At 45.0% G+C, this 143642-nt stretch overlaps 8 protein-coding genes and 1 long non-coding RNA gene across 12 annotated transcripts; 5 read left to right on the forward strand and 4 right to left on the reverse strand.

The window, feature by feature from the left end:
* Positions 1 to 6592: 6592 nt before the first annotated feature.
* Positions 6593 to 8232, forward strand: LOC133899731 (uncharacterized). Its single transcript, XM_062340785.1, has one exon. The coding sequence runs from the start codon at positions 6749 to 6751 to the stop codon at positions 7979 to 7981; it is 1233 nt and encodes a 410-aa protein (XP_062196769.1). The 5' UTR covers positions 6593 to 6748; the 3' UTR covers positions 7982 to 8232.
* A 12986-nt stretch (positions 8233 to 21218) lies between these two features.
* Positions 21219 to 22864, forward strand: LOC133898254 (uncharacterized protein At2g39795, mitochondrial-like). The gene is made up of 2 exons (XM_062338873.1): positions 21219 to 21876; positions 22568 to 22864. The coding sequence occupies exons 1-2, from the start codon at positions 21311 to 21313 to the stop codon at positions 22725 to 22727; spliced, it is 726 nt and encodes a 241-aa protein (XP_062194857.1). The 5' UTR covers positions 21219 to 21310; the 3' UTR covers positions 22728 to 22864.
* Positions 22865 to 47343: 24479 nt separating this feature from the next.
* LOC133899570 (Golgi SNAP receptor complex member 1-1-like) lies at positions 47344 to 50771 on the reverse strand. The gene is made up of 5 exons (XM_062340566.1): positions 50487 to 50771; positions 49421 to 49648; positions 49041 to 49205; positions 47728 to 47841; positions 47344 to 47647 (listed from the first exon to the last, which is right to left on the reverse strand). The coding sequence occupies exons 1-5, from the start codon at positions 50520 to 50522 to the stop codon at positions 47534 to 47536; spliced, it is 657 nt and encodes a 218-aa protein (XP_062196550.1). The 5' UTR covers positions 50523 to 50771; the 3' UTR covers positions 47344 to 47533.
* An 857-nt stretch (positions 50772 to 51628) lies between these two features.
* LOC133899415 (temperature-induced lipocalin-1-like) lies at positions 51629 to 52801 on the forward strand. Its single transcript, XM_062340402.1, has 2 exons — positions 51629 to 52235; positions 52367 to 52801. Exons 1-2 carry the CDS (start codon positions 51876 to 51878, stop codon positions 52547 to 52549), a joined length of 543 nt encoding a protein of 180 aa, XP_062196386.1. The 5' UTR covers positions 51629 to 51875; the 3' UTR covers positions 52550 to 52801.
* A 6939-nt stretch (positions 52802 to 59740) lies between these two features.
* LOC133899000 (probable CCR4-associated factor 1 homolog 7) lies at positions 59741 to 61043 on the forward strand. The gene has a single exon (XM_062339864.1). It carries the CDS (start codon positions 60111 to 60113, stop codon positions 60972 to 60974), a length of 864 nt encoding a protein of 287 aa, XP_062195848.1. The 5' UTR covers positions 59741 to 60110; the 3' UTR covers positions 60975 to 61043.
* Positions 61044 to 63526: 2483 nt separating this feature from the next.
* On the reverse strand, positions 63527 to 67348 carry LOC133899001 (stromal cell-derived factor 2-like protein). The gene is made up of 6 exons (XM_062339865.1): positions 67024 to 67348; positions 66786 to 66926; positions 66080 to 66220; positions 64658 to 64707; positions 64443 to 64572; positions 63527 to 63973 (listed from the first exon to the last, which is right to left on the reverse strand). Exons 1-6 carry the CDS (start codon positions 67120 to 67122, stop codon positions 63890 to 63892), a joined length of 645 nt encoding a protein of 214 aa, XP_062195849.1. The 5' UTR covers positions 67123 to 67348; the 3' UTR covers positions 63527 to 63889.
* A 34224-nt stretch (positions 67349 to 101572) lies between these two features.
* On the reverse strand, positions 101573 to 102447 carry LOC133899757 (uncharacterized). The gene is made up of 4 exons (XR_009906405.1): positions 102213 to 102447; positions 101834 to 102102; positions 101708 to 101767; positions 101573 to 101641 (listed from the first exon to the last, which is right to left on the reverse strand). It is a non-coding gene; the product is annotated as an uncharacterized LOC133899757 (long non-coding RNA).
* Positions 102448 to 107831: 5384 nt separating this feature from the next.
* On the forward strand, positions 107832 to 112789 carry LOC133898502 (NADP-dependent glyceraldehyde-3-phosphate dehydrogenase-like). Its single transcript, XM_062339222.1, has 9 exons — positions 107832 to 108147; positions 108597 to 108790; positions 108872 to 109000; positions 110875 to 110994; positions 111089 to 111225; positions 111300 to 111455; positions 111827 to 112205; positions 112285 to 112401; positions 112503 to 112789. The coding sequence occupies exons 1-9, from the start codon at positions 107997 to 107999 to the stop codon at positions 112614 to 112616; spliced, it is 1497 nt and encodes a 498-aa protein (XP_062195206.1). The 5' UTR covers positions 107832 to 107996; the 3' UTR covers positions 112617 to 112789.
* A 1069-nt stretch (positions 112790 to 113858) lies between these two features.
* On the reverse strand, positions 113859 to 119895 carry LOC133898770 (omega-6 fatty acid desaturase, chloroplastic-like). 4 transcript variants are annotated; one of them, XM_062339482.1, is made up of 10 exons: positions 119590 to 119895; positions 119426 to 119477; positions 118687 to 118919; positions 118471 to 118614; positions 118213 to 118364; positions 117366 to 117488; positions 117092 to 117269; positions 115123 to 115241; positions 114534 to 114648; positions 113859 to 114448 (listed from the first exon to the last, which is right to left on the reverse strand). In XM_062339482.1, the coding sequence occupies exons 1-10, from the start codon at positions 119713 to 119715 to the stop codon at positions 114287 to 114289; spliced, it is 1404 nt and encodes a 467-aa protein (XP_062195466.1). In that variant the 5' UTR covers positions 119716 to 119895; the 3' UTR covers positions 113859 to 114286. The 4 variants fall into 4 exon arrangements, with proteins under 4 accessions (XP_062195466.1, XP_062195468.1, XP_062195467.1 ...); XM_062339484.1 differs by having other exon boundaries at positions 119659 to 119894; XM_062339483.1 differs by having other exon boundaries at positions 119426 to 119476; positions 119631 to 119894.
* Between the last annotated feature and the right edge of the window lie 23747 nt (positions 119896 to 143642).

Genomic DNA, 143642 nt, shown 5'->3' on the forward strand with positions numbered 1-143642 from the left:
CATAGTGATGCTAGTGCACGTGCTGATTTTATTCGTAAGTTGCATGAAACAACTAAAATAAATATCGAAAAGATGAATGAAAAGTATAGAATTGCTGGTAGTGAAGGTAGGAAAGAAGTCAAACTTGAACCAGGTGATTTAGTGTGGTTACATTTAAGAAAAGATAGGTTTCCAGAGCTGCGTAAGTCTAAATTAATGCCAAGAGCTGCTGGTCCTTATAAGATAATTGAGAAAATAAATGATAATGCATATAAACTTGAGTTGCCACCCGAGTTCGGGGTTAGTCCTTCTTTTAACATTGCAGATTTGAAACCTTACTTGGGAGCCGATGATGAGCTTGAGTCGAGGACGACTCCAATTCAAGAGGGGGAGGATGATGAGGACATCACTCACTCGGATACATACAATGATCCTCCATTGAACTTTCAAGGTCCAATCACAAGAGCTCGCGCACGACAATTAAATTTAGAGGTGAGCTCGTTCCTAAGCAACTCTTTATATAATTTTGAGAATAGATTACTACCTAATGATTATGTGTTGGTTAGGAATCATGGAGAGGACAAGGAGACACATAGAGGAAGGCTTGGAGGCGTGGAGGAGCAGCTAGGACGTCCAACAACAGCAGGAGGTCCAGTCCAACTCGAGTCCGAATCAGCCTCGACCTTCAGGACCAGTGAGCAGTAAAATGGACGTCCAGGACGCATCCGGACTCCGTTTTCGACGATTCACATATGGTTGGAAAGATAATTTCATAAGGAAACCAATGGCGTTGGTTTGAGGTCCAAATTCCTTCTGAGTCAACGGGAAACATCGAAACAAGTCAGCGTCCAGAATCTGTCCCGGTGCTGCGTCACCGTTTTTGGTCCGTTGGGCCATGTATCGTGTTGGAGTCCATTAGGGACACGTCCAGGGGTCCTTGGCCGACCCTAATCCTTTATATACAGTAGCCACCGCCCTAATTAGGGTTGGGTTTTGCTTAGATTATTCTGTCAAGAACAGTTTCGCCGTTTCGTCGGTTTGTGAGACCCCAACTCGTGAGATTAATCATTCATCTGCAATTTGGTTGCATTCTTCCTTGTTCTTGCTTGTGTTCTTCGATTCGCAGGCAAGGATTTTAGCCTTCTTGGCGAGGTCAACCGTGCAACGCCGGTTGATAACCAGAGGAGACGTGGTGCTGCGATTGCGGGGTTTCGGATCGTGTTGTTCGGAAGCCGGATCGACTTGTGTCTCGTTTCCACCAAATCGAGAGTTACCAGAACCTTTCGGAAGATCGGGAACCCTTGTTCATATTACTAATGCTACCCATGCAACACTCATAGAATTTTGGTAGATTGGCATCGCCTTCGCCCACACTCGCGTTACGCTCCGGTTCTTCGTTCAATAAAGAAGAACCCATGCAATGATGAGCATGAATAAGGTGCAACAATGTATGCTATAATATGCATAACAATATGTTAAGAGTGCAAGACATGCAAAAGAATAACAAACTTTGCGACCTAAACAACGCCAAAAAACTAATAGGAGGCCAAAGATTTTGGGTTGAACTCGGAACATCCGGGTTTTGGAACCTCTGATGTATGCTTCGGATAGGGGTTCTTGGTTAGCCATTTTTGGATTAACTTGAAAGTTTTGGACTGATTCTGGAACCTCCGAGTTTGGCTAGAATGTCCGGTGGGGCTCCAAACGGGGTTCTCTGCTAAATCTAAATCGAATTAACCCAGAACCTCCGGGTAATACCCAGAACTTCCGGCTAGGTCAGACTTTCCGGGTTAGGCTTTGAGCGAGGGTGCTCAGTTAAAAGCACTGCGAATTACACGGACCCTTCGAGTTTAACCTAGAACATTCGGGTTGGGCCAATTTGAACTTCTCGATGGTTTTTCACGGCCGATTCGACTTGCATATTGAATCTATCCTACATAGACATGGAGATACACTATACAAAAGTTTCTAGACCCAAAACGCACCCCAAACCCTAATGATTTTCAAGGAAAATTCAGCGGGGGTTTCACTGGGCTACCTGGAACCTCCATGTTCTACCTGGACTATCTGGGTTGTTGCATAGAGCATTTCTTCGCAGGGAGAAATAGCCGATTTGATTTGCAAGCTTCCTCAATAAAAAGAGAAAAGGTTTTGCACTAGTTTATGGACTCTAAACTTCATCTACCAACATGGCAACTCGATTCCATGACTTAAACTCAGCCAAAACCTCAAAATCGCTCCTAAGCATCAAGAACACGAAAAGCTTTGCAACTTCGCGACCAAAGCTCCAAACTCGGAATTTATCCAACCAAAACGTGCATCCTTGCCATGGGAGCCTAGGAGACTCACCCAAGATACTTTGCTGAGATTAATGACCATCGGGGGAAGGTGGAAAAGCTCAGGAAGAGGAAGAATGTCAATGCTCCTCGTGCTTTAACCAAGAACACCAAAACAACTCAAGAACGACTCGAATCCTTTGGGAAAACACAAATGAATTGGATGGATAAGGAGCTTAGAAGCTAAGGAATACGTGAGTACCACATGCATACCTCGATTGGGCTTCTAGAAGGCAGATTCGAGGAAGAGAGAGAGAGAGCGAGAGCTTGAGGGGAGGGAGAGGGGAACTGCTCCCTTGCCTTGGCCGGTTGGAGAGAGCGTGGGGAAGAGAGAGGGGGTAGGTGGGGCTACTGCCCAAGGGAGAGAGGGAGTGGTTGGCCACCCATGTGAGCCCACATGTTAGAGAAAGAAGCCTGTTTTAGCTGCGAATTCTATTCTTTCTCTCTTGAATTATTTTCTCTCAACCGATTGACTCTAAACAAAATACTCTAGCATTCCAAAATAAAATTACACAAACTTAAAAATAATGCTTAAGAAGCATGATTATGCTTAATTATGTTATTACGGTTCCGGGACATGACATACTACCTGCAAGGTTGTAGAGAGAAGAAGATTTTCATTGTCGTCACTTCTTGCAAGGGGACGGCTACTTCCTCATGGACTTCAACAACTTATACGACCTCTTCAACCTCGATGGCCTATACGTGGGGTTATTATGATACTTTACATTATAAGCCCTTTTAAACTAGACGTTCATTAATTATTACCACTAATTCTCCAATCTAACTAATTTCTTATCTGTAAACACTTGATGCAAGAAACAAAAAGAATGAACCATTCACATTCCTTGACCCCCAAATTATGATGATTACTATGATGAAACAATAAAGGGAATTCATTTTGGCAAATGTGGCTAATGCAATGAGCCACTTTTCAAAGAGGAACTACCTAGTGGCCGCCCACAACACAGGTGACCACCGGATCTTACTGGTCATTGTCCACAAGTAGAACTTGGTTTGGTACCTCGATTCATCAAGACCAGTAGTAGGACCTAACACGAACTGGGAGTATGTGACCATACTTTGGTCAAACAAATCCTCAGCGAGTAAGTTCTTCGTGACTTATGTTACATATTGAATTTTTCAAACTTATACCAAATGTTGAATATTGGATCTCTCTTCGCATGTAGGGCTTTTGATAGGTATATGCATTGTGATCCAAAGTAAGATCCCAAAAAGCCTCGTATACTGACACATAAGACCGTCTTCACGGCAAGGTCTAGCATGCATATTTGCAAACATTCTACTACTACCTTTTTTTTCAAACTGACGGTTTTTCCCTCTCCAGTGCCAACAACAACCACCGGGCAACCCCTACGGCTTCTATGTTGCGTGTCACATGCTACTAACCTTGGCAGCCAAGGATATGAAATCCCCAGATGTAAGATAATTGCATAGTCTTTTCATAACTGATTTTATTCATTACTAATATCTGATGATAAAATAATTTTACTCACGCTAATTTCATACTTTTTCCATAACCACTTTCATTCAGTAGGAATTCAGCTTACCGGATGGCAACATCGAGAAGTCTGCACTCGCCAACATTCGAGGACGGATCGCCACATTCATAATGACCGAAGTCATCTCTTCGAAAGGCGAGTTCTATTGTAGGGACACGGTGTCCTGACTTATGTAATTGTGGTTGCACTTTCAACTTAGTTAATTTGTAGTTATCTTGATGTGGACTTACATCGTTGTACATTTTGATTATGTATATGTGCATATCTCGTGACTTGGTCCCTACAATGTGGGTATCTTGAAATGCATGATGTGGCATGAATGTTTTGAGTGATTTTGATGAGGGTATCTAGATGTGTCTTATTTGCAGGAGAAGACAACTGTCAAATCCTGATATTGCTTCAGGATACAGTTAGGAAATAGGTAAATCCTATTGGGGGATGAGACTATTAGTGCCGGGTGAAAACATCACCCATCACTGCAGACGTCACCAGTGACTGGTGGTAAATTCACCCATTACTAATAACTGAGTCCCTAATGACAGGTGGTAAATCCCTTAGTGAGACTCGGTTATTAGTGACAGGTGATAAATAGACATGTAACTACTATCTGGATCATTAGTGAAGGATGTTAAATAAATTCATCACTGATGACTCGATCAACAGTGATGGGTTGTAGTTACCACTCGTCACTAAGGATCAAGTCCTTGAGACGGGTTAAAAAAGCTATCTGTCACTGGGACTCGATAATTGGTGATAAATGTTAAATACATCCGTCACTAATGACTGAGTCTCTGAGACGGGTTGGAAAGCTACCCGTCACTGGGACTCGATCATTAGTAACAGGTGGTAAATACACCCGTTACTAATGACGGTTATAGTGATGAGCAATAGGTTTTCATAGATCATAGGAGACGTACTTTAGTGATGGGTTTCAATTATGACCCGTCACTGACGACAGTTATTAGTGACGGATTCTAACCTGTTCCTAATATTTCATCATTAATAATACAATAAAAATAACAAATACAATAACCGTCATTAATAACTGTTATCATTCGTCGTTAATGTATTGTTCTATCGTAACAACGCTCAAACCGCCTCAACCAGACCAACCGAGCTACAGTTCGGTCCTAGCGCTCGTTGATCAATATGTGATTAGTTTCAAATAGTTAAAGGGTTCTCCCGGTTTAGAATTGATTCCTATTGGAATACGGTTTCACATTTAGCTCAATAAAATAGCGTTGTTTTTCATGACTTACTAGGACTCTACTTGGACCAATGCTGTTGATTTCGTAGGTATTTACTCACCGGATATTTACTATTCCAAGTGTGTGTTTGTCCATTGAAATATGTTTCAACTATATGTACATCGAGGCGAAAATAAACCCTGGTGTGGCAAGGCCATTCCATGGCTAGCACTCCCCGATTATGTCACCACCAGGCGCGTGTAACATATACCTATATATTGTAAGAACGTTCTCGTTTAAAACATGAGAATCTTTCTATATTCCTACAGAGAAATGAGGTAGGGTTTGTTTGGTAGAATTTTAGTATTTAATTTTTTGAAGCTGATTGTTTTTTACTCTAAACTTTTTTTATAGTCAGAGCTATAGACAAAGGATTTTTTATTGAGACATCTTATTTTTATTTTAAACTAAAAATATATATTTAAATTATTTTATTTTGTTAGTTTAATAGGTAAAGGGATGCTCCACAGCGGTTGACATCCTTAAAACCATAGCTTCACCTCACGACTAGGGTGAGGCCCAGTCAATCAGCCCCCTGATCGACGAAGAAGATATTGCGATCAACCTCTTCTAATCGCAGGACAGATACTCATATGACCAATTAAATCGTATTAAATATCATCCACTCAATTTCCTTTCCCGATCACCTCCTTTCGGCAATCATGATCGTGGAAAAATGTAAAGTTGGAGTGACCTGTCACATAGCATTTATTGCTACAGGACAATCTTGTAGGCGAACGTGATACCGTTCGGCGGATGTGACAAAGCCTGCAGGGCGACTAGAGCAGGATGGTTGTGCATACCCCTGTAATGATGATTTAAGAGTAGTTGTCTCTGTCAGGAAGAGGTCTGCTATATAGTTTGGCACGATCCATTTGTATATACTCCTTTTCCCCTATTATATAAAAGGGATGAGTAGGTTTGTAGGACAATATTTTGTAACAGGTTCATCCAATCTATAAAAAAATACATATAACATAGGAATATTATCCTACGAAAGCCTTGAACCTGAATAAATCATAGTGTTCTTGTGTATATTCGATCCCACCACAATGAAATACCGATCAACGTGCTCGTCGTCTGGTACACCTCAAATTTATTATTAGAAATCATCCCCCGACATCTTACAAACTCAAAATTCTGCATAGATCTCGGAGGTAGAGTTCTAATAATTTTGGTCAAAATTCATAGTATAAGATCATGTTTAGCATAGCTCCAGCTCCGAGCTCTACATTAAATTTTGTGTTTATAGTCTAAAATAAAATAATTTAAATTATTATTTCTGACTAAAATAAAAATAAAATAATTTATTTAAACATCTTCGATATATCTACCGTTCTCGTTCGTAAATTTGTAGAGTTTGAAATACTCGGCTAAAAAAAAACTAAAACTGAAGTTACGCTAAACAGGCGCTAAGATTCTTAAAGAAATGGTTGCTTCCAAAGTCGACACAGACTCACCTATAAGTTCATCGAGGCGAACCGTGGCCCGGCAAGCCAAACTCATCACTTGCAGAACGCCAGCCAGAGCAGAGCGCCTTTGGCTTGACCGCGCCCACACGGCCACGCCTTGGATTCGCACTGCAGCTCAGCACACACATCATTCCAATCTACTAGCGCAGTAGCGCCTCGCCTCGTAGCATCCGACGCGCGCCGGCACCGCGATGCCCGGCGCGATCGTTGCGTGCTTCCGCTGCGCCGCGCCGTCCTCGGCCGCGGCTGGGCCCAGCCTCGCGACCTCCGTCTACGAGACCCACCTCGGCCTCGTCGCGCTCTCCTGGACCCGCACCTCGCTCGGCCTCTCCCTCCGCGCCGTCCTCCGCCTCTCGTCGTCGTCCCTGCCCCCCTCGTCCACGCCCGCCTCCTGCTCCTCGGCCGGCGGCTACCTTGATGACGACCCCGACGAGGAGACCCTCGCCTTCCGCGTCAACCCCTGGCTCCTCTGGCGGCGGCGCGGGTCCAGGCGATTCCGCGCTGGCGACCGCCGCATCGACCTGGCATGGGACCTCTCCCGCGCGCGCTTCCCGGGCTCCGGGTCCCCGGAGCCCTCCTCAGGGTTCTTCGTCGCCGTCGTCATCGACGGCGAGATGGTCCTCGCCGCCGGGGATCTCCCCGACGCGGCCTACCGGAGGACCCACGCCCAGCACCCGCCCGGAGGCGCGCACCCCGTCCTCCTCTCCCGGCGGGAGCACGTCTCCCTGCGCGACGCAGGCCCCGGCCGCGGCCGCAGCCACACGACCTGGGTGACCGTCCGGGGCAAGGAGCGGGAGATCTCCGTGGATCTCGTGGCCCGCGGCCGCGGCAGGGACAGGGCCGCCGGCAGGGAGAAGGAGAAGGACCGGGCGGACGTCGGCATGTCGCTCTCCGTCGACGGCCAACGCGTGCTCCACGTGCGGCGGCTGCGCTGGAAGTTCCGAGGCAGCGAGCGGATCGACCTCGGCGGCGGCGACCGCGTCCAGGTCTCCTGGGACCTCCACAATTGGCTCTTCGCCCCGCGCGAGCCGCCTCCCGCGGACGCCTCGACGCACGCGCGTGCCCACGCGGTGTTCATCTTCCGGGTCGAGCTCGGCGGCGGTGGCAGCGGCGAGGAGCGCGAGGCTGATTTGGGGAAGGACCCCTCGTCCGATAAGGCCGCGAGAAGGAGCACGGGCGTCTGGGGAGGCTACCTCGCGCGGTGGGGGCAACGGGACTGGAGCGAGACGGGCAGCAGCGGGGACAGGAAGAAGGGCAGAGGGAGGAGGCTGGCGAAGGGGAGCTCGTCCTCGTCGGCGTCCTTGGCATCCTCGGCGGCGTCGTGGGCAAGCGGCTCGACGGTGATGGACTGGGCCAGCCCCGAGGAGGCCGAGATGCAGCGCTGCGACGGCTACTCGCTGCTGATCTACGCCTGGAAGAGCTAGCGCCGGGCACTGCTCCGGTCAGCGGCATTGAAAACTGCCCATTGGATCGTTGTTGTAAGTTGCATTGTTCTGGTGCAGCTTGGGCATTTAGGATTGAATTGGTCTTGGATTACCTTAGAAAACTAGCATTTGCTACGTGTAATGAGCAACTAGTGAGGCAATTTTTTTCCCATTCTTAGCAAAATTTGCATTTCTTGACTAGGAGTAAGGAATCACATTCAGGACATTTTGAACAGTTTGTAGTCTGGCCATCCAAATGATCACCATCAACCGCTCCAATGAATAGTTTTGTCTATCTAATTTGTCGCCTGCTTAAAACCAAATCTATCATTCAACCAATTAGCTGTTGTTGCAGCAATCTGTATAAACCTTAACCATATGTGTTAGATCACAAAAACCGGTTGTTGATGATCCACATTCACATGATTTGTCCTCAGTTCAGTTTATGATTGGTGGCTTTGCTATGACAAGCAGTACTGTTGAAGTATCCTTGATCTTTAGCTAGTTACTTCCACTGCAGCTGGGTTACCTTCAGCTAAAACTTACAAATGCTACAGAAGGTACTCATTATCGGTTGGCAATAGAGACTGGAAACGCTGTGTAGTCGGAATTTTCTCTTCAGATTGTTGTTAAGTTGCAATGTTCTTGTACAGTTTGGGCATTTAGGGATCGAATTTTTCTTGGCATTGCTAAGCGAAATGAGCAGCTTGTGTTGCATTTTTTTCCATTATTAGCGAAATTTGCATTTATTGATTAGGATTAAGGGATCACATTCAGGACATTTTGAACAATTTGGATTCAGTGCACCCTAACTTCGTATCTTTCTTGTCGCCTGCTCAATGGCGAATCTTTCTATCAGTCTGTCAATCAATTTGCTGTGGCAGCAGTCTGTCTAAATTCTAAAACTTAATCACGGGTGTTATATCTTAAAACACCGGTAGTTAAGATCGTGACGTTCGCACTCACATAATGGCTGCAGTTCAGTTTATGATTGGTGGCTTTGCTATCATTAGCAGTATTGTCGAAGTATCCTTGTTCTTTTGCTAGTTAGTTCCACTGCAGTTGGGTTAGCTGCACCTGCAAGTGCGACAAGAAGATTCTCAGCTAGTATCAGAGAGTGATGTGATGGACTCTTTGGTTTGCACCGAAATATGTCTATCAGGAAGCCAAGACAAATTTGGCATGCTAATAGCCAATAACTTTGTGGCCCAAAAATTTCTGGACTTTGGCCATCAAAATGAACTAGACAACCAAATGAGAAGGCGACTTAACAAATTTTGGCATAAAACCAAATGGAGGCCAAACTTAGTCGTAAGTGCTTGTGTAGTCCGAATTGACGTTCAGTACACAGCAGTTTTGACTACAACCGGCACGACTGATTCTGGTCTTTCATGTTAATCGAGCGATCAAACACGCGTTTGCTGTGGTATCTTTTCCTGCAGGCTACGATGCCCCGTGACGCCGGAATGATTGACTGAATCCCTATCTGGCTAGTCTAGATTCTAGAACTACCTTGCCATCTAAGTCACTTAAGATGGGTCACTCAAGTAACTGCATCAAGTTCAGAATCAGCTCCCTTCCACAACCCAACACACACGCTTCCGCTTGTTTTCCTCGTACCTGACCATGATTCAATGCAACATTCTGGTTTTTTACATCGGGAAAGCTGGAGCTCGATCTATCCGAGCGTTGAACGAACGGTGTCGCGCCGTGCCTTCCAGGCGTGTAGACGCGTCGCTAGATGCGGGTGGCGCAAAGCTACAGAGCGTCAGCTGACGAGCGCCGACGCTTGACAATAGTTAATCGGACGCGGAGGCCGGAGGACGCCTTGTCGTGGCCGTCGGGGAGGTGGCAGGCAGTCGCTGCCGCGGCGGGCTTCGCGTGCACCGCGCGCGCAGGCAGGCCGGTACATTAGCAGCACGGAGCGGGCGCCTGCCGCCTTGGGGCAATATGTTGGACGAGTGAGCAGACAACGGGATGGCGTTGGCGTTGCGTTGCGGGGAGACTGAGTGCGGCGACCGGAATCCAGCCCCGCCGGAAGTTGCGCGGCAGCGGCCGGGTCGACCTCGGTGGCATGTATTGACTGGATATCATTATGTGTTTAGTGGCTAGTCTACTGGCGAGTCTAGAGCAACCTTGCCATCAAAGTCACTTGAGATGGGTCACTTAAGTAACTGCATTAAGTTCAGGTTCAGCTCTCTTTAACGTCACGTACCAGGCAAAGCATTTGCATACGTTCCCAGCTGAAACCACGCACTATCGCAGGACAGTCGACTCCGCTGCTATTCCGCTCCAGCTTGCCGAAAATGCAAATAGAATCATTGTGTTTTCTCCGTGCTGAAGCCAGATTTATCCGGGTTCCGTTCGTATGCCGTGTCGCGGCGTGCTTTCGAGCTCGACGGCAGCGGAAGCAGCAACGTTTCGCGCTTTGCCGGAGCCGTTTCGGGGGGCCGGCGGTTTCCGCTCTCGCGCCATCGGCCGGGACGCGACGAGCCACGCCGTCGCCGCGGGAGAGGGCTGGCGGTCTGGCACGCGGCGGCACGTAACGAGAACGTGGGCGCTTCCGCTACCTGTGGGCGGGGGTGCTGGATCCCGGCCCCGGGCCCGGGGGCAGCGGGCTCGCGCTTGCGCTGCAACCTGCAGGTGTGTGGTACGGGATTGTACTACGCGTGCGTGTTGCTTCCGGAGAGAGGATTTGTCCATCTTGCCGTTCGTGTGTCGTGTCGCTCAGCTATAGATGACTAAATGGAGCACCGCTGACACGCTAGCTTCAATTAGCGGGAAAGGATGAAACCGAAACATAGAAGCCACAACAGAAAATCGTACATGAAGCGCGAAACTAGACTCTACAAGTAGCTGCACACATATTTCACGTATATACAAGCAATTTAGGATATAGTAATATGAAAAACTAAAAAAATTAACATAAAAAAGAGATATTTGTATTTGCGAAATACACAATATTATCGTGTAATTTCAGAAGGAAGAAGAAGACCATATTGTTTAGAGTTGGATGTCCGTATTAACGCGAAGTATGTGAAGTGCGAAAGGTGGCGCATCTTTTGGAGAAACCCGGTATTATAGGCGAAGTGCGAGAGACGGTGCACCCTCTGGAGAAACCTGACAGTGAATGTATGGAAGTCAAATATTAGACGTTTAGATATAGAAGACAAATAATATAAGATTGAATGTATTTTTGAAATGTATGAAAGAAAAATATTTGATGCTTATATATGGAAGGTAAATAATGGGAGATTAAATATAATTTTAAAAGGAGGAACGAGATTTAACTTTGCACGGTGACCGCTTGATCAACTCGGATGAATGATAGAGATCGATCGTATATGTCATAACTTATGCATTTTATAAGAGTATAGATACCACCATCAGGTTTCAGGCAAGTCCTATTCAGTAAACAGCATAGCACCAAAGCTAGAATGGACAATTTTTAGTTCAATTAATGGATAAGGCGTCGATAGGCTCTAATATTGTGGATCATAATCGGTATATGTGGAAACTAAAACTCCTCTAAAAGTTAAGATTTTCATATGGTTCCTGTATAAAAGAGTAGTTCTTACCAAAGATTACTCAGTTAAAAGAACGGGTAAGGTAATGAAAAATATTGTTTTTAGTAACAATAAAACTATTCAATATTTTTTCTTTGATTGCAGTTTTGCTAAATTTATTTGGAGAGCTTTACAAATCACTTTTGGCTTACAACATCTCCTTAATATATCCAATATATTTAAATCATGGCTAAATAGAATAGGAATAAAGCTTAAAAACAAATTCCATTTTAGCTCAGTCGGATTGATGTGGTGTTTGATAAAGCAAAGATTTAATCTTCAATGTAGGTAATTTACAAGGGCACTTATCACTACTGCAGAAGGAGGAGTGGGACACAATGCACACCGTATGAATAACAATCATGGACATCTTCACCAAGTATGAGTGGAGATTTAACCATAAAATAGGTACTGGAAAATGGCATGCCTTTGGTGCATGATGTGACCCATCGCTGAGTATCGTTATGATTAATGGGTGGAACCGAAATTATCATAGAAATCAATCTTGATATCTTTTAAGACGTTATAAATATAGATAAATCAGTTGGTTATGTCTTATATTAATAGTACATCATATTAGCATATTTAGTTGTAGGCAAATTGCATACAAATATAGGTATTTAAGTGTTTGCAAATAATAACATAGTCTTGCTTCATATTAGATTGAAACATAATTTTACCTATTTTAAGGGTATTGTGAGAACTTTGGCATCCTTCTATGCGTCTTAGTTGGTGTCTCCATCTTCTTCATCGTAGGCAACATGTATGTAGTTGTTTACTATATTTGTTATAGTTTTGAAATAAATGATCAATGTATAATAGATACTTATATTGGTTGCTTCCATGTATTCTTCTTTGTTGTTGCTCATATCCTAAGTGGTAGTTTCTAAGAATAAAATAAATGGACGATTGTTAGATTCATATCTAGTTGTAATCTCAAATTGTAAAATGCTTCTTTATAGTATTTACCTGCCTATTTGGAGCATTGTGCTTGATGGTGACATGGAATTTTTTTAGAATATATGATGGTACTTTTTATCACTAGTTTGATCAGAGATGAGGACTTTGAATTGATATTTGTTGTCTCTGGTTTAACTCGTGGGCTTTTACAAATGACTTCCATCCAGAATGTAGGACCAAAGTGTTCATACCTTTGGTTATTGGCACATTAAAAAAATCAACCTCCGCGTGCCTAAAGTTCTATATTCATTGGTACCGTGCCTTTAAATTTTTTTGTAAATGCGGTTGGTATAACCTGTGAAATAATATTATGACAAATTAAATTATAGATAAGTGTATTTACAGTAAGGTTAGCTAAATGATATAGTCCCTTCAGTCCAAAATAAGTATTATTTTGGACATCGACATAGTCCCTAAAATACAACATTGACTACTTCTTTTTATTGTAATATATTGATAAAATATAGCAAAATATACTATTGTGAAAGTACTTTTCAAGATAAATCTACCAGTGTTATTATCAAGTATCCAAACTCAATACATAAAAAGTAATCTATAGATAAAGTTTGAAACAGTTGACTGCACGTAAACCAAAATGACACTTATTTTGAAATGGAGAGAGTATCTTCTAAAATATCTATTAATTTGACACATCATTTTGCAAACTTTATTTGGTGTATAAAAGTATATTAACATCATAAAGTGAAAGTTTCTTATCAATTTGTTATGGAAATCTCTAGTTAAAATCTTGTAGAAATACATAGTCTAATTACTTCTAAGATGATTGAAACAAGGATCTTCACCTTCTGTCTTTACTTTGTTGCTAGTTTTTTGTTTTTTTAGTGCTCTTTAAGAAAGAGAATAAAATAAAAAAAAACAATAAGAGAATATAGTAAATTGAATCTTATTGAAATGAAGTGTTCTCTAAAGTAGTTATATTGAAATTAAGTGTGATCGTTAGACAGGTGAGCAGTGTAGAGATCAGTCTTGTTTATATTGGTATATATGTTAGGATGTGGAACACTAATTGGAAGCAAAGTTTGGCTTCAATAAAAACGTGGGATGAACAATTTAAAATGATAAAAAAAAAATATCAGATTCAATAACTTTTGTAGTACAATAATAAAAATTTTGGTAATGAAGAGTTCGAAGCAAATCTTGATTGAGTATGCTAAATAAAATTTTGAAGTAGTTGTTCGATTAAGCCACAAAACAAATGTTGGCAGCATTAGCTTTAATCAAATGGTTAAGTTTCATCTTTGTAGGTACAACTGCAAGTTGTTGGTTGACGCATATGGACCGACTTCTGACGTGCAAAGTTTCTAACGAAGAAAGGAATCAATAAAGACTAAGATGATTAAGTTTGCTGATGACCATCACCAAAAGCAAATTCTATTCCACTTTAGGCTTACCATTTTGGAAAGAAAAAATCTGGTTTATGAAAACATCACCAAGAGATAGATAGTGCACTGTAAACTTAATTATATAACTCTAAATAGCAAGGAAAACATAATACTAAGCAAATTGCCCATGTTAACGAATATGATGAGATGAAGGTGACATCTAGCTCAGAAAATATCCAAGAGTAAACTTATTTTCCCCTAAATAATCATATATTTCTAAGTGTAAAAGCTACTCAGGTAAATGGATACAACATCAACACAATACACCACCATAACAGGGGAATCACAAATCAAGATAAACCCCTATCACATTAGACTCGTAGATTGTACACATCGAAAGCCTCCAAACCTGCAACTATCAATCCAATATTGCCTACATTACATGCAGTTAGGGCTATCTTGTGTAACACTTCTATGAAAATGCTCTGCTTATATAAACATGCACCAAGTTGTTGAAAATTAAAACTGAAGCTATGCAGATATTGCCTTTATTAACAAATTTGATTGACTTTTTATAAAAGTTAGGTTACCCTCTCTCTTAAAAAAGAATTAAAAGGGAAACATTATGACGATATCAGATCTAGCAACATTGTTGTAAGACCAAATTATGTGTTTCATTCTATGAAATCAGTTAGTACTGTAATATTGTTGTCAGCTACTATTTTTCTTGCAATGCCACTACCTTCACCTGACATACCAATACTGTATATTCTGTTGTGCTATTTGTACCTAGCAGTCATCTAGAACCAATGTAAAACTAACTTAGACATTTTATGTATTTTTTTAAGAGGGGTGGACCAATGTTGTTGCCAAGTTAGAAGAAAGCAAGTACAAACTGATAGCACTGGGAGACAATAAGTAAGGGGCTCCAATCCTTGTTCCTAAAAATGCAACAACATGGGTTGTGCAACATGAGAAAAGTAGAACATATTGAGAAGTAAGATTTATAATAAGGTGCTCCGAAACACCAATACTTCCAAATGTCCATGTATCTGTATCGGATACCGTATCTAATGTGGATACACGCAAGATACTTTGACAAATACGTATCTACCGAGTATCGTAATAAAAATAAATAAAAATTCAGATACTCCTTACATACTTGTGGGATACATTTAGAATACAACCCAGCCAATTCTAACACATTTGTATCTCCCAACCGCATAACCTAGCGATGTTGCATCTCCCAGCCGCATCTCTCATGCCTCCCTCTCTCCTGTCGCCACCATGCCCGCAGCGCCAGCGGCGATGCCCTCCACCACCTACCGTCGGTGAGTTCCTCTCCTCCCGGCTCCCCCTTTTCCTCCTTTCTTCCCCTCCCTGTTCTTCTGATTTTTAACTATCAGGGACCTAGTGACTGTGTGCAAGCGATGGCAGCAAGCAGCACTGTGGGGGCGATGGCTTCAAGACGGCGTTTAGGGCTACAATTGTATTCAAAGTACCCTCTATCACCACCTTGCCCAACCCCAATGTCATGAGGATGATGGTGAAGCCCATGCCGCCGCGGTGTGTGCTGATCTATTATGTATTAGCTAGTGGTCACGCCTAGCTAGATAGAAGTTGGAGACTTAGAGTAAAATATGGAAGGAACTTATTATTGTTTTTTAAGTAAAATGTATCCATGTATTGGGTTTCTTAGTAAAATAGCATATCCCTGCATTCGTATTGGTCCTAAACTGATATACATATCAGTATTGGTGCTGCCCAGATAAGGTGTATGGTTGTACCTTAGTATTCGGGTTTCTTGATATGCAAAGTTCCTTTTCTTGGATTTTTTTATTGTTATTAGTATCATCTTCAGTTTTAGGTGGAATGCCCTGTTACCAGAAAGATATTAGGACTGTTAAAAAAAGAGAGGCAAAGTTGTTCTAAAAATGTAAACAGTAAATGTTAACTACATGGAGATTAATCTTTATAGATGAATATGACCTTTTGTTCTTTAGACATGGTATGTCCAAAAATATTTCTAGTAGGATAATAAACATTATAGAAAATTAGAATGTGCAAGAGATAGAATTAGAATGTGTAATATGTGCTGCTTAAAACTTATTTTAGAATGGTAAGTAGATAGGAAAAGGCATACTCATTTTCTTGTATCTCCATTGGATCATTTTCAAGTTGTATCTGTGATTGAACAAATAAAAGGAAACAAGTAAGAAGAATTAGATAGTTCTAAAGAGAAGCCCCCAAAAGAAATTGATTATTCAAAAATGGTACAAAAATAATAATTATGTATAGGATGGTTAAAACAAACTTGATTTTCATTAAACTTGGATTTGATTGGAATCAAGGAGTTACATTTTTTGTAACAACTGATGAAGTAGAAGTAGTGCTATTTAAAAATGCTGAAAAGGCACGGTAAGACATATGTATTAACCTCCCAGTGACCAAGTCAGATCATGTGTCTCTATGTAGTTGGCATACTAAGTTGAAATTTTACATGTCTCTAGACAATTTGGGTAAAAGAATTGCATGTCGTTGGGATTTAAATACATATTATTCCGTAGATAGTATCATTGGAATGAATGGTCTCTGCATCTGCATCAAAATTTGTAGTGGTGGTTTAATTGATGTTACCTGGTGCTCCCAGTATGGGTTATTTATTGTATGATGTTTATTGCAAAATTCATTATGGAGCTTCTCTTGTGATATCAACATTGAGTTCATAACATTTACAATGTAAAGCACCAAATATTATGTTGTTACATAGGTCATCCAAGTATCCATTTGAAAGGAACTTGGTTCACTATGGTTGATGCATGTTTGATTACAAAGAATTTCCATTCCTTATCTGAAGACCCCCCAAGTGAATATAAGTTCCTTTGCATAGTTAAGAGTAATGTTGGCTCACTATTTCCTGTTCTATCATACGAGCAATGCATGAAAGTTGGTGGAATTCCAAATACACTTACACTGTATGCAGAAATAGATTGTTTATTAAACATGAATTAAGTTAGGCTCTAATAGATTCAGCAAACATCGACAACAATATAGCAACCTACGTCAACAAAAATGGAAAGCTAATTAGACACAAAAACACAAGTAAAGGCCTTAAACTTGTGGAATTTCCCATAGTAATTGAAAGGCTATGGATCAGATTCCTTAGTAGTTGAAATTGATCATGGCAACATAGGTAACAATAGCAGTTTTGAAAATGAGGTTACAGATACAAAGCAAGCAGCATTATTGGCTCAACCTATATAAATCCACCCACCACCAAATACCAAATTTCTGGGGTGAAAGCCATGTTCCAGAGTGCACCCACAAAATCATTTGAAATTCAGGGACAAAACTATGTGCAAAGCCAGATAAGGCGAGGGGAGGTAAGGAGTTGGCACACCCACCTGGTGTTGGGCACAGGGCTTGGCACTTTGGGCTCGAGGTCCAGGGGTGGACTAGGAAGCCGATGATCCCAAGCAGTGGCGGAAGCAGCAGGTTTAGGAAGAGATGGAGGCAGCGGTGGTAGCGATGGCCCACGGAGGTCGGAGTTCGACGAGGTTGCAGCGGGAGATTGTGAACGAGGAGATCGAGTGTGTTAGCCTCAACAAGGGAACCGGCGAGGGCATGGACGTTGGCAAAGATATATGGGTTTTCGGAGTCAATGAGATCTGCGAGGAGGTGGTGGCTGCGGTGAGGTCAACATTGTCGTTGGTGAGGAGGGAGGAGAGGGAGGGGGCGAAGCCAATGGGGATGAGGTTGGGGAAGAGCTCGGGGGTGCCAGTGAGGAGGTGGAGGCGCTCGACCTGGGCGTGGATCGAGAAGTTTCCTGTCGCCAGAGATATTCATCTAACCGTTCATTCAAAATCGAATAGCCCTGGTGCATCAGTCAATCAGGACGCTTGATCCCTACCGAGCTTTAGATATGTAAGATTGTTGTTGGTGAGGAGGGAGGAGAGGGAGGGGGTGAAGCCGATGAGGATGAGGTCGGGGAAGAGCTTGGGGACGCTAGCAAGGAGGTGGAGGCGCTCGACCTCGACGTGGATCAAGAAACTTCTCATTGCCAGAGATCCGGTCCAATTCATCCGACCGTTCATTCAAAATGGGATAGCCCTGGTGAATCAGCCAATCAGGAAGCTCGATCTCTACCGAGTTTTAGATATGTAAGATTTGATGATGCACATTATCTATTCATTAAATCTCATTTGATGTTGAATGGTGGCTATATAGTAGATGGAGTCTACATCATGGAAAGAATCATGTAATAAGTATGGACTGCCTACATTAATGGATATAGAAGTTGGGATATTTTTCATTAGCTTAATGAAATAAAACTCCTTTTTATCTTAAAAAAATTCAGACAAAGGTGCGCACCCACCTGCTCGACCCATGCTTGGTCTAGCTTGTGGACTACCAGGATTAGATACGCTTAAGTTCACTGATTTGCACCGCTACTGCAAATTGTGGCTTCAGTTCACACAGGCGAAGCATAGCAGACCCTCACCGTGCTCATCACCTGTGCTCCCGTGCGGGCCGCGACAATGGCATATAGAGCCGACAAGAGAGCCAAATGGATGTGCTTAGTTTTTGGCACCCTTCCCGCCGCCTCCTGCTTCCCCAGCTCCATCCTGGGTCAGGAGATGGGATGTGTTTACGGGCTTGGTTGAGACGAAGACGGGCTGAATTTAAGTCGCAGATTCATTTTTATCCGCGATCCAGTTTGGACAGGCTGATTTAGGTCCAGTATCCATGATCCAAGTTTGAGAAGGCCGAATTCAGGATGCGGTCCACGAGTTTTTTTATTTTTATATTTTTTAACATAAAAATTTATTTAAATGTATCTCGGATGAAAAGATTTACAAAAATAGGAGCAGGCGGTTAGACTCTTACCGCCCCCTGAGAGAGCAGTAAGTAGTCGGCCCGTAGCTTACCGCTCTCTCATAGAGCGGGTAGGCTTACAGCCCTCTGAAGTGAGGGTAAGCCCCCTGCATGAACAGTATCCGCAGTAAACAGTACTCCGAATTTCAATTTCCCTCTCGTCGGTTCAAAATAGTGATATTTTGTTGCTAAAAAATCTTAAAATTTTTTGTACGTGTTCCATAATCCATGTACAACCCATTTTAATTGAATTTACCCAAAAATCATGTGTAAAATTTAAACTAAAATTCTCCAAAAATTTATTTGAGCACTAACAATTGTTAGAAGTTATAAAAGTAGCTTTTTTTAGAGAATTTTAGTTTAAATTTTACACATAATTTTTGAGTAAATTCAATTAAAATGGGTTGCACATGGATTATGGAACACGTACAAAAAGTTTTAGGATTTTTATAGCAACAGAACATCACTATTTTGAACCGATGAGAGGGAAATTGAAATTGGAAGTACTGTTTACTGCGGATACTGTTCCTGCAGGGGGTTTACCGCCTCTTCAGAGGGCTGTAAGCCCTATCCGCCCTATGAGAGGGTGGTAAGCTGTGGGCCGACTGCTTATCGCCCTCTCAGGAGGCGGTAAGGGTCTAACCGCCTTATGAGAGGACGGTAGGCGTCTATTTTTATAAATCTTTTCATCCGGGATATATTTAAATAAATTTTTATGTTAAAAAATATAAAAAAAAACTCCGTGGTCCACTATCTGCAATCCAAATTGGAGATAGGATGGGCCGCATCGTTTGTTTGCAAACCAAAGTTAATGGGTCAAATTTTGGTGTGCAAGTGCCACTATATATGGAGCTTTTTATTTTTATATTTTAAAAATATATTTTGTTAAAAAATTAGGTATTCGTTTGAAAAAATACAAAAATAGGTTATTGTCATCAGTTGAAAGGGCGACAGTAAGGTATCGCCTGGATGTCGCCCTTCCAACGGACGAGATGTTAAAATTTTTAAAACATTACGTTTCGTTGCTCTTAAAATTAAAAACACTATCAAAATAGTCATGACTAATATATATATATATATATATATATATATATATATATATATATATATATAGTTGTAGAGAATGCTATAATTTATCTCTTAAAAAAATTCAACCCAAATAATTACTTTTACAATGAGAAACAAAAAAGAAAATTTTTGTTTTTGTTTCTCATGGTACATATCATATTTTTATCTAAATTTTTTAGAGCTGGATCATAGTATCCTTTACAACATAAACATTTTTTCATAATATTTTATGACTATTTCCATAATATTTTTGAATTTTGAGAGCAATAGAACGCGGTGTTTTTTAACCTATCACCTATTTAAAAGATGATATTTTTATTTTTTTAAGGTGTTGTCCGTTGGAAAAGCCACCCCTTGGCCTATATTTGCAATTTTTTTCAAATGAATACTTAGTTTTGCAATTTTTTATTTTCGAAATATAAAAATAAAAAATCCAATATCTCTACGTTTACCGAACCCAGTCCAGCCCATCAAAGGCAGGCCGTTGACCCTTCCTGGCTTGCAAAAGCCGTGCTGCACGACCCCTGAGGGAGTTTTTTTTTCTTCTTATTTTTATATTTTTTCGATTAAAAATTTAAATAAATAAAATTTTCATAAAAGAATTACAAAACTAGACGGCTGTCGCGATAAATACGGTAAGCTACAGTAACAATTACTAAAAGTTATAAAAGTAGTATTTTTGGAGAATTTTAGTTTAAATTCTACATATGATTTTTGGGTGAATTCAATTAAAATGAGTTGCACATGTATTATATAACACGTACAAAAATTTTTAGGATTTTCGGAGCAACAGAATATCACTGTTTTGAATAGAGAAGGTGGTAGAGAATATCACATGAAATTATAAAAATACATATAAATGGTGCATTATAAAAGAATCCACTTTTTTACCATATAATTTAGGGCTAAAAATAATTTTAGAAATTATCACATCACATAAGAAGAATATTAGTGAATTTTAACAGATTTTTAGAAATTTATTTGAGGTCATAACAAGTTATAAAAGTATATATTTTTTTTAGAGAATTTTAGTTTAAATTCTACATTAGATTTTTGGATGAGTTCAATTAAAATAGGTTTCACACAGATTATGTAACACGTATAAAAAGTTTTAAAATTTTTGAAGCAACAGAATAACGCCGTTTTGAATAAAGAAGATAGTGAGGAAATTGAACTTGAAAGTACTGTTCACCCAGATGTACTGTTCATATACCGTATCTTACCACCTTTCAAAGTGCTGTAAGTCTACACGCTCCGTAAAAAAGGTAAAAGTATGTGAGACTGTTTTCCACTTTTTTTAAGCAGTAAGAACCTAATCTCTCTATAACGTAGCGGTAAGCGTTTAGTTTTATAAATTTTTTTCTAAATAATCTATTTATTTAAATTTTTAATAAAAAATATATATATAAAAAAAAAAACCCTCCGGCAGCTCCGGCTTCCCTTCCAAGCCGGCTGCCCCCAAAAGACCAAAACCCTCTCAATATCCCACTGCTCCCCCGCCGCCGCCGAGCATCACCATGGCGCTGGCGCTGGCGCGGCGGCTGCTCCGCCTGCGCCCCCACCACGGCATGATCCCCCTCCCTTCCCCCACGCCCCCGCGCCTCCTCCCGTCGCGCACCTACATCGCCGACATGCGCCGCTCCGCCTTCCACGACCGCCTCCTCCGCTCCCTCCGCTCCGAGATCTCCTTCCTCGCCGACTCCGCCCCGCAGACGCAGGTGCCGGAGCCGGCGCCACCCGCGCCCTTCTCCGTCGACGACCGCCCGGGCGAGCAGTGGGTCTGCCTGCGCCGCGCGTTCCTTGCGTCCGAGGGCGGCAAGGCGGAAAGGGAGGAAGAGGAGGTCAGGGTGGACGCCACCTTGGTCGACGGCGCGCTGCCGCCCACCCGCTCGGGCGCGGACACCGGCGGCCCGCCCAGGCTGCACATCAGCGTCAAGGTCGAGGTCGCCAAGGCCGCGCGGCCCGGGGTGGCGCTCACCTTCGAGTGCTCCGCGTGGCCCGACGAGATGGAGGTGCAGAGGGTCTTCCCCATCCGCCGCGGCGGGCCGGCGCCGGTGCAGCAGTACGTGGGCCGCCAGTTCAGGTGATACAGCATTCTAAATTTGCTCTAGCAATTGTTGCTTGGGGTGTTAGTAGAGTACTCGTATTACGAGTGATTAAAATGTGCTACGTGCTTGTTATGAGTGAACTAATGATGGAGTAATAAATTAATCATTCGTGCAATAGGTGAAGTACTTGGAGATGAGAAAGGTCCGAATTCCTTTGTCATTCCAAATTCATGTTCAGGAACATGTGATTAAATTGTTTGCAAAAGGAAACATTGCGAGTTTTGTAGAAATACCAAAATCTTTGTTTTGAAGGATGACTGATCCTAACTTGTTAGATGAAACAAAAGGAGCACTAACTATGCATCGTAGTGTGAGGAAAGAGGTATTCAATTATCACAAATCGTGTTTTTTTCTCAGCCCCAAACACGTATAGTAAAAGGATTCCACGTTCTTGGTTGCTAGTTGCTACCCTGCATAGCAATTCTATACACGACTGACCTTTAGCAATGAACTATGAAATATGAACTAGATTAAGACATGGATCATCATCATTACGATTCTAGATGGGTTAATAGTTGTTTCTTCCCATTAATCAGCGTCCTTATAGGTAAACGCTTCTCTTTTTTTTCTTTTCTTTTTTTTTGCTTCCTGGAACATTGCATATACTGAACTAATTTGCTTGTTATAGCATATACTGATAGCTAATTTGCTTGTTCTTGTGAGCAGTGAGTTAGATGAGGAGATGCAAAGCGCGGTGCGAGATTACTTGGAGCAAAGAGGAGTGAATGATGACCTTGCAGCATTCCTGCATTCGTACATGGAAAACAAGGAGCACGCTGAACTTATCAGATGGCTGAAGAACGTTGAGTGTTATATCAAAAAATGAGCATTCTGAGTTCCATTAGCTAGTTTGTCTTACAACACTTAGCTCCCTTTGATCATCATCATGGCACTTTGGTATTACTATTGTCATTTGAAGTTTATTTTGTTATGGAAGATATGCAAAGCATCTTTTACTGTCTATACTCAGATACTCCCCAGCAGGGGTTCTTGTAAGCGTGCCAATTGGTGAACCAATAACACTGCTTTATCAAAATTGGCATGATTTTGGTTCAACCGGTGTTATTGGTTGAGCTAAAGAGCATCAGTGAGTAGGCTCACCAATTTGCACCTTTAGGTTCTTGCGTGGGAGCATGCCAGCTTTGGCCAACTAAATCAGCCATGTTTCTTTTTTCAAATGTCAGAACGTAAGTTCTCCAAATTCAAGATGAATGGGCCAAAGAGAGCTCTAGGTTCTTAAACCGGACATCCTAAATAAAAAAGGTTGTGCTATTCTTCAAGCGTATCTGAAAACGTCCTTTCCGTTGGGTGACGCAGCGTAACCCTCAAATTCAAATCCAATGACCGCTCCTCTCTCTTCTACCTCTCACCCTCTTGAATTCTTCTTCTCCGGTAACTCGCAGCTCGCCATGATGCCCCCGTCTACCGCCCACCTCCTCTGTCTGAGGCGGCATCCTCATCGCTGGATCTGCTTCCGTTGCCGTTGCCATGCTAACGACTCCAATCGAGCTCTCCTGCCTCAGTGTTGGTCCACCGATAGCCTCCCGCGATTGACAGTGTCCTCGTCGTCGGATCTGCTACCACTACCCTCACCACGCCCCACTCACCTCCTCTGCCTGAATATGTTTCCGCTACCCTCACCACGCCCCACTCATCTCCTCTGCCTGATCAAGCTGTCTCCCCCGAAGCTCTTCTAAGCCCAGCAGCCATGGAACTCCCCAATCCTGAAACCCTAAACCACACCGGCATCATGGAAGAGCGTCAACTGATCAAAGTTGAGAAATCAGACGAATGAAGAATAGGAGGCGTGAAATAAAAATTGTTGAAGGGCTAGTTATGGAAAGCCGTTTCCGTTTTCCAAACCCTGCTCTCCAGTGTATGAGTCCATTGTTTCACTTGTCATGTGTAACACCCTATTTTTAATTTTCTAATTCCCTAAAATTTTGCTAGAATTTAATTAGAGTTTAAATCAACAGAATAGGTGTAGACCTATTTTCTAAAAAATAAATTGAATTTTTCCCTATGTTATATTTTTGTGTTGCATTCATGTTGAGTATAGGTACATTAGGGTTTTATGGTACGAAAAAGAATTTTTGAAAACCCCGAAACGCGCCGTTTGATTTTTGAAAAAAAAATTGAAAAGGTTTCATAAAAGAAAAATCATTTTTTTCTTCTTTGGGCCGAAATCTCTCCCTCTCCCTTTTCTTTTCTTCTTTTCTTCATTTTCCGGTAGCCCACCCCCCCTTTTCTCTCTTCGGGCCGAGCCTGTTTCCTCTCCCTTCCCCGTCGTCCGTCTGGACCACGCGCGCCTCGTCCTAGCTTCGCTCTGCTCGCGCCGGCCGAAGACGCCCCAGGCCGAAGCCCTCTTCCTCCGCTGCTGGCACCCGCGAGCCGTCGTCGTCCTCCCCGCGCCTGCCTTCTTCCTCGGGCTGACACGTCGGCCAAATCTGAGATGGATACGAGCGCTGCCTCGCCCGAGCCCGTATCCCAACCAAACCTTCGCCCTTATCCGATTCCCCACGTGATCTCCCGCCTATATAAAGGTTCACAACACCCCCCCCCCCTCTCCTCTTCATCTGTTTCGCCAACCCTAGCTCCCGCTGCACCGCCGTCATTGTTGCTGCTTCAGTCAAGCTCGTTGTCGGCCATTCCTGCCGCCCTTTGCCCCTCCCGAGCAACCTGCGAGCTTCGTCGACGTCCGCTGAGGGTATTGGTGTGTTCGTCTTCGTGTTCCGGCCATCGGAGCATCTTCACCATTGAGAATTGTGCGCCGCAACTGCCCCTCTCGCCGCCAACTACCTTCCCAGACCGCGCTGCCCGAGGTAAGCCACCAAATGGAAACCCATCACTCTCCTAAGTCTTTTGCGCCACTCATCGTTGTCATCCGTCCACGGCAACCAGTTCTTCGCCTCTCTCCAGCGAGTCCACCACCGCGGTTCCCCTCCCGCTGTCACCTTCTCCCTGCCGCCGGTCGGTTAATCCCCTCGCCCATCTCTGAGCCGTCGGATCCGAGATGGAAGGCCACGATTAGATCTTGCATACCCCTTCACCGAGCCCACCGCATGATGACACGTGGCCACTTTAATCCAGTCAGCTGCCAGAGCCACATCATCGCCCTCATCAGCCAGCCACATCAGCAATATCTGCCCATGTGTCATGTCGCATCAGCAAAGCCTTTATATAGTCAGCTTTGATTTGTTTTAATTCGGGAAAAGTAGCCAATTTTTTAAATAAGCCCCTGGACTTTTCTGAATCTACCAAAAAGCCCTATCTTTTTACATCTTAGCCCCTAAACTTTCCCATAATTACAATTAGGTCCCTCTATTTTTTAAAAAGGCTCATAAACTTTCTGTTTAATTCAAAATAGGCCCTTTTCTTTTTCAGATTTAACCCTAAAATTGTTTTTAGCGTAACTTTCTCGTTTTAGCTCCGTTTTAGGCGATTTTTTGCGCTCTCGCATTCGTAGCAGCGTGTACTATCCTTTAGAACCCTTTTCATAGATGTTAGCTATTGTTTGGTGTATTATTCTTAGCTAGTTTTGTGTGTGCTTTTCCAGTGTGTTCTGAGAGCAAACGAAGAGCAGTTCAAGAATCTCCAGGATCAAGCCTTTGAAGAGTCTGAGCAGCAAGTTGGAAGAGGCAAGTGTCTTTGAACATTTTGATCCCAATTTTTGAACACTTCTTTATTTCAAACATGCATGCTATTAATTTTCAATCCCATTTACTTATAGTACCATACTCCATATATTCCTTGTCGTCTAGTTGGCAATAGTGGTTTATGGGTAGTTTATGCTTAGCTTTTCACAAGGGTATGGATAGGTTATCAGTTAAACATGATTAATGAACTATGCAACCATGAGTTGGTAATTATGCTAACTTGTGTGGCAATATGGAACTTAGGGATGTCAAGTAGAAGGTTGGTTGATGATGGTGCGTGAGGCACAAGTGTGTGAAACACTTTGGTGGGTGGTAGTGTTTGCTCGGTGTCCTAAGGATCAGTTCGTGGAGTGACAACCTAAGAATTATCATCCATCTACGAGGCTTATATGGGTACGACCTGTCTTAGTAATTAGCGGATCATCAGCATAGAATGAGCCATTATTGGTGCAGTGGAAGGAAAGAGTGATTCTTTCTGGAGCTACAAGGTGCATGAGGGGGCTTCTAGGTGGTGTGACTCCACTTTGACGGCGGTGAAACCTTAGCGGGCTTATTCTTGTTGGGATGATGCTTTGTAACAGCCTTGTAGTGATCTCCGAGCGATACACCATTGGCGTGTGTTAAGTGTTTGCGCAACACGGCAACAAGGAAATCACAACTTGTGGGGAAAGCTGGATAACCTCTGCAATGTGTGTAATCTGATATATCAGCCGTGCTCATGGTCTTGAGAGACTTGGATCCTCACATAATTAGTTGGTTTGGTTTAGTTATTTTGGTTAGTTACCTATGAAGAGTAAATGTCAGTGGATGGTCTTGGTTACCTGTGATGGGTATCAAGTTGGTTAGTTTAGGAACCTAATGTGGAATTCAGGTAGTTGAGAAACATGTGGAGATATTCCTAGGAGTTAGGAGTCTAATGATGAATCATATAGTTAAATAGAATACTTTTATAACTCTTTTATGATAGCATAGTTGGTATTTATGCAAATTTACCTGTTATAGCCTATTCCTTTAATCAAGCTTGCATGTCATATATTTCTCACACTTGCGGAGTACGATCTGTACTCACACTTGCTATTTCCATCCAAATGTGCATCAAACCGCTGCTCAGACAATGGATACATTGAAGGAGAGCCAGACTTCTACATCGATGAAGATGAAGATTGCTACACTGGTGGATCCCCCGGTTAATTGCTTGTGGAAGATGGGAGCTTCGCTATGTTTAGTTTGTATGCTGTAGTTAAATACATTGTGGTTTATCTATTTTATTTAAGTTAAATGTTGTAATAATGGCATTGTGTGTGATACACTGATGAAGTCACTACATGTATGAAACTTGATCATGGTATACATGTGGTTTGCATTTGGTTTTGTCCCTTTATAAAATCGGGTGTGATAGAGGTGATATCAGAGCCGTGTTGACTGTATGATGTGAGCCTACTTAGAATGGTCGAGTCTTAAGGATTATTTTTGTTAAGAAAACTATTTTCAAAAAACTCTGCTTTAGCTTTTTTGTGCTTTTCTTGGCTTATTCTATTTAACACAATTACTGACTCTCCTTGTCCTTTTCAAAATATTATAGATGGCCCGGACCCGTCAGACTGCATGCAAGAGCACTGGTGGTCGTCTTCCTACTCGACCGTTGACCCCAACTCGTGATTTGGCTTTTGCAAGACCGCAACCGCCCCGTGTTCATCGTTGGAGCCGTGTCTACCACTCCAATGGACACGGTGCAAAATGGTTCGCCGCCAAGCTTTGGGAGATACTTCATAGTCTGGGATTTGAGAAAGCACCTGAGTATGCAGGAGTAAAGACTAAGTATGCTAATGCTCCTCCTGAGTGGAAAGTTGAAGTGGTGATCTACGGCTCAATACCAGAGCATGGAGCCTACGAAGTGACGAGCATCCACTACGTCATCTCATCGAGAGCTACCTTCGAGGATGGAATTCGTGACGCCACACGCCAAGCCCTTCTGGTCCTTTGTCACCACCACAGCGATGACCTGATCTTCACTCAGTTCAACCATTACCCTTAGTGTATTAGTGGCTACACCGACATCATCGCTACACCCTTCATCGCAGAAGGCACTACCAGGCTTGGAGAGCAGACCGCCCTGGTTTTGGAGTTAAGTTTGAGTTGGATTGTATCGCCGAGGAGTTGTAGTATGTCAGAGGCAAGCTAGCTCAGGCGCAGAGTGAGCTATGCAACAAGAAGCATCATCACCCGGATTGTTGGGAGACTTCTTCTTTTGACTCCGAGTATGAGGAAGAGACTCCATGCTCCCCACACCGTCTTCAGGTCATCGTTGTCCAGCACCAGCACCCTGAGATTTCGGCAGAGTTATGAGTTTGTTTAGGAGGTTACCCCTTTAGATATTTTGAGTCGTTAGAATAGTGTGTTAGTTAGGGAGTTGAGTTGGTGGTGTGCTTTGTAATGGTTTGGATCTTTGTTTGAGTGGGTGATGTATTGTGAAGAGCTTCTTCACGGATGCATCCTTATAATAATACATTTGTTAGTTTGGGAGTCTATCTCTGTCTTTTTTCTGTCTGTTTTTGCTTCTGTTGTTCTATCTATTTCCTTGTTTCCTCATCTTCCTGCACCTATGTAAGATGGTGAACCTAAGGAACCGTGCCAACGCTAATGGCAATGCTTGTGATGGACAAGGCAATGACAATTCCCCTCCACTGCTACAGCTTTCCCTTGAGCAATTTCTGGCAGTGCAAACTCAGATTCTTCAAGGAGTGGCCTACACAATGGCCCAAATCTTGCAGAATCACCTCACCGCCACCCCTGCACCGCCATAGCAACCCCGTGACAAGCTCGGAGAGTTTCAAAGGGCTAAGCCACCTACCTTCTCATATGCTATTGAACCTATGGGCGCTGATCACTGGCTCAAGGTTATCGAGAAGAAACTTTCAGTCGCTCAGTGCAACACCAGGGAGAAGGTTTTGTTCGCTTCACACCAGCTAATAGGACCTGCCGCAGACTGGTGGGATGCCTATGTCGCTGCTCACGAAGAACCTGATAGCATCAACTGGCAGGAGTTCAAGATTGGTTTCTGTGCTCATCATGTTCCCAAAGGAGCAATCAAAATCAAAAGGAATGAATTCCTATCACTCAAGCAAGGAGAAATAACGGTGAGTGAGTATGTCACTAAATTCACTCAGTTGCCCTGGTATGCACCAGAAGATGTGGATACTGATGAGAAGAAGCAAGATTGTTTCTTAGAAGGCCTAAATGATGGATTGCAGTATTCTCTAGCTTCTCGTGATTTCAAGAATTTCCAGACCCTTGTAGATCGCGCCATCATCTTGGAGCATAAGAGAAACAGGATCGAGTGTAAGTGTAAGATGGACCACTCAGGTCAGTCGAGTAGCAACATGAGGCCCCGTTATGACTCATCTCAATCAAGATCTATGAATCCTTCTGGTCAGTAGTACAACCAGCCCAGGACACAGTCTACGAATCAAAACTCATCAAGGAATGTGGGACAGTACCCGCGCTCCAATTTCTAGGCGCCCCGCACTTCAAATCAGACCTCTCAAAGGAACAACAACGCCGATAACAACACTCAAGTTTCAACCAAAGGCAAACCTTGTTTCCATTATGGAGTAGAAGGACACTTTGCCTATCAGTGTCCTCAGAAGCGTCAAAGTCAACCACCCGCCCAAGGTTCAAACCAGCAGCAGAACCGCAATGGGACTCAACCCCCGGAATCATGCGAAGCAGAATGTTGCTAGAGGCCTTGTTAACCAGGTGGCAGTTGATGAAGCTCAAGATGCAATTGATGTCGTGATCGGTATGTTTCTCATCAACTCTAACCCCGCTACAATATTATTTGATTCTAGAGCATCATTTATATCAACCAAGTATGTGGCAAGATACACTCTACCTATAACTCTTATGAAGCATAGAATGGTTGTTAGCTCCCTAGGTAGTGAAATGAAAGTAAGGCATGTATGTCCTAACCTTAGTATTAGAATAAAGGGGGTAGAATTTTCGGAAAACCTTATTGTTTTGGAATCAGAAGGGATAAATGTCATTCTAGGAATTTATTGGTTAGGCAAGTTCAATGGAATTATTGACTGTGTGAGAAAAGTTGTTCGCCTGACTTCTAAAGAAGGAAATGAAGTGGAGTACATTGCAGAAGTACCACCAACAATCAGAGGAACAATCAATCAAGCTGATAGAACCCTAATCGAGAGCATTCCAGTTATTTGCGAATATCCAGATGTTTTTCCAGAAGATTTGCCAGGTATGCCACCTGACCGTGACATCGAGTTTGTTATAGAACTAGTACCTGGTACGGCTACTATATCTAAAAGGCCGTGTAGAATGGCTACTAATCAGCTAGCATAACTTAAGTAACAATTGCAAGAGTTGTTAGACAAAGGTTATATCCGACCTAGTTTGTCCCTATGGGGTGCACCAGTAATATTCGTACCCAAGAAGGACGATACACAAAGGATGTGTATAAATTATCGAGCCTTGAATGAGGTGACCATCAAGAATAAATACCCTCTTTCCAGGATCGATGACTTGTTTGATCAGCTTAGAGGTGCGTGTGTATTCTCCAAGATCGATATTCGCTTAGGTTATCATCAGTTGAAGATGCATCCGACATTCCTAAGACTGCTTTCGTCACTCGTTATGGATTATATGAGTATATGGTCATATCTTTTGGATTGACCGATGCCCCTGCCTACTTCATGTATTTGATGAAAAAGGTATTCATGGAGTATTTGGATAAGTTTGTGGTAGTCTTTATAGACGACATCCTAGTTTTCTCAAAGGATGAAGAGGAACATGTAGACCATCTGAGATTGGTTCTACAGAGACTTAGGGATAATCAGTTGTATGCTAAGCTGAGCAAATGTGAGTTTTGGCTAAATCAAGTTTCTTTCCTCGGTCATGTCATATCCACCGGAGGAATAGCAGTTGATTCAAATAAGGTAGAGGACGTTTTGAATTGGAAGTCTCCACAGAATGTCTCTGAGATCGGTGGTTTCCTTGGATTAGCTAGTTACTACCGTCGTTTCATAGAAGGTTTCTTCAAGATTGCAAAGCCTATCACTGAGTTACTTGAGAAGAGTAAAACATTTAAATGGACCCCTGCTTGTGAGTCAAGTTTTGAAGAGTTGAAGAAAAGATTAACATTTGCGCCAATACTGGTCATGCCAGATACACATAAGTCATTCTCCATATATTGTGACGCCTCTCGTCAAGGATTAGGATGTGTTCTTATGCAAGAAGGCCATATTATAGCCTATGCATCAAGGCAATTGAGGAAGCATGAGGAACACTACCCGACACATGATTTGGAGTTAGCCGCCGTAGTTCATGCACTCAAGATTTGGAGGCACTATTTGATTGGAAAGAGATGTGAGATCTATTCGGATCATAAGAGTTTGAAGTATATTTTCACTCAACCAAATCTCAATCTCAAGCGGCGTAGATGGTTAGGGCTTATCAAGGATTATGACTTAGGAATTAACTATCATCTCGCAAAGGCGAATGCAGTTGCCGATGCTTTAAGCAGAAAGGCTCATCTCAGTCTAATGACCGTGCAAGATAGATGACCTGAGTTATTCAAGGAGTTTGAAAATATCAATCTCGGATTAGTAAAGAACGCAGAAGTTGTGGTAATGGAAGTTGATTCTGCTTTGGAACAAGAAATTCGTAAAGGGCAACTCGAGGATGAGAAGATTTCGGAAATCAAGCAACGGATTAAGGAGAGTAAAGCCCCAGGTTTTACCGAGGATGAGAATGAAACGGTGTGGTTTGAGAAACGAATCTGTGTTTCGGATATCAAAGCTATCAAGGAAACTATCATTCGAGAAGTGCATGAGTCTACATATTCTATTCATCCCGGAAGCACCAAGATGTATCAAGGCCTTAAGGACCGATATTGGTGGTATAGTATGAAGAGAGAAATCGCTAAGCATGTAGCAATATGTGATATATATTAGAGAGTCAAAGCTGAACATTAGAAACCCGTGGGATTGCTTCAACCTTTGATGATACCATGGTGGAAGGGAGGAAAATATTATGGATTTTATCGTTGGATTGCCCTGAACTCAATCTGGATATGATTCTATTTGGGTTATAGTGCATCGTTTGACAAATATTGCTCATTTCATCCCAGTCAAGACCACATACATAGGACCTAGACTCGCTGAGTTGTATATTGCTAGAATTGTGTATTTGTATAGAGTACCTAAGAGGATAGTGTCTGATAGAGGAAGCCAGTTTACCTCTAGGTTTTGGCAAAAGCTGCATGAGTCATTGGATACCCGGTTAAACTTCAGTTCAGCATATCATCCGCAGACCGATGGTCAGGCCGAGAGGATAAACCAAAGTTTGGAAGATACGTTGAGAGCTTGTGCCTTGAAAAACAAGACTAGTTGGGACAAAAATCTTCCCTATGCAGAGTTCTCCTACAACAATAGTTATCAAGCTAGTTTGAAGATGTCGTTGTTTGAAGCGTTGTATGGAATAAAATGTAGGACACCATTGTATTGGAATGAGACTGGCGAAAGTCAAGTGTTTGGCCCAGAAATTCTTAGACAAGTAGAGAGGCAAGTACAACAGATCAGAAAAAAAAATTTGAGAATAGCTCAAACACGACAAAAGAGTTATGCTGATCATCGACATCGTGAGTTGACTTTTGAAGTAAGTGACTTCATATATCTACGAGTTTCGCCGATTAGAGGTTTTCGTAGATTTAAAGTCAAAGGAAAACTTGCACCCAGGTTTATAGGCCCTTTTAAAGTGTTGGAAAAACGCAAAGAAGTAGCATATAAATTGGAGCTACTGCCAGATGTTCATGATGTTTTTTACGTCTCACAATTGAAGAAATGACAACGAGTTCCTGAAGAGCAATGCTCCTAGAAGAAATTGAAATTGGAGAGGATCTCACCTACATGGAACATCCTGTCAAGATTCTAGAGATGTCAGAATGAGTTACCAGAAATAAGAGAATCCGTATGTGCAAGGTGCAGTGGAGGCACCATTCCGAAGAAAAAGCAACACGAGAAAAAGAAGTAGATTTGAAAGTCGAGTTTCCGGCGCGCCTATAAAAGGAAAGGATGGAGAACACGTAAAAGGGGGTGTGAAAAAAGAAAGAGGAGGCAGACGCTCGAACCAATTCAAGCCAAGCTAGAACACGAGAGCCTTAAGCTCTCTGTAAGCTGCTCTCTCTTGTAACCAGATACATCCTTGAAGAATTCCCTTCGAGGATAGATATAGCACTCACACAGGAGTAGGGTGTTACGCCCCCGTGCGGCCCGAACCTGTCTAAACCCCGGTGCACCCATCTTTCTCGCACTAGGACGATCATCTCCCACCAGCCACCGCATTTATTTCCGTTTCCCGCTTATTTCCCAAACAAGCTCGCTCAGGATCATCCCCCCGGCCGAATCTCTAAAAAGGGGGTCTCTCGGGATCCCTGCGACAGGAGTTCATCCTCCGACAGCTGGCGCGCCAGGTAGGGGGGAATATCCCTGGATTGTTTGTTTCGCTTTTTTCCCACAGGAAAAGATGGCCCGTGGGCACCGTCTCCAGCGTTCCGGCTCCACTTCCAGTGACGGAGCGCTGCCCGACACCAGAGGAAGCCCAGTCGCTGCTGCGTACCAGCAGCAGCCGCCATCCACGTGCGCGGTTTTTTCCGCTCAAGGGGATCAAGGCGCTGGGCCCATCAGGGCCGCCGCCGCCGCTGCTGACGCATTTTCTGACCCCCAGCAGGTGGTCGGGACCCCGGCCGCTAGATCCGCCTCTGGACCACGTCGGGTGCCACCTCGACGTGGGCTCGCTTTCAGCGAGGCCAGCCCAGGGAGCGCGCTGCTTGCAGCACATGCTCTCCTTAGGCACCCGCCCGTTCAGGCCACACCGAACACTCCGGAAGGCCGGTGGATACAAGATGTCGTCGCTTTGGTCGGCACTGCTCGTCGCCAGGTGCAGGCCGGGAGTCCTCGCACCACTTCCCAGCATGGTGCCGCCAGAGCCGGCTCCTCAACGGGCAACACCCGCACGGGCCGAGGGGTCTCCAGGCGGAGTGCCGTCCCCCTAGTCGTGTTTGAAGCCCGGGACCTTCGTTTGCGCCTTGACGAGCGGAGGGGCCACGAGGATGCCCGAGTTACTCTCGAGCGTCAGCGGGAGACCCGGCAGGGGATCGGGGCAGAGGACCAGGCTTCCTCTCTCCCGGCCCAAGGCCACCGGGGATCCCCGGCTCGCCGCCACTCGCCACCGAGGACCCCCGCTCGCGCTGCGGGGTACGGCACCGGCTGCCGTGCCTTCACCGCCGAGCTCCGCCGGGTCAGGTGGCCTTCCAAGTTCCGCCCCGAGCTGCCGGAGAAGTACGACGGGTCCATCGACCCCGTCGAGTTCCTCCAGATCTACACAACGGCCGTCCAAGCGACCGGAGGCAGCGAAAAGGTGATGGCAAACTACTTTCATGTTGCCCTGAGGGGCTCCGCCCGCTCTTGGCTTATGAACTTACCCCCAGGGTCTATCGGCTCCTGGGATGACCTGTGCCACCAGTTCGTGGCCAACTTTCAGGGCACGTTTACACGTCCCGGTTTGGAGTGCGACCTTCACGCCGTCCAACAGCAGGAAGGGGAGACGCTACGGCGCTTTATACAGCGCTTCAGCCAGGTTCGCAACACCATTCCACGAGTGGCCCCCCACGCTGTTATTGTTGCTTTCCAGCAGAGCGTCCGCGATGAGCGGATGCTCGAAAAGCTAGGTACGCACGAGATCGAGACCACTGCGGAACTCTTCACACTGGCCGATAAGTGCGCCAAGGCTGCGGAGGCCAGGGCGTGGCATGCTCCTCGCCCCGCCTCCGACCAGCCAAGTTCTTCCCGCTCCGACAAGCGGGAAAAGAAGAAGAGAAGGAAGCACGAGGCCGCTCCCGTTGAGCCAACCCAGGTCCCCGCTCACAGGGTGCCGCAAGAGCCCGATCACCGGCAAGAGCGCCGGCCGGGTGTCGATCGACGCCCCGTCAGGGCCCCTGCTTGGGCTCCTCCTCGGGCCTCCGTGCCTACGAGGGCCCCGGCTCCAGCAAGGGCACCGGCTCCAGCAAGAGCCCCGGCCACCGGCCGAGCTCCCGCTCCAGCGAGGGCCCCCGCTCCCTCGGGGCCCGAGCCAGGTAAATGGTGTCCCATACACCAGACCAGATGGCACGACCTCACGGAGTGTCGTACGGTCAAAGGACTCGTGGAGCAGCGCCAGAGGGAGTGCGATGAGTCCCGTGGAGGAGGCGATACTGAGGTCACCCCCGACAACGCCGAGCTCGGCTTCCAGGAGCCCGAGCACACCGTCGCCTTCATCGACGGGGGCGCGTACACGCCTTCCTCGCGCCGTGGCATCAAGATCATGTGACGCGAGGTGTGCTCGGCAACCCCGAGCGAGGAGGCCGCAAGGCCCCTAAGGTGGTCGGATACTTCGATCACGTTTAGCATGGCTGATCACCCTGCCAGTACTGCAGCCGTGGGGCGACTACCTTTGGTAGTGTCCCCCACTGTCTGCAATGTCAAGGTCGGCAGGGTGCTGATCGACGGTGGTGCCGGCCTCAACCTCCTTTCCAAGGAGGCTTTTGAGAAGCTGCAGGTGTCTTCCCGACGCCTAAAACCGTCGCTCCCTTTCTGTGGAGTGACCCCTGGGCACTCCCTGCCCCTCGGGCAGGTTGAGTTGCCTGTCACGTTCGGGAGCCGGGACAACTTCCGCACGGAGTGCGTCCTCTTCGACGTCGCGGAGCTCCCTCTCCCCTACAACGCCATCCTCGGGCGTCCGGCGCTCGCCAAGTTTATGATGGCCGTGCATTATGCATACCTTACGGTTAAGATGCCCGGCCCCGCAGGCTCCATCTCTGTGGTCGCCAATTCCGGCGGCGCCGTCTCCTGCGCTGAACAGTCATACATGGCTCTGGTCTCAGCGCAGGCCGAGGTCGATGGCTCTACAGGGGGCCCGGGACCCTCTTCATCCAAACCCCGACTCGCCGTCGACACCTCTGTTCCAACGAAGGAGGTCGTGGTGGGCGAAGACGCTACCTAGGTTGTCCGTATCGGCGGTGACCTAGGCAGCAAATAGGAAAGCGCGCTCGTCGCCTTCCTCCGGGCTAACGTAGACGTGTTTGCCTGGCAACCGTACGACATGCCCGGGATCCCTAGGGAGGTGATCGAGCATCACTTGGCGGTGCATCCGGACGCCCGCCCGGTGAAGCAGAAGGTCCGACGGCAGGCGCCAGAGCGCCAGGAGTTTATCCGTGAGCAGGTCAGCAAGCTCCTTAACGCCGGATTCATCCGAGAAGTCCTCCACCCCGACTGGCTAGCAAACCCAGTCATCGTCCCGAAGGCCAACGGCAAGCTCCGCATGTGCGTGGACTACACCGACCTAAATAAGGCTTGCCCCAAAGATCCCTTCCCCTTACCTCGCATTGATCAAATTATAGATTCAACTGCGGGATTCGATCTTTTATGCTTTCTAGATGCAAACTCTGGGTATCACCAGATTCGCATGGCCGTAGAGGATGAGGAAAAAACTGCTTTTACCACTCCGGTGGGGACTTATTGCTACCTGTCAATGCCTTTCGACCTGCGCAACGCTGGATCCTCCTTCCAGCGTGCTATCCATATTACTCTTGACTCACAGGTTGGCCGCAACGTCGAGGCTTACATCGACGATCTCGTGGTCAAAACCCAAGACCGCGCCACCCTGCTCGAGGACCTTGCCGAGACTTTCAACAGTCTCCGCTCTACCCGCCTCAAGCTCAACCCGGAGAAGTGTGTCTTCGGGGTACCGGCGGGCAAGCTCCTTGGATTCTTGGTTTCTGGCCGAGGAATCGAGGTCAATCCGGAGAAGATCCGGGCCATCGAGCAGATGCGACCCCCGGCTCGACTCAAGGAGGTCCAGCGTCTCGCCGGCTGCATGGCAGCTCTCGGGCGCTTTATCTCCAAGCTCGGGGAGCGAGGACTCCCCCTCTTCAAGCTTCTGAAGAAAACCGGTCGTTTTGACTGGACGCCGGAGGCCGAACAGGCCTTCCGCGATCTAAAGAAGTACCTCACTTCGCCACCCGTGGTGGTGGCTCCCTCTCAAGGTGAGCCCCTACTGCTCTACGTTTCGGCCACACCTCAGGTCGTGAGCGTAGTGCTAGTGGTGGAGCACGACGAGTGTTCAGGGCCGGATGCTGGGTCCCAGCTCCCAGAGGCCCCCGACCACTCGCCTATCCTCGCGACTCCTCCCAGCCAGGGAGTCGAGCCCGAGTGCCCGGCCAGCCCCGACCGTGCCGCCAAGCCTGGGGGCTGCGGCAGCCCCCCGGGTAGAGCCGCCGTCCGGGCTCGCCGGGTACAACGACCGGTGTACTTCGTCAGCGAAGTCCTCCGGGAAGCCAAGACAAGATATCCCCAGGCGCAGAAGCTACTCTATGCCGTGCTCGTTGCCTCCCGGAAGCTGCGCCACTACTTCCAGGCGCACAAGGTCTCGGTGGTTACCACTTATCCACTGGGACCCATTCTCCGGAACCGGGAGGGCACCGGGCGCGTTGTCAAATGGGCGGTAGAGCTGGCGGAGTTCGACCTACACTTCGTCAGTCGCCAGGCGCTCTCCGACTTCTTGGCAGAATGGACGCCCATCCCCTACATCGTCCCAGAAGAGATCTCTGCGTATCCCGGGCACGACGCGCCCGGGTACTGGGTCATGCACTTCGACGGCTCCCTCTCGCTTAAAGGCGCAGGGGCCGGAGTGGTTCTCACCTCCCCAACAGGTGAAGAGCTCCGGTACGTCGTGCAGTTGCAGTTCCGCGCATCCAACAACATGGCGGAGTATGAAGGTCTCATCGCCGGCCTCCGGGCTGCGGTGGGGCTCGGGATTCGTCGCCTCCTGGTCAAAGGGGACTCCCAACTGGCCGTCAACAAGGTATCCAAGGAGTACCAGTGCACGGATCCTCAAATGGCGGCGTACGTGGCTGCGGTTAGGAAGCTCGAGAGACGATTCGATGGCCTCGAGTTGCGGCACATCCCTCGCCGCGACAACGCTCTGGCCGACGAGCTCTCTCGCCTGGCCTCCTCACGTGCGCGCGTCCCTGCCGGAGTCTTTGAAGAAAGACTCGCACGACCTTCCGTCCTGCCTGCAGAACAGGATGACGGGGAAACCTCGAACTCAATTCAGGGGACCCCGGCGGTGTCCTCAGTGGGAAGCCCCGTCAGGGCGCCGCCGCCCGGTGAGTGCGCTGTGCTCGCCGACTGTTCTCAAGATGCCTCGTGGATGTCTGACATCCGAGGGTACTTGAAAGAAAAGTTCCTACCCGAGGATGAGGCGTCTGCCGAAAGAATTGCTCGGCAGTCCAAATGCTATGCCATAGTAGATGGGGATCTCTACCGGCGTAGCGCAGGAGGTGTACTCCTGAAATGCATCTCTCGGGCAGAAGGCGGCGATCTTCTCGCTGAGGTCCAAGAGGGCGAGTGCGGTGGCCATTCATCGTTCCGCACGCTGGTCGGGAAAGGCCTTCCGACAAGGTTTCTACTGGCCTACAGCTCTCCAGGATGCTTCCGAGCTGGTTCGGCGCTGCAGGGCGTGCCAGTTCCATGCAAAGCAGATTCACCAGCCAGCTCAGGTTCTTCATACCATTCCCCTGTCATGGCCTTTCGCGGTCTGGGGTTTGGACATTCTGGGTCCATTCCCCCGAGCAATCGGGGGCTATGCATACCTATATGTCGCTATCGACAAATTTACCAAGTGGCCGGAGGCGGTCCCAGTCATCAAGGTGACCAAAAACACGGCGCTCCAGTTTATCCGCGGCATCACCAGCCGCTTTGGCGTCCCGAACCGGATCATCCCCGACAATGGCACCCAGTTCACTAGTGCCATGTTCGGGGACTATTGCGAAGATCTCGGCATCAAGCTCTGCTTCGCTTCCGTCGCTCATCCTCGGAGTAACGGGTAGGTCGAGCGCGCCAACGCGGAGATATTGAAGGGCCTCAAAACCCGGACCTATAACGTGCTCGCTAAGCACGGGAAGGGATGGGTGGACGAGCTGCCAGCCGTGCTGTGGGCTAATCGGACTACGCCAAGCCGCGCCATCGGGGAGACTCCGTTCTTCCTCGTCTATGGCGCCGAGGCAGTCCTCCCCTCCGAGCTCACTCTGGGCTCCCCTCGAGTGCATGCATACTCTGAGGGTGAGCAGGAACGGCAAAGACGCGACGACGTGGACTACCTGGAAGAGCGCCAGCGGCGTGCCGCTGTCCGGGCGGCTCGGTACCAGCAAAGTCTACGGCGTTATCATCTGCGCCATGTCCGGGCCCGGTCTCTCGAGGTGGGAGACCTAGTTCTCCGACGCGTCCAGTCGCGCGAAGGAATGAATAAGATATCCCCTGTGTGGGAAGGTCCCTTCACCGTGATCGCGGTCCCCCAGGCAGGTTCTTTCAGGTTAGCGACGGAAGAAGGACAGCCACTCCCAAATCCGTGGAATATCGAGCATCTCCGACGCTTCTACCCATAGATGGTCGTGCTCGCAGCTCAAGTCGGCAAGGCCGGGGGCTTCTCCCCGTCCAAGTAGTCCAAGAGCTCCGCCCCTTGGGTAAGTCGCTATCACCCAACCTTGTAAATATTGTACATTCGGTATTTCAATAAGCAATCGCTGCGTCGAGATATTTTTCTTTCTGGATTCCGTATGTCTAATCTGTCTGGTGAGGTGCTCGATTGTGCGAGAAAAAGTTCGCTCTCTCATTTTCCCCGCTGATAAAAGAATCCCAATCGGTATGCATGCGAACAGTCGCCGCTGACTTACGTCCAGCATGGTAGGCTGTGGTGTTCGGTGTCGTGGCAGGCTCCCGGGCACTACCGAGTTTCGGGGTGCTCTGGGTGATCCCATCGCTCGAGCTGCTCGAGTAGTCCGGAGCTCAGGCCCCCGGAGCGGGCTGTCAGTGCTCGGTCTGGTTTGTCATACTCGGGCGCCACCAGACCATAGGACCTCTGGGTTATGCCTCTGTCCGCTCTTGTCCACCGGTTCGGGCATTCAAGAGGTCTCGGGTCGAAAACGAGGGCAGTCTATAGCAAGTACCGCACTAACAGAGCGCACCAGACAAAGAAATTCTATATTCTCTCTTAAGTCACAGGCTGGCAATCACGGGCAGTTCGACCGCGAGGGCTTCACTGCCCCGGTCTCTGGTCGGCCCCAAGGGTCCTCGGGTGATCCTACCACTTAGGCATGGGTGGTCAAGATCACCCGACCCCAGGAGCCTCGTATGCCTCTGGGCGCTCGGGCGCTCCGTTGAAAGAATCAAGTCCTCGGGCACCCGAGCTCGGAAGCACACCCCTCCTGGATCGGGTGGCCGGAAGGCCGACAGCTGTCCGGTGAGTGGTTACATTCAGGCAAGCCTGCTTTCAGTGAATTTATGTTCCCGAGTCACTCTCGGGGGCTCTCGCGCTTTAATCTGTTCGGCGAGGTGGTCTCCTCGCACGCAAAAACCCTACCGCGTGTCTACTTTTTCCCAGAACGACAGAGCGGTTTGTAGAAAGGAGTACCGCGCGTGCGGTAATGTCTGACCGAAGCCCTTCGTGGTGGTCGTGGTGTTCGGCCCGCTTTTAAGGACCCCGAGCACTACCGAGTCCCCGAGTCCCCTGGGTAATCCTATCACTCGAGCTGCTCGAGTAGTCCGGAGCTCAGGCCTCGGGGGCGAGCTGTCAGTACTCGGTCCGGCCCGTTTTAAGCCCGGGCACCACCGGACCACGAAGACTCTTGGTCAAATTCTCGCCCGCACGTGTCTCCCTTCTACTAACTGAGTGGTCGCAAGGTAAAAAAAGTGTTCACTAGGTATGGCGTGTTCCGAGCGGGATCGATCTATCTCCCGGGCAAGGAAGTCTGTGTCTTTGTTTCTTAACTTAGGCAAATGCGGACTCGCGAGAGCTCGAAGGCCGACTACGCCAGCAGCAGCGATCAGGACAACTTCATTCTCGGGGACGGGAAGGTCGGGAACGGCCCGACTGAGTACTCCCCGGGACTTCCGGACAAAACACCAGAAGGAACATCAAACACTCAAAGAAACTGGAGTTGCGAGCCCAAGGAAAAGTTGCCATTAATATTCACAGGATATATACAAGGCATTTTCTAAGGGTTCACTCCTATCAATACAACAAAAGAAAAAAAGGCTACAAAAGATCTAATCGGCGGCAGAGGCGTCGGCTGAATCCTCTGAGTCGTCCCCGGGGGCTGGCGGCGGCGGCACCTCTCGCCTAAAGCCGGCCGCCACCATGGCAGCGGTACTCCGGACCGCTACCCGGGCGGCCTCTCCCTCAGCCTCGACCACTCCCTCCCGCGCTGGCTCCAGCGGGAAGTTTGGGTCCCTGCTTCGGTAGCAGGCCAGGACGTGCTCGGCCACTGCATGTGCCAAGCCACGTCCCTCCCGGGCGGCAAGTTCCTGGACTGCCCAAGGCAGGGCCTCGAGGCGCTCACAGACCTGCTGCAGCCCCAACACTTGTCGCGCGGGGCCATCGCCCTTCTCGCCTCCAACGAGCCGTCCGAGACCACCCTTCTCTACGGCCCGCCGCATCCTCCAGAGTACGTCTTCCAGCATATGCTCGAGGTTGACCCGCGAGACAAAGGCGGTCTCGAGCTTCTCCTTGGCGGCCCGCAGCTGTGCCTCAAGTCCCTGGTCCCCGACCGGACCGGAAGAACCGCCAACTGCTGCGGGGGCGGCAGCCTGCTTCTCCTTGGCCACCATCTCGGATAAAGCACTTTCACGGGCGGTCAGTTCCGCCTCGTGCTTCGCGTTCTGCTCCGCCCTGGTCGCCATGGCCGTCGCCGCCGCGTCAGCCTCGCCCTCTCGACGACTCAGTTCGCCTTCTCAGTGACTCAGCTCGCCCTCCCGCCGGGCCAGCGCGCCCTCCTTCTGGGCCACCGAATCCTCCCGAGCATCGAGATCCGACGCCGACAACTCATTGTCCACCTCCCGGATGGAGACGTTCTCCTCCCAGCGGTGGATCTCTTCTCTGATCTTCCGGAGGTCGTCTTCCCAGCGCTGGAGGTCGGCGCGCGTCTTCTCGGACACGCCCTCCCGGCGGGTCAGCTCGGCTTGCCGCTCCTCCGTCGCCTGCTCCCGAGCTGCGACTGCCATCTCCCTCTCCTGCGCCTGCCCCATCCTGGCAAGGGCCTCGGCAGCTTGCTGCTTCGACGCCTCAGCCAGGCGGGCGGCGTCTTCTCGTTCCCGCGCGGCCTCTGCCCGCACGGTCTTCAAAATTTCTTGTTCCCGCGCGACTTCCGCGCGGATGTCTTCTAAGAGCTTCTGCTCCCGCGCGGCCGCCGCACGGGCCTCCTCCTGGGCGCCCGCCAGCTGCGCCTTCTCCAACGCCAGGCGGGCGCGCTCAGCTTCAAGATCCCCCTCCTTAGCGTTCACCGCTGCGCCCAGCCGCCCGACCGCTACTTGGACGCCTTCGATGGCGGCCAGGAAAGGGTCGGCGGGCTGGCCGGGCGACGGTGGGGCCCAGGCTTCTCCGCAGGGTGCCTCCAGGGGGGCCGAGCTCACTGCAGGGCCCTGCACTGCCATCCGCCCCGGGCTCTGCCTGCCCGGGGTAGGCTCCGCCGGCCCCGGCAAAGCGTCCACCGTCATTCGCCCCGGGCTCTCCGCGCCCGGGGTAGGTTCCGCCGGCGCCAAGGGTCCGGACATTTGCTCCGTCCTCCCCTTTGCCGCCGCCTCCGTCTCTCTCCCGCTGGCCGCCACGACGACTGGCGCCTCCGCCGTTCTGGTGCCCGCCTCCGTCGGAACGGCAGGCGGGCTCGGCTCTGGTTCCGGCACCCGCTCTTTCTCCGTCGCAGTAGCGCATACGGCCGGCCTACGGGAGACAAATCAAAAACGTCGAAGCTTAGTTCGGGCCAGAAATGCCCATGGAAAAGTAAGAAAGGAGACTCACCGATATCGCCATTTGGCCGCTGGGAGCCTGATGTCCGGGTCTGGCGCCGTCGGTCTGGACTCCTCCCGCCGCCACTTCCGCTGGGGGCTCGGCTGAACCGCTGCGCGGGCCTCGGGCGCCGCTGGGCGGGCCTCGTGTGCCGCCGCGCGGGTCTCGGTTTCCGCCATGCGGGTCGCGGGCGCCGGTGCAACACCCATCCGCACCAGGCGCGGCGCCAGCACTGGAAATGCCGCCGCTGCCGTTGGTGACGGCGGAGAGTCTGGCACTAGGATCAGGGCCTGGGGACGCTTTCCCTGATCTCCCAGCGCCACCTCCTCGGCGATTTCGGTGGCGCCCTCCTCCCTGGCGCGGCGGTTGCCGCCTGCGGCGACCCCTTCGCCAGCCCGCGACGAGCTGCCAGCGACCTCCTCGCCAAGTAGCTCCTCCAGCCCGGGGAGTTCGGAGGCCTCGGGACTCCGGCTTCTTGGCCGGTCCACAGGCCCCTGGGCGTCGAACTCCGGCAGCCCCGCCATAATGGCCACCCGGTTGGGGTTGGCGCAGAGCGCCATCTCCGGCTACGGGAGCTCCGTCCGGCCCATGTCCTCCGTTCCGGTGATCACCCTTGTCATCCCCTGCAGTTCCGCCTGCCCCAAATCCCAGCTCGCGCCGATCTGGGTCCTGGTGATGTCCTCTGGCCCGGTATAGAACCAACTCGGCCGGGCCCGCTCTCGCAAAGGCGCCAGCCGACGGCGCAGGAAGTCTACGACCACCATGACGGAGGTCAGCCCGAACTCGCGCAGCTCCAGGATGCGCTCCAACACCGGCTTCAGCCTCGCGTCTTCTGGCGGCGGCGACTCCCACGTCGATCGCCGAGGTTCCGCCGCCGCCTCCGGCAGCTCGAGGCGCTCATGGGGGTCGACGTCGACGAAGAACCAGTCCCGTCGCCACTCCTCCCACTTGCTGCGCAGCACCTGGGGAATGTAATGATCCCCCAGGCCGTCCCGGAGCCGAAGGTTGCAGCACCCCGCGGCGTCTGCCGTGGTGTGCCCCCTTTTCTTCCCCACCGGCCGAAGGACGAAGAAATGGCGAAGCAGCGTCGCCGACGGCATCACCCCTACGAACATTTCGCAGAGATGCGCGAAAGTCGCCAACATCACTACAGAGTTGGGGCTTAGGTGCACCAGTTGAATGCCGTATGTCTCCAACACTTGCAGGAAGAAGGTGGAGAACGGCGGCACCAACCCCGCCGCCACAAAGGAGGTGAAGAGGACGATCCGCCCAGGGACGGTCGTCACCGGCGTCAGAGTCGCCGGCCTCACCACCACAGCACCTTCTTGTCCCTCCGGCACCAGCAGCTTCCTGATTTTGTCCGCCGCCTCCTCGTTCCTCAGACGAGACTCCGGCAAGATGCTGTCCGAAGCCTTGTCCCGGTGTCCTCCTCCAACCCTCGTCATCTCGGCAAAGATGGAAGGTGTTTTGGTGGTGGAGAGAGAGAGAAGGAAGAATGCTCCGGTCGCCTGAGAATTTCCTAAGGACTTCGGAGCACAAAGAAGGCAAGAGCACAAGTGCGCGAAAGCGTAAAGAGGGGAACGGACCAATCCATTCCCCCTTTTATATCTCAAAGTTCAAAAAATTGCCGCCCAAACGGTTCGCTCGGCGAAGCGTCGCCTCGATCGACGCAACCACCAGGCGAACCTCCCGCCGATCGCACGATGTCAGCGGCTGCCAGGCGTATTTTCCTCGATCTGCGCGGCGACCGCGCGTGCCACCCGTATGGTCGTCATACCCTTCGGAAGTTGTGTGGACACGCGTCCACTCATTTTCCCGTTGGGGCCATCTCTCGAAAGCTTGCCATATGGCGTCTGCGCCAGCCTCGGCCTCGGCCGCGACGAAGGGCCCATTCGCAGTCTCCGTCCCGTCGCCTACCAATGGACCCGGGGTCTACTGTCGGTGTATTAGGAACCAGGGGTCCCTGAATCCCGAGACCGGGCCGGCCATCCGCCACATGTCACCATCCCGCGAGATCCACCCTGCTGGATAAGAAGAAACTAAGTCCCGGGGGAAGGTGCTCGGGGCCGTGGCCTCTAGGCTCCCAAGCACCCCAGTTCCCCGATGATCCGCAGAGTCCAAGTACCGGGAAGAAAGTGCTCGGAAGGTTTCTCACTTACCCCCGAGTACTGCAGTCCCCCGATGATCCAAACACCGAAGTGCTCGGGAGAGAGTGCTCGGGGCTGCACGTGGCAGCCCCCGAGGATTCGGTTCCCCGAAGGTCTCACCGAAGTGCTCGGGAGAGAGTGCTCGGGGCTGCACGTGGCAGCCCCCGAGGACTCGGTTCCCCGAAGGTCTCACCGAAGTGCTCGGGAGAGAGTGCTCGGGGCTGCACGTGGTAGCCCCCGAGGACTCGGTGCCCCGAAGGTCTCACCCAAGTACTCGGGAGAGAGTGCTCGGGGCTGCACGCGGCAGCCCCCGAGGACTCGGTGCCCCGAAGGTCTCACCCAAGTACTCGGGAGAGAGTGCTCGGGGCTGCACGCGGCAGCCCCCGAGGACTCGGTTCCCCGAAGGTCTCACCCAAGTACTCGGGAGAGAGTGCTCGGGGCTGCACGTGGCAGCCCCCGAGGACTCGGTTCCCCGAAGGTCCCACCGAAGTGCTCGGGAGAGAGTGCTCGGGGCTGCACGTGGCAGCCCCCGAGGACTCGGTTCCCCGAAGGTTCGCGCAAGACCGTCCGACGACCCGAAGGGTCCCATCGTCGGGGGGTCAGCCAGTCAAAGGCCCAATGCCGCATTTGATAGGCACGCGCGGCCTGACATCCTGACATTCTCAGCTGCCCACGCCCTAGTGTCAGACCCTGCCATGCACTGGCAGGGGGGCGTGGGTCCATTAAATGCACGGGTCCCGTCCCGTTTCATCCGAGTGCCTCGGGATAACGTTGCTAGAATCGAAGCGCTCCGCCTGCCACCCTGCCCTGGCAGAAAGACAAGACAGGGTGGGCGCACCGGGCACCTCTGAGGCTGCCCGGTGGGCCCCCTTTATGGCGCCCGAGGGCTTCCACAGTGGCGGGTGGTCGGATGCGCGCCGCATTTTTTCACCGCCCCTGTCACTTCGCCAAGACGGAATGATGACGCCTTTCTCCGTGGCACCTTGGCACTCGCACCCCCTCTTTCCCATTCAGGATATGTCGAGGTCAGTGCGCCTATAAAAGGAAAGGATGGAGAACACGTAAAAGGGGGTGTGAAAAAAGAAAGAGGAGGCAGACGCTCGAACCAATTCAAGCCAAGCTAGAACACGAGAGCCTCAAGCTCTCTGTAAGCTGCTCTCTCTTGTAACCAGCTACATCCTTGAAGAATTCCCTTCGAGGATAGATATAGCACTCACACAGGAGTAGGGTGTTACGCCCCCGTGCGGCCCGAACCTGTCTAAACCCCGGTGCACCCATCTTTCTCGCACTAGGACGATCATCTCCCACCAGCCACCGCATTTATTTCCGTTTCCCGCTTATTTCCCAAACAAGCTCGCTCAGGATCATCCCCCCGGCCGAATCTCTAAAAAGGGGGTCTTTCGGGATCCCTGCGACAGGAGTTCATCCTCCGACAGACGAGTTCGCCGCCGTGGTTCCCCTCTCGCAGCCGTTTTCTCCCTATTGCCGGCTGGTTAATCCACTCCCCCATCTCTGAGTGATCGGATCCAAGATGGAAGGCCACAATTAGATCTTGCATACCCCTTCGTCGAGCCAACCGCATGATGACACGTGGCCACTTTAATCCAGTTAGCCGCCAGAGCCACGTCATCGCCCTCATCAGCTGGCCACATCAGCAATATCTGCCCATGTGTCATGCCACATCAGCAAAACCTTTATACAATTAGCTTCTATTTGTTTTAATTCAGTAAAGTAGCCAATTTTGCAAATAAGCCCCTGGACTTTTCTGAATCTACCAAAAAGCCCTATCTTTTTACATCTTAGCCCCTAAACTTTTCCATAATTACAATTAGGTCCCTATTTTTTTTACAAAAAACCCCTAATATATCAGCCGTGCTCACGGTCATAAGAGACTTGGATTCTCACATGATTAGTTTGTTTGGTTTAGTTGTTTTGGTTGGTTACCTGTGAAGTGTAAATGTCAGTGGATGGTTCTTGGTTACCTGTGATGGGTATCAAATTGGTTGGTTTAAAAATCTGATATGAAATTCAGGTAGTTGGGAAACATGTGGAGATATTCCTAGGAGTTAGGAGTCTAATGATGAATCACATAGTTAAATAAGATACTTTTATAACTCTTTTACGATAGCATAGTTAGCATTTATACAAATTTACCTGTTATAGCCTATTCTTTTAATCTAAGCTTGCATGTCATATATTTCTCACACTTGCGGAGTAAGATCTGTACTCACACTTGCTATTTTCATCCAAATGTGCATCAAACCGCTGCTCAGACAATAGAGACATTGAAGGAGAACCAGACTTCTACATCGATGAAGATGAAGATTGCTAAACTAATGGATCATCCGGTCAATTGCATGTGGAAGATGAGAGCTTCATTGTGTTTAATTTGTATACTTTAGTTAAAGACTTTGTGGTCTATCTATTTTGTTTTAGTTAAACGTTGTAATAATAGTATTATGTGTGATACACTGTTAAAATCGTTGTATGTATGAAATTTGATCGTAGCATATATATGATTTGCATCTAATTTTATCCCTTTATAAAAAGGGTGTGACATCATGGCAGCATGTTGATGTCCTTTTCCCGTGTTATGTATAGGTTATCATAAATAAATGGCTGGAAAACACAAATGAGTGGCCGGAAAAGCATCCAGAATTACTAAGAAAAAATCGTCACTGGACATTTGGCTGCAATGCCCAAGACCCGTGAATCCGTGATAGGTGCAGCGTGGAAATATTTGAGCAGATTAAGTAAATTCTGTTCTGAGTCATGTATAAAATGTGGGTGAAGCAGCTCAATCTGAGCGATAGTTGAGGTAGCTTGAACACAATTAAAACTATATAACAACATTGAAGTAATCTAGTACAAACATATATGGCTAGCATGTATACTACATATCTAAACTCACAATACTATAACGCCTTGATTTGACAAGACTACTTTGACAACCAGTAGATGAAAATAAGAAATGCACAAACAGAGGCAACTAGGGAAAGAATAATCGTGTCCATCGATTTCTTTCTTCTGATTGATGAAAGGATGTGATTGATCTGCAGGAGAATGGAGTCAGATGTATATAAGATGTTGGAATGAATTACTTGGAAACAACTATAAAGGATATGGAAAATACCGTAGGGAGCCGACTGCCAACGTTGCTAATTTTTGTAGTAATTCCACCGAATGTCGACCGTTGCGACACAAGTGCACCTAGGGTTGCATGAGCTTGAGATATCACATTATCTATCTGTAATTTTGTTTCAACGTAAATATCCTTACCAGATAAAAATGATCTGAATTGCTAAAATGATAGTGATAGCAACTATATAATGAATTGTAAATCAAAAGCAAAACTTTGCATCCAGGATAAGAAACTTTTGTAGAAGGATGCAGAATTACATTTGGCAGCTCTGAGACAAGGAATAATGGGACCAAGAGTAGCACCGCGCGAACGCCAGACTTGAATTGAAAATATTCTCAACAGAGATAGTCCATGTGTGCGAGTTACCAAGTGTTGCTATTCGATGAACACCCCAGTACATGTCTCTTCTGTTATAACTGGTGTGAGCAACCACTAATTGAAGAAGCGAAGAGGTTCCTATTTCGCTTGTAGACATGATCTTACAAGTTACGTGATAACCTCGTAAAAACTCATACCGATAGTCTTTCTTCAATTCCTGACGTAGGGCCTATTTGGCAGAGCCCTATCTCCACAAATTCTTGGAGCTAGGTATTCCTAGCTCTACGAATTCATGGAGCTGGAGCTAGCATATACGTATACCAAAGGTGTTTGGGTGAGTTATTTTATTTCTATTTTAGACTAAACATATAGGATTAAACCACTTTATTTTAGCCTACAAACTTCAGATATGAGATGGAGCTAGGAGCTAGAGCCTTGCCAAACAGGACCGTAGTTTCCATAATGATGTGACAACATGCCATTAGCCCATTACTGTCTATCCCACATTCTGCAAATTTTAGATAATTAAAACCACTCCGAGTCTCATAAAAACTCATACCTGCAGTCTTTCTTCAATTCCTGACATAGTTTCCATAATGATGTAACAACGTGTCATCACTGTCTATCCTACAATCTGCTATTTCAGATAATGAAAACTATCCAGAGTCTTGACGATGTCTGTCAGCAGTCCCATAGCAACACGCTTGGGATACTTCATACATTTATAAAATACAAGATACATAAACTTAATTGAAATTCAAGAGGTTTCTCTACATGGTCTGACCGTTTCAGTAACACTTCACCTGAATATTATGACGAGAATAAATGCAACTAATGGTTCTTCTAGTAGGATATAGACAAAAGAGAACCATCTAGTCAGTGGAACTAGATGTCCTCAAGAATATGGTGGCATAGTAAGTTCACCTGAAAAAAAAAAGGGCAAATCTGACAAAGAAGAAAAAGGGGAGAGGGGAAATGGATTATACCTGTCCAGTACTCCTACTGATTGCAGTTTGTTCTTTGACGAGAGATTGATCAGAGGAGTCCGCAGCCTCTTCAACATCAAACCTTGCTCTATCAAAATCTCTCAAGTCGAGGAGGGAAGCATGCTGTTGCTTAGCTCTTAGACTTGATCGGAGGCGGTAGAATTCCTGCATTACATTAAAGCAAAGTGAGTTTGAGGCAAAATAATCTACCCATTTTTTACACTCATCGCATACTTACACCACAAGCACTCTGTTATGATTTTAAGGTGGGAGCAAGCAAAATGCTAGCTACGAAACTAAATCATGCTTCCCTCAAGTTGATTGCAGTAGACGATAACTACAGTTTATAAGAATTGAACACTGTAAGAGGAAACTGTAACCTGTGTAAGATCTTGCAGAATCTCCATATGACGAGTCAAGGTGTGAGAAAGGACTTCAGAGCCTCCTGATGATACCCAAGTCTGCATTTGAGAATTTACTTGCTGAAGTTGCTTCAGCGATCTTTCTATGTCAGACTCAATGTCACTCTCTGAACCATCAGATTTCATAGAAACCAGTTTACGATATGCATTCATTTGGTCATCTAGCTGAGATTCCAGTCTCCTTGCCTTCAAGGAAACAGAAGGTATTTCAAACACAGTGGACAGTTACAGTTAACAAGTAGGACAAGAAAGTTCAATACTTATTTAAGAGATGCAGACAGATGTGCTATTACAAATACCATATTAGTAGGCATGGGGATATATCAAATGAGAACTCATGCAAAAATGAGAGAACACAAACTTGCGACTTGAACCGTCTGGTTCTAAGCAGAGGATAGGGATTCTAAGTTTAAATCTTCTAACTTCAAAATTGCTTGGTTCCGCCCCGCACCAAACTAAGCAATTACTATTTCTAATATCACACCCCTTTCCCTTAGCAATAAAATGATGCGGAGGATTATGTCGTATACAAATGTAACGATGAAGTCTGAACACAAAAGTGGCGCTCATCCTGACTTTTATTGACCACGCCAACAAGATCAGTCGTGCAAAACTTCATTGGCTCTAAACTCAGAGTAAGCTCAGTCATTCCAGGTTTGCCCAAAACAAAAACGGCGCTTTAACATAAACACAAACACTCCCAAGTGCTAATCCTGGCAATTAGGTCAACGTTACAGCAATGTCTCAGACTTTCAGTCCGCTCAACCGGATGACACCTGCTCCAAGCTCTCCAGAATGCCCAAGTTTCCATGGATGGCCACTCTAGCAGGCGAATTATGCCCAGACCCTAGGGAAAGTTGACCCCTGAGGCTAGAGTTCTAGAGCAAATGCCAAAACGGAACAAGCAACTCCGGAGACCAGCCAGATTTCCGTCAAGCGACGATCAGATTGGGCTGGAGAAGCTCCGTTTCGTGGGGGGGGGGGGGGGGGGGCAGAGAGGGTGGGGGAGATGTCGACGGGTCACCTGCTTGCGGAGGGCGTCCCACGACGACGCCTCCATGACGGCTGCTGCCTCCTCCTCGCCGCAGTCGGGGGCGCGGCCCGCGCGAGATCTCGGTGGGGGCTTTGTTTGGATCTAGCCTTCTGGGGAGCGCGCGCGGGGGCGAATTCGGGGAGGACGAGGAGGCGAAGGAGGCAGCGAAGGTTGTTGGGTGCTTGAGCAGGAACCGACGTGGCCACGTGGGCACGCTGAATGGAGCAAGAGCCGAGTGAGAGAGGGAGAACCCGTCCGCGACGCGCACCGAGCAACATGTGGGCTGATAACGGTACGGAAAAATATTATCCCGTCCGGAACCGTTTCTTGTTTTTTCGATCGTTTTCGTATTTACAAGCAAAAAACGAAAAAGAGGTCAGAAATTGTTAAGATATTTTCCGTCGGTTTCTGTTTTTTCTAAGAAAATCTAAGATATTCTGTTTTTCTAAATAGCCCACCAACACAATACCTCATCTACTAGTTTAGTTGAGAAGTTTATTGCTTCTAAGTAAGCTGGGCTACTCTATTGTTGTCGATATGAGAATAGTTTATTGGACTCTTCGCAAAAAGTAGCAGGTAGGAGAAAACGCTACACTATAATTTCTTTTCTTTTTCTATTCTTTTTGTTAAGTTTTTTTCTCAGCAGTTTTTTTTTGTCAAGATAGATAAAAATATATAGCATGTGAATCGAAAAATTATATAACATTTTTATTTTGATGCGACTTGCTAATTAGTTTGTTGTTGTTTGAAGATCATATTAAATTTATATATATTAACATGTCTTGATAGTTCTATGGGTTAATGTTTTTGTTTTGTGTTTTTAATTCCAAGTAATACTGGTATTTTTGGATCAGACTAATTCATTTTTAACCCTTCGATTTATCCTGAGCGTTCCAGTTTCCATCTACACATTTATGTTTCCGTCTAGCTAAAAAATACAAAAATAAAAATGATTAAAGGTTTTCCCGACAGTTCACATCTATTTTAATGTCCTAGCTGAGATGCCCAATTCGAGCGCCTGTGGTATACGTTTGCGGTTTCGCTGTTCTTTCTTCCCACGGTGTCGACAGGACCACCAGTCCACCACCAAACCAAAAACGACCCCGGCACGACGAACCTAGCCCGCGCAACTTCGCGTCGGCAGACAAAAACCCGGCAGCAACCCGCCTCCAAAAGCCGAAGGAGAGCCCCGTCCGCGACGGGCACCGAGCAACTTTGAAACGTATCGTCCACAATCCTCCACGTCCCCCGCACCTGCCTTTTATTGCCCCCATCCCCATCCCCTCCCTCCTCACCCGCTCGCGCCAGCATCCCCATCGCCGCCTCTCCCTTCTACAGCCTAAACCGCCGCCGCAAGAGGCAGCCGACGACGCGCCGACCATGAAGGTGGTGCGGAACCTCGACCTGGAGCGGTACGCGGGGCGGTGGTACGAGATCGCGTGCTTCCCGTCCACGTTCCAGCCCAAGACGGGCACCAACACACGCGCCACCTACGCGCTCAACCCGGACGGCGCCACCGTGAAGGTGCTCAACGAGACGTGGACGGATGGCCGCCGCGGCCACATCGAGGGCACGGCCTGGCGCGCGGACACGGGCAGCGACGAGGCCAAGCTCAAGGTCCGCTTCTTCGTGCCGCCCTTCCTCCCCGTCTTCCCCGTCACCGGCGACTACTGGGTGCTCCACGTGGACGACGACTACCAGTACGCGCTCGTCGGCCAGCCTTCTCTGAAGTACCTCTGGGTACGTAACCCGGCCCAAGCCGCCAATTACTCTCCATTCAATTGTTGTCCCTTGGAAATCGGAATCCTGTCAATCTCTGTGTTCTAGATGCATCTGCTGATCTGCATGTGTGTGTACGTCTGTGTGTGCAGATCTTGTGCAGGCAGCCGCACATGGACGAGGGCGTGTACAACGAGCTGGTGGAGAGGGCCAAAGAGGAAGGGTACGACGTGTCGAAGCTGCGCAAGACGGCGCACCCGGACCCACCGCCGGAGAGCGAGCAGAGCCCCAGGGACGGCGGGCTGTGGTGGATCAAGTCTATCTTCGGCAAGTAGTCGGTGCTGCGGCGCTGTGACCGTGAAGGCGTTCAAGGATTCGGAGCTACTGGTCGCTACTGCCATTTACCGCGTGTACATACAGTGCTGCTTTGAGAAATTGAGAGATCGAGCTATAGTTTGATGTTCGTTGCTGCAGCGAATGTGCAATTGGTGGTGAACTCTGTGTGTTGTTTGGTTGGTGCTATCCGTTTGAATCGAACTTTGAGTGAATGCTTGAATTTGTAGAAGTATTTGTGGTGATGTCTTGAACTCCTGCTTGATTGTGCTCTTAGGCTATGTTTGGATGCAAAGTATATTTGGAGTCTTAAGGGAATACCATGTTTTCTAATACCATAGTATTGAATACTTCCAGGTGTTTTGGTGCAATAAAAACCATTGTTTTGTAAACTATAGTATGCCAAATACCATGGTATTTTTAGATTTTTAAAAAATCCACTCAGTACCTCTTTTTTCTATGCCATGGTATTTTTAGATTTTTAAAAAAATCCACTCAGTACCTTTTTTTTCTAATACCGAGCTCAATTGACCACTCCCTACCCACCGTATCATGTCCAGTACGTTTTCACACATGCGATCTTTCCCCTGGTATGGATACCTTATACATGCATGATTTTTTTTTCTTTTTGTACGGTGCTAATGAAAGGTGCACACCTGTTGCTCTCGGTTTTTAAATCTTCACTCAAATCCAACTTAAAAAAATCTGGCATAAAGACTACAACTATAGTCTCGCACCGCAAATGCATGTTAGTGCATCTCATGCACGCATGAACTTGCAAGATTGTATCTTAATTAGTAATGGCTAGCTATATGCAAGATTATTTTTACAAAGCAAAATACAGTAAGTACCAAGCATGTCATATATTTTCTCAAAACCGCAAAAAATACTGTGGTTTGAAGATCCCGAGCTTTAAAAAAAACTGTAACATCCAAAGATAGATATGTTATGATTATCACAATTGGTCGCTCCAGATAAACCAGCCAAAGGAGTCATGTGTTACACGGAGGCGGCCAGAATTGACGTCTACTCTACTCCGGCGACGAGGGGCTAGTACTCGTGCACACGCGCGCGCCGCTATGTGGGCAGCCACCGTGGGTTGCTCCGCTGGACGGGTGAGGCGTGGAGGCGTGGGGGCCGACGCGTGCCGCGCCCGTGGTGACAGCAGCCAAGGGGCGTGGCACGCATGGGCACGGGGTGCCCAGCGCGAGCCGGCTAGCATATGGCGCGGGGGCAGTGCGTGGTGTGTGACGGCTGTCCTGTCAGGCTTGCAGGTTGGCACCGTGCGTGCAGCCAGCGTGCTAGACCAGGCATGCAACCGGACCCATATGCAGCTCTGCTCGGGCACTCGGTGTTCCACGGAGCCATGAACAATTCGCTATGCTCTCATGGAAGCTTTTCAATTTGATCGGGATCTTAATGCCGTCAAAAATGGTTTGAGGCGGCGAACCCATCCCGCCCCGCACCGGTCACCTGTCTCTGCGCCGCCTCACCGCCCCATCCTGCACCAGCTGCTCGTCCCTGCGCCGCCTCGCCCGCCCCCGTTCCGCCCCTGCGTCGTCTCACTTTACCGTCCGATCACCCCGGCTGCCGCCCGCTCTTGCCCCGGCCACCCGCCCTCGCCCCGCCGTCTCCGTCCTGCCCCACCTGCCGATCCCGCCACTTAGCCCCACCACCCAGCGACCCGGCACGGTCTGTCATGCCGCAATCGTACCTGGACCAACCCAGCATGGTACTATACTTCACGAGCCATACTATGAGCTAAGGACACGACACACGGATCAATACGGCATAACCCGTTATAGTATTTAGGTCTATCAGGTCGTACTGAACCGAGCCCGTACCAAGTCGGTACGACTAACCTATTTGATCATCTCTGATCTGCTCGATCTAGAGGAAAAAGAAGAGCAACTCTAGGAAGCACGAAGCGCGCGCGCGGACAGAGCCAGCCCGATCGGCAGGGCGACTGGCCATCAGTCGCCACGCCGGCGGCCCGGTTAGCTCCATGAGGGCGCGATTATGATCGAAGTGCACCCGTATTCACAATTAGTAATGGATTTGTGCAGTATCCAGCTTAGCGACAAGGTTGGACCCACTGTGCAAAATTTGGTACGCACGACACAATTTACGCTTGCAAAAATATACCCCATCCAGTAAAAAGTACATGATATTTTTTATATTTCACGGTCTTTGACATGCAATTTTAACTATTATTTTCTATTAGAATATAGTTATAACATCTAATAAAACTATAATATTATAAAAATATTTTTAAGATAAATCTATATATATGATTTTTATATTTCTAAACTAAATATTTTGGAAGTTATTGACCGTTAAAGTTTTAAAAGTTTAATCAAATTTTAATCAAAATATCAAGTATTTATGATTGAATGGAGTATAGTAAATATTCATAACCAATTACTAGAATCGGTAAAACGCAGGTAGATTGTTTGTAAATTTTGATCATGGTTCATCAACACTTTTGCTACAATATTTCTATACCATTATTTTGCGAAGAATAAATCTTGTCACTCGCTCGAGCTATACAGTACTATCTCAAGGCTTTAAAGTTTGAAGTAGATTTGAGAATATGATAGCTGTGCTAACATGCGTAGCATAATTGGATTCCTAGTTTGATAGATGAATTGAATTCCCCTTCCTAGATTATTCGGAAAAATTTAGGGTATTGGCGGCCCGCATAGATCATATATGCAGGTTAAAAGGAAGCACATTGAACGAAATCATATTTGCCGAAAAGAAAAATGCTTTGATGATTATATCTATCTGAATAGGCTGAACAAAGTTTTTGTTTGGTTGATCGGATCTAAATCTATATAAGACATTAGATGCACATGATTTGTGGGCCCATTGCACTGCATGGCACTATGCAACTGCATCTGCCAGGCCAGATCCTAGAGTTTAGCTCAATTCTTCCATCGCTCTTGGGTCAGAATAAAAAAATATATTTGTATCTACTAGATCATACCAGAACAACAGTAGACGTAGACAACAAAACCATATTTTTTCTAGGTGAATATATGCTTCCACCGGACTACGATGTATCCGGGTGACCAATCACGGCCTTATAATTTTCGTCGGGCCATCTGATCTCTCTCTGCCTCGATAACTTCATAATGGCGGCCCAACAATCTTCCGTTGCAGACCAACCCAACTCTGTCCTTTACCCCTAGAGATGGCCAAATGAGTCAGTTGGACCACAGCATGGGCCCAGCTAGGTATGGCCCGGTTAGGCATAGCCCGATAGGCCTAGCTAGTGTAACGGGTCATGCTGTGCCGGCCCGCCTGCCGCACCCTCAGCCCACGACATGGCTCGTCATGCATCGTGCCGTGTTGAGTTGGCTTGGGCACGATTGCGACTCGGCGGTATGGCCAGCTCGATGGGCAAGAGGGGCACGGTGCCACGGGTGGCCTGAAAAAATAAAAATAAAAATAGCTACAAAATTTAAAAAATATATAGAAAATAGATAAAAAAATAGCTGCACAATTAAAAATATATATAGAAAATATAAAATAGCCGGGTCCAAACATACCGGGCCGGGTCGTGCCCGTCTGTGCCGGCCCGTGCTGGGTCGTGCTCGTGCCGGCCCGACTTAGCCGAGTCGTGCCATACGTTCGGCCTAAGCACGGCCCATAACCTCGTACCGTACCGACCTGACCCAGCTTAGCTCGGGCTAGCCCAATAGACATGGCCCATTTAGCCATCTATATTTCCCATTTCAAAGAAAAGCCCAACTCTATCCGGCCCACCCATGACCCCTAAGGCCCTAACTGGCATTCGGCTCGGCGAACTCCCCAGAAAGTCCCTCACTAAATAATTTCTTCTCAGAAGGTCTGAAAGCTGCAGGTTTTGAAGTGTACAGAAAGGTTTGCAGGCTAGGACTCTGGGATTCAGATTTAGCTGAGGCCATGGAAGTTGCTACATCTGAGCTAGCTGCTTCAACACTTTCTGAGCGCAGTGCATCTCAGATATACTGGAATAGTTCATTGATGCTGGATCTGAAGGAGTATCAGGAATGCTAAAACATTATATAGCCCCTAATATCCTCTTTCAAGTCGTCTCAAATTAACGAGAGCACCCCTCAAGAAAGCTGCCACAGCAGACAAGTGAGTCCAAAGGGGAAGCTTTGCTTATTCGGAATATTTTTTTCCCAGGGCACTTGATATTCGCCATTTTTGGCATAGCAATTACATGAGACGCGGTAAGGATTTTAACACAATTGTTAGTCTAGTGTTGAACTGCAGGTCCGTACCTTCATTTGTGAGATGATTATTACTTTATTCTGCTATGTACATGACTGATGACTAGATGCTCTCATCGCAACCGGAAATCAAGGCAACTGACCAATGCTTCTCTTGTTTCGTGCAGCCTGCATAGCAATGTGGATAATCTGAAGTGCGATCCTCGTATCATTGGTCTGATTCTGATTTATATTGGTCAATGCGTAATTTGATTGATGACATGCTGGCTTAAATGGCTTCCATTCTTTGTAAAAGGATTCTTCTAAACAGATACTTTGCAAGACATTCTGGGTACTAAAGCCAGAGTTGGAGTGCTTAACTTGTTCATCGCATCACGCATGGGATCGTCAAACTCCGATCGAGTTGGTAGTTGGTTCCTGAAGCAGTCAGAAAATTGTGAACAGAAGCTGCATTGCTGCTGCGTAACTACCTCTCTCGGGTGTGGAGCAACATCCTGAACACAAGCTATCGGAAGACGCGTGTAATGGCTCGAGTTTGGCAGCAATCGACCCCTTGGTTTTATATCGTTCATGTCTAATACATGTGCAATATTAAAGTCGCCTTTCGATGTCAAGAAAATGCTCAGACATTAGCATGGGGAAAGTATGATTATTAATCATGCCTTTGCATCACATACTCCCTCTTCTGTCATTGGCTTCTCATGTCATGTCATGTCTTCGTAATCTTCGTTACCTAACCAATGGAGATGGTTTCGACGGACTAGATCCGTCACTCACCAGTCACCACCCTCCCAGAAATGGGTCGAGAGTGGCACGTGCTGTGAACATGTTTAGGGTACTATGACTCTACGTGCTACCGTGTTACTAAATTACCAAAAGGGTGATTCAAATGTTCATTAAAAGTTCTAAAAATCTTGGCTAGATTAGGTATGATATAATCAGGAACCCAATAAAAATTCAAATGAAAATACAATGTATATAAGGAGAAACAAAAAAAAATCAAATTTCAATGAATTTTTCTCTCCTTTCTCAATGTCTATATTTGAGTTTAGATTTGGAATTATGTGGAATGATAGATTATGTGCATATGTAACAATCATATTTCGGAATTTCCCACGAACTTCGACTCAAATTTTCATAGTTATGGTAACAATGATAGGGTAACATGGAAGCAACTATAGAGTGGTATCATTGGGTATATTATATCAACCTATGGTGTAACTTGCTGTCGTTTCTTTTGCAATCTCAAACAACGATAGCTACGAGCAGTGACTTGTCAAAATCTCACGTTTCCAGGCGAAAGAGAGAAGCATACAAATTCTTGTACATACATGTGAGTGTATGCACTACCATCACCATTGCTACAAACTTTCAAAATTCGAAACACTATCCTCAATCATTGCAATGCTCTTTGTACAACGCACGAGGCACTTTGAAAGGTTAAGTAGGAGTACATGTGCCCACGTGTATAAGTCATTACATTTTCATACGTGTAGATTGCGTTTCCATTGGAACTGCAGTTCGCGTACTCGATCATTCACAATGACACCAGTTCGACGAGGAAAAAAGGTACCCCGAAACCTCCATTCTTCTCCTATCCCATACTTTCACAAAAAAAAAGGCATGCAAGGATTACATTTTGTGGAGACAACAGCCAAGAGTATCATACTGTTATACTCATGCCAAAAAGATGTGTAGAAGCAAAAAAAAAAAAAAAAAAAGGAAAAAAAGAAAGGGCAAAAGTCTTAGCACGGCGACACTCGTGTCAACACAACAAGTGAAACCATGAAAAAGCGAAAAAACCGTTGTCTCTGAAAGCAACTCATCACTCGCTACACCGATCAGACGATCACATTTAGAAGCAAACAAGAAGACTACAGTCCACCCGTCAATGGCATGGACCAAAGTACTAACGTCGTCATACTTAGATCAACACAATGCCTGGAACGAAGAAAAAGAACAGGAGAGAGAGCCGTTCCCATCATATGCAACTGTTCAATCATCACAGCATCATATCGATAATCAAAGGAAGAGGCTTACGACGTACTATGACCTATCAATAATATGGACTAAAAAATATCGTGATCTTACTTGGGTCTATACAACATGTGAAAACAACGACGAGAAAAAGAAAAAAATCACCGACTCCACACGCAACATTTCACTCACCACAACGATTATAATGACAAGCACATAAAGAGGCCTACGGCTCACTGTGTCGCTTAATCGTTTATCAATAACATGGACAAGTAATGACATGTTCATACTTGGGTCAACACGACGAGTGGAAACAGGAGGAAAAAAAAAGAAAAACCGCCGTCTCTGTAAGCTACTCTTTACTCCGTGCAACAATCGTACTGACAAGCAAACGAAAGTCCTACGGCTCGCTCATCAATAATATTGGCAGAAGTAATTATAGGGTCCACGCTCAACGAGAAGTGAAACCGGGAGAAGTAAACAAAAACCTAGCTAGTTAGGTTTGGTTGTCTGAAATTTTCTCAATTTAGTCCGATACATATATATAATATTAAAGAAAATCATGTTTAATTATCTATATAATTATTCTAATATGACTCGATGAATATAAATATATAGTATCATCCTAACCAACGAAGGGAGGCTTTACATTTACTCATATAGACGGGGTCACTGTTAATGTCACAAAATCATCTTCATACGAGTAACCAATTATAACCCTAACTCTGACATTCACGCATACAACCTTATATTCAATCGACCAAATAAAAATCAATTCAATCTGTCTAGACAAATACAAACAACAAAATATTTTTTCTTTTCAATAAATATAACTCCACTAAATATACTTTTTCTCAACCTATTTATACTACTAGAAACCTCTTCCGAAAACTAAACACACCTTGCTCGTCACAGAAATCACGCTGACAAGCGGACCCAGATGACTAGAGGACTAGTCCCACCGGTCAGAAACACGTGGAGCCGCTGACCCCGCACCCGCCCTGAACACGTGGCAGGGGCCCACTTCCGGCGGCCTGCAGCACACAGCCTCCGCTTTCCTCTCACCTTCTTCCCCACGATTCCGACCCGCAAGATCCGCTTCCCGTCTTCTCGGCTCGCACCTCGGCACCCGCAGCTCACCTCCCATGGGCTCTCGCAGTCGCTGACACTGGAGCCCACCGCTCTCCTCCGCGTCCGCCTCCTCCCCCTCCTGCTCCTCTTACTGCCTCCACCGACCCGCGCCGACAGCCCACGCTCGCCGACCTCGCAAACCCTAACCCTAGCTGTCGCCGGAACAGCCTGGTCGGCTCGCCGCTCGTCCTCCCGAAGCCTCTCCGAACTCTTGGATGCGCCGGCTGCTACGATGGCTGCCCCGCCGCCCGCCGCCCACAGCCCCGATGGCGTGGAGATCCGCGACGTCTGGGCTGGGAACCTGGAGGAGGAGTTCGCCGTGATCCGCGGCGTCGTCGACGCGTATCCGTACGTTGCCATGGACACGGAGTTCCCCGGCATCGTGGTGAAGCCGGTCGGTAACTTCCGCACCTTCGGCGACCACAACTACGCCATCCTCGAGGGCAACGTCAACTTGCTCAAGCTCATCCAGCTCGGCCTCACCCTCTCCGACGAGACCGGCGCGCTCCCGCCGTGCGGCACGGGGGGGCGGGGCTGCATCTGGCAGTTCAACTTCCGGGGCTTCGACCCGCGCTCCGACCCCTCCAACGCCGACTCCATCGACCTGCTCCGACGCAGCGGGATCGACTTCGACCGCTTCGCGGCCGAGGGCGCTGACACCGCCCGCTTCGCCGAGCTGCTGATGTCATCTGGCGTCGTGCTCAACGCCGATGTCCAATGGATCACTTTCCACAGTGGGCATGACTTCGGCTACCTGCTCAGGCTGCTCACCGGGCGGAACATGCCGGACACCTTGGATGAGTTCGTGGAGCTCACCAAGATATTCTTCCCGGTGCTGTACGACATCAAGCATCTCATGAAGTTCTGCGGTGGCGGTGGCCTATACGGCGGGCTGAGCAAGCTTGCTGAGCTGCTCAGTGTCAAGCGTGTTGGGACCAGTCACCAGGCTGGTTCTGATTCACTGCTGACCCTGCAGTGCTTCAAGAAGCTTAAGGATGTGTATTTAAAAGAATCAGTCAAGATGTATGCTGGTGTGTTGTTTGGGCTTATTCCAGGGGTTGGGGAGAACAAACCACCACCTCTGCCCATTGAATGAATAATGGATAGTTAAATAACAAGAATCTGAATGAGAAAAATGGAGAACAAAACCTATCATCAGTGAATATATGGCTTATCTGACAATTTCTTGTGGCTTGCTATGATAGACCTTCTCTCCTAACTATCCGTCCCATTAGTTCAATTGTATGATTGGTCTTTCTTTATGTTGCGTGCATATCTGGCTGGTTATCTAATAGTTAACACCAACTGAACCATTTAGTTTTAAATCAAGTGGCAAATACATGCCGTGTTAAGCCTCTGGGGGGTCTTACTTCATCTTCTGTATTTATCAGTAGGTTAGCTAGTTCTTCATCTTCAATAATTATCAGCAGGATAGCTTGTGTTATGCTATTAAAATTGGAATTGCGTCTTGAACTGTTGCTTTAGATATCTACGATAGCCCTGTCTGGTTGTGTGTATGGGAAAATTAGCAATTGTGTTTTCGCTCATCATTCATGTTAAAACAGGTGTTTGATGTCTGGTCTTCCTTTTGCTGCTTTATCGCGTTCTGTGCAATTTGGTAGTTCTTCGTGGCATTCTGAAGTATTACAGTACTTTCAGTATGTTATGTTGATTGTTAACATGCCTTCACTATTTGTATTCCATTCTTCATTCATTCAACGACTAGTAAATTTCCATATTGCAGCGCAATAGTTTGTTGTGAAGCACACAGCTTAATTGGTCCTAATCTAAACCAGAGCTCTCTCTCTCTCTCTCTCTCTCTCTCGCTTTTTGCATATTATGTGGTAATTTTTTGGTGCCACATTTATCCTTTTATTGAATGTTCTTCATATCTGTCGAGTGTGGGAAGATTAACATGGTATGACTTGCCTAGAGTATATGTTCAATGTTCTGCATATTGGTAATGACGGACATCTTTTCCTAGTTATCTTTTTTTTAGCTGCAAAATACGCCTTTCTGTATTCCAATTCTTTTGCTTTGTGCTGCTTATTAGAGATACAATTTCACCATGTGCTGAATTTTGTTGCATTCTCCACTCTGGTTTCACATGTCTGATTCACAGAGACCAATCCATTTCCAGTTTTACCCGAACACCCATGTCTACATTTTTTTTTTCTGAATTGAACACCCTGAATCCGAGTCGGATTCCGACACCCGTGTTGGATTCTAAGTTATATTTTGCGTGTCCAAATTTTTTTTGCCGGATCGTACACCCAAATCTGAGTCGGATTGTAACACCCGTGTCCGTGTCAGGTAACACTGTCCATTTCAAATTGTTACCTTGAACTTGCTGCACATGAAGCAAACTTTTCCTCTTTACTGTTGATGAAGATTGTAAGTTTCTTACAATAGTCATTTAATCGTCTGCCAGGTAAATTAAAGTAAAATTTATTGCATGTATTATTTAGCATTCATCATTTTTGTTCTGTAATTGTGCCCTTGGCTATTTGAATCATACCATGCACTGCAGTTTAACCCGATCTTATCCCTATGAGTGATTGCTGAATGTTCATTCGCCTCTGCTCAAATTCTTGCAAAGTTATTGAAATTTACACCATTACAATTTTCTCATACAAACTACTATCATGTCCTGCGCTACTCCTGCTTGATATTTGTTCTGTTGCTTAGATGAAACTTTTTGCAGGAATTCTAATGATTTCCAGCCTTGTATTACTTGTAAAAGCAATAACAGTGGATGTTATGCATGAGTATGCAGTTGTTAAATCAAGGGCAATAATATCATTGCATTCATGAAAATGAACTGCTGCTTCGATTTTGGTCACTTACAATGAAGTTACAATATCGGTCATGGACTTCCTGCACAACTTCAGTACATGTGACAACACTTGTTTTGCCACAACTTCGGCACTTCATTGGAAACTTCCTAACGGACTAGTTTAAACTTGCTCATTGTATATCTTGAATTTGCTTCTCGTTCAGTTATTTGCTTGGACTAGTTTAAACTTGCTCATTGAAAAATTAAACTGAACTCCTGTTTGTTATCTACTGTATGCGGTTTTATATTCGATTCTTAGGCCGGAACTTGAGTACTTACAGCATCATATATGATAAACTTGCTGTTCCACTGTCATGGGTGATAGCACAGGTTGGGCAAACCATACTGTTTGGTAATTGCATAGCATGGCTTTCGTGACATGTTGCATGGCATAGCTCTCATGGTACTGATAATGTTGTGGTCTAATAACTTTTCTTGCACCCATTACATCTGATTGTGTCAGCTTGGAAGTGTGGACCTTGTTTGCGTGCCTGGAAAAAAATGTTTCCAGCGGATAGTAAATCCCAGTGGGCTTGTTTTTGTTGCCGTAACAAATAGTAGCGTTTGGTGCTATAGGAGTACCATTCTTGGAACTCTAGCCTGAAGCATTGGCGCTTGGTTGGACATTGGACGGCAGTGAGACACTAAATACACAACTGCACATCGCTCTAGAGCCTGCCTTTTATCACCAAAAACTGAAATGCTCAGCTCTTAAAAAACAAAACCCTGAAATGCTGAACTTGGGCCTTTCACAAAGTTTGTGGTAGAGTAGATCTTACGCACTGTCTTAATTGACGTTCATGGACCACTAGTCGTGCTCAGAACGGCAATATTTTGAAATCACTATGTTTCGAGTGGCATCGAGCAAAATGTTCCAGATTTACAAGGACAGTGCCTTTTGGAGTCGCATCTGGAAGCTAAACAGCACGTCAAGTTGTCAACAGTTTCACTTACATCTCTGGGTCAGTACTGTATACCTGACAATACTTAATGTTATAATAGCAATTAGGGGCACGTCATGTCCTCATCTTGTGTGCACCTATATTCGACATATCACTCAAGGGGTCAGGCCCCATGTTTAAATAAAAAACAAGAACAAATGAAAACCGGGGGGAGGGGGGGGGGGGGCATTCTGATGCTGTGTTAACTCTGATGAAAACAGGAAAAACTCTGTTTCACTTGCTTCCGTTAACTGGGAGATAAACGCCCTCTGCTGCCAGCCAAATATTCTCAGCTCGCTTCTCTCGGACACCACAGACCTGCATACAAATGAAATCTGAACTTAGAAACGAATGACTTCTTACTGATTCAAATGATCATGCATTAGACTAGGGCCACAATCTTTATTTTCGCATATGATACCAAGGACCCTCCATAAACATCTTTCAAAGTAAAATTAAATCATATCAAAATGTTTGTTCAATGCCTTTCATGGATAAGATAGGCAATAAAATGATGGTATAGAAATAATTTACATTGCATCAGCCCAATTTTGTACTCAGAGTCAAGTACCGCGGTGTTTGAACTTAATATCCTATGCATGCCCACTCAAAACATTATGTTTTTACCGACATACTATCTCGTCAGTTCCAACAACATCCTGTAGCATCACAATAGAAGAATGATCTAGCCTGTAGGACTGACAAATTCATGATAATCACTGTCGATCCTAGTAAACATAGTTTGATTTTGAAAGCAAAAAATTTCTCAAACAAACAAATATCTCACCTCTTGCTGCCCACCACCAAGGCGATTGTACTTCTTGTTGTGACTGTGAAGATAACCCCCAGTATCAATGTGTCTGAGTCTTACTTTTTGATCCCTTTTCCATACTTTTCCACTTCCTTCGATTTCTAGCCTGAAGAATATCAAAAGGAAGAACAAGAGCTAAGCAACAAACAACACCAACACACATGAATATTGCCATCTGTAAGTGACCATACCTCCAGTAGTCACCAGTATCTGACAGTTCATCCCCACCAAAACAGCTAACCTGCCAATGTTGACATCCAATCTTCAGATCGAATCTTTAAATTGAGAAAATAATGAAAACGAAACAGAGCAGATAGAACAAGACATGTAATTTATTTTCTTCAAAGGCAAAACATTGGTCAATCAATATAAGGTACCCATAATGATAGTCGAAATAAGAAAGACGGTAACTTACTTCACCTTAAGAAAAGTTGAAAGATATTCAAAATATCCTTAGTTAATTAATGATTGCAAGATGATCTAATTTGCTGAAAGTGCCTAGCTTTAGCATTGCTCGCACTTTAATACAACAGCAACTATGCGGTACACTGGACAGTCTAATGCCATTATTTCCTGGTAAACAGGAAGTGATTATAGGCACTGTTGGCTACTATGTTAAAGAATACGAGCAAGCAAAGTCAGATGCCATGCTGTATTGTTATGAGAGTTAATTAAGTGCATGGCATGCTGTCACTTTTGTAACACCATGGCTACTATTTCATCACAATAGCACAGGTAAAAAACATGAGGCAGAACGTAATAAGTTGAAGTGTACAGTCAAAATGCTAGAGAACAAACCATAATACACAGGGAATGCTTTGGGAGAAGACAATGGACAGGACAGTGACATGTAAAGTGCATGTCCGTCAATTTTCTAGAGCACGAAGTAGCTTGGCTGTTCATAGTTCTATAGAAATGCAAAATGGATATGCGCATACGTATTTCAAGTTTCGTTTTAAATAAAAATCACATTATCACAACAAAAATGTATTAAAAACTTCATTTCAATTGGAATCTGTAAAGAGAGACTTGAAGCAATGGAATATCCACAAAGAACTATCCACGGATAGAAGTGCGTGAAAGTTAACATTCCATATGCCAAAACTATAACTTATGCGTCAGTCTCCTTGTACCGTTATTACTTTTATTTTTTACTATTACTAGTACGTTTATTATCATTTTTGTTTTCTCACCATCTTTTATTTGGATCTTGTGGGTTTCATCTCTAGCCTACCCCAACTTGCTTGGGACAAATGCTTTGTTGTTGTTGTTGTTTCAATTGGAAACACAATAGATTATATAAGACTATTTAACTATTTTCATATACTATCCTGTCCTAGTTTATCGACAAAAGTAGATGACAGACCAAGATGTTCCACAGAATCTGGATAATCCAGGATGTAAGTGTCTTCAAATGTTTAAAGCTTTCCTCAGTCCTAATCAGACATGATTGTCATAAAAAATCACATAATGTACTCATGTTCGTTAAAAAGGTCTACAATAATTTGAAGAGAGCCATAAGTTTATCTTTTTGATCTAAATAAAGTTTACAGTATGTACAGAATTTGAACCATACTGAGTACTGTAACATGTGAGATTGATATTGAACTAACCTCTAGATTACCGGACAACGGTGAAGCGTGCAGGTGACTGTGCAACCACCTCCGTGTCCTCATGTGTTGCAACTTGATGATGCTACCAGTTTCGATGGCATCACCTTGTTTAGCCGATGAATCTGGAGTAGGCCTTATGATCTGCATTCAATAAGTCAATCTATCAACTCAAGCCTAGATCCTGGGAACCATCAAAACCCTACTCACTTTTGAGCTGACTACTTGAACGACAATTATATTTGTATATCGATCTGCAACTGCTGATTTTTCAAACCAAATAATCTTTACTTAGCGATTAAGAAAATACAAAAGTATCAGTTTTGCAAAAAAAAACAATGTTATTGCTAATCTGGCTACTTTTTCATCAATCACTATGGATTTCTTACGGAAATATCATGGCAACAGCTACTTTCGCATCAAACAAACTCGCAGCAACGGCATTGTATTTTTAAAGAAATCCTACATTCTTGCTATTCTCAATATAAATTAGCTCGCTCTTGAAAACTGCGCCCTGAATTCAAATAAAGTGACCAGAGTATTGCGTTCTGAACTAGAGTGCACGAATCAATTCATTGCTACCGTCTGAAATCAAAACGATGGCCTATTCAAGACTCTTTAAATAAGTAAATTTTCATAAATTTTGCACGAGTAAACAGGACAGATCGACTGAACGAGCCTACGAGGGTTAGATGTAATGGAGACGCACCCAGTAGCTATTGGCGTCGTTGCCTTCGGGTAACCCGGTGACGGACTGCTGGCCGCTGCCGGAGCCATAGGGTACGTCGTGCGAATGCAGCCTGTGCTTCGTCTTCTCGTGCATCAGCTTCACCACGCTCCCGTACGTCACCTACGAACGCCCGCACAGATCCAGATCACACCCAACCCCTTGAAGAGGAAAAAAAGAAGAGAGCCTTTTCGCAGATCTCGAGATCCGGGAGGCGCACCTCGGCGCCCTCCACCTCCACGGGGGCTGCGACGCTCTTGTCGACTACACCCACGCCGACCAGGAGCGCCACGGCGAGCGCTAGCAGGGACGCAGCCATCACGACGGCAAACGTGCGGCGCGACCTCGGTAACGGCGGCGGCAAGGAAGAGGAGGAGGAGGTGCCGGCCTGGCCTTTCCTCTTGCTGGCCGGGGCGGGGGCCGGCGGTGCCGTGGCCGCGGGCTGTGAGCGCACGGCGCGAGCGCGGGGTGACGGAGTCAGTTGGCTGGTCTCGCGCGTGCGCTGGGATTTCGCGAGCTGGGAGACTTGGGGAGTCCGGGACTTGGCCGGCCGTTGCTTGTGTCCCGGGGACCCAGGCTCCACGTGTGGCGGACGAATTAGAGAGCGCCGCGTGTCCAAGAGAGTCTCTACAGAAGGCTATGGCCGTAAGTTGCACGACGTGCGGTGAGGATTTATCCTGAGTGAACACGTTCGCGCTAACGGGCTGGTCTGCAATTTTTTATATATATTTTTAAATCATAAAATTGTAAATATATATATATATATCCGTTTTAAAAATTTACAAATATACCCATTCAAATTGCGACAGGTGACAGTTTAAATTTGTAATTTTTCAAAAGAGATACATATGTTTAATATTTTTATTTAAAATATATATAAATAAAAAATCCTGATATGCGGGATGTTTTGAGCATAAACCTAGACCTAACGAATGTAGGCTCCATCAGACTGGGCTAGCATAGAGACTTGGCTGGGAATATTGGCATGTGAGTTTTAGCTTGTCATGGCTTGGAATTATGTATATAATTTTTAAGAATACATGTTTATTTAAAAAAAATTATATATGTAGGTTACTGTTACCCATTCAATATGTGAGAATAAGATCTTGTCCGTTGAATGGATGAAAACTTATATGCTTCGATGCTCAGTGCATTAAATAACCGAAGAGAGAAATATCTTGCTTGTTCAGTTGGTGAGAACTAAATCTTGCCTGCTGAACGAGTGAAATCTCCGTGGCTGCAGACCCACCCAAAAGGTCTCACCCGTTGAATGGGCGAGATCTTTTGAGTATTTAATCCGGTTGCACTAGCCTTATCGATGTTAGTCGCTCATTTCATACCAACATAGCCAAGAGGAGAGGAGGGGAGGGAAGATGGGAAAATTGTGCAATGAAGTACTACCATAGGAAAGATGTATGTTTTTTTTCTCAGATTTTTTTACAAATCCGGTAGGATAGTTACAAGTGCTAAATTTTGATATATGTTAGATATTAAATCTAGAATTTTTTTTACATACTTGGTAGGATAGCCATTAGATATAGGTTAGAATCTAAATCTAGTTTTATAATTAGGGTTAGATATAGTTTAGCGATTAGATCCTTTTATATGTATTTTTTAGTAATTAGATGTAGTATTTAGACATATATTATGTAACAGATGTATGATTTGGACATATCGTAGTCATAACTGGTTTGATAAATGTATGATTTAGATGTGTTTGATGCAGCGATCTGAGAATATTTTGTTGCAGCATAGATTACATATTGGGCTATATTTGTAATCAATTTTTCATTGTTGTAGTATAGATTACATGCGATGCGGGATATAGCATCTTCTGACGTTTCTGGCTTTCTCTTGGCGTAATTGTTCCTGTTATTCCTCGATGACGACGTGAAGGTGATAGATGTATTCTTGAATGTGTGGTTCTATCCCCAGGTCAATCCAGTATTAGAACCCACAATCATCCTTTTGGAAAAAGTGATAAATGAGATAAGTAAATGACATTGAGATAATAGGAAGAAAATGAGTATTATTTGTTCGTACTCTAAAAATATGGACAATGGAAGAATCAACGGCCTGTGTCACCGAAATATTCATAAACTTGGACTGCAGCGTCATCTCCATGCTGACATGATGGCCAAAATGAGCAAGAAAGTGCATTGTAGTTTCCGTAGTAATCTCTACCATAGATGTCTAAATGAGGGTGTGGAGGTGATGGGTCGATGGGGCAATCAGGAGGATGAGGATACGCCAATGTCTCGATTTAATTCAAGGTCTAAAGATGTATGAGTAGAGAATTGATTGAGTTTTGTTTATATATACAAGATGTCCCGTGGTAGTTGATAGATGTGATAGCATTAAAAAGCCTATTGCTTAGACTGCACCAGCCTATTAGGGGTAGCACTGAAAAGTCTATTCGTTAAACTGCACTGGCCTATTAGGGGTATTGAAGAGAATCGAGGACGTCCTAAGAGGGAGAGGGGTGAATTATGACACTTTAAAATTATTGGCTCCAAAACTTTCACAACATAAGCCTATCTCAATTTCTATCTAAATGTGCTCTAGACTTATCTAGTATGTCTACTCTACCACTTCAAAGGATTGTAAGGTAAATTGCAAGTAAGTAAATACTGAAACGTAAATGAGGTAGAGAGACAAACTCGGCACAAGGGATTTTTATCCCGTGGTATCGGTGGCATACAAGACGCCCCTAGTTCACGTTGGAGCTCCACAAAAGATATGCTCTCGGTCGCTAAGTCTCTTCCGGTCACGACTCTTGAGATACCAAGTCACCAAGACAAGGTCTCAAGCATGATGAGCCACCAAGAAGATGTCTCACCACTAACTTCTCTTCCGGTCACTTGTATGCCGTCTTCACTTCAGAGCTTTAGTCATAAAGATAAGGGCCTCTGCGTCCCAGCATAATCCACTTATCGCCGCTCCACACCAAGTCGGAGGGTCAACAAGTTCCAGCGAGTCACAAAGACTCGAAGGTGCCGGCGTACCTCTCGGTACAAGTTTGGATCACTCATTGATCCGCACTCTAGGTTGCAGTACTTCTCTCTAGGCCTATAAGCACTAATTACTAACTAATGGTGTGCTTAATCGACTTGGATGAATATTTATGCTCTTGGATGGCTTGGATATCTTCTTAGGTGTGCAAGGGTTTCTCTGGACTCCAGCAACTTCAAATAAATGAGTAGAGGGGTATTTATAGCCTTAACCCCGCAGACTAGCCGTTATCCCAACGGCTCACATATTCTGTGAACATCGGATGATCCGACGTTAACAGAAGTACAAGCACCGGACCATTCAGTGTGTACATTCTCAGAAACTAGCCATTGGAACTCCACTCAGAGTTCTTCTGAATACCAGATTGTCTGATGTAATCTTCAATCCATCACTAGACTATCCGATGAGTACACTTGAGCCTGGCCGCGCCAAAATTCTTCTCTACACAAAATACTCCGATATGCACTGTCTTCATCACCGGACCTTCCAGTGTGTAGAACTTCTTCTTTTCTGGGTTTTCCACAGACTTTGTTAAACGCTCCGGTGAAGCCTCCGATGTGCACTGTCTTCATCACCGAACTATCCGATGAGTTATAGTCTTCTGCACCGTGACACAAGTCACAAAATGCTCCAATGTGATATCCATCTCATCACCGGATCATTCGACGCCTTATAATCCATTTCCTCCGAAAATACCAAGCTTTTGTTAAATAATCTGGTGTACATCTCTTCTAATCACTGGACCTTCCGGTGAGTGCAATCCACTCTGACTCCTTCTGACAGAATTGCTCCGGCGTGTATATTCCGTATCACCGGATCATCCGGTGAGGCAAACTGCCTCTGTACAAAATGCTCCGGTGAGTGCAATTCTTCCAGCGCCGGACCTTCCGATGAGAACAATTTCTCTGGGACTTTCTCCAATTCAATTAAACTTTGTCCCGGCTGCGGTGGATTCTTAATGTATTGCATCCATGAGACTTACTAACATATATTATTGACAAACATTTTATTTTCATTGACTATGTTGTCATTAATCACCAAAATCACAATCATAGTATAATAGGACCATTTTCACTATAATCTCTTTCTTTTTAGTGATTGATGACAACACAACCAAAGCAAGAGGCAAATGATACCAATTTAAACCAATTAAGAGAATACATGATTTCAAAAGTTCATAAGACCATATCTCTTTACTTGGATGCATGGTAAGAATAAATTATGATACTAATTGTAAGGCAATCATGTTCTTACCAATTTATATCTCCTATTTTTGTTACAATCTCCCCTCTTTTTATATCTCCCTTGATCGACCCATGAAAGAGCTTCCTTATCTCCTTTGTCAACTCAAGATGCATCCCCTTTGTCAATAATCTACTCGAGATAGTTCTTGTATCTTGCTTTCTCTTGCTTCTTGTTTTAGTCTCAAAATTCTCCCCCTTCATCAATAATCTCAAAAAGGCTACAAACTTATGTTGAGATCAAGGAAAAATATTAGAGCATTTTGGGAGAGAGCTTCATAAGCTATGATCCATGAGGTATTGATACCAATTAGAAAGATGTACCAATTGAAAAAAAGAGAGGCATTGACACCAAAAGACAAACAAGGATCACAAATCATAAAACTCACATGATATAATCTAAACTCCTCCTATATATATGCATTCATATGATGAGAGTAAAACATATGCATAACCAGACAATATGAGATATGAAGTTTAAGACAATTCATACATGGAGGTAGCTTAAATGTAGAAAATGAATTGACAATGATACCAATTGAATATTTTAAGCATTGCATACCTCCGGGGATTTGTTGATCACTTCATGAGACTACAAAAAATATCACTTGAAATATATGTTAGTCTCAAAATCATAACCCATAAGATACATTCCCGCTAAAAATGTGCATACAAATGTTGAATACTTGTAAGAGATATGTACTTGTTATTGATAACAATGAGGAATTTATCATATGGATTGGTTCATAGCATATAAGGAATACTAATTGAATGACTAGTAATTACAAATTGAAGAACTAGTATCATGAAAGAAACCTACAACTAATAAACCATATAGGTTGCTCATTGGAGAGAGAGAAACACAAGCTACCATATGAAAACCTACGCTGGGCATTGCAATAAATTGAATTAAGCATATGCAATCCTAGTCAAGGAAAAGATACCAATTGAAAATATTTTATATCTAGTACCTTTCATCTTTAGATGGTGCTTTGGGTATATGATGATCATGATCTTCATCAATGCACCCAATCTTGTACACTTGGTTTTTTGCTTGAATTTTCACTTAATCTCGTGCCAAGTCTCCAAATCCCCAAAGACCTGTGGACTTTAAGTCGTCTTTGGAACCTAAACCGATTGGGACTCTTTTATGTTGGTGATGACTTCATTGGGCACCCAAATAGGTTGGTTCCACATCCGATCCTTTCTCCTAACCATGTGTGCAACCACTTTGCCATTGTTCTTCTTCTTAATCTTGTAGTGGTTGCTTTTGATCTTGATCTTGTTCTTGTAGTTGGGCTTGGTGTATATGTTGGAGGTCTTTTGGAGAGATTCATGATATTTTTCTTCTCATTGGTCTCCTTTTTGAATTGCTTGCATTGGAAGGATTTGTGGCCTTATTGATGGCACTTGAAGCATGTCATGATGGACCCCTTCGCAAGCTTCTTCACCATTATGGCATGGTTATCTTAAGAAGGTTGGATATGGTTCTTGTCCTTTAGTCTTGCCAAGTTCTTCTTGAGCTTCTCCACTTCTTGCTTGAGCTCACCATTTTCTTGTGCAATAAGTTTATTAGATTGTTCTACAACAACATTCTTAACACAAATCTCATTGCAAAAGGGTGAGCTAGATAAAACAATTAAATCATCACAAGAAGTGGAAACATCTACCTTAGAATTGAAATTAAATAGAGAGATAGATTACTTCAAAGGGGCCTTAGTTTGAGATTCAATGCACTCAAATTTAGCCTTAAACTCTTCATCTCCTTATTTAGCAAATTAAATTTGCATAATAATTATTCATAATTAGAAACAAATGTAGCATGAATGTCATTAAGTGAATTGATTTTCTTAAACTCTTTTGATTGTTTCTTAAGGGACATTTGTTGCTCATTGATCAAATGAAGGAGTTCATCATAAGAAGGAGAATCCTCATCGGATTCATTATCACTTACATCGCTATTCATACCTTTGACCATAAGGCACTTGTGAGATGGCTTGCAAGACGACTTATGTGATGATGATCTTGAGATAGAGCTTCTCTTGGAGGAGTGGATGGTGATGCTCTCATCATTTGAGCTTGAATCTTCATCATCACTCATCAATCTTTCTATGCTTGCGAATAATTAGGCTCTTCCCCTTGTCTCCCTCTTGTTCTTGATTTTTTTCTTCTCCTTCTTAATATGATTAATTGTTTTGACCAAGTCCTTCATGGAGATTGTATAATCAATCTTGGCATTGATCTTCTTGATGTTCTTCTCCACTTGTGAGATGAGCTTGACGACTTCGGGATCCATTTATTCATCACTTGAGGTGCTTTGCTCATCTTCTTTATAGCTCTCTTCATCTTCATCTTCATCATCTTCAGTTAAGCTTGACTCTTGCTATTGTCTCCTTATCCTTGCTTTCATGTGTTAACATTGAGCTTGCTTTCATTGTCATCTCACGGGCGGTGATCTTGCCGAGCACTTGACTTAGAGTTATCCTCTTGATGTCGTTGTTGTCGTAGATGATGGAGACTATCAACTTGTACTTTGGAAGAAGAGCTTGGAGTATTCTTCTCACAACTTGATCATCTTCAATTGGCGTCAAACCTAATCCATTGATCTCATTCACAAGAATATTCAAACGAGAATACATATCATTAGCACTTTCATAGGGTAGTTGCTTGATGCCATTGAGTTTAGTAACAAGCACATGATATTTCTCATTACGTATATCCTTTGTGCCTTCATGTATTTCAATAAGACTATTTCAAATATCATGTACATTGGTGAGAGAATAAACACAATTAAATATATCAACACATATAGATGAGAAAATGATACTCTTGGCCAATGCATCTAATTGCCTCTACTTGTTGGTGGTGCGAGGTGTCATCCCTTCCTCGGTGACTATCCAAACATGTAAGCCTCTAGCTTGCAAATAACAAGACATAAGAATTTTTCAACACGAGAAATTTGTGCCATCAAAAAGTGGAGCACTATAAGAATCTATCCCTAACCTCGGACGTCAAAACTCTAGGTAGTTAAGCCCAATTGAAGAGCACGAGGCTCTGATACCAATTGAAGGGAATCGAGGGCGTCCTAAAGGGGGGGGGGTGAATTATGACACTTTAAAACTATTAGCTCAAAACTTTCACAAGATAAGCCTATCTCGATTTCTATCTAAATGTGCTTTAGGCTTATCTAGTGTGTCTACTTTATCGCTCAAGAGTATTGCAAGGTAAATTGCAAGATCGAAAATCAATACACCGGAAGATCTGGTGATAAGCAAGGCTACACCGGACAATGAACAGTGCAAAGAGGCAGAACAATCAAGGCATCGGATAGTTTGGTGATAAAGTGATGTGCACCGGATGCTAACACCGGAGTAATTTACACAGAGAGGATGCAGTTGGCTTGGATGGCTTAGGATAACTCACCGAATAGTCCGGTGATGGAGATGAAGTATACACCAAAGTGTCTGGTGTTCACAGAAACTTGAGTGGAGTTTCAGTGGCTAGTTTGTAAGAGTTTACTCATCGGATGATCCGGTATTAGTACTATTGTTCTCACTGGATCATCCGGTGTTAACAACTTCTCTGAGCCGTTGGGTTAACTGCTAGTGCGTGGGTTTGAGCTATAAATACCCCTCCACTCAGTCATTTGAAGGAATGGTATGCTGCTGGAGTCTAGAGGAAACTCATACACACTTGAGAAGACAACCAAGCCACCAAAGTGCTTAATACGATTATCCGCGTGGCTCATCCGGGTGGAGGTCTTGTCTTTGTGACTTGGTGGCTCAAGAGCCGTGACCGGATGTCGACCGGGAGCATATCCTTTGTGGAGCTCCAACGTAGACTAAGGATGGCATTCATACCATCGATACTACGAGATAAACATCACTTGTGCTGAGTTTGCTCTCTCTATCTTTATATTTTCGCATTTATATTCTTGCAATTTACCTTCTTAGATAGATTGCAAGTGTTTTAATCAGTAGAGTAGACATACTAGATAAACCTAGAGCACATATAGATAGAAATTGATATAGATTTATCTTGTGTAGTTTTTGAAGATGAATAGATTCTAAGTGTCCCAATTCACTCCCTTCTTAGGACATCACCGACCCCTTCAGCATTGCTCTGAGTGCGGCAGGGCTCCGAGGGGAGCAGAGAAGGCGTCGTCGGCTGGGGCGACGACAGGCTCGGGGTGACGGTGGCGACGAGATCTGATGGCGGTGATAGTGACAGGCTCGACAACAACGACGATGGCGAGGTGAACCCTAGTGCGAAATGACTTTGGCGCGCGAGTGGGAAATGACTTAGGTGATGCGCGCGGGGACGTAGCCAATATATACATACAGCTAATAGGTGATGGATGATACATTTTACTCGTCACCTATTACAATCACCCATCACTTATTTTAGAATGTCGGTGACGGGTAAATAATGTTACCCGTCACCTATTATAACAAGTGGCGTTTGATTAATTTCACCCATCACATTTTACTTTTCAAAGAGAAGAAATTTAGCTGAACGAAAATTTAAATAACTTGAAACCTAAAATTCAAATTTGACATTAATATTACAAATTCAAATAACTTAAAACCTAAAATTAAAATTTGACATTAATATTACAAATTCAAATAACTTGAAACCTAAAATTCAAATTTGACATTAATATTACAAATTTGACATTCAAATTCAAATTTGTCATTTTCATGCTTTCTTGACATGAATCCCTTCATTATAGTCGGAGCGCAGGTATGAAGGTTTCTCAGTCGGCGAAAGGCATGGTACGATTGCAGTAGCAAAATGGGGGATTTTATTGAATTGATTGAACTCCTCCTCATCAACAACATTTGCAACTCCGACAATGCTTCTTTTCCCAGCGAGAACCACATGATGTTTCTTCTTTGTTGTGTCGGTCACATAAAAGACTTAGCGAACATCTTTAGCAAGTACGAAGGGTTTAGACTTGTATCTGACATGTTTAAGATCAACGCTAGTGAATCCATACTTGTCATTAGTGACGCACTTTGCCCCATGTACCCAACGACACCGAAATAGGGCTACCTTAAATCCCAAGTAGTTCAGCTCCCAAATCTTCTCTATTTGACTGTAGTATGTGCCCCTCTACATTTCGTTGTCATAAGCATCTATACGGACACTACTATTCTGGTATATGCTCTTCTCATCTTAGGCAACCGTGCAAAATGTGTATCCGTTTATATCGTATCCTTGATATGTCATAATTGTGTATATAGGGCCCGATACCAGTTTTCTTATCAGAACACTTGTAGGAGTACTCGATTGTCTAATTCGATATCGGAACCAAATCGTGAACCTTTGCATATGTTGCCTCACAACCTAAGGTTCGGTCTGCACTGGATTCTCTTCAAGTAGCATCTGTTTGTGCTCATCAACATATGTGCCCACTTCGCTCATTTGTTGCAGCACGAGAAAATGAGCTTGGTCATATGCCTTCTGATCAGGAGTTATTGCCATCTTCCCCAGGACCCCTACACTTGTGAGCCTCCGCTCATGACGAGACTTAGGCACGTCAATTAGGTTATTTGGGTCAATATAATTAACAGACCACTCCAATATCTCCTCCGTCCCGTAACCCTGCATGATACATCCCTCAGATAATGCTTGATTCCTTACGTACGACTTGAGAATGCAAATATATCTCTCATATGGAAACATGTGATGCAGGAACACGGAGCCAAAATAGTGTATCTTCTTCACAAGGTGAGTAGTGAGATGTACCATAATATAAAAAAGGATGGTAGAAAATACATCTCAAGAATATATAGAGTATCAAAGTGTCTTTTTTCTAGCTCATCTAATGAGTATAGATCAAGCACCTTTTGTTCAATTGCATTGAAAAAAAAGCACAAGCTCAAGATAGCCTCGCGAACTTTAATTGGGAGGATATTCCTAATTGCTACCATAAGCAATAATGTCATCATCACATGACAATCATGCGACTTTATCAAGGCAAAATTCATTTTCTACTTTTTCACCGAAATAAGTCTTGCGATGTTGGACGAGTAACTGGAAGGAACTTTCACACTGTGCAAGAACTCGCAGAATTATTTTTTCTCCTTCTTAGATAGAGTGATGTTTACTGAGGATAGGTGTTTTTCTTTATCCGTATTATATCCGTTTTTCACGTAGTTGGATACCTCGCAGATATGGCCTGACCCAGCAAGAGTCTTCTCGGCACACTAAATTCCCTAATCTATCTGCTCACCTCTCTCTCGCATCACACCAAACATCACTCGCCAGCTGCTTCTTGCATCTCTCCACTCCCCAGCCGCCTTTCACCCGTCGCCAGCACCATGAGAGCCCTCTCGCTGCCACCAGTCTTGACCTTGCCAGCGACCACCCGCACCTCCAGCCGACAGCCACCGCCTGCCCCGCCCTCCAAATGGCCCCGCACCTCCAACCGCCCAGTGTGCCTCCTCCTCCACCTCCCGACGGCTCGCAGGCAACAGCCTCATCGTCCTCTCCGTCATTGTTTCTACGGTATGTCCCGTGCTCCCGCCTAACCTCATGCTCCTCTAATCCAGCGTCGTTGTTACTAGCGACTCAGCGAGTATGTAGGCGCTGAATTGAAACTTGAAGTGAAAGTCTTATGGAGACGATATACTGGTCAATCTATGCTAAGGTCAAACATCCATTAATAAACATTGATCGGATTTTACTTCGATGTGAGTTCATTTTGGCATTTTTAGTATCAACTAGGTTGATTGGTGCCTACGCACCTGTGGAATTTTAGTACCTGGTCAGAGTAGAGGAGATAATGCTTGAGCAATACATTTACGGTAATGTTGCCTGACAAAATAAGACTTAAAAATAGGGACGGGAGCACGCTATGCCGCGCCCGTCGTGCATTTCATGATTGAACTTTTTTTCCTATACAGAGCAACAAAAGAAATATAAAAAATTAGGTTCACTAATTTTGGATATCTCACGATTTAGATATGAATTTTTCAATATTTAACACATTCAGTTAATTATAGGAAAAGCAGTATCAATTTCATACATGCACATAATTTTAAAATGTAGACAACAGAAATTCAAGCCCAACAAAATTAGTGTTTTTTAGTTCTAGATTTTTTTAATGGATTTTAGATTATTTCATTCAATTTATCAATATAACTATTATTCCTTTAGGCATTTACTGGGATTCCTCAAAAATCAAAATACTCTTAAATACTTTTTTTCTCTTGATCCACCTAGTTACGGTCTGGATTGATCGGTTCAGGACTCATTGGATTAGGTCAATATGTTTGTTCTAATCAAAATGTAGTGCTTAGGATGTTTTTGAACAGTAAGAAATATGATATGTAATGAAACAAGGATCAAAATATAAGACGCACATTGGTTTATTGTCTAACTATGCAATTTTGCAGGAAAGGAGGAGGGCTTATATAAACTTGGAGCAATCTACCTCCACTTTGTTCAATTTGTTATGTCGGTCATAAATGTAAGATCTTATGGTCATAAATGACTATGTATATGTGTTGTAATCGTATGTATGTAATTTTGTTTATATGTTGTAAAGGAGGGTAAAATACTTATGCTATATCTCAAAAAATCCGCTTTGATATGGTGCTACACATATGCCACACAAACAATGACCTCTCTTGTTAGCGAGTCGGTGGTTTGCCTTGGTATCGTGTTCATACTGTCGTATTGAATGATCCGGGTCGATTGCTCGCGGATGGTACGCAAACAGTGCATTGATGTCCGAGAATATCACATGAAATATATATATATATATATATATATATATATATATATATTACAAAGGAAGTCACTTTTTAAACAAATAAACTAGGGTAAAAATATTTTAAAAATTAGTATATCACATGTGAAGAATATTAGTGAGTTTTCCAAAAAAAAATTAGGAATTTATTTGAGCATTAAAAATAGCTAGAAGTTATAAAACTAGACTTCTTTGGAGAATTTTAATTAAATATTGACGCATGTTTTTCAGATCAAATCAGTTAAAATGGGTTGCTAGTGAGAATCTAGTTTACTCATGAAAACGTTTAGAATTTTTAGACTACTCTTATAACTGTAAATAAAATTAGGAGGTAAATAAAAACATGAACATAAGCGTATTCTCATCGGCCTCTCTCTTGCTAGCTAGTGAGCCGCCGGACGACGTGCGCCACGTGTCGCACTGCGAGACGTCAATGGCCAGTCGGAAGGCACGAACCACCAACCGACAGCGGCCACACAGTGTGCAACGTGGAAGCATGAGGGCTCTAGCGTGTGGGTTCCATTGGATCGGTATTGGACGGCAGACCTTGATAGCTATAGTAGCTACAGTTATTGGGTGCCCTAAGCGTTCGCCGATTCTTGGCCCGTTAATATATAGTATTGATGTGCGAAGGTTGAAGTTCCCAGTTCTGTAAATTGAACTCTAATAACATGTGGAAAATGAACTTGCAGGTAATTCAACACGTTTTGGCATTTTTAGAACTTAAGTGGAACATATGAGTAACTTATTTATGTTTTTTTAGATGTAAACGTATTCGTGTATCGAGTTTTTTAGAAAAATAATGTATCATTGTATCTGTATTGATGCTGCATAGCTTAGGATAAATCTAAACAGACATATTTAGAATAGGAGGGAGTAGTAGCATAGACCAAACAGCCCATGAAACCGTCATTCTTGCCACTACCTCCATATAGTGGCGGATCCCGGATTTCAACTAAGAGGGTGTTAATTTCTAAGCACTAAAATGTTCACCAATTTTCAATTTAAAGCTGTGCTATTAAAAATAAAATGCCACCGACATAAATACATATAAATATAAAAATAGGCAAATGATATGAAAAAATTACATCGTACCTAGACAAATACCAATTAACGAAGGTAAAATCTACCAACCATTGTGATATGATTCCATGCTATATTGTGGTAACCTGCATATGCAAAATAGCATGTGTAAATAATAATTGCATGATAATTAACAAAAATATGAATGGTAAATTCAAAAATACATAACATACCACTATGTTCTAATAATGGGTCTGGGTAATTGGGTTCTACGATTCTTGTAAGCTTGAAAACACTTCAAAATGGCATCATCCTCAATGTTTTCAAATATGTCTCGCTCAATATATCGGAATCAAACTCTTCAATTAGCTTTTGTAGCCTAGGATCAGCAACAATAGCATCCATATTTAGATTAACACGTGCTATCTTTTGCTCAACACCACTTTTTTAGCTACTAAACTTTTTCAAGCATCTTTTAAAAAATATGTCTCCATCTCTAAATCTCTATAAATTATCAGATTAGATTAGAATTAGATCATAAGAGCATTCACAAACACAAACACACAATGTTACAAACTTGGAATTGACCGAACTTAATTTATAATTCCTTTCTAACACAGTAACACTAATTCCATAGTTCCATTTTGTTGGGGATGATCTCCCGCCCTCCCCCTTCATAGGATAACTCAAAGTCTACCGAAGGCTTCACACTCGTGTGATTGCAGGTTTGTTTCAGGGAGCGCAGGCGAAGATCGTGAAGTACTCTCGGTCGAGCACAGGAGAAGATCGCGAAGTACTCTCGGTTGAAGGCTGAAGGCGTGCCTGCAGTCTCGGCTTTTCGCGTCGACGAATGTGGTAGCGGGCCTTCGGCCGAAAGTCGAATGCTACACCGACAATTTTGTTGACCGGAATGGATGAAGGTAGCAGTGTGTCTTCGACCTGGGACTGAAGACCAGCTTGTGGAGCCAAAGGGGAGAAGCCTTCGGCGGATTCCCGGGGACCGAAGACCATGACTGGATTGTGGGGCCCACTTTAACCGTCTGGGGCAGAGTTGTAATTATGTACATATGCTTGAATATACTATAATGCCCCTGAATATTCCAAGAATGTAGCAGGTAATGGGGTAGAAACTGTAAACCCCGCGTGGATTGGTTGAGTACGGGCTATAAATAGGGCCATACTGTATCCGAGAGAGGGATCGAGACAGTTTTTACCCCAAGAACTCTTCGACATTCTCCATAAGCGAAGGTCCACCTTGTTTGGGACTTCGGTTCCAACAGTTGACGCCAACCGTGGGGACCGGACGGATCGAAGCCATGCCACCCAAGAAGAAGATGAAGCAACCTGGTACATTAGAGGCGTTGTCGGAACCTTTGGCTGCGGTCGGGGCTTTGGTCGAAAGACCCCCTTCGGCGTTGCCAGGGTCGAGCAAATGCTTCAGCCAGAGGAGCTTCGGGCGGGCATGAGCAATGCTACGGTGTTGAAGTAGCACCACCAGGAAGCAATGAGGTCAGACACGGAGAGGCTGTCCAGATAAATGCGGCAACAGTGTGGGTCGCGAAAACAAGCGATCGCGCACGCTTTGAGTCTTCGGCACAAGAAGGAGGGAAGGTGCAAGACGAAGAGTGGGAAGACCTGGATGACTTCGCAGAGTATGACGACGAAGACGAAACACAGGAGGAAAGAACAGCCATGCTAGAGGCCGAAGAGCTGGAAAGGCAGATTGCGCAGAAGAAACGCACGTTGACAGCCTGGCAGCGAGCCGAAAAGCTGCAGAATATCGTAGACGGGCAGAGGAAGCTAGGAAAATATTAGAGAAAATGCAAGAGGAAATCGATATGCTGCATCGTTTGGAGGAAACAGCTCGCCAAGTGACGCTGTCCAAAGACACGGCACGACCTTCGCATGACCTTTGGTGGTGGTCATCCGTGGGAGACCCAGAATCCGCGCTATCCATGGGTCTGCAGAACCAACCATGGCTAACGGGCTTCAAGATGCCCAGAGTAGTAATGTTTGATGGAGAGTCAGATCCAAGGGAATTCATAATGAGTTTCGAAGCAGCGGTCGAGTCCGCCGGAGGAGACGGTGCAACACTGGCAAAGGCCTTCATGTTAGCTGTAAAAGGGATAGCAAGATCTTGGTACTTTGCGTTGCCCCCGGGATCCATATACTCATGGGAGCAATTGCGCAATGCCTTGTACAACAACTTTCAGGGAAATCGAGCAGACAAGATCACCGTGAGTGACCTCTTCTCACTGAAGCAACAGCCAACAGAAACATTGCAGAGCTATATGCGTCACTTCGTGCACATACGTTGCCAAGCGAAGGAGTTGAGCGAAGACACAATCATACATGGCATCAGAGGGGGACTCTTAGTAGGAAAGCTTACAAGAAAAAGACCGGGGAGTTACAAGAGCTGCTCAATAAGATGGAAGGATATGCGAGATCTGAGCTCGACCATCTTTGGAGGAAAAATGAAATGATGGCCTCAAAAACAGTAAAAACAAATACATCAGCCAGGGAGGCAGGCACTAGCCACCCTAGAGATTGCGGCACGCGAGGAAAGCCGAAGCATCTGACTATACAACAAGGCAAAAAGAGGTCAATTAGATAGACTCCGGCCCATTCGAAGTCGCTCAAGTGACAGGCGAAGCTCAGAGTGGGACTACTCGAGGAGGCTGAACTGGCAGAGGAAGGGGCCGCGGAGGCCGGGGTGGACGAGTTCTGCAGGACCCGGCCACGTTTTATTGCGAGTTACATGACGAAGGATCCGGCCACAGGACCAAGCAGTGCTCGCAGGTCATGGCCATGAAAGAGAGCTTAGCGAAACAATCCTCTATCAAGCAAGAACCATACACCACGCCGCACAATTCAGGCAAAGCGAAGCGTGCGAAATCCCCAACCCGGGCATGACATTTGCCAACCAGTGGCGGCCGATGCTCGCGCCACAATATGCCCCTGCAGCCTTGGCTCAGCTAGATCAAACGAGGCAACTGACCCTCCAACGGGAGCTACCTCCGCCTCCACCAAGGCCTGCGATCGAAGCACCACCGGAGAGCAGTAAGTCCGTGAACATGATAAATCGTGGATACAATGTGGTGTTGGTGATCTCAGGAGGATCTAATCAACAGACAGAATCTAAGAGGTAGCACAAAGAATACGTGCGAAGGGTCAACCACGTTGGTGTGGGGCCAACGTACGTTCATTCAAGGTGGTCCAATTTGCCCATGACATTCTCGCAAGATGACATGAGGGTCTTAGATTACCCGGACACGGATGCCTTCGTGATCACAACAAACATTTCAGGAAACGAAGTGCATAGAATCTTGATAGATGGAGGAAGCTCCGCGGATATCATCTTCGCAGATGCCTTCGACAAAATGGGTCTACGTCGAAGCGACTTGAATCAGGCTGGATCCCCATTGCTAGGCTTCCACGGGAATGCAATCAATGCTCTAGGAAATATAACAATCCCAGTGTTGTTTGGCAAAGGGACAAATTTTCGGACGGAGGATATCACCTTCGATGTGGTCGACATCAACTATCCATATAATGCGATATTTGGTCGGGGAGTCTTGAACACATTCGGAGCAATACTGCACCATGCATATTTGTGCATGAAGATGCCTGGTCCTGGAAGCGTCATAACGGTGCTAGGATACCAGCGAGTGGCCCGAAGAATCAAAGTGGGAATCACTCCAGGACGGCGAAATGTCCACATGGTGACAGAACCTTCAGCAAATCAAGAGGAGAGCGAGAATTCAGTTGAAGATGAACAAAGCAGCGAAGGCTATACCGGAGGGGGAAACCAGAATAGTGCCGTTACATCAAGAAAAACTGGATAAAAAATCACCATAGGGACGGAGGCCCCAGAAGAGGACCAGCAACAACTCATAATGTTTCTTCGCAGCAATGAGGATGTCTTAGCTTGGTCTCCAAAGGACCTACAAGGAGTTAGTAGGGAAATCATTCACCACAGTTTAAATGTAGATCCCAGTGCGAATCCAAGGAAGCAAAAGCTTAGAAAAACTTCGAGTGAAAGGGAAGAAGCAGCGAAGGCTGAGGTAAAAAAGCTGCTCGATGCCGGTGTGATACATGAAGTGTTGCACTCAGAGTGGCTAGCCAACCCAGTATTAGTCAAGAAAAGAAATGGCAAGTGGAGAATGTGCGTCGACTTCACGGACTTGAACAGGGCTTGTCCGAAGGATGATTTCCCATTACCTAGAATTGATCAGCTGGTGGATTCCGCGGCTGGTTGCGAGATGTTAAGTTTCCTAGATGCATACTCGGGGCACCACCAGATCTAGATGGCAAAGGAAGATGAGGAGAAGACAAGTTTCAGAACCTCCTTCGGCATATACTGCTTTGTGAGGATGCCCTTCGGCCTCCGAAATGCTGGAACAACCTTCACCAGGTTGGTGCATACAGTGCTAAGCTCACAGATAGGGTGAAATGTCCTAGCATACATCGACAACATAGTGGTCAAGAGTGGCAGAAGAAGCCAACATCTCGAAGACCTGCATGAAACCTTCAGAAGCTTACGAAGGGCGGGACTAAGATTGAATCCAAAAAAATACGCCTTTGGAGTACAGTCCGGAAGGTTATTAGGATTCTTGGGTCAAAGAGAGGCATCGAAGTGGAACCCCAAAAGATACAGGCGATAATAGACAGGAAATCTCCACAAAACAAAAAGCAAGCACAACGCTTGGCAGGAAGGTTGGTGGCACTAAACAGGTTCATTGCAAAATCTGCAGAACAAAGTCTACCTTTCTTCAAAACATTGAAAAGCTCCAACCCATTCAGATGGGGCGCGAAGCAACAGGAAGCCTTCGATGAATTGAAGAACTATCTGACGAGACTCACAGCCCTTTCTAGTCCCGATCCCGGCGCAGATTTGTTGTTATACATAGCGGCGTCCCCTTCAGCAATGAGCGTTGTACTTGTGCAGGAAAAGCACAAAAACAACAAATTACAGCAGTTCCCAATATACTACGTGTCAGAAGCTCTCACAGGCACGAAGAGGCTCTACACCGAAATGGAAAAAGTAGCATACACACTCGTCATGGTATCTCGCAAGCTTCGTCATTACTTCACAGCTCACAAGATCACAGTACCAATCTCTCTACCCCTTCGCGACATGTTTGAGAACAAAGAAGCTATAGGAAGAAATGGCGAAATGGGCAGCGGAAGTCGCCCCACTCATGTTAGTTTTTGTGGCAAGAACAGCGATGAAATCGCAAGCGTTAGCAGATTTCGTAGCAAAATGGATGCCACTAACTGAAGCCCTAGAAGAAGAACCATCAGAACTGGTCTGGATTGCATATTGCGATGGGGCATGGGGGGCTACAGGAGCAGGCGTGGAGGCGGTATTATCTTCACCTTCGGGCGTAAAGTTAAGATACGCTGCCCGATTAGAATTTTGATCTACAAACAATACCGCAGAGTATGAAGCCGTCCTCCTTGGACTTCGCAAGGCGAAGGCTTTGGGTGCCCGAAGGGTCCTAGTTAAAACAGACTCCAAGGTAATAGCAAGCCAAATTGACAAGATGTTTCAGGCAAAAGAACCAGGGCTTGTTAAGTATAAGGCAACAGTCCAAAGTATGGAAAAGTACTTCTTGGGGTTCACGGTCAAGAGTATATCGAGAAATGACAACCTCGAAGCAGACGAGCTAGCCAAAGCCGCCGCGCAAAATCTGGCTTTGCCACCAGATGTATTCTACCAAAAGCTGACCGTGCCAGCCGTCGACAACCCTTCGTGACCAGCGCGTTCCGTTGCTATGATCGAAAGCGAAGATTGGCACTCTCCAATAATGGCTTACCTTCGTGGTTATTACAAGCCCGAAGATAATGTTGAGGCGAAGCGTATGGCCCAAAGAGCTAGAAATTACAAAATTATGGGAAACAATTTGTACAAGGCCGGAGTTTGTGCACCATGGTTGCAGTGCATATCCCAGGAAGAAGGGTAGAATTTACTAAAGGAAATTCACGGTGGACTGTGTGGTTCGCATGTGGGTACATGAGCCTTAGTTGGAAAGGCATACAGACATGGCTTCTTTTGGCCGAAGGCAATCAATGATGCGAATTACATAGTCTGAAGTTTTCAACAGTGTCAATTCTGGAAAAAGGGGTGAAGCAGGTCTTCAGCGAAAACACAACTAATCCCACTAGTTTGGCTGTTAACGCAGTGGGGAATTGACATTGTAGGCCAGCTGCCAGCCGCTCCAAGGAATTTGCGATATGACGTCGTTGCGGTCGAGTACTTCTCCAAATGGGTGGAGGCAATGCCGCTCGTAAACATAACATCGAGAAATATCCAGAAATTCCTGTGGCAGAACATCATATGTCATTTCGGAGTCCCGCGCGAAGTGACAGTAGACAACGGCACCTAATTTGATGGTGCAGGATTCAGACACTTCTGCAAAGGTTTGGGGATCAAAGTCCTTTTCGCATCTGTATACCACCCACAGTTTAATGGAGCCGTCGAAAGAGCAAACATCATCGTCTTCGTTGGTGTCGCGAAGCAACTGCAAGGCCTGGCAAAAGGGAGATGGGTCGAAGAGCTACCCAAAGTCTTATGGTCTATAAGAACAACGGTAGCAAGACCAACCGGTTTCACACCATTTCGCCTGCTCTTCGAAGAGGAGGCAATGACCCCAGAAGAATGCAAGAACAAATCATTTTGGGTCATAAATGAACCAGAGCAATACGAAGAGTTAACATCAAAGCATGCCCTCGAGGAAGTGAGATTGCAGGCCGCCGAAAATCTGAGCAGGTATAAAGAGGAGACAAGAAGGTGGAGAGACAAGAAAATATCCTTAAAGAACTTCGTCCCCGGAGATTTGGTGCTGTGAAGGCTCGGCAATGCCTCATCAGTGGGAAATCTATAGAGCAAATGGGACAGTCCTTTCTTAGTCAAAAGGTCGTTAAGACCTGGCTCGTATCACTTGGCTAATATGGAGGGCGAGGAGCTCACGCACACTTGGAATGCAGATAACCTTCGCAAATTCTACGTGTAACAGAGGTGAAGGCCTTCGCGCCTCTGGGCGAAGAATCCGTGAGTTTGTGTAATTTTCTTTCCTTTATGTATTTTTTCTTTTCATGTAATCAAAATGTACGGGAATTGCACTCTTTTCCTCACAGGGGGACCCCTTCGTTAGGGCGTGAGGTTTTTAATGAGGCAGGAACCCTTGTAAACATCGATATGATGGAAATACCCCCAGAAAAGAACACTTGCTTTGAGTATTAATAACTCGTCGTCGAAGTATGCCAGCCTTTCAGAACAAGGTGGCACACCAATCGACGAGTGAAGTTTCAGAAATAGACTGCACAACTTGAGGTGCGAAGTGTCAACGAAAAATGATGTACACTTTCGACCTTTTTAGAAAAAGAGAATGCGAAGTGTCGCTCGACCTAAAAGAAGGCGACGCACTTCGCGCTAAAAAGTCAGGGGCTAAGAGTGCCTGCCCCTACACCAAAGGAAAAAGAAACATTTGGATGAAAAAGCCGAAGTGTCGCTCGACCTAAAAGAAGGCGATGCACTTCGCGCTAAAAAGTCAGGGGCTAAGAGTGCCTGCCCCCGCACCGAAGGAAAAACAAACCTTCGGATGAAAAAGCCAAAGTGTTGCTCGACCTAAAAGAAGGCAGCGCACTTCGCGCTAAAAAGTCGGGGGCTAAGAGTGCCTGCACCCGCACCGAAGGAAAAACAAACCTTCGGATGAAAAAGCCAAAGTGTCGCTCGACCTAAAAGAAGGCAACACACTTCGTGCTAAAAAGTCGGGGGCTAAGAGTGCCTGCCCTCGCACCGAAGGAAAAACAAACCTTCGGATGAAAAAGGCGGCGCACTTCGCGCTAAAAAGTCGGGGGCTAAGAGTGCCTGCACTCGTACCGAAGGAAAAACAAACCTTCGATGAAAAATCTGAAGTGTCGCTTGACCTAAAAGAAGGCGGTGCACTTCGCGCTAAAAAGTCGGGGGCTAAGAGTGCATGCCCCCGCACCGAAGGAAAAACAAACCTTTGGATGAAAAAGCCGAAGTGTCGCTTGACCTAATAAAGGGTAGTGCACTTCTAAAAAATCGGGGGCTAAGAGCGCCTGCCCTTGAACAAAAATAATAAAGTCCTATCAGCTGAAGGTACATATGACAAAAAGTCAGGGGGGGGGGGTGGCATTCTCGGAACAACACTTCTTACGCTGCAGCAGGTACCTACGGCAAAAAGTCAAGGGAGGGGGGGATGGTGCTCTCCAATCTTAAAAATTCATCGCAGCCGAAGCGTCACCCCAAATAAATTATTGGGAATGGCGTTCGCCGGAGAAAACTTCGCTCAAGTAAGTGCGAAGTGTTCCTAACCTCCGAAAACATTGCGAAACGTGTCAAGGTCACTTCAAGCGCGGTGCCACCGAAGTATCAATTTAAACGCCCAAAAACGAAGTAACAATAACTGTAAAAGCACCTTTTATTCCGCAAAGCGATCGATGTTAGGATCAACAAAATCCTTATACCACCGACTAAAACCAAATTGAAAGGCTATGACTTGACTAGCATGAAAATGCATGATTGGGTCCAACAGGGACCTAGCATAAGTCGAAGCCAAGGGAGATGCATGAAGGGCACCCTCGCCTTTGGTGTGTTCAACCAATTGCGAAGAGGGCCCACGGCGGTAGCAAAGTTGCAGCTAGCGAGGTGGGAGCCCGTTGTCGTCTTCGGGCTCGGTCTTCGATTCAATGAGCATAGGTGAAGCCTCGACATCTCTCCGTGCAATTCGGTGCAAGTTGCGCTCAGCTCTGCGGTTAACCAAAGCCGAAGGGCTAAAAGATTTCCAAAATGCTTTGGTCTTATTATTCATTGCATCGTATGCCCTACACTTCGCCTCCCAATACCGCTCGAACTCAATATCTGGATGACGGCGGTGAAAGGATTCCTAGCAAGACCAAGACACAAAAAATTGTCTCTCATCACAGTAACGGGAACAGCCTCTTTGGCTACCTGCACAGTGTTCAAATGGAGGACCTGCGTAGGGAGCGCAAAAAGTCAAAAACATTTTGCAACAAATAAAATAGTATATATTACATCGTTAATATATGCTACATTGCCCCAGGGTATAACAAAATCTCAATAAGCAAAATGACGCTTCGCGCTAAGTCGTCACACCTTCCCGGTCTCTTCGGTCGCCGCGGTTGTAGCTTTAGACGAAGGATCGTCCCTCACCTTCGCATGCAAAAGAAATATTTCTTCAAAGCGCACATGACCAGAAAGATTAAACAAAACTGTTAGTATGAAGAAACGTACTCACTGGCGGTTAATCTCCGCCTCCTGGAGGGCGAGCTCACGGCCGTGTCTGCACCAATAATTGGTAGTAAACGATCGGGCAGTGGCCTTTGACGCCCTCATTACGACCGAAGTAGACATATCTGTGGGGTACCAGAAGTTGGACTTTTAGAGCACAGTATGATGGTCACAGCTCGTCATTTTGATCGACTGGACAAGGCTTCGGGCAGCAACCATCGCGCAGAAGTCACCATATAACTGAGCGGCTGGGAGAAGGCTCCTGCTGGTTTCATTAATCCAACTTATAAGACCACTCAGACCGACAATATTGAGTGTTGGGGGCGTGGCCGAAGCACCAATCCCTTCGAAGGTGCTGCTGATGGCTTCGCATGCAGCAACAGCCTTTGGCTCCAGCTCCCCAAGCGCGTTTAAGGCATCTTCGGACAGAGCCTTCGCCTCGCTCAGCTCTTCTTGCAACCGCTGTGCTTTAGCGGTCTCTGTGGTGCAAAGCGCCTGCAGGTCGGACACTTGCGCTTCGGATGATTGCAAGTTTTGGCGCAAGCACTTGACCTCCTCTTCGACGCCCTGTTTCTCTGAGCGTAGGGTGCTAAGTTCCTTCTCGAGTTGCTCCAAGCGCGACTCGACTTCCCTTGCTCAGCGCACAAAATCGCGCTTGTGGGCTTCGGCTCTTTCAGCCCACTTTTGCAGCATATCTATTTGCGCCTCCACATTCTGGGCATGGGCTTCGTAATTCTGCGCCTGTTTCTGTTGAGCCCGCAAAATAAGCACAACCTGGGACATCGCACAGATACGAGCGATTAGTAAAAGGACAGGGAAACGCAAACATAATAGAATACACTAGTATACCTTCGCAATCGCCACATCAGAGGCGTCGATAAGTTCGGCGACAGGCTTCCGGGCGAGCGAAATCTCAAGCTCGGGAAGGACGAAGGTACTAAAAATCTTCTTCGCATCACTGACCTCCCCGAAGCTTGGTTCAAAGGAGGAAACCTTGAACACCTCAGGCTCGATGGCCTTCGCGTCAAGTAGCCCTCCGTGGCCCATCAACCCTTTCCGGCCACGGTGGGGCACACTGGGAGTTGATTCCTCAGTCCTGGAGGATGAGCTTGAAGGCGATGAGGGCGAAGAGTAGGCTACCGCTTCGATATTTTCGGCCCCTTCGACCTCGGTTTCCCTGGCGGTAGCCCCAATGAAAGTTCCCGTCTCTACCAGGTCCTCCTCACCATCACTTAAAATTAGAGTGGGAAGGTCCAAGCGAGAGCAGAACCCTGATTTTGGAGAAGGACGGGGATCCTGGGTGCCCTCCAGAATCTCTTGCCTTAGAGGTACATCGTGCAGTGCAACCAAACCCTCTGGAGATGCCTCTTCGCGAACATCCTCTGTGGCAGCCTCGCGCGGCCTTTTCCGAAGGGCCAGCGCCTTCTTTTTCCGGCCTCTTCGCTGCGAGCGCTCGGGCTGCCTTTGTTTTTTTTAGGCACCCATGGGAACCTCTTCGCTGACGTCTTCTGCCGGGGAGCCCTCTCCAGGCCCCTGCACTAGCCTTCGGCCTCTCTCGGTATGAAAGGCCCCTATGGCGGCTACAAACTCCTCTACGAGGTCCTGAGTGGATACATACTTCGCACACCTGGTGAAGCCCTCGAGAGCTATCCGCTGGGACGCTTTCAAACGTCCAGAGCGCGGTTCCCCTTCACTTCCTCACATTTTGAAACGAGAAATTCATGTGGATCTACTTTGTGGTAGAACCACCACTGTGTCCAGTCGTTCGGCCATTTGTTTTTGTACACGACAACAGGCATGGATAACCCAGCGCGGTAAGCGAAGTTCAGGCACCCATAATGCGCCTCTCTCTGGACGCCCTGGGCGAACACTGGCTTCGGCTGGTGATGGAGCCGGTGAGCAGCAGTGAAGACCCTGGCCGACGCCTTCGCTCCCTCAGACCGAGCAGCCTAGGCAAATAGCCCCATCCTTACAATGGCGTTGGGCGTAAGCTGGTGCAGGTAAACTTCGAATAATTTCAGCACCTTGACAACCATGTCATCGCATGGCAAGCGAAAGCCTGCTTGGAAATAATGAACGAAAACAACCGCTTCGTCGTCAGAAGGCTTCGGTGTTTCCTGATTCCCGGGGAGCCTGACTTTTGATACGTCACCGATCAATCCCTCTTTCACGAGACCGACCAGCACTTCGTCGTCCACCTTCAACTACCCAATCCAATATGTCTTTGGGCGAGTAGACCTAGCCTTCGACGCCATTGCGATGAACAGAGAAGCCTTGGATGGGGAAAGACTCGGAAAAGAATGAGGGGCTTCGTATGAGAGCGACAGCTTGAGCAGTGGCGCACGGTAAAAAGAAACAACCATGGATTGGTATTTATAGCAAAGAGGACAGCGGTTAAAACGAGGCGCGTCGAAATTCGAATCGAAGTGGGAAATGACGTCCCGGTATACATCAAAGGCATTAAATACATGTCAACGAAACAGTTACGGAGGGGCAACGTGGTCATACTTAAAAAAAATAAAAAACATAATAATAAAATAAAATTTTAATCTGGCAATTTCCCGAAGTGCATCCGCCCCCGCAAGCCTTCAACGGGCCGAAGGGGACGGCGTTGAGACGCATCTTGAAGTCTACATGTTCAACCCATCAAAAATGAACCTTACCCGTAGGGGGCTACTGTTGGGGATGATCTCCCGCCCTCCCCCTTCATAGGATAACTCGAAGTCTATTGGAGGCTTCGCACTCGTGTGATTGCAGGTTTGTTTCAGGGAGCGCAAGCGAAGATCGTGAAGTACTCTCGGTCGAGCGCAGGAGAAGATCGCGAAGTACTCTCGGTCGAAGGCTGAAGGCGTGCCCACAGTCCCAGCTTTCCGCGTTCGCGAAGGTGGTAGCGGGCCTTCGGCCGAAAGCCGAAAGCTACACCGGCAATTTTGTTGATCGGAGTGGGCGAAGGTAGCAGTGTGTCTTCGACCTGGGACCGAAGACCAGCTCGTGGCGTCGAAGGGGAGAAGCATTCGGCGGATTCCCAGGGACCGAAGACCATGACTGGATGGCGGGGCCCGTTTTAACTGCCCGGGGCAGAGTTGTAATTATGTAAATATGTTTGATTGTACCATAATGCCCCCGAATATTCCAAGAATGTAGCATGTAAGGGGAAAGAAACTGTAAACTCCGCGTGAAGTGGTTAAATACGGGCTATAAATATGACCATACTGTATCCGAGAGAGAGATCGAGACATTTTTTACCTCAAGCACGTGTCACCCAAGAACCCTTCGACATTCTCCATAAGCGAAGATCCACTTTGTTTAGGACTTCGGTTCCAACACATTTAGATCATATCATTCACACTTTCACAGGATGTTCAATTGCTGAGCAAAATATTATGTGAATGTCTCAATGAGTCATGAGTGAATCGACCTGAGTCGATGAAGAGGAGCCAATCGCCAGCATCCAACTGCCCAACTGTGGAGGCCGGAGGGGATCAGGATTCAGGGGAGCCGGGAGCGGGGAGCCTGCAGGGGCTGCAACCTCAATGTCCAGTGCCCTGCCGTTCTACAATTGCATCAAGGGGTTCAGTCAGAACTCAGAAGGTTTAGAGTGATTGAGACTCACCCGGCGTAGGGGATTCGGGGTCCGGGAGCCTACAAGGCGCACAACGCAGGGAGACTGGAGGCCAACGGTGTCGGAAATCGGGTCAGGGAAGCGTTGGCGCAGGCTGCAGGGCGGCCGGACCAAATTAGGTAGGGAAGGGCGCCATCCGCCACCGGCAGGGACGCTGGAGGACGCAGGCTCGCGAGTTTTTTTATTTTTATATTTTGTAATTAAAAATTTAAATAAATAGATTTCCTGCAGAAGAATTTGCAAAACTAGGCACCTGCAGCCCTCTTAGGGGGCTGCAGCCCTCTGAGAGGGGGGTTAGGGGACCTAACCGCCCTCTGAGGGGGGGCGGTTAGGGCCATTTTTTCCTCTAAAAATGTAATTTTTTCCATTTTTCCCTCTAAAAATGTAATTTTTTGTGTAATTAAAGAAATAAAAAAGAAGGGGTGTAAGGAAATTAAAAATTTAAATTTGGAGTAGGTTATGTAATAGCTGGAGAATAAAAAATCAGTAATTAGTAGTCGCCGCATTTTACGTGGGTATGGAGTGTGAACGAGGACAAACATAGGACTAAACATAGGGTGAAAATATTATAATACACTGTAACCGCGACGACACGATGAGGAAACAAAGGTGGCATGTACGGTTCGCACTAAGACCTACTTATTAGTGCGTCGATCCTAATCATAACATGCCTTATGGAGGGAAAATATGTCGGGTTACATTAGGTAATCTCTACTGAGTGCATCTAGGATACTTTCCCTTTCGGAGGGCATCGGGACCTGCCGCCTTAGCACGGCGGGCTCTCTCCCGCTTCCTTTCCCTCTCAGCCTCCTGAGCCTGAGCCATGGTATGGTCGTGCGTCGCCTTCCTCATGCGCTCTTCTTCCTCCCGCTTGAGGCAAAGTTCCTCTTGTTGTTGCTCGTACTACCGACGTGCGTACTCTTCCCTTCTCCACCTCATGTTCATGTCGACCCACTGCTTCTGTGAGTCATTTTGCTCATTGTCGAGCCACTGAATAAAATCACAGAGCGTGGAGGGGATTGAACAAATGGAACAAGATGAGCGGTTATTAAAAGAGGGTGCGAAATCGGAAGAGATGAGGCGGATATCTGTTACCGTACCGGTCGATAACCAGTTGTTGCATGTCGAGGCTTGTCATACTCATAGTTGGCACACATGAAGAAGCACAGCCCATAGGTGTATGAGATGTCCTGCGACTCGTGGAGCTTATAAAGGTCACCACAGAAGCACATTGGTGGTTCAAGACCTTCAGGTATGGTAGTCCCCCAATGTTTCTTTGGTGGGTTTGATGGAGCTGAGGAAGACATTGCACTTGAGAGATATGAGAAATGAGCGATACTTCAACGTAAGGAGGTTCGGCTATTTATAGTTGGGGGAGGCAGGAGCATTGGATTCGCTCGTGAAGAAAGGAGTGAGGGCAGGGGCGTAGCTGGTGGCAGGAGCATCGGATTCCATCTTGAAGAATGGGAAAGTTGTGTCATTGCTCATGGTCAGAAATTCCACATTTATTGGTACCCGTGTTGTCATTTATTGTTTGGAAAAAGCTGGGTAGTGTTGTCACATCTTGTTTAATGCCTGCGGCAGGAGGCATGTGTTGTCAAGTTATGGTTAAAGTTTAATGGTGTGGTCACTTCTTCATTGAACGTGTCTGAATACGAAATACATTTACGAAATGCTAAGTCGACCATACAAAGTAAACGTGTCTTAATACATAGGAGTACATCACGAAGCGAATATGCATATGTTAGTTACATAAAATGTAAAATGCTACTGCTGCCTCCCTCGTTGCCATCTCCCATGCGCCCCATTGTGGTCCCGATACCGCTGGTTAACCCTCACGTGACCCCTGAAGTAGGTGAGGGGGTCGGGTGGACCGACGTGTCTGGTAGGCCTAGTAGGGACCAACGGTGTCGAGGGCTCATCCTGCGTGGGCTGTGTCCGAAGGGGAGCACTGGAAACCTAGGACCGCTGGAGGACGTCATAGTCAGGTGTGCTCCTGAAGAAGTCATGGATGATGTCGTATGCGGCGTCGGTGCCAGCTTCATCCTCCTGACTAGGGTAGAAGGACTGTGAAGGCTCCGCAGGTGTCCATGTGTAGTGGCTGGAGGGGCCTACGAACAAATAATCATGTTAGATACGAACACTATGGTATTGAAAATAGTAGTAAAAATTGTATAATTGTACCTGCGTGGTATGACGGTGCAGCAGAAGAAGGCCACGCTGACGTGCTGTAGTATGGCTCGTACGTTGCGAGCGGGGTCAGGCGTGGGGCCGCCGAAGACAGACCGGCCTCGTCACCGAAGTAACCTGAGCACAATATGAACTTATTTTGCTGAAAGTATTAGAAACTAGGATGAAGGGTGCCCGGAGTACCTGAGGGTGGACGCACAAGGCTCGATCTACGAGGCTACGTCGAGACTTGTGCAGGCGTACCTAATGAATGTTTAATAATAATAAGTAAAGGATATTGTTCAATATTATTCAAAAGTATAATTTGTACCATGTTGCTCCGAGCCTCCATGACGTGGTAGAAGGGGTCGTGTGGGTGCCTACACGGAAGAATGTCGGTGCACGTCTGACGGCCGAGACGACTCGGCGTGGACACCACTGGACCTAGGAAGCACCCCTGCTACATCTGTGGTAGATCGGCAGGAGGTGAGCTTCAAGGTGCGCCGTCTTGTCGAAAACCCGTTTAATGAAGCTCGCAACATCCGACGCACTTAGGTGGTGCCCTTGCCGGACGCGGTCCATGGCAGCAGCTGCATCCCTATTTACATCATAAATGATATCTGTCTACAGATACGAACAGAAGTGAACAATTACAGTATACGGTTATGTTCGTTCAATATGGACTACGGACTTCAAAAAGTAACTTACTGCTAATGCGGCGTCCTCGTCCCAATGCACCGGGTATGCCTCCGTTGTCGACGCGATGTGGGGCCGAACATCCTCAGGGGTGTAGGTGACACGGATCCGCGTACGTGGTACATACTACCATAGGTACTCCCTAAAGTTCCGCTTGCTGTGGGGATGAGCCTCCTCCACGACGTCCTGTAGCGCTTGGGCCCATGTTGCCACGTAAGGGGCCAAGCACTGTGCCTAGAGGTTGCCAGCTGACTGGCCTTTCCGCGTGTACCTGCATTGAAACCACGGTAAATGTAAGTCACAGTGAAACGAAGGTTGCTAAAACTGTAATTTTGCAAATGTACCTGTGGACTTGCACAGGGACGCTACGGATGTGGACGAGCGGGAATGCCTGGTGACAGCCAAACTGCCGCATGACGCGGTGCGGTGAGTACTCTTCAATGTAGATGTCGAAGACAATGGGCGCCTTCGTGAGCCAGTACTCCTCGTCGCGGGTGCACTGACAAACCCAACCCTGTATGCGCTTGCACGGACAAGATGCTGTATGGCTCCCATACCACATCGTCAGGACGTAGCCTGTCAAATTGGGTATGAAAGTGACTAGTGGCTCCTTCTTCGTGCATGCGTCGCAGAGCACCCGATACGTCGCAGCAAGAACAGCCGATGCCCAGCTGAACTGCGGTACGTCCTTCGCATCAGCGTCCGCTATCGACCGGGTGTACAGCACAAGCGTCTTGGTAACCAGGTGGCCTTGGCCACTAGTGAACATTACCCACCCAAACAACCAAAGCAGGAAGGCCTCCAAATGCCTCGAGACCGCGTATGCGTTGGCGTGTGGGTGTATGTACGCCGGCTGCACATATGACTGGTGTCAGAAAGGATCATTAGACTAAAGCCAACGGATTCCCTTCACGCCTAGATTCCTGTCGTGAAGGGATTCCCGTTCCCTTCAGCGCTCCCAAAAGTTTCCCTTCATAGTTCCCTTCACGACGGGATTCCCAGGGTCATTCCCTTCAGGACGGAATTCTCTCTCCGTTCCCTTCGCGATTCCCCTCGAAGGGAAGCTGTTGGAGATGAGAAGAAATAAAGGGAATGGGAACAGGGAAGGGAATCGAGAAGGGAACGAAATGAAGGGAATATGGTTGGGGGTAGTCTTACGACATACTATATTAGTATTCGATAGGTTGTATGTTACCGTACCTGGAACTATAGGATCCACTTCTTCGTTGGCCCTCGTGCATCGGATAAGAACTCAGGCATGTAGGGGGGGTGCGTCCGCCTTTCGCTCCACCGGGCCAAAGCGCTCCACCAAGTCAGTTCATCAAGTCTTGCCCATAATGCATTGAACTTACGTTGCTGGTTCTGACTGCACAACTTCTTGAAGAGCTTCATTAACTCTTTGTTTTTAAACTGTCTGTAGAAGTTCGCACCCATATGACGCATGCACCACCTGCTTTTGAGATCGAGCCACTGTGCTGCTACACCCCATCGCACACTACCATGTTGCATATCTATCAAAGCCTGCAACAATCCTACATATCTATCATGAATGAGACACACATCTGGTCGGTCAAGAATAATTGCATGTTTAACCCGCTCTAGGAACCAATACCAGCTGTCCCCGTTCTCATTCTCCACGAAAGCAAACCCTAGTGGCAGGACTTGGTTGTTACCGTCGACCCCTATTGCAGACAAAATCTGCTCTTTGTACTTTCCAGTTAGGAATGTTCCATCTAGGCATATGATGGGTCGGCAATATCTGAATGCTTTGATAGTTGCAGCGAATGCAAAGAAAGCACGCTGCAACACTCTTTTTCCGATGTACTCCACATCAGTAGAGGGGTAATGCTTGATATCATATTAGCTGCCTGGATTTCTTGCATAAATTGTGGCTAATTGACGAGGTAGATTGTGATATGAATCTTCATATGTACCGAACCTCATCTCAATAGCCTTTTATTTCGCCCTCCATGCCTTCGCATAGTTTATTGTGTACTGGAACCTTTGCTCAATAGCACTGATTATTGATCGTGGCTCATACCTTAGGTTGTCCATAATCTCTCCGTACATAACATTTGCAATGAAAGCAGAAGACAGGTTCCGGTGGGCGAACTCTATTTCCTCAATGTGACAATTATGTTCCTTAACTATTGAGCATTGCCAGTAATCTACCAATTTCCCTCTGAATGCGTGCACCCGCCAAGGGCACTGAGGCACCAAGCACTTCACATCGTACTCTCTTTTACTTGATTTAACAACCTTGAATTGCCTACGAAGCGACAACGACCAGAATTTCACTGCATCAATAACTGCCTCTTTTGTAGGGTACATAGCACCCTGTGACACCTCATTCTCATCGTACTGCCACGGTGTCCGGTTAGCCTCGCTAACCACCAACTTCAAAAATTCATGATCCCGCCACTCTGCAGGAACTGGAGCATTACCCTCCTCATCAGACGAATCCCCATCGGCAAGGCCTTCCTCCAACTCTTCATCCTCCAAATCCATATCTTCAATGATGGTAGGGATGTGCTCCCCTTCATCAGCTACACCCATCGGTTGTAGCTCTGGAACATCACCAACTTCCTCCCTGGACCCTACATTAGCCGCCTCTGACTCATCTTCCACTGCCTCACTTGGTCCTGCTACTGCTTCCGCAGAGTTCACCTCATTTTGATCTTTCAGGTACGCCTCAGTTAACAAAACAAGTGGCAGGCCACGTTCACAGCATATATCTACATACTGCCTCCAAATTGATGTGGCTTCGATGGGAACAAGCTCACCAAAGTATCCATGACTAGCACGACTCAGGATAGCTTTCAACTTCAGCTCATATTGCTGCGGATCCAGTTGGGAAAACCGCATGAGCCATTTGCACACACCCACAATGGTCCTCTCATTAGCTTTACTAAGCCCCTTCATGACATGACGAAATTCAGACAGATCTACACCGTTAGGACCGTACCTAATTTCACCATCATCATAATATATCTGAAAAATTAATTTATCTGCCATCCCTGGAAACAACCATAAACATAACCCATGTTAAGACAACAAACTATATTTCTAATTATCGGATAAAATAATTTCTAAATGCTACCCTAGGTTCGCAAATTATCATCTACTGTTGCCTCCTACGTCCACAGGTACAAATAATATACTAAAAATAATATACTATAAATAATATACTAAAAATAATATTCTATATTGAACTGCTGTCATACCATTTTCTAAATAAATTTGATAATTTTCTAAACCCTAAGTCATAAATGTCTAAAACCTATGTCATATACTACTACTGTACTAATTAACAACAATAAAAAGGAAAAAAAGACTTACCCAAAATTTTCCTTCAAATCCGCAGCCCAAATGCAGCAGGGCCTCGCTAACCTCTATCCCTCCCCTCTCCTCTCCTCTCTTCTCCTCTCTCTTCTCAATTTTTCCTTTTTTCGGATTTTTATGATTTTTTGGCCATTTTTCGGCCTTTTTATAGGAGAGGGCGGCCGGGCGGGCACTGTGGCGCGGCGGGCGGGGAGGCCCCTTACCGCCCCCTGAGAAGGCAGTAAGGACCTCTACCTGCCCCCTCAGGGGGCGGTAAAGCGTCGGGCCAGGCGGGGAGGCCGTACCCGCCCTCTGAGGGGGCGGTTAGGTCTACCCGGTTTGGACCCCTAATCGCTCTCTCAGAGGGCTGCAGGCGCTTAGTTTTGCAAATATTTCTGTCGTGAACCTATTTATTTAAATTTTTACTAAAAAATATAAAAAAAACTCCAGGCTCGCTGCTCGCATTCGCAGGGCCATGGCCTCACAGACTGAGCTTTGCAGGCTTTGGGAGGAGGGGGTGCTATCCTTGGAGTTTTTTTATTTTTATATTTTTTTGAGTTTACATTTAAATAAATAGATTCCCGGCGAAAAGATTTGCAAAAGTAGCCGCCCACCGCCCTCTCAGAGGGCGGGTACGGGTGCTAACCGCCCCCTGAGAGGGCGGTAGGCCTAACCGCCCCCTCAGAGGGCGGCAAGAGGGGCTAACCGCCCTCTCAGGGGGTGGTTAGTCCCTGGGGGGCGGTTACCCCCTAGCCGCCCTCTGAGAGGGCGGTTAGGGGATTTTTTCATGTAAAATTAATTTTTTTCCATTTTTTCCTATAAAAATATATTATTTTTTAATTGAAGGAAAAAAAAAGAAGGGGTGTAAGGAAATTAAGAAATTAAATTTGGAGTAGGTTATGTAATAACGGGAGGAAAAAATCAATAATTAGTAGTTGCAGCATTTTACGTGGGTATGGGGTGCGAACGAGGACAAACATAGTATTGAACATATGGTGAAAACATTACAATACACTGTAACTGCGACGACATGATGAGGAAACAAAGGTGGCATGTACGGTTCGCACTAAGACCTTATTAGTGCGCCGATCCTAATCATAACATGCCTTAGGGAAGGAAAGTATGTCGGGTTACATTAGGTACTCTCTACTGCGTGCATCTAGGATACTTTCCCTTTCGGAGGGCATCGGGACCTGCCGCCTTAGCACGGCGGGCTCTCTCCCGCTTCCTTTCCCTCTCAGCCTCTCGAGCCTGAGCCACGGTACGGTCGTGCGCCGCCTTCCTCATGCGCTCTTCTTCCTCCCGCTTGAGACGAAGTTCCTCTTGCTGTTGCTCGTACTCCCGACGTGCGTACGCTTCCCTTCTCCACCTCATGTTCATGTCGACCCACAGCTTCTGTGAGTCATTTTGCTCATTGTCGAGCCACTGAATAAAATCACAGAGCGGTGGAGGGGACTGAACAAATGGAACAAGATTAGCGGTTAGTAAAAGAGGGTGCGTAATCGGAAGAGATGAGGCGGACATCTGTTACCGTACCGGTCGATAACCAGTTGTTGCATTGCGAGGCTTGTCATACTCGTAGTTGGCACACATGAAGAAGCGTAGTCCATAGGTGTATGAGATGTCCTGCGACTCGCGGAGCTTACAAAGGTCACCACAGAAGCACATTGGTGGTTCGAGACCTTCAGGTACGGTAGTCCCCTAATGTTTCTTTGGTGGGCTCGATGGAGCTGAGGAAGACATTGCACTTGAGAGATATGAGAAATGAGCGATGCTTCTCCGTAAGGAGGTTTGGCTACTTATAGTTGGGGGAGGCAGGAGCATTGGATTCGCTCTTAAAGAAAGGAATTAGGGCATGGGCGTAGCTGGCGGGAGGAGCATCGGATTCCATCTTGAAGAATAGGACAGTTTTGTCGTTGCCCATGGTCAGAGATTCCACGTTTATTGGTACCCGTGTTGTCATTTACTGATTTGAAAAAGCTGGGTAGTGTTGTCACATTGTGTTGTCAAGTCATGGTTAAAGTTTAGTGGTGTGGTCACTTGTTCATTGAACGTGTCTGAATATGAAATGCATTTACGAAATGCTAAGTCGACCATACAAAGTGAACGTGTCTTAATACATATGAGCACATCACGAAGCGAATACGCATATGTTAGTTACAAAAAATGTAAAATGCTACTTATGCCTCCCTCGTTGCCGTCGTCCGTGCGCCCCATCGTGGTCCCGATGCCGCTGGTTAACCCTCACGTGACCCCTGGAGTAGGTGAGGGGGTCAGGTGGGCCGACGTGTCTGCTAGGCCTAGTAGGGACCACCGGTGTCGAGGGCTCGTCATGCGTGGGCTGGGTCCGAAGCGGTGCACTGGAAACCTGGGACCGCTGAAGGACGTCGTAGTCAGGTGTGCCCCCGAAGAAGTCACGGACGATGTCGTATGCGGTGTCGGGGCCAGCCTCATCCTCCTGACTAGGGTAGGAGGACTGTGAAGGCTCGGCAGGTGTCCATGTGTACTGGCTGGAGGGGCCTGTGAACAAATAATCACGTTAGATACGAACAATATGGTATTGAAAGTAGTAGTAAAAAATGTATAATTGTACCTGCATGGTACGACGGTGCAGCAGAAGAAGGCCACGCTGACGTGCCGTAGTACGTTGCGGGGGGGGGGGGGGGGTAGGGTGTGGGGCCGCCGAAGACGGACCGGCCTCGTCACCGAAGTAACCTGAGCACAGTTCTAACTTATTTTGCTGAAAGTACTAGAAATTAGGAAGAAGGGTTCCCGGAGTACCTGACTGTGGACGTACAGGGCTCAATCTGCGAGGCTGCGTCGAGACTTGTGGAGACGGACCTAATGAATGTTTAATAACAATAAGTAAGGATATTGATCAATAATTTTCAAAAGTATAATTCGTACCATGTTGCTCGGACCCTCCAAGACGTGATAGGAGGGGTCGTGTGGGTGCCGACACTGAAGAACGTCGGTGCACGTCTGACGGCCGAGACGACTCGGCGTGTGCACCACTCGTCCTGGGAGGCGGCCCTGCTGCATCTGTGGTAGATCGGCAGGAGGTGAGTTTCAGGGCGCGCGTCGTCTTATCGAAAACCCGTCTAATGAAGCTCGCAACATCCGACGCACTTAGGTGATGCCCTTGCCGGACGCGGTCCATGGCAGCAGCTGCATCCCTATTTACATCATAAATGATATCTATCTGCGGATACGAACAATAGTAAACAATTAAAGTATACGGTTATGTTCGTTCAATATGTAGTACGGACTTCAGAAAATGACTTACTGCTAAAGCGGCGTCCTCGTCCCAATGCACCGGGTATGTCTCCGTTGTCGATGCGACGTGGCCCTGGACATCATCAGGGGTGTAGGTGACACGAGTCCGCGTACGAGGTACGTACCACCGTAGGTACTCCGTAAAGTTTCCCTCGGTGTGGGGACGCGCCTCATCAACGACGTCCTGTAGCGCTTGGGCCCATGTTGCCACGTAAGGGGCCAAGCGGTCCGCCCAGAGGTGACCAGCTGGCTGGCCTTTCCGCGTGTACCTGCATTGAAACCACGGTAAATGTAAGGCAAACTGAAACGAAGGTTGCTCAAACAAAAATTTATCAAATGTACCTGTGGACGTGCAAGGGGACTGTACGGATGGGGACGAGCGGGAATGCCTGGTGACGGCCAAACTGCAGCATGACGCGCTGCGGTGAGTACTCTTCGACGTAGATGTCGAAGACAAGGGGCGCCTTGGTGAGCCAGTACTCCTCGTCACGGGTGCACAAGGGTGACAATCTCGACCCTGCACGTGTATGAACGGCCCGAATGTTGTATGGCTCCCATACCACATCGTTAGGACGTAGCCTGTCAAACTGGGTACAAAAATGCTCGTACGCACTGCGAGGCTGCTCGTGGGCCCAGTGTGGCTGAGTGACAAACATCAATACAGATATTTAGAGAGTAACATAGTATGAACGAAACTGTTAATGTAAATTACGTACCCGTCGACGACACCACAGCGAGGCCATTGTCGCCGCGTCCTCTTCCATCTCGCCGTACCACTCCTCTGGGTACGGGGAGCGATCCACCACCGGCCTACCTATGGCGAAATGCTCGTACGACCATAGCTGAAGAAGAAGTGGACACCCGGCAAAAGTGGCTAGTGCCTCCTTCTTCATGCATTCGTCGCAGAGCGCCCGATACGTCGCAGCAAGAACAACTGATGCCCAGCTGAACTGCGGTACATCCTCTGCATGCGCGTCCGCTATCGACCGGGCGTACGGCACAAGGGTCCTCGTAACCAGGTGGCCTTGGCCACTAGTGAACATCACCCACCCAAACAACCAAAGGAGGTAGGCCTCCAAATGTCTCGAGACCGCGTATGCGTTGGCTTGTGGGTGGATGTACGTCGGCTGCATATATGACTGGTGTCAGAAATAATCATTACGACATAATTTGTTAGGAATCGATAGGTTGCATGTTACCATACCTGGAACTGTAAGATCCACTTCTTCGTTGGCCCTCGTGCATCGGCTAAGAACTCAGGCACGTACGGGGGTGCATCCTCCTTTCGCTCCACCGGCCCAAATCGCTGATGCATGTCGTTCATCCAGTCAGCCTGCATATCGATCACCCCAACCGCAGCTCCCGCGCAAGGAAGGCCTAAGAGGTAGGAGACGTCCTGCAGGGTCAGGGTCATCTCTCCGCACGGTAGGTGGAACGTATGTGTCTCCGGCCTCCAACGGTCGACCAGTGCTGCTATCAGCGACCGATCGAAGTAGAAACGACGGGCCGCAACCTCGGGGTCCTTCGTCGTTCGGGCCTCGACCAACCGGCAAAGTGGTAGGAGTCCGGCCGCTCCCAACCTATAAGTATTGCAGTACATCAATAATATGTAACAACAACAGCGAAATGATATGTAACACCATCAGCTTTTCTAAGTACCTGTGGGTCCAGCGCTCATCTACCGTCAGCAGCTCTCCAGGGCCTCGTGGGTGAAACACTCCTAGGTCCGTCTGGTGCTCGGTGGATAAGAAGCTGCGATGCTTCTTGTCCACGGCAGGGTCCAAAAGCTCTGGGGTCGAAGGCTGAGCCATCTCTGCATTTGAAAGACATGTACATTAGTACATTGAGAAATAAATACAAGAACAACAAACTTCAAATGCAAATTAACCGTACGCGAAATTAACACATATTAATACAAAGTACAAAACTAGCTGACCTACACAACAGGTGCATCACCGCCTGCACTTTTGGGGCAATATTTGTAAGTGTGACCTACTTCATTGCACTGACTGCATCGCTGCATCCTAGGGCCAGCCTCGGATTCATCCATATCGTTACGAATCCGCCGAGATTGTCTTCGGCCCGGTGCGTTCTTCATCTTTCCCAAATCAGGCACATATATTCTTGAAGGCCCTGGGTTACTTGTAAAAGTGTCAACAATGCCGTAACCATACAGCTCCTGGTTCCAGGTGTTCAGTACTTGCCTTGGAAGCATATGGTGCTCCGCGCACGCAGCTATGACATGTGTACAAGGTTTGTGGAGTAATTGTGGCTTCTGACAACTACATATGCATGTCCCACTCCTTAGCACACACTCTTGAACATGCCGCTCACGTCTACCCCCCCCTCTGACCCTTATCCCGACACAGGACACTGAACCTTTGCTCTGTTGTGCCCTCTTGATTTGCGCGATGCATGTGGGCCTTCCTATTTGCCTTCTCCATGTACTCACATAGCATCCGGCCATAAAGCATACGATTGTCCTCCATTACAACCTTAGCAGCTGCAAACCGATCAATGAAGTACTTGCAGGTGCCATGCAAAATGCCTTCTACAATTTCAACTAGTGATAGGGACCTCATTCCTCTCATGACCCAGTTATAAACCTCTGCAAGGTTTGTAGTCATCACTCCATACCTGGCACCACCACTGTCGTACAGCAGAGCCCATTTTTCATTGGGCTCATTGCGTATCCACTGTGAAAAGCTCCTAATAGATGAGCCAGATCTCCGTACAATCTGCGGAGTATCGGTTGGGAGCCGACCGAGAGCTATTGGTTCCTCACGGTTAGGTGCGGCCTCCGCAGTTTGTTTAAGAGTCAGTTCATCAAGTCTTGCCCATAATGCATTGAACTTACGTTGTTGGTTCTGACTGCACAACTTCTTGAAGAGCTTCATTAACTCTTTGTTTTTAAACTGTCTGTAGAAGTTCGCACCCATATGGCGCATGCACCACCTGCTTTTGAGATCTGGCCACTGTACTGGTACACCCCGTCGCACGCTACCGTGTTGCATATCCAGCAAAGCCTGCAACAATCCTGCATGTCTATCATGAATGAGGCACACAGCTGGTCGGTCAAGAACAATTGCATGCTTCACCCGCTCTAGGAACCAATACTAGCTGTCCCCATTCTCACTCTCCACGAACGCAAACCCTAGTGGCAGCACTTGGTTGTTACCGTCGACCCCTATTGCAGACAATATCTGCCCTTTGTACTTCCCAGTTAGGAATGTTCCATCTAGGCATATGATGGGTCGGCAATATCTAAATGCTTTGATAGTTGCACCGAATGCAAAGAAAGCACGCTGCAACACTCTTTTTCCGTTGTACTCCACATCAGTAGAGGGGTAATGCTTGATATCATAGTAGCTGCCTGGATTTCTTGCACAAATTGTGGCTAATTGACGAGGTAGATTGTGATACGAATCTTCATATGTACCGAACCTAATCTCAATAGCCTTTTGTTTCGCCCTCCATACCTTCACATAATTTATTGTGTACTGGAACCTTTGCTCAATAGCACGGATTATTGATCGTGGCTCATACCTTAGGTTGTCCACAATCTCTCTGTACATAACATTTGCAATGAAAGCAGAAGATAGGTTCCGATGGGCGAACTCTATTTCCTCAATATGACAATTATGTTCCTTAACTATTGAGCATTGCCAGTAGTCTGCTCATTTCCCTCTAAATGCGTGCACCCGCCAAGGGCACTCAGGAACCAAGCACTTCACATCGTACTCTCTTTTACTTGATTTAACAACCTTGAATTGCCTACGAAGAGACAACGACCAGAATTTCACAGCATCAATAACTGCCTCTTTTGTAGGGTACATAGCACCCTGTGACACCTCATTCTCATGGTATGGCCACGGTGTCTGGTCAGTCTCGCTAACCACCAACTTCAAAAATTCTTGATCCCGCCACTCCGCAGGAACTGCAGCATTACCCTCCTCATCAGAAGAATCCCCATCGGCAAGGCCTTCCTCCAACTCTTCATCCTCCAAATCCATATCTTCAATGATGCTAGGGATGTGCTCCCCTTCATCAGCTACACCCATCGGCTCCAGGTCTGGAACATCACCAACCTCCTCTCTGGACCCTACATTAGCTGCCTCTAACTCATCTTCCATTGCCTCACTTGGTCCTGCTACTGCTTCTTCAGAGTTCATCTCATTTTGATCTTTCAGGTACGCCGCAGCTAATAAAACAAGCGGCATGCCACGTTCACAGCATATATCTACATACTGCCTCCAAGTTGATGTGGCTTCGATGGGAACAAGCTCACCAAAGTATCCATGACTAGCACGGCTCAGAACACCTTTCAACTTCAGCTCATATTGCTGCGGATCCAATTGGAAAAACCGCATGAGCCATTTGCACACCCCCACAATAGTCCTCTCATTAGCCTTACTAAGCCCCTTCATAACATGGCGAAATCCAGAGAGATCTACACCATTGGGACTGTACATAATTTCACCCTCACCATAATATATCTGAAAAATTAATTTATCTCCCATTCCTGGAAACACCCGCAAACATAACACATGTTAAGACAACAAACTATATTTCTGATTATCGGATAAAATAGTTTTTAAATGCTACCCTAGGTTCGCAAATTATCATCTACTGTTGACTCATACGTCTGCATGTACAAGTAATATACTATAAACTATATACTACAAACAACATACTGAAAATAATATACTACAAATAATATACTACAGGTAACAAATTGAAAATAATGTACTAATTTTCTAACTAAATTTTACAATTTTCTAAACCCTAGATCTAACTATCTAAAATCTATGTCATATACTACTACTGCACTAATTAACAACAATAAAAAGGATAAAAAGATTGACCTGAAATTTTTTTTCAAATTCGCAGCCCAAATGTAGCAGGGCTTCGCCGATCTCTCTTCCTCCCCTCTCCTCTCCTCTCTTCTCCTCTCTCTTCTCAATTTTTCTTTTTTTTCCGAATTTTCTGGTTCTTTCTCCAATTTTCGGGGTTTATATAGACTCAGCGCGCAGGGGGCCGGCGCGGGGCGGCGGGCGGGAGGCTCCCTTACCGCCCCCTCAGGGGGCGGTAAGGACCTCTACCCGCCCCCTGAGGGGGCGGTTAGCTGTGGGGCCCGGGCGGGAAGGCCTACCGCCCTCTCAGGGGGCGGTTAGCACCCGTACCCGCCCTCTGAGAGGGCTGCAGCCCTCTGAGAGGGCGGTGGGCACATACTTTTGCAAATTTTTTCGTCAGGAATCTATTTATTTAAATTTAAACTCGAAAAAATATAAAAATAAAAAAAGACTTAGGCCAAGCCCGTGCTAGAGCCCCTAGCACGGCCGTGGGTCAGCTCAGCCCAAGCGTGCAGCGGTAGCAGCGCAGGAACGCCGGCCACACAGCCGTTGGATGCTGCAACTCCCTTGTATGCGGCATAGTCCCGTTCCACACCCGTCGAGCCACCCAAAAGAAATAAAGAAACGGAAATAAAACCGCAGGACGGAACCTCGACCCTTTCCGTCCTCTTCCTCTGCTCCGTCCGTGCCGTGCGTCTCCCTCCCCGCCTCGGTGGGTCCGCTCGCCCATGCCACGCGTGGCCAAGCCATCCTCCCCCGCTATTAAACCCCGCGGTCGCCTCCGCTCCGCCACTCGCGCTCCCATCACTCCAACCACTCCCTCCCCCCAACCCGAGCCCTCACCGCCACTAGCACAGCACCAGTAGTGTCCCCCTGGACCCTTCCGCTTCCACCACACGTTGGTGCCTTGGCTGTGGTGGTAGACGGTAGACGCGGCGGCCATGGCGCTGGCGGGGACGGGGGTGTTCGCTGAGATCCTGGACGGGGACGTGTACAGGTACTACGCCGACGGGGAGTGGCGCAGCTCGGCCTCCGGCAAGTCCGTCGCCATCGTCAACCCCACCACCCGCCAGACGCAGTACAGGGTGCAAGGTGCCAGCTTCTGCTCTCCTTTTTAGCGTGCTCGGCCGGCTCCAAGAACCTCGGGGTGCCACTGCTAGTGTTGTCCCCTGGTTTCATTGGGGAGGAGGATTGATGGGGACGTACTATGTTGAATTGTGTCGATGTTCACGAAGTTAAACCTTGGTCGATAAGCGCCATTAATGGCCGCGCGCGCAATCGCTTTCCTTAATTCTGCTAACCGGCTCTGACAGTGCCCCTTAACTACTGCTCCAAATGGTATCCCTTTCGATGCTTAGTTTTCTGGCCACAAATCGAACTGCTGCACAGCTTGTCAGCGCAAGAATAAGCTGTCTTGACTCTTGAGTTAATCAGTTCTTGAATTAGGCTGGCTAATAATAAGTTCAGTGGTCCGAACTCTGAAGTGCAAAAGGAGTTGACTTCACAATTTTGCTGATGATTTGGGTCCTCTGTATGTCCAGCATGCACCCAGGAGGAGGTGAACAAGGTGATGGAGACGGCCAAGGTGGTGCAGAAGGCGTGGGCACGGACTCCGCTGTGGAAGCGTGCAGAGCTCCTCCACAAGGCGGCCGCGATCCTGAAGGAGCACAAGGCCCCGATTGCCGAGTGCCTTGTCAAGGAGATCGCCAAGCCAGCTAAGGATGCTGTTTCTGAGGTCAGTGGCAGTTGAATTTCCTAAGTGTGACTCTTTTCTCTTGAGTAACAGATAAAAAATGTCTTGTTGGGTTTTTGATAGGTTGTGCGGTCTGGGGATTTGGTGTCATACACAGCTGAAGAGGGTGTCCGCATACTTGGGGAGGGCAAGTTGCTGGTGTCCGATAGCTTTCCCGGTAATGAGAGGAATAAGTACTGTCTGAGCTCCAAGGTATAGCTACAGTATTAATTTCAGTTAGCTTTACAGGCTCATTTGTTTTCACTATGATGTTGTCTATATATCTTATTTGACTGTGGATGTTGATGAGAGAAGTAAGCTAGTTGAATGTTGTTTATTATATTGATTGATCAACCAGTTTATCCTCACTGAATGGAGAATATATTGATAAAAGTTGGGCCCTGGGGCATCTGTCTAAATCAAGTTTTAATTTATGCTACCTGTATGATCTGTAAAAGAGGGGAGGATATTAATCGTGCAGCTTGTTGAAACTTGAGGGGTAAGGAATATTCCTGATATGCTATTGGCATATGCCTGTCTTGCTGCTTCCTCTAGCTTCTCCACATTTGTCCTTTTCTAATGTCGTCACCATGCCATGCCTGCTGAAAGTTTGGCATTTCTCTTTGAGTCTATGCCCCATGTCCATCCTACTGTACATCTGTCACTCTGTGTCATTATGATCATGACTCAACCATACCCAACAACATGGACAAGAGTCGACCTGACTCGGCCATAACTCAACGAAATTTGGTAGAATTGACCAGATTCAACCGCAACTCCAAGATTGCGGTAACTTGTGATAAATGGCTAGTTGCAGCTAATTTTCAAAATATAAACTATGGATTGGATTATACAGTAGCATCACATTGTTGGAGGTTTTGTAAGCATTGCAGGAGTATGAAGAATATAGGCTATGATACCATGATTTTCTGAGCTTGAGATGTAGTTTCTTTGCTAATTTAGACATACGGTTTCTTCACTTTTATTTTATTTTCGACCCAAGTAGTTGTGCTGGTAGTTACCTTCACTGTTCTTAAATCAAAATCATTGAGGTTGCTTCTTTATGAAGTGATCTTTGCACCTGTTACTTTCTAACCAACTGTGCTGGCCCATTTGGCCATTGTATGTCTTGGTGTTTCGAAATTAGATACTTTCCATGGAGCAAAGCGTTACCGGTAAATGGCAAGAAAACATTCAATTATAGCTGTTGCTTGTGAGTTCTTTCAGAGATTGTTGGTGATAGATTAGATCCTTCACCATTAGAGCTGAATAATTTTTAGAATGCTACTAATGAAGGTTGATACAACTATTCATTGAGGGGTATTTTGTTATCTTGGATATCTAATAATTCGTGCCAGCATGCGCTCTGATGTCAGAACTTCTGATGTGTTTTTCCTGCACACGCTAACTGTATCGCCAGATTTTTTTAATAAAAAATGGCCCCGATAATGTTATCATACTCAGTTTCCATCACCCTAGCTCACGTTGTAAGTTTTTTTATGGAGAAGTCAAGCTAGTAATTTAGTTATTTGTTCCATGCTGGAATTGAGCTCAAGCCAAGGAAACTAGCTATATGAGTTATGGTACCGTCCTTTCGTTTATAAGTGAAGCAATGGCAGGTATTACCATCTTTCGTCGACAACTTAGACTTTTGAGTGAACTGGTTGGTGCATGAAACTCAATTTGATATCAAAGATATAAGTCTCGAGTTTCAAGACCTAACTAGCTCAATTTTAAAGGGAAAAATAATTCTGTTAGTTGAATGGTCTGGTGATGAGGCAGGGGGCATTTCAACCTTCCAGGGGTGGACCAATTCCTGCACCATGTCGAGTCCCTGTCCAAGTTGTAGGCCTAGTTGAGCCCCAGATGTGAGGGAGCATACATTTATGATTGTTAAAAAATAGCACCAAATACCCATACATGTTATAGAAATTTATAATACAAACATTTCTGTCGAGAGGCAAGTTATGAATTTTATGGTTACTAAGTTGCCTATTGGTTCTCCCCTAAATTGTATTGGATTTCCCTAAATCATTGATCCATCAATGTTGTTTCCTTGCATACTAATACACATCCTATTCATGTAGATACCCCTTGGAGTAGTTTTGGCAATACCACCATTCAACTATCCTGTAAACTTAGCAGTTTCTAAGATTGGCCCAGCACTAATTGCTGGCAATGCTCTTGTGCTCAAGCCTCCAACTCAGGTACACGATTTTTTAGTTAATCTTCAACTGCCTAAGTTTGAATCTAATGCCATTTGAAGTAAAAATGCTTATATGAAGTTTAAATGTTCAACAGGGTGCGGTGGCTGCACTTCATATGGTACACTGCTTCCACCTGGCTGGTTTCCCAAACGGCTTGATCAGTTGTGTGACTGGGAAAGGTTCTGAAATAGGTGATTTTCTTACAATGCATCCTGGAGTCAACTGCATAAGGTAATAACCAACTGCTCCTGTTGACATCTTCAACTTCGATGAGACAAAACCTTATTAGTTCCTTTGCTTCTTAGTTTTACAGGAGGTGATACTGGTATAGCCATTTCAAAGAAGGCTGGAATGGTCCCTCTTCAGATGGAGCTTGGAGGGAAAGATGCTTGCATTGTGCTAGAGGATGCAGATCTCGATTTAGTCGCAGCAAATATAGTAAAGGGTGGCTTCTCTTACAGGTACTAAATAATGATTTTGATTGTCCGAAACTTTATAGAGCCAAAACACATTTATCTTATTTATTTGGTCTGTTGGACACTTGAGCTTGTTGTAAATCTTCCCACCGCAATTTCTCAGAAGAGTGAAAGCAAAAATTGGAAATCAATAAAACTTTTTGGATAAGATTTTAGCTAACAGAACATGACACGTTGTATCCAATTTGGTGGTTATGCACACAAGATAGTGTTGTCATTTGCCTTTCCTCGGCTTCCATGCTTCCATCCTTATATTGTGAATTATCAATAATTGTATTACTAGTATTGTGAATAATGTACTCTACCATGTTCGGTACTCTTCAAAGTTATGCTCAAATGTGTTATGATGAACGCAGTGGCCAGAGGTGCACCGCTGTCAAAGTTGTGCTGATCATGGAAGCAGTGGCTGATGCCGTGGTACAGAAGGTTAATGCCAAGTTGGCGAAACTGAAAGTTGGCTCTCCTGAGGACGACTCTGATATCACCCCAGTTGTAACAGAATCCTCGGCTAATTTTATTGAGGGCTTGGTGATGGATGCAAAGGAGAAAGGAGCAACCTTTTGCCAGGAGTATAGGAGAGAAGGCAACCTTATCTGGCCGTTGCTGTTGGATCATGTCTGCCCTGACATGAGGATTGCATGGGAAGAGCCTTTTGGCCCTGTCTTGCCTGTGATTAGAATCAACTCGGTTGAGGAAGGCATCCACCATTGCAACGCAAGCAATTTTGGCCTGCAGGTTCCCTCTTCCTCCCTCCCTTCCCCTTAGCAGCAATGGATACCATTATCCAGCTTCTTCAACTCATTGATTGCTTCAGGGATGTGTTTTCACGAGAGACATCAACAAAGCAATCCTGATCAGTGATGCAATGGAGACTGGAACTGTGCAGATCAACTCCGCACCAGCTCGTGGACCTGACCATTTCCCCTTTCAGGTACTTGCTATCATTTCAGCAACCTACTGTGACCATAAATTTGCTCAGAGAGGTTTATTTGCTTCTGTTGTTTCTAATCCTAAGGTTTCTCTGGACTACAGGGTTTGAAGGACAGTGGCATTGGATCCCAGGGGATAACTAACAGCATAAACATGATGACAAAGGTGAAGAGCACTGTCATAAACCTGCCGTCACCATCCTACACCATGGGCTGAGATGTTCATGTAGAGGAGAGGAGTCATATGTTTTATAGCCCCATGAGCGCAATGTAGAGAATTCAAATGTTCCATAGCCATGTGATATTTGTACGCTATTTACGCTTCAATTCTGCCTGTACCAGATATTTTGCAGTAAAGAATAAAGTGCGTTGAAAGCATTGAGCCTTGAAGTATGCTTATTGTTGATGACCAAATGTTGTAGTTGCATCCAGTGAACTTTTTTCACAACGTAAATGGTCTCGCTACTGTAAGAGGTACACAACCGTGCAAGGTCTATTGGAGGGCAAATTTCTTATTTGCCATAAAAAACTTCCTCTTCGTTCTGTGTCATTCAAAATTTGAAACTTCTTTCATTGCCATCAATTTTATCTTTAGTTTCTTTCTGCCATTCCATTCCGTTCAATCCTCCATCCAATTCATGGTTCACTGGTTTTGTTTCTCCAAAAAATCAGCAATTTTATGTTTTTTCAAAAATAATTTAACTTTTTGTACGGATTCTATAGCAACCTATTTGATTGGATTTACCTAAAAAGTTGGTGCAGAATTTAAACTAAAGTTTTTCAAAAAAGACTACATTTATAACTTCTAATAATTATTAGGGTCTCAAATAAAATCCCAAAAATCTTGGTACATTCATTAATATTATTCTTATATGATAAACTAATTTCTAAAATTATTTTTAACCATAGCTTATATGGTGAAAAAGTAAATTACTTTGTAATACTTTATTTCCATCTATTCTACCATGATGTATAATGTATATAAATAAAGTATTACAAATAAATTCACTTTTCACCATATAACCTAGGTTTAAAAATAATTTTAGAAATTAGTCTATCACACAAGAAGAATATTAGTGAAATTTTCTAGATTTTTTATTTTTTATTTGAGACCATAACAATTGTTAGAATTTATAAAAGTAGTCTTTTTTGAGAAATTTAATTTAAATTATACACCAGATTTTTAGATAAATCTAATTAAAATAAGTTACACATAAATTACAGCACCCATCAAAATTTTTAGATTTTTTTAAGAAACAAAAATGGTGAACAGTGAATTTGATGGTTGAACCAAAATCCGACATAATGGCAAGAGAGGAAGAAAGATAAAATGGAAGTTCAAAAAATTAATTGACATAGAGGGAAGATGAAGTTTTTTTTTATAGCGAATAAGGAATTTGCCTCTATTGAAAAGGATGCATGTTAATGGCAGTGTGCCAAAATTTGGATGCCAAAGAAGTAACAAAGAGAATTTTAAGAATAACCATAAAAATCAACAGAATTTACAAGCAGTGGCCAGCCGACTTGGTCACTTGAGAACATCTCCATGAATCAATTGGGGTACAGAGCAAAGGTTCAGTACAGGCAAGTAGCAGCCACACGCTAGTGTATGTATATTTCATGATACACAAATGTATTGGAGAACCATACAAATGCTCGCTTTCCCACTGCATAAATACTCCTGTAACATGGAGTAAAATAAAGAAAATTAGCATCATTTTTTGGCAACCTTTCTGAAGCCGTGTAACACAATTCGGCATATTAATTTTTGAGTCACAATTCCGGTTTGTGTATCATTGCTGTTAGGAAGAGTCTTCTCTCTAAGTCACTGTAATTGTGTCCGCCTATGTAAACAATACTCTCAACTAGTCAACAGTAGTAATTGTATCATGCATAATCTGGCATGAACTTCCGAAGGAATTTGATTGGCTGGGATTCCTCAGGCGTGAGCTCATCGAACGGAACGTAGTATCTCTCCTTGTCATACACATGGCATCTAGTCAGTATCGTTTTCATCAATCGCCAGTTCCAGTTGGCTTCATTGACATACTGCAAATAAGGTATCCAGAGAGCAGAAATGAAGCCAGTATGTAAAAAATCAGCGATGCACAAAAATAGGAGTAATTCAAATTACCTTGCCCCAGTTCTGTTTGATGGAGTCATAGGCAGCACGAAGGTTATAACTTGGAATTCTTGGAGAGATATGGTGTGGGACATGCACATTGATGTCATGACAAAGGATCTCTATCCTGGAAAAGTCCATTAGTCAGACAAAATCCAATTTTAAGAAACAAGGCGTTCCCAAGATAATTTCACTAGAGGAAATTGATTAGGTTAGCTCTGGTAGTACAAAAATTGGCACTAGACAACATGAATACTTTATCACAAAATCCACACAGCATTCTATACTTATACTGAAACTTCACTGAACTTTTCATCCATTCATCCTGAGACTAATTCTAAACTAAGGCTATGTACAATTCTACAATCCAACAATTTTGTTAAAGTAAAACATGGTTGATGGTTTACATGCTCTTTTGGCACATCCTACCAAATATGAACATGATGCTCAATATAACAAAAACATATGTTGGCGAAGTATCTTAAATTTTGTCGGTAAGATGAAACAACAAATTATGACCAGTGTCATTTTGTTGGCAACACTTTCAAATTTCAATGTAACATTGACTTCCTGTGCAACAAGAATCAGAATGGAAACGCACCATCGAGGATAGTTACAGTGAACTGTGCCATTTAATTGGGCCTGTGCAGCATTCCACTCTTCTGATGATTTGAATGGTATATGAGGAGCTGTGTGATGTACCATTGTAAAAGTGCTCATCTGAAGAGAATCATTTAAAAGATAAGAAAATTAGACTTTCAGTATACAAAGTATTAGATAATGCAGTCATTTTACAGCTTCAAACACAAATTATTATCCTTTTCGTATGCATATCTTGCTCTGTCAAACCAGCTAAAGGCAGGATATCAAACTATGGTCTGGTTTACCACTGAGATATAACTGATATAATCCATGTTAGTCCTATGAATTCAACCTATGTTCTGACCAATTTTGACCGAATCATGGGTTTCCAAAAAATCATCAAATAGCTGGCAAACTCATGGGGGCACGAACCAGTTGCTACTCACTAGTTTCTGAACACTATAAAGTTCTATGAATAAAAAAACAACACGCACACGCGCACGCGCGCACACACACACATATATATATATTGCGAGTCTATTTCGCGCCTGGGCGCAATAGTGAATTACGTTGCGCCACCCTCAGTTGCTACAGCCACTTTCGCACCACCCAAGTTACAATTAAAAACTAGTCAGTTACGATGGCACATATAGGTGAGTTACGATCACATGATAAAAAGTGTATAATTACGAGAAGCATTGTAGTTTACTGTTGCGCCACCCCCAGTTACGACTAAGAAAATAGTCAATTACGACAGCACAGATAGTTGAGTTATGATCACATGACAAAAAGTCAGTTACGATAGCAACTATACTGATTTTTGGATCGTAACTGGGGTGTGTGCAGAGGTGACCTAGTTGCGATCACAGTTACGAGTAAGAAAATAGTCAATTACGACAGCACAGATAGTTAAATTACGATCACATGACAAAAAAATCAGTTACGATAGCAATTATACTGCATTTTGGATCGTAACTGGGGTGTGCGCAGAGGTGACCCAGTTGCAATCACATGACAAAAAGGTGCATAATTACGACTAGATAAGGTACTCAGTTACGACCATATATATTTGTAGTAACTGACCTATCTTGTGAGTCGCAACTATACTGTTTTTTGGATCGTAATTGCGGGGTAGCGCAACAGTGAACTACAGTGGGTAAAAGATTGCTAGGACATATGTGAGAACATCCCGAGTGATTCCAAAACGATTTCCTCACACGAGCACCTTTTAGTTGATTTTCTCTAAAATTTCCCTCTCGGTGTGATTTTGGCCAAATCCACAAAATCAATGGTGTAATCTTGATCTCTTTGAGGAGATCTTTTGGATAAAGATTCACCAGGTATGTGAGAAGCTTTGGCTAAAATTTGTTGGGTTTGGACCACGTTTGAGTGGTTTTCTAGTTTAGATTTTAAGTTTTGTGTTGCTGTTTTTCAGTTTTGCTATCAGTTCAGAACTTTCGGTTCCTATCCTAAACTTCCGTGAACAGTGTTTTTAACAACCATATCTTTTTCGGACCTTCCCATAGGTCGGAGTTATGGCTCATCAGTACTAGTCGGAGTTATTGTTCATCATTATTGGTCGGAGTATTGTTCATCATTACTGGTCGGAGTACTGTTCATCTGATCGGAGAACATTTGGTGTTCGCTGTGAGCGCTATATATAAGGCATTCTTATCTGAATATCAAAAGGAAATGATATGGCTGCTGGGATACAAAAGACTCCTACACTATATCCATTTGCCTTAGAACCTTCAGCAAATTCTTTGGTGAAAGCTTGTGCAAAAGACCACATCTTTCTAGGCCATCTGACGGACTCCATGGGTCAGTTATTTATAATAGTTAAGTGTGAATTGTTAATTATCATGAGGTCTCTACTAAAATATTAAAGAAAGGTATAACAGAGTCCAAGAACATGACAATAATTACCATGGACTTGGACACTACAAACATTGCAACAAATGATGGTGACAAGAAATAATAAATGTTACCCAAAAATGATAAACCATCCATGGCATGAACCAGAACTTAAACCATCCAGCAAGCCCTGTTTTGAGAATGATCAGAGGCCATCCAATCGCCATGAATGCAAACACACATGCTAAGCTTATCTTAACCCTGGGAACTTCATTTTGTCTGAATTTGTTTAGATCAAAGTGCCAAATCAACCTGACAGACAGGCAACCAATAGTTAACAGAAATATTATTTCCTGGAGCAGTTGATGCATGATCCTGTAATGTGAAAACAGTTGAAAAAATAAATACCAGTGAGCAATAGACATCCATGGCCTGATAGGGCCGTAGCCAAAAATAATTGCCTTCCTTAGAACAGGTGATGATTCAATTTCCTTTTGCCAAACAGGTTGCCATGCAGTATCTTCTATCAACCTGGACATTATGCAAAAGGTAAATATTCTGAATAGACTAGGACCTGGTTGGAAATATTCAAGACTTTCTGGTTATAATATGACTTCATCCATATTGCACAGACGATACATATAAATAAATAAATAAATAACTCAACCACAGGGAGAAGATGACCCCTGGCTTTGTCTTTAAGAGGGGAGTACCAAACCCTTTAAGGAGGTACTCACACGACCTGCGAGCACCAGGGTTCGAGCCCAAGTGGATGATCTCTTAACTGAAGGCTCTACCAACCGAGCTATTACTCGGTTTTCCAGACAATACAAATATAAAAGTGTTTTCAGAGTTATGCTGTGATATATAAAGAATTTGCAGTATATCTGTTAACTGTGCATGGTGAATATTAAAGAACAAGTATAAGCATTAGATATGCTGGAGCAGGGATGAAATGTTATCAGTGAAATTGCTCATTTGCATTTCAAGGAATTAAATGAAATCGATATAAATCTTTCGATGGAAGTTGCAAAACTGAAAAAAAATTAAGTCCATCTGAAGTGCAATAAAAAAACTACAATAGGCCATAGAATGCTGTGGCAATAAGTGCACAAGCGGTGAAATATTGTTACAAAGCAATGCATGAAGGCAACACTTTTGCAAGATAAGTAGCAGTTTTACTACTTGAATCCCGAAGAGCATTTCTGAAGTCTAGACACCATTGGCGATTATTATACGAGGAGGAGGTATGTACATGTTTGTCTTGGCATGATGTCGGTCATGCTTAAATCTCCATGGTTCATAAGGATATATCAATGGCATGAATGCTAAAGTTCCAACAATATCTTCCACCAGCTTATTCCTTGAAAATGATTTGTGGGCGCAATCATGACCTATAACAAAAAACTTTACAAAAACATCAATTAGAATGTGGATAAACCAGAGAGATAAAAACATGCGCACATGCAGGCACATGCACATGCAAGCTTAGAGAGCAAGGGAGGGAGCTAACCCCGGTCGCTGCTGTGCCAGTCCATGCCCAAGCCAAGGGAAGAAGATACCATGGAGCTTTTGCAATAAAAAATAGTCCCAATGCATAAGAAGTAACTGATATTAAAACTGATGTCCAAGCTTTTATATCGTCGATTTCAAATACCTAGCAATAGCAAAAATTTACGTGAGAAGTGCACAGGAAACATCAAAGCATGCTGGTGTTGGCAGTTGGCACCTCTTTAGGTAGAGTATCCATGACATCTTTAAGAGTAACACTATCTGGTAGTTGTTCTCCAATTTGTGAGAATCCATAATCTTCAGCCATTTGCTTCCTTTTTCCCTCATCATCTAATATTGGTGGAGTAACAGGCAGTACTGCTGCTTGCAAACCTCCTCTTTGCTTCAATGGTAGAAAATGGTGGTAGTTTCTTCCGTTATATACAACATCATTCTTCACAAAAAAGTTACCTGATGAGACATAAGCATGTCACATTTGCACAGCGAAAGCTGTTGAATGGAAATGAGGTAGACAACAACTCTCATTTAGATAAACTCCAATGAGCCAAGCAACTAGCTAGTTATCTCCTTCTATGGTACAGTTTATCGGCTTTAATACTTCATCCTGTCTTAACATAGTACCTGCTCAGTGTGCAAATTACATTGCAATTTACGAATTTACATTAGCACAACCTACAGGACTGACATCCAGATGCAAATTGTGGCGCAAACCCCACCTGAGGAGCTGCAGAATCGTGAAATTAGTACCTCAAGACCTCACCATTTCCAATTGAAAACTAATCTGTCGCAGGCAACCTGAAGATTGAGTTGAAGATAAGAACCACCAAGCTACAAGCAGCCTGTTCTGCACCACTCAAAGGCCTACATTTTGACCAAGAACGCTACCCACCACTCCAGAGTCCACTACTACGCGACACCACACACCACTCCTTACAGTCACGCGAGCAGAAGCATACCTGCCGGTACTCCAGCAGCTGTTCTCCGAGGCAGCAAGCTCTTGGCCGGCACCTGAACAACAGTAATAGGTAAGCACCCCAGAGGAGTTATAGCGAGCATGTGGCGGGCATTGCAACGGGACCAAAAGCACACGCACCCGAAACGCAGAGGAGCGTCCTCCTACCCGCAAAGAGGGGAGCTGCAGCACGGGTCCGGAGGAGACGCCCCGAAACGCAGAGGAGCGTCCTCCTACCCGCAAAGAGGGGAGCTGCAGCACGGGTCCGGAGGAGACGCCGCTCGCCGTCGCCATCCCCTCTCGTGGCAACGGGGAGCGCAGCGCGGGGAGGCGACTGCGAGTGGCGAGAGTTGCGGAGACGGCTTGGATGGACCGGGCGCGGGTGCGGCTATGGCTTTGAGGTGCGAGAGAGGCTGCTCAGGCGAGCGCGCGCCACAGGCCGCAGGGATGGGATCGGTGGGCTCCGGGCGCCACGGCCACTGCACACTGGGGCTACTTGAATTGTGGACGAGAACCGCCGCGCCGGTCAGCCGTGACCTGGGGACGAAAAGGACAGGTGGGACAGCCAGGTTCGGTGGATGGGGCTGTATGGGTGGGATACCACCGTCACCCTTATGTGGGCCGAGGAGAGGTGGTGAATTTTTTTAATAATATTATTTTATTAGAAAATTTTTAAAATAATAGTCAAAATAAAAAAATAAATATATATTGACATACGAAGTACCGAAAAGAAACCTGTTGATACTTTGAATGCCAATTTTCTAGGTGGCAATGGGTCTGCAGACCTGTGAGATATGAAATGTCGACAGGTGGTGAGCTCTGGTAAACGAGTGCCACAGAGGCTGTTGCTATAGTCTAACGACCTGTCAGCATTCCGTGTACCAGCAAGTGACGCAGTATAATATGTCAGCACATGAAATACCGACAGGCCTTTAATAATAGCACGACCGTTGGTTCCTCCTCTGTTCTTTGTCTTCCACGTGCGACGGCGAGCAGAGAGCGACGGCGACGATGATGCAGTGTGAATGCGAGAGCGCGATGTGCAGTAGCAAACAAACGAGATGCAGCGAGTGGGCGGCCAACGGCATACGTCGGCCACGAGCGGCGATGAGCCACTCCGACGAGCAATTCGACATCGGTGGTGAGGAATATTTTCTTTTTTTATTCGAAACAATAAAAAATAGTTAGAATGGAGTAGGAATAGGCAGAATAGAGTAGAAAAATTAGAATTGCTAGAAACATTATGATACAATATTTAGAATAGAGTAGGAAAAATCTAGAATAGAGTAAATAAATTAGAAAAATTATGATAGAAAATTTAGAATAGAGTAGATCTAGATCAAAATTTTGCTAGTTATGAAAGTTAGTATAGTTAGGTAGAAAATTTAGGTTAGAATAGTATGAGATAGTTCGGTAATATAGAATAATTAGAAAAGCTTGAATATTTACAGAATTTAGAGTTAGAAATATTAAGAAAAATAGTTAGAGAAATATTGAGTAGAGTAGATAATTTAGAAAAATTATAGTAGAGTATGTATGTTTGAAAATTGGCTATAAGTACAAAATATAGTATAGTTAGTTAGGAAATGTAGAATGGTTGAAAAAGTTTAAATATCTCGGTAATGTAGAGTTAAAATAGGTTATTTAATATGATTTAAAAATTTGATATTATTAGATGTGCATTTTTTTTTGTCGATGTAGGATTTGTACATTTTAATTGTTGTGGATTTTCGTAGTATTGTATTTAGAATGGAATGAGGAAAATATGATTCATTTAGAATTTAGAGTAGAAAAATTTAGATGTGTGTAGAATAGAAAATCTAGCATAGAGCTTACATTGTTTGGAATTTTTCAATAGTTAGACAATTGTTATGAACATATAATACAAAAATTTCATAGATGTAGGATATTTAGAATAGAAATAGAGTAATTTTTTGACAACAATACATTTAGAATGGTATAGTGTGAACTGAAAGATTATGTTAGCGGTGATATTTGATGGTTATGTAGAATACAAGTGATGAAGTTGAATAGATTTTGTTGTCGTAGATATTGTATGTTGATTACAATTATTTAACTTGACGAAGTATAGTATGGTTGTTAAATTAGATATGTCGACCATAGTGGGGTTTAGGGTTTTTTACGGTCCTTGATATGTCGTGCATTGTGATAGTGGGATTAATCTGAGTAACTTCTAGTATGTGGACACAGAATTGCATGGTCTACGAAAGATTCAGCAGTCCCAAGTGTTAGGTTGGCTATATAATCTGTTGCTACTTAGTCTGACATATCAGCGGTTGATGATGAAGGTTTTGATTTCTAGACGTCGAGAAACTGACTGGCAGTAGGAGCTCTTGGAGGTTACATGTTCGAAGCAATGATAGCAATTTATGTCACTGGGGTTGAGACGGGGTTTTCTCCACTGTATCCTTGTAGAAGCGAGTGATGTTGGGTCCACAAAAGCCGAACCTAGCATCATAAAAGTTGTTGGTGAAAATGATGTCCATGAGAAGCTATAGAAGAGTGTGGTTCCGAAGATACCTTTGCAGACTAGTACACCGGTTGAGCTACAAATTGCAAGAGAAGAATGTGACAGCGGGGAAGAAAATAAGGCCATGATGCGTGCTGATCAGGGAGAGCGGGATGAGGAACTAAGGAACCAGATGGAAGCAGATACCGATGAGTTCCACACATTTGTAGACTCAGGTGCAGGTGTCCCAGAAGAATGGACAAAAATTGCTTTGGAGAAGTTGACGGTGAACGATGGGCATGAGTTGGCATGGGAATATGATTCTATCATGGTGACCAAAGGCCAGATGTTTCATAACAGGATTCATCTGTAGCATGCAGTGAAGAGATGGTGTTTCTCAGAGGTGAGGGAGTTCAAGGTGGTAATATCTAAACCCCGGACATACGACGTAAAATGTTTACCTGAAGGTTGCACTTGGCGACTTCATGGATTCTTGTCGAGGTGTGACATAGTATGGTTAGCGTCTATTATTAAGCCACATACTTGCAACTTGAGCCGACCTCTATGCGTGCACAGGAACATGAGCGTTGATTATGTTGCAAATATAATGTACCTAGAGATTGTGGAGAAGACTAGTATGTCTCCGTTTGGAGTTATGCATGCTATCAACACCAGATTTGGGTACGAGATTTCATATGATATGGCATGGAGAGCGAAACATAATGTGTTAGAGAAGAGGTTTGGCATATATAAGGACTCATACCATAACTTACCTTCACTGCTAGAGGTTACTGTCACTATCAATGGTATCACTCGGGATTGTATTTTTCAATTCAACTATATTGTGATGCATGGCATTTGACATAGTTGTATCATGCAACAATTCTAGCCATGTTCGACACAGTGTCTGGCTCGTCGCACTCCGTGACGGATGATTGGTTGTCATTGCTATCTGATGAGGAGGGCCCGCCGTAGACATCGGGGGCACCTCTACTGACATAGATGACGCAGCCCGACCCTAACACCCCTACAGATGCTACATGCCCTCGGCACCCTTCGCACAACCCCTTGTTATGCTTCACTAACCATGTACGTCACAGAGCAGCAAGCTAGCGGAGGCCGGCGGGCATGCCCAGCAAGCACACTCGTGGCCATGACGACGCCCCTTGACTGCGTCATTATACATTACTTGTACATGTTCATGTCATTTTTATTATGTGATTGTCATATCATGTAGGATGTTTATGTTGGTACTATGTTATTAGCTATGGTTTTATTACATGTGTTCTCCTTCCATCCTAAAGCATAGCATCATGCAATCTTATCCGCTTTTGAACGTATCTGCATCCCGTCCTGTCATGCAATAAATCGTTGACTTGCAACTTTCAAAATCAAAACCATACGCATTACGAACCCTACTACAATTACTTGTGCAAACAAAATCCAACATTACATGATAGGGTACAAAATCCAACGTTACAAACAACACGATACATTGAAATAGTACATAAGGCTAAGGCAGTACATCGGGATACATTGCTTCTAGTCATACTGACTAAGAATGAACACATCCATATTACTCCCAATTGTTCCTCTGGCCTGCAATATGAGGCGGGATATAGCACCTTTTGATGTTCCTGGATCTCTCTTGGCACAATTGTTCATGCAGTTCCTCGATAACGACATGGAGGTGACGGATGTATTCTTGAATGTGTGGTTTTTATCCGTGGGTCAATCCAGTACTGGAACCCACAATCATCCGTCTGGAAAAAGTGATACATGAGATAAGTAAATGGTGTTGACAAAATATGAAAGAAAGTGAGTATTATTTGTTCGTACCCTGAAATGTGGACAACGGAAGAATCAACAGCATGCGTTACCAAAATACTCATAAACTTGGACTACAACATCATCTCCATGTCGATATGGTGGCCAAAACGAGCAAAGAAGAGCATTGTAGTTTCTGTAGAAATCTCTACCATAGACGTCTAAAATGAGTTGTGGAGGTGATGGATCGATTAGACCATCGAGAGGATGAGGATACACCATTGTCTCGATGCAATTCGAGGTCACGAGATGTGTGAGTAGAAAATCGATTGGGTTTTGTTTATATACAAGAAGTCCTGGCGGTAGTGGATAGATGCGGCAGCTGAAAAGCCTACTGCCAAGACTACACCAGCCTATTACGGGTAGTACTGAAAAGTCTTTACGCTAGACTGCACTGTACTACAGCATTGAATAATAGACAGGTTTTTCCTTGTCGTTGCAGTAATGCATGCTAATGATCTTACCAGAATATCTGATGCCCCATCATCAATATAACACACTGCAGTATTGACTAATGCATGCATACTTTAGACATGAAGTGACCATATGAATGAGCATCAATACCATAAATTTTTCAGCTCTTACAGGGAATCCTATGCTCTAGCCCATAGCCAAGTCCATGCACTCAGTCTATGCACCAACCCGTAGAGACCATAAATAACCCCACCCTCATCCATGGATACACCACTCCTCCCTCAGTTCTCTCATTTTCAATGTCTTCCTCAGCTCCACCAAACCCACTTAAGAAATATTTGGGGATTTTCATCTGTCAAGATCGCTTCAAGAAATAAACCAATCTCATCTATGTGTTGAACCCAGGAATCAATCCTAACACATAGTGACTTCATTGATGATAATCATTACAATATCCATACTTAATCGAATTAATCATCTTACAGAAGTGACCTTCAAGGGTCGAAGAACTAAATAAACTACAGCAGAACTAAATGAACTACGATGACTCTAATCCTTTATGACTCTCCCACATGCATCATCGATGTAGAAAGCATCTTAGAACGATCCACTTTTAACGTATTCCTCGATACCTTATCCAACTAAGTGTTTGGTGATAGTAAGAGTGAGCACTTGTCGTGCTCAGCAAGTTGTGAAGGAATAGTGTGCATATGAAGGCTTTTACAAGAAATATGTTGAATGGCTTCTTTGCATAAATCAGAATTTAAGTAAAAATATTTGAAAAGCATGTATAATTAAGTGAATAACCAACCCCCTCAAGATTCCATCCATCTTGACTTAACCAACTAACCAACACCTCAACCAAAGTTCCATCCACTAAGGATGAATCCCTCAATCATAGTTCCCACCACTATGATTGATTATCCTCAACTATGATTCCTACCATCACAGTTGACCCGACTAACCAAAACATCAAGTTATAATCATAGTAGATTTTCGGTGCCGCTCATGACCGTGAGCACGACTGAATATTTAGTTTTAACTCTACAGAGGTTGTACTTCATCCATAAGACGTATCATCCCGTTTTGCTGAGCATCCTTGGCCGACGGATAACTCTTACACACTACCGAGGTGTGCGCTAGGAATCCACTACAAAGTATTTACAATAACCTCTCTCAGCACATGTCTACTCATTAAGGTTTCACTGCCACGTGATTCCACCTCAACAACGAAAGCCCCCTCTTGCGCCTTTCGGATCCCAAGACTTCGTCCATTCATCACTCTTCTGCCTGGTCTACACTATACTAAGAGTAAGCAAATTACTTGGTTAGGCACGTTCCATTCCAGACTTGTGGTTGTACTATAAACACAAAAAGGTCACCCCACGAACTGATCCTTAGATTTGAGTAAGGCTACCACTTTCCTATACATCCTATCATACTACATGCTCAAATCCCTATACCATGTTGCTACAAAATTTATTCCATCATATTTATCATTGTTGCATAGGACCATTATCAAGTTCGTAGAGCATTAATCATGATTACCATCCAAAGCAAAGCTAAGCCTCATCATCTTCCCATCCCTAACCCAAAACCATACTATGTTGAAAAGGATGATAAGGGAAAAACTACTGTAAAGCCTAACACTAGGATTCCCAACATATTATTCGCATGCATGTTTATAAAACAAAACATTTAAAAATTGGGATAAATATGATCAAGAACACAACTTGCCTTCACTAAACTCAGTTGGGTCTTTAAAATCTTGATCCTGCAGACCTTCTAGCTCCTCTGAACCGTTGGCGTCTACTCGCAACATGCACAGAAAAACAACAACACATAAACACCAAGGTCCAAGAATAACCAAACATCACACTACAAACATCATCATCACAAGATTACACTATTCCGGACAATTTGACGAAAGAACGGGTCAGAACGGAGCTATAGTTTACAAGTTATGATTTTCCAAATATTAGAACAGTACTGAAAAGATTATCTGTAAATGAAATTATGTTGCTAGGAATTTTCTAGGATTTTTCCAAAGCCATCTATGATTTTATGGGATTATTCTAGAATTTTCTAGCATTTATTTGACTTATAAAACTACTTAAAACTATTAAAAAGAATTAAATAAACCTATAAATAATTTTTAGAAATTAATTACCTAATTATTATTAATTTTTAGAATTATTTTTATACTACAAACTATTTATTGCGTAATATTTAACTGTTATGATGTCATCAAAGCAATTAAAACTATTAAAAAGAAAAACAAATGCTGACTGGGCTGCTGACTGAGCACTAGAGTTGACGTGGCATGACACATCAGCAAAAGCGCTGATGTGGCATGCAGACTTGTCACGATGACATGGCTAGGCTCATTGGGATTATGAAGTGACACGTGGCAACATCTAACTGGCTCTGTGAAGAGGTATGCACAGATCTAATCTTGACCACAGGATTTGAATTAGACGACTCATGTTGCTTCTTCTTCTCCCGAGTGAAGACGACGGCGGTGGCGGCTTCCCAGGCGGCGGCGACCCGTTGGACAACGGCCGAAATCATGTCGCTGACTTCTTGCAACTCCGACGAGCGGCGGAACTCAAACTCCGACACCTTGCGAACTCAGCTGGGCTACGGGTTGTCATTGGCAGTGTGCGGTTGAGGCTAGCGATGGCGAGCGGTGGCTTGGAGCTTCGGCTCTAGCCAGAACTAGGCTCTGGGCGTTGAATTCTCGGTGAGAACATGGGGAAAATGCTCGGGATGCTTTGAGGAGGGCATAGGATCACATATATATAGGCGGAAGGCTACCTAATCTCTAAATCGAAATAGATTTGGAGGAGGGGTGGTGGATGGCTATTCGAACTCGGTTCCGTCGATTCAAACCAGCTCGGGCTTCTATCTTTTAGGCAAAAGCTCATGTATAACACCTGGATTCTTCCTTGTTTGTTGCTTGGCTTATCCCTAACTCCAACTCGCGAATTTGAGTGTAACTCCATACGGCCGACGGACTTCCTTGCACGATCATCTCATGATTGGTTCGGGCTCCAACAAAACCGGCGCGGGCTCAAGCTTCTTGAAGCTCTGGCGAACACGTTTGGGTGTTTGGCGCACTTCTTCGACTTGGGTACGGCGGCGTCAACACGGATGGCAGCCGGCCGAGCTGAGTAGAGAGGGAGGAGAAAATAAGAGAGGCAGCAGGCTGGACTTTGCTTGGCCGATTGGGTTGGTCGGAGCAGAGAGAAGAGAGGAAGGGAGGTGATGGGCTTCGGCCTTTTCATTTTTAAAAGCTTTTCTATTTCAAAACTATTTTCTCTCATGTATATACTCATGTATATATATATATATATATACATACAAGGTATATACCACATGTATATATATAGCTCACATAAACAAACAATCAAGCAAGCAATCAATACACATATATATCCATAAACATTCTTTTATAGGAAAAAGCCCTCATTGCATATATGTATTTATACATATAACACACATACTCACATATATGTATATATTTATAAAGCACACATACACACTTAGAGATTTATTTAATTTTGCAAAGCTCTTTTTAGTTTCTTTTGAAAAAGTTTTTATTTTGTTGGTTTTAAGAATTTGGGTCATTACATCATCCCCTAGGGGTTGAACCGTCAATGTGCTTCTATGTCGATCCTTGTAGGCTTCGCAAATCCTATGACATATCCTACACCTATGGCCTACACTTCTTCATGTGTGCTAACTACCAGTAAGACTCACCTCAATATGGACTGTACGATTATCCACTGGTATGGCGATATAGATTACTCATATGACACTTTTTCATACGATTTCACGCACTATCTTACTATTTTCCCCTCTTATTTCATTTGTCCAGTCTCTTACACCTATATGTGACTTTATAGAATGGTTGGATATGGAGTAAAATGAGTACCAGAAGTAGTGGGTCGACATGGAGATATGGTGGAGGAGGGAAGGTTACTAACGCCGCATGTACGAGGAACGACAGATGATGCGGCAAGAGGAGGAGCGCATCAGGACAGTCGCAAAGGAGCGCGCCGCGGCTGAAGCATACGAAGAAAAGAGGGAAAGGAAGTATGAGAGGGCCCATCGTACTAAGAGGCAGAGCCCTGATACTCTGAGAAAGGGAAAATATCCTAGGTGCACTCGGTAGAGAGCATATATTGTAACCCGGTATATTTTCATTCCCTAAGGCATGTTAGGATTAGCAGCGGCACGCTATTAGGTTAGTCTTTAGGAGTACCGTGTATACCAACGTTTGTTATCGTCATCTCTTTACAGTTATCAGCGTATGTAACCTGCATACCAGGTTCTATGATAATTGTGATTCACAACTAATATTGTTCGCAAAATTAGATTTTATATCCTCCAAATTGTAAAAATATATGTCTATTTTAAAAATCACATATCTCGGCTCATGTCACCCGTGAGAAAGGTGACAGGTGATAAGTTAAAAAAATGGGTGATAGATTAAAAAATAGTCATGAAAAATCCAGCATTTGAATTCTCTTAAAATTTAAAACACTATCAAAAAGTCATGAATAATTCTAAAAAAAATATGTATGGGTGTAGAGAATGCTATAATCTAGTTTTAAAAAGTTCAGAGAAAAATATGATGACCGACTCTGTACAATGAAATTTTGTCTTTTTAGTTTCTCATTGTACTAGTAAATTTTTGGAGAGCTAGATTATATCATCCTATACACCATAGATGTTTTTCAGAATTTTTCATTACTATTTTGATAGTGTTTTAAATTTTGAGAGTAATTGAGTGTAGCATTTTTATTTTTAAACCTCTCGCCCGTTAGAAGGGTGATAGATCCTTGTGCGATTTTTCAAAATGGATGAATATTTTTATAATTTTTTTATTTAAGAAATATAAAAATAAAAAATCGTGCCGGGCATGCAAGGTGGGGAGGGCCGCTGCTAGGCCGCGCATGCAAGCACTAGCACAGAAGGTGTCATCCGTTGGATGGGTAACACCTTGATATCGCCTATCCAGCAGGTGACGCCTTTATGTCACCCAATCAGAGGACAGTAGCAAGATATCACCCGTTGGATGAGCGACACCTTGCTGTCACCCTACCAACGGGTGAAATCTTATTGAACTAGGGTTTCCCGCGCTATTGGTTTGGTCTATGGTAGAGTAAGCATTGTCCATACATCATCATTTTTGGGTGTCTATGTGTCCATTACCATTCAATATTTGTGAGATATTTTTGGTGTCGATGTGTGTAGCATCCTAAATATTAAACATGTCATTAAGCTTTGATGAGCATCATTAGCATCATGTTTATCTATTTGAGCAAATTTTGCATGCAATTAAAAATTAAACATAAATTGGTAAGTTTAATGAGAAGTGGTGCATTGTGAAGGAACTCACAAATTTACTATTCAACATAGGGTTGAAAATAATTTTAGAAATTATTTTATGACATATGAAGAATATTAGTGAATTTTTTCAAATTTTTGGGATTTAATTTGAGGCCTTAAAAATTGGAGCGATTTAGAAAAGGTTGCAACTTTGAAGATTTTCATTTAAAATTGGCTGAGGATTTTTGTGTAGAACTAGTTAAAATAGGTTGCATATGAATTATAGTATCACACAAATCCCTAGAATAATTTTAGGGCTAGGAATGATCTTCCTTTGGATCAGAGAAAAGGAAAGAAGTTTTTTTTTATTTATGTTAGTTAATATTCACCACAGCCCACATGTCATCCCCTTCCTCTCCTTGACCTCTCTACTTTGGACAGCAAAGCTCGGTTGTTGGACGCCAATTTTGTTCACAATTGAAGCTGGCTACCGAGCCTCCTTCCAGTGAATCCAGTCGTCACCCTTATCTCTCCCTCTCCTCCTACCCCTCTCTCTCTATCTCTCTCATTCTCTTGCTGAGCACAAGCCAGCAGAGAAGAGCGACAGAGCATAGCACAACACGCCGTCACCAAATCCGTCGCGCCTAAAGTCAGATCAGCCGGGGAAGCAAGGAGGGTGACCGCCAAAGCTTTTCTAAGCTCCCTCACCGAATTCCCCCCAAATTCTGGCCGGATTTGAGTGTGCTGGCCTCATCTTCTCTGGCTCCGGCATGTATCCCCACCACTCCACCATTGACCCGTCACCACACCGCTTCTCTAGCCCAACAGAGAACTCAGTGAACTTCACCTCGCCTCTAGCATGCTTTTGTGCGTACCATTTTAGCTTTGGCTCGGTGCCGCCGGTGTAACTCTCCACGGTAACCGAGCATCGTCGCCTCTGGCCGCACGTCGTCGGCCTGGCCCTTGGCCTGAGGACCACCTGGTTAGTTTCCTCTTAGCCCGCTGCAGCTTACCATGCATTCTTCTGCCCTATCCCTGTGTGTGCGTTGCCATTGTAGTACAATCGGCGCCATGTGCCGTCGTCGACCGCCTTCTAGTCATCCTCGTTGGCCACATGTGCTTCAAATGAATCCGCGTGCGTGCGCTGATGCACCTGCCGCTGACCTCCAGCTGAACGCTGCTGCCGTTCACCGCCGATGTGGGAAGCAAGTGCTTCCGCTATGGCATCATTGTGCGCGCCTGGCCTGAGGTCGATTTTGACCTGGGTCAAAAACCCGACCCCACTGTCATGGGTGTGGCTAGCCGGCATGGGGTGCAAAAAGTCTTTAGAGCTTTTAGATATTTTTTTAATTCAGTTAATTCAGAAATTACGAAATAGTTTATTTCTTACACTTTTAAATTGGCTGAATCTTGTAAAATGCATAGTAAATTAATTATAGCTCCAAAAATAGTGAAACAAATTTTTTTTAGCCTTTTATGATCATGCTATACATATTAAAAATTCTAGGAGACATCCAATATGTACTGGAATTTCTTGGGTTAATGAAATGTGTTTAATCTTTAATAATTCATAATTAATTATTGGTAACTCCAAAATTGGTGAAACCAATTTTGTTAATCTTATTAAATTTTTCCCTGTTCATTAAAAATACTTACTCTCATGTTATACATAATTAATTGTCTATTTAGGTTTAAACTTTGGCTTAAGCTTGAATAATCCAAGAAAATATTAAACAATTAATGGTAATCTAAATTAAGAAAAATCATTAATGCTATAAACTCATGACATGATGCATTACATATTCACCATTTTTGTGCATTGTGGAGCATCTCTCATCGCATATCATCCATACTCATTGTGATGCATCGTTCTTTTAATTTAGAAAACGACATTTCGGAGAATCATATGCTTGAACGCGAAGGTGAACCAGTGGAATTCATGAGTGAAGAACAGGAAGCACCAAGCAAGCATCTATCATATTTCTCATATATTTTGGTGAATTATTAGTCAATTTTATAGATATTGTTGTGAGTCATATATGCATGTTTTAGCGAGTCGATGTCGGGAATTAGGTATAACCTATCTGATGCATGTGCCCCTACCTTAATACATTGATGATCTCCATCACCGTAACTTGGATATAACCATGTTAATGTCCAACATAAAAGAAGTTTAGAATGCTTAGCCATGCATAGGTCACTACTAGAAGTCGAGCGGTGAAACGTCCATTGTTCGCGAGCTATAGGGCTTTCAATTACTGTTTTAAAGGAATGATAAGTTAGGATGATGAGTTAGTTGAGACGAGATGTGGACAATGTTAGGGGTAGTTCAGGAGAGGAGACCCTGATGATATAGAAACTGAGACGAGATGTGGATGGTGTCAGAGGTAATTCGGGAGAGGAGACTTGGGTGCCATAGATTGTTTGCATCGATTAAGGACCGATCGTTATTATTGTTGTCTTATGCACTTTTCCGTACTACTACACATTCGAATATGGTAAAAATGAGCCAAATACATTTTCTAGTTGTGACCCTTTGGCCTGAACATCTAAGGTGTGAGTGATACATGCTTGTAGAGGTATCTAGGTTGCTGGGAGTAGACCTAAGTAACCTCCGTACCGTTAGGTGCATGCTCCAAATGGTTGGAGCTTATTTGGGAAAGGTTGTCACGGGACCCCCTTGTGTAACATGATTTATTGTACAAGCTAAATAGTCTTGTGTCGTGTGGGTAAAGAAGTACTCTCCTGTAGGGTGTAAGATAAATTCAAATTGCTGAGCTCTCGGTCATGAACATGATTAATGTCCATTGGACATCAATCATAGAATTTCGTTCAGTTCGGTGGGATGGAAAATATATGTGAGCTTTTAGGAGAAGCATCTGTTGATGCTTATTTGAGTTCAGCAAGTTTACATTCTTATATGTTTTGGTTATTGTCGATCAATATTAGTTGTTCATGTCATTTTATTGATCAAGTGCTTTTCGCTGAATCAACTTAACTTGTGGCCATTTTCTTGATATTCATATAAATGCATTATCCTTAAAGTCAGGACTAGTATATACCCATATTGTGTAAGTCTTACAAGTACCTTCGTAGTCAGGATACTACCCTTAAGTTGTGCAGGTAACGATGAACTAGTGTATGGATATTTCTATCCTATCGATGTAGGCGATGGGCAGGAGTAGAGGAGGTATAATCAAGTTAATCTCGGTGGTGCCTTTTGGACAATGGCGCCACCGATATTTTTGTTGTTAATACTATTCGCTACGTATGAAAACTCTGATATTAAGTAGAAAGTGGTATAATGGACAAGATATGTAATCTAAGTTAAATCATTGCACTCTATTCATATCTTATGATAAAACTAGGTTGTAAACAGTATATGCTATGGTCTTGGGCTTTGTTAGCATATATCGGTATTACCGGAATTACTCTCGTTGTAATCAAATAGTAGTTGCAATGGATGTTTTTAGTTAAGTGTTAGCACTCGACACGTCAAATAACAGGTGTATGGTAGTTCTTATCTTTATAGACAGCTGGCATTGTCGATTAAGCCGAGTGTGATTTGGATGGGTCTAACAATGTTGTAACGCACGGTGACGGCGAAGGAGCATAGGAGGGCGGGGCCGGCCAGCTGAGTGACGAAGATGAGGAACGGCGCAGAGACAGGGTGCTCAATGTGGGTGCCTGTGTGTATGCATGCATGTTTGCGTGTATGTATGCTTGTGCTTGTGCGTGCTCTGTGTGTATGAATGGTATGGTTGTGAAGGAGGAGGAGAGCAGAGGAGCTGATGCTCGATTTTGTGAGGCACTGGTGTGTATGCATGTATGTGTGTAGGTATGGTGGAGGCTTGCCTTGCAGTGGAAGGAAGAGAGGAGAAGAAGGCAAAATGGCTTTCGCCATCCAGATGAAAAGATCAGTGATGGGGAGAGAGAGGAAGGGGAGAGCAGGACATGAGAGAAAGAAAGCTGGCCGATGGTGTGCTGTCCAGAGGGGAGTGAGGACTTTGGGCTGCCTGCTTGGAAGGATCAGAGAGAGAGTGAGAGAGGTGAGAGAACAACGAGATGAGAATGATAGATGTGTGTTTGAATGAGAGAGATGAGAGATTTGTATAACAAATCAATTGATGTATTTGAATTGCATTGTTATGATTCAATTTGAATAAATTGAATGGAGTTGGATTGGCGTAATTCAAATGAGTTTGAATTAGAAATTGAAATGACTTTAGAATGAGAATTCAAATTAAGAGATTCAAACTCGAATTTAGAATTTGAATTGAATTGAATGGAATTTGCGAAATAATTAAACTGAAAAGTATTTGAATATAACTCGAATGATTCGAATTAAATTCGAATACGAAATCGATGATGATTTGAATGAAATCTGGACTTGAGATTTTGGGATGAAATTCAAATAGGTTTATTTGAATTAGGATTTGGATTTGATTTGTGGTTGATTCGAAAGGAATATATGAAGTTGGATTGAAATGAATTCGCATTAATTCAAATAAGGGTATTTGAATTATGAGTTGGATGATTGGAAGATTGATTTGGATTAGGAAATTGCCGAGAAGAACTAGAACATATTCGAATTGAGAAGCATTCAATTCGAATTGCCACGTAAAGAACCATAAAACCAAAAAAAACCAGAAATGCATATGCTCAAATTACTGCAATGGTTAATTTAGAAACTAATTTAGTGATATTTGGAATACTTAGCTAAATAATATATTTGAATATACACATACAAGTATATACATATTCAAATATATATATATATATATATATATATATATATATATATATATCCTTGATTTTAATAATTAGAAAAGGTTTTAATTTGGAGTGAATTTTGTTATATCTATATATTCTAAAACTCAAGGTGTTACAGCAGGTGTCCTTGATCATCTTGAACCTATGTTTTTAAATATTTTTGTTTTATAAAACTGCATGCGATGTCTATCAACTTGATGGGTAGTCACCCATGTTAGGGTTTACCTAGTTCTTCCTTTACATTCTTTGAAGCCTAAGTGGTAGATAATATGGGTCGTTTGGGTAAAAATTGCTTAGTCATGCTGTCGGGATATTAGGAAGTGTCATATAACTGATTAATGGACATATGCAACTATGATGATAAACATGACATAGCAACATGGAACTTAGGACTTGGGCAAAGAGATGGTTTTGTTAATGTTGGTGGGCTTGTGGATACGTTCCATCCATAATGATAGGTTCTGCATGTCCTTTAACATTTGCTACGGTTCTGAATGTCCGTTAAAATTTGTATAGGTTCTGGATGTCCTTTAATATTTGATGGTTATTACCCAGTTGGATAGTCTTTGCCCAAGTAAATAAGTGAAACATGTGTAACGTGATTAAGGACTGGTTCGTGGAGCGGTAACCCAAGAAATACCATCCAAACACGAGGCCGATATGGGTAAGGCTTAGCATATGAGTTATACACCTGGCTCACATTCGTTGGGGTATCAGTACCTAATTGATGGACCATGCTTCGTAATGATCTCTTGGCGGTACACCAGTGGCGTATGTTAAGTGTCTTGCAAACACAGCAACATGGATGTCACGACTCATGGCTAAAAGTTGGACAACCTCTGTAGAGTGTAAAATATAATATATCAGTCAAGCCCGCGGTTTTGGGAGACTTATATCCTCACATAATTAGATGGTTATGGTTATGGTAATGGTTATAGTTTACAAGATGATTAGTTTGGGTCATGCGGGAAACATTCACTTAACAACGGTCTAATGCTTTTAAAGTACATTAATATTTTCTTTACTCGTATTTATGCAAATAAACCCTTAAGTTAGCCTGTTATTGGTATAAGCCTATATGTCATTATTTCCCTGTATACTTGCTGAGCGCGTTATGTGCTCACTCTTGCTATTTTTCCTATGCCATGCGACTTATGTGATGCTGCTCAGTGAATGAAGATGTTGAAGATTGTCAATACGACAGTCGGTTGCCTACGGTGTTGTTGGGCACTAGTGATTCTGTTCCGCTGCAGTTGTCTTCATAGAAGATAATATATGTCAATTGCTGTAAGAGTTAAATGTTTATTCAATAAAATTATTATTATTGTTATTTTACCTGTGACGTCCTTATGTGTGTTGATTATCCTAGACACACATAAACCATATCTGTTTTATCGGTTAAAACTGGGTGTGACACTGAGGTACCGAAAACTCCTGTATTCGGCACCGAATACGGCATTGTTCACCGTATTCGGTGCCAGTGCTGAATACAGGCCGGCCCCACTCACATCGCGTTGGTCAGTGCTTTCGGCGAGGTAGGTTGCATCGTGTCTTGTCGTTACGCTTTTGCTGCCTTTTTTAACACGCGCGCTATCGTGTTTCGCTATAAAATGCGAGCGTGCTGCCGTGTTTCGCTATAAGGAGCCGTAGTGCAACCAGAGAGCAGACGAGCAGTACGAGCAAGGGAGGAGAGGAGAGGAGAAGCAACAGTGCAGCGCATGGAGAGGAGAAGCAACACGAGGTGAGGAGTAGCAGTAGCGCAAGGAGAGGAGAATCAGCCCGAGACAAGGAGGAGCAGTAGTGCGAGTTATAATAAGTACTTAAATTATTTATTTGATTAATACTTGCAGCAATAATAGTAATTAGAGTAAGTAGATTGTTTAATCCTTTCAATTACATTTGTATAGTTATTTGCTTAGTCGGTGTAATAGTAATTAATGTGAGTTTGTATAATAGTAATTAGCGTGAATTTGTATAATATTAATTATTTATTTAGTCAGAGTAAGTAGATTGTATAATAGTAATTAGGGTGAATTTGATTAGTCAATGTAATTAAACTATTTAATTAGTTTAATAACATGATGGTCTAGTGCATGTATGCTCTCTATAGGTACATGCATGCCCTCCATAGATGAAAGTAGGGTGTCACTGTAATAAGAGGAAAAAAAGAGAAAAAAAGAAAGGGTAAAAGATAAAAAATAATTTTTAGGAAGATTCAAAAAACTTGGGTTGGACAGAAAGATTTGATAAAAATCACAATGCACCAAAAATTTATCAAATTGAATTTTTTTAATTAGTAGTGGTGCGCGCCTGTTTAATTAGTATTTTAGCTCAATCTGTTAAAATAGTTGTGCGCATAAGAACTCCTGCTCTTAGTTAAAGAAAAGAAGCAGCTATGAAGTTAAATAGAGCAATATTTTCATTGTCTTCTACTCACCGTAGACTAGTCTCTTTCTCTCTTCAGCTCACTCGGCAAAAGAAATCTATGAATATGTTAATAGTGCATTGTTAAATATGAGCATTGAAATTTGCTAAAAACTATAGGTATAGTAATATTCACCGTAAAAAGGAGACGATCATCCGGGTTGAGCGGCATGCTGATGCTTCTGACTTCTGGAAGAGTAAATATGATGTAAAGAAAGCTAGCAAAACAAGCTTCTAAAATAGTTTTGAAGTCAATTTATAATGAGATTGAATATTTGATCAATATAACTTTCATGTAAGTTTAATTAATATTTTAATTCAATATTAAATATTAATTATTTCATTTGAATTCAATATTGATGATTTGCGTTGTTAATTACTTAAATATTTAGCATTGTTAAGTATAATACTATTTAATTTTCATTATTAATTTATTTATTATTTACGGAGTGATGTAATTAGTTGTGTATCGTATATACATCTAAGTAGTTATTTTGTTAGATATACTTTGTTTAGCAGATACGGTATGACTTTCCAAATTTCTTACGAGTACCCACCGGTATAGCGACATATATCACTAATGTGGCACTTTTCGTACGATTTCATTCACTGTCTTACTAATCTACCCTCTTGTTTCATTTATACAGTCTCCTTCACCTATCTATGACTTTATGGAATAGCTAGATATGGAGCAAAATGCACACCAAAAACGGTGGGTCAACATGAGCATGCAGTGGAAGAAGAAAGCGTACGAACGCCAAGAGTACAAGCAATAACAGTAGGAACTACGGCTCAAGCGTTATGAGGCGTGCTACAGCTGAGGCACGCGAAGCAGAGAGGGAAATAAAACAGAGAGGTCCCGTCGCGCTAAAGCGAATGGCTCCGATGCTCTTCAAAAGGGCAAATATCTTAGGTGCACTCAGTAGAGAGCATCTATTATAAACCAGTCTATTTTCATTCCCTCGGGTATGTTTAGTTTAGCAGCGGTACGCTATTAAGTTAGTCTTTAGGCGTACCGTACATGTCAATATTTGCTGTCACGCAGCGACGAAAAACCTCATATCACATGTAATGTTTATCAACTTATGTAACGTCTATACTAAGTTATATGATAATTGTACTTCACAACTAATATTGTTCGACAAATTAGATTTTGTATCCTCCGAACGTTGCTTCTCTAAAAAGTTAGAGACACAAATACATTAAATGAATAATAAAATTATGTTGAAACAAATTTACATACACTCACTTAACCCGTTTCTTTCTTTATTTATTTGCTTGTGTTCTAATAAAACTTAATTGCTACAAAACCAGCCCGCTCGTATTTTGTAGCGAAACGCGACAGAGCTTAGGTTCAAAACGCAACAAAAGCGAAACGACGCGACCGTCGCACTGAAAACACCAACCTGAGCGGTGTGAGCAGGGCTAGCCTATATTCAACACCTGATGTACCGAATACGGCCCTATTTACCATATTTGGCACATCAAGTATCAAATACAGGGAGTTTTCGATACCCGAGGTACCGAATATAGTGCTGTAACACCCTAATTTTTTCCAATTCTAAAATTTTTCAAAATTTGCTAAGTTCAAAATGAGTTTAAATATTTTAAAAGAGAGAAAATCCTATTTTATATGAAAGAAGATATAAATGACATAGGATATAAGTGATTATTTTGCATTCATGCTGAATTAGGCAAATAGTATTTCTATTTGATTTTTGATGAATTTATTTGAAGAGTTTTTGCCTAGATTTTGAATTTGGATTTGGATTTTGAATTCAAAGGAAAAAAGAAAAAGAATAAAACCTCTCGCAGGCTGCCTTTTTCCTTTTCGGCCCAGCCCCTCCTCGGCCTCGGCCCAGCAGCCGCCGACCTCCTCTCCCACCCGGGCCGCCTTCCTGCCTCGGCCCATCTCCGCGCGCCAGCCCACGCGCCGAGCCGCTCACCGAGCCGCCGACATGCGGGTCCCGCATGTCAGGACCTTCTTCTTCCTCAGTCGAACTCCGACTCAGTCACGGGAACGCGTCGGCCGCTGTCTCCCGTTCGAATCCGACCACAACCCGAACCCGAGAACTTCTAGAAAGCCGCCAAATCAAATCCCCGGGATCTCCTCTATCTTTAGCCGGCCTTATCTCTAAGGAATTCGCGGAATCGAGCTCGGATACAACTCCCCGCCGCCGTGTCCGAATTGATCTCGCTACGTCGTCGCCTTAGACATCCCGAGCTGCCTATAAAAGTAGAGCCTCCCTCCCCGAACGCATCTCAACCAGAAATCGCCAAAACCCGAGCCTTAAACGCCGAGTTCAGAGCTTGCCGAGCCGCCCTCGCCGCCGCTTCGACCGAGCTCGCCGCCACGCCGTTCCAAAGCCTCGCAGCGCATCCCGAGCCCACCATCGCGAGTGCCTGCCACCATAGAAGTTTTTCCCATCATCGCTTTGGTCTCTGCGCCGCCGGAGAGCCTTCTCCGACGAGTTCCCGAAGCAACCGCCGCCTCCTTCCGTCGTCGACCACCTTCCCGTGCCGCATCGCCTTCGGTAAGCCCCAAAACGAGCTCGCCGTTCCCTTCTCGTTGTGCTCCACCGCTTGTCGTTGTGATCCGAGGCCGGCGACGAGGTTAGCGCTTGTCTCCGGTGAGAGCGCCGCCGCTTCCCTTCGGTCACCGCCATCTCGTTCCTCTCCGGCCGCCCAAACCCTCCCCAGCCGTCGGATCCGAAACCCACAGCCCAGATTAGATCTGTTCTTACCCCTTCGGTCAACCAACCAGAAGCTGCCACGTGTTGCCACTTAACCCAGTCAGCAGCCATGTCATGTCACCCAGCCACCTCAGCCGCCACCTCAACCTTTCTGCTGATGTGTCACCCCTGTCACCATGCCACATCAGCCAGAGCTACCCAGTCAGTAATTCAAGCCTTTTTCAGTATAAAAATAAATCTGATAATTCCTTTAATTGGTAATTTTGCAATTTAGCCCCTGAACTTTTCTGAAATAACAAAAAAGCCATGTCCTTTTGCAATTAGGTCCCTATACTTTTTCATAATTACATTTAGGTCCCTCTATTTTTATAAAAAGGTCCCTGAACTTTCTGTTAATTCAGTATAAGCCATTTTCTTTTTCCAGATTTAACCCTAGACTTGTTTTAGCCCTAACTTTTTCATCGTAGCTCCGATTTAAGCGATTCTTGCGCCGATGGATTCGTTTTTCAATGTTCTTTCTTTTTAGCTAATTTTTATCTTGTTGTTCTTTTATTTTGTGCTCTGTTCTTAGTGTATCGTGTTTGTTTATTTGCCGGTGATTGTGCGATTAGCCGATAACATCCCGGATCAATTTGAAGAACAGCAAGACCAGGAGCAAGAATACACTGAGCAGCAGCAAGGAGAAGGCAAGTGTCCTTGATCATATTGAACCTACGTTTTTAAATGTTTTGTTTTACAAAACTGCATGCATTGTCTATCAATATGATGGGTAGTCACCTATGTTAGGATTTTCCCTAGATATTTTCTTATCATCCCTTGGAACCTAGATGGTTTATGGTTAGATGTCTTTGTAGGTAGATTGCTTAGCCATGCTTTTTGGATGTTGGGAAGTGTCATAATTTTGACTAATGAACATATGCAGTAATGATGGTTAATATGATGATGATTTAGCAACATGGAACCTTAGGTCTTGAGCATAGGGATGTTGGTGATAGTTGTCATGGTTATGACGTTGGATTAGTGTTTGCTCAAGTAACCTAAGTAAGGACCGGTTCGTGGAGCGACAACCCAAGAAATAACGTACCAACCACGAGGCTGATATGGGTAAGGCGTGACATACTAATTAGAGTCTGTCCAGTATGCGTTGGGTCAGCACAAAAGGGGGCTTCTGTGTAGGAGCTTTGCTTGCGTAAAGCCTGGCGGTGAAACCTAGTAGGCAGACACATACTGGATTAGTCTCTGGTTAGTGGAAAGTGTCATACAGTGATTCTTGGCGGCACACCACTGGCGTGTGTTAAGTGTCTTGCAAACACGGCAACATGGAATTCACTGACTCGTGGGTAAAGCTGGACAACCTCTGCAGAGTGTAAAACTATTATAACAGCCGTGCTCACAGATATGAGAGACTTGGATCCTCACATGATTAGAGGGTGGATGGTTTTGGTTCTGGTACAGGGAGAACTAGATGGTGTGGTTTTAGTCTTAGTACAGGGAATACTAGACGGTTGTGGTATGCAGGGTGGGGAACCTTGTATGCTAGATGATAGATTATTGGGTTACATTCATTTAATACTTGTCTAATGCTTTTGAGTCAAAATGTGTTTTCATTAATCGCATTTACGCAAATAATACCTTGTGTCAGCCTATTCTTGATATAAGGCTGCATGTCATTATTTTTCCACACTTGTTGAGTACATTATGTGCTCACCCTTGCTTTCTCCTACAAAAACATATGCTGCTCAGTGGAAGACTTTGAGGATTTCCAAGACGACGACCTGGTGTTCTAAGGAGCGTGTCTTCCAGTCGGTTCCTGTGGAGTTTTGGTCGTCAATGTTTTCGTCCCGCTGCCGTTGTTTAGATGATGTTGTTTAGGTTAAGTTTGAGGTTGCTTAGGTGAAGTCTTTTATTGTAAGAAGTGAATGTTTAATTAAATAAAGTATTACTTTTGTTACTTCGTCTATGACGTCCTTATGTGTGTTAAACTTTCTGGGCACACATAAGCCGCACTTGGTTTTGGCCGTTAAAACCGGGTGTGATAGAGGTGGTATCAGAGCTATACTGACTGTAGGATCGCAAGCCTAGCTAGAATGGTCGTCCTAAGAATTACCTAGTCGTCTAATCCCATCCAAACCTTTCCATAGTTCTCAAACTTGTCTCTTGCTATCCATAAGACTATTTCTTATATCCCATCTCTTCCTTTTTAGATGGTTCGCCAGCTACTCACTGCCCGCAAGTCAACCGGAGGACATCCACCCATTCTACCACGTGTGCCAACTAAAGAGGAGATTGATGACCCCACCTTCCGGAATATGGATCCCGTTCCTGACGTTTATGAAAGTGATGGCCTCCATGCTAGACACTTTCCGCGCCTTCTTTGGGGGATACTTTCTGAATTTGGACATACTCAGAAGCCAGTCTACAGGGGAGTGAAGAAACTATACCCTGGATATGTGGAATGGAAGGTTGAAGTCACTATTTATGATTACAAGCGAAGTCAAGATGAGAGTATGGAAGTTCAAAGAGTGGTAGGCATTCACTTAGCAATGGTCCCAAGAGCAACCGTCACCGCTGGAGTTTGAGATGCAGCTCGTCAAGCCATATCCCGTGTTCGTGATCAATACAACAGCAAGATGGACAACTCTCCCTATGCATACTGTCCCCGTAGAACTCGTGGAAGTAACGAACCGTTCGTAAAGAGCTCCTTTGGAGAAAACCCCAAGCTACGAGAGCAAGTTGCCCTTACTATGGCCTTGGAGGATGAGCTCAACTATGCTTTATGGGAGTTGGGAGAAGTACGCCAGCACCTTACCTTCGTCTCCGCTTCTCTTGAGGATGAACAAGATGCCAACCAAGACGGATCTGAAGATGACGAAGAAGACTTGTCTATCCACTCACCCCCACGCAAGAGGATCTGCTTCAACACCCCCGCCGCCTCTGAGGACGGATCAGTTGATTCCTCCCCCTCAGGGTCTCGCACTAGAGAGGAGTCCCAGTAGTGTGGTCTTGCCATAAGTAGTCTTATCCTTGTTAGAACCTAGCGTCTATGTAATCGTTAAGGGTAATAATAATGTTAGTGTGAGCTTTGTTATGGTGCTAAGTGTGCAAGTTGGAGTTTTTGCTTGAGTGCTAATGCAAGCTGTGGAATGCTTTGGCACCTTGTCCACAGACGCATCTTTATATCTATATAATATAATATAGATGGGTTTCTTTAGTTAAACTTCTCCAGACTTGCTCATCTACTTCTGTTCCTTTCTTCAACCCTAACCAGATGGTTAATACAAGGAGGAGCATTAACACTCAAGAGGAGAACAACAACAACCAGAATCCACCCCCGCCCCCTCCATCAACCTTGGAGCAGCAGATGGCTATGCAAACTCAAATCTTGCAAGCTTTATCTCAAACTATGGTGCATATGCAACAACAACAGCCAAACCATGTTCCTCAACCGTCAAGACTTGGAGAATTCAAACGAACTCAACCCCTAATCTTCAGTCATGCAGTGGAACCAATGGATGCAGATGATTAGCTGAAGGATATAGATAGGAAGCTACACGTTGCTCAGTGCAATGATAGGGAGATGATTCTCTACGCCTCACATCAACTCACTGGTCAAGCCCTAGACTGGTGGGAAGCCTACTGCGCAGCACATGAAAACCCTGCATCTATCACATGGATGGAGTTTAAAGCTAGTTTCCACACCCATCACCTGTCCTCTGGAGATGTACGTCTGAAGAAGAAGGAGTTCATGAGTTTGAAGCAAGGACCCATGACTGTGAGGGAGTACCTGACCAAGTTTACTCAGCTATCCAGATATGCACCCAATGAAGTGGACACAGAGGAGAAGAAATAGGAACGTTTTCTGGAAGGCCTGAATGACGCCATAGAATATGCTTTGCTACCCCAGGAGTTTCCTAATTTTCAAGCATTGGTAAACAAAGCCCTAATGGTTGAGCACAAGCGCCGTCAGCTGGAAGAGAAGAAGAGGAAGATATCATTCCAGGGACAAGGGAGCAACACACGATCCCGTGGAGCTACACAGATGTCTCCGCAAGGCCCTATGTTTTGTTCCAACGTTCAGTACCGGACTCAGTCGCAAAACTCTGTTCAGCTCTCCAACTATCAGACGCCCCGATCAACCCCACCAGCCACTCCTCAAACCAAGAATAGTCCAGCAACTCCAGGCCCGAACAAAGGATGTTTCTAGTGTGGAGAAGAAGGGCACTATGTGAATAAATGCCCTAAAAAGATGCAAGATCTGGCCCGAACCAACAACACACCAAGGA

This window comes from Phragmites australis, chromosome 18, assembly GCF_958298935.1.
Source record: "Phragmites australis chromosome 18, lpPhrAust1.1, whole genome shotgun sequence".
Classification (NCBI taxonomy): domain Eukaryota; kingdom Viridiplantae; phylum Streptophyta; class Magnoliopsida; order Poales; family Poaceae; genus Phragmites; species Phragmites australis.

Bases quoted from the DNA above. Each gene is read 5' to 3' on its own strand.
- LOC133898502 (XM_062339222.1), top strand. From the start codon at position 107,997: ATGGCGCTGGCGGGGACGGGGGTGTTCGCTGAGATCCTGGACGGGGAC. The intron at 111,226-111,299 runs GTAATAACCAAC...TTTGCTTCTTAG, and splicing joins CCTGGAGTCAACTGCATAAG to TTTTACAGGAGGTGATACTG. The intron at 112,402-112,502 runs GTACTTGCTATC...TCTGGACTACAG, and splicing joins CTGACCATTTCCCCTTTCAG to GGTTTGAAGGACAGTGGCAT.
- LOC133899731 (XM_062340785.1), top strand. From the start codon at position 6,749: ATGCCCGGCGCGATCGTTGCGTGCTTCCGCTGCGCCGCGCCGTCCTCG.
- LOC133899001 (XM_062339865.1), bottom strand. From the start codon at position 67,122: ATGGCTGCGTCCCTGCTAGCGCTCGCCGTGGCGCTCCTGGTCGGCGTG. The intron at 64,708-66,079 runs GTTAGTTCAATA...CAACATTGGCAG, and splicing joins CGTTGTCCGGTAATCTAGAG to GTTAGCTGTTTTGGTGGGGA. The intron at 63,974-64,442 runs GTGAGATATTTG...ATTTGTATGCAG, and splicing joins TTGGTGGTGGGCAGCAAGAG to GTCTGTGGTGTCCGAGAGAA.
- LOC133898770 (XM_062339481.1), bottom strand. From the start codon at position 119,715: ATGGCGACGGCGAGCGGCGTCTCCTCCGGACCCGTGCTGCAGCTCCCC. The intron at 118,365-118,470 runs GTTAGCTCCCTC...GTTTTTGTAAAG, and splicing joins CTGGCACAGCAGCGACCGGG to TTTTTTGTTATAGGTCATGA. The intron at 114,649-115,122 runs GTGCGTTTCCAT...GGACTTTTCCAG, and splicing joins CACTGTAACTATCCTCGATG to GATAGAGATCCTTTGTCATG.
- LOC133899000 (XM_062339864.1), top strand. From the start codon at position 60,111: ATGGCTGCCCCGCCGCCCGCCGCCCACAGCCCCGATGGCGTGGAGATC.
- LOC133899570 (XM_062340566.1), bottom strand. From the start codon at position 50,522: ATGGAGGCGTCGTCGTGGGACGCCCTCCGCAAGCAG. The intron at 49,649-50,486 runs GTGACCCGTCGA...GTTTCCTTGAAG, and splicing joins GGGACGCCCTCCGCAAGCAG to GCAAGGAGACTGGAATCTCA. The intron at 49,206-49,420 runs GTTACAGTTTCC...AATGTAATGCAG, and splicing joins TTCTGCAAGATCTTACACAG to GAATTCTACCGCCTCCGATC.
- LOC133898254 (XM_062338873.1), top strand. From the start codon at position 21,311: ATGGCGCTGGCGCTGGCGCGGCGGCTGCTCCGCCTGCGCCCCCACCAC. The intron at 21,877-22,567 runs GTGATACAGCAT...TCTTGTGAGCAG, and splicing joins TACGTGGGCCGCCAGTTCAG to TGAGTTAGATGAGGAGATGC.
- LOC133899415 (XM_062340402.1), top strand. From the start codon at position 51,876: ATGAAGGTGGTGCGGAACCTCGACCTGGAGCGGTACGCGGGGCGGTGG. The intron at 52,236-52,366 runs GTACGTAACCCG...CTGTGTGTGCAG, and splicing joins CTTCTCTGAAGTACCTCTGG to ATCTTGTGCAGGCAGCCGCA.